Here is a 144179-nt window from a genome sequence, read left to right as displayed (position 1 = left end):
CGAAAACCTAATGAGACAACACGAACGTGGGGTTTCAAAGGCCACAAGGGGTCCAGAGCAATCGGCTGCTTTTATCTAGTAGGTAATCCAAAGGGTTGGTGTGGATCAAAGAAGAATCAGTGGCAGCAAAGCAGGCATGTATCAAGCTGATAAATCGGAGTGAATCAGTGTGATACAGGTATAATAGCATCTGCTGAAATACACAATCCTGCACGCCGACAGTGAACAAAAACCAGGCTGTATGTGGATGACCCATATATGTAAAAAACTTGTTGAAGCAGGCGATGCGACATCAAAAGTTGTTTTTCCTCAAAAAGCGCAGTGCAGTCCAATTTAATTGCACCCTGCATAGCTGTGAATACAAGTTTCCACTGCAGCCTCCCAGGAAGGGGTAACCATTCACGCTTATGAACTCAAGCGCTGGAAATTCAACAATTACTGTGAATCTAACTAACGGGAAGCTTCTGAGTGCCCCTTACTGCTACTCAAAAGATACCTAGTGTTACGAAATGAGGAAGCTGAGAAAGGTTACTTAAGACAAAGAAATACATGGCAACAAATAGCAATGTGTTCACCTTACATTTTACATGGGAAAATAAAACTGAATGAATTAACTGGAGCAATAAATGTAAGACATAAAATGCTCCATGCAAACAAAACTGCCTCTGATACACCTCAAGAATAAAGAGGTTAGATTATTGTTTTGAAAATGCGGAAAAACACACCTTAGTACACTGCCCAAAAATAAATAAATGAAAGGAACACTTTTTAATGACATTATAGGATCGAATCATTTAAACCTCTGGGATGGATTGGATTTGGATTTTGCAGACTTTCACTGGAATTCTTAATAGGAGCTCGAAAGAGATGTCAGAACAAGTGAATGAGGCCGTGATTACGTCAAGTATGGCTGTGTGAGATATTTGTTGACAGTCCAAGTCTAGAACACAGGAGGGTGGAGTAACTTAGAGCAAGCATTTAAAGGTGATTGTTCACTTCAATCAGGGAAGAAATCACGTGACTCAAAACACTACACATCACCAGGGAATACAAACCCACCAGGAGATTCAAACACACTATAGAAATCAGAGATGAGAGCTGCAGAGCTGAGGTTTACACAGGCATGACCAAAGAGGGATGACGCAACCATGAACAGAGCAAGTCAGAGACAATGTATACAAGAGGGGAGACAACAGGTGGGACGCACAGCTGGAAACAACAGATATAAAGGATAGACGTAAACACCACACAATTGCCATAGAACAATAGTTATCAAAATAAAATAGGAAGACGCAACTGAACAGGGAACGAGGGGCTAACTTGACACAAGGGAGGACAGAAGTACTACACAAAGGAACATAGAAAGAAAGCCTGGAAACGAAATACTGGCTAACCAAAGAACAGAAACCTCGACCCCAAGGAAAACCTAAAATGCAGGATTTTAATAAATAAGCAAAATTTAAATAGGCTACAAGAAAGGTAATAATAAATAACAAAAAAGCTGACAACCCCATATTTCAAATAGACAAGGAAAACACCTAATCATAAAACATTCTCACAATCCAAAAATGTCAACTCGCAAAAACTCAAAACTCAGGGTCCAAAACCCAAAGGTCGCATTAACTTATTTGTCTTATTTTTCTATGAGCTTTTTGACATTTAAAAAGTACTGATTCCTTTTTATATTTATGTCATTTAGTCCAAGCAGAAATAGGTTTTGGTCGTGCCGACTCCTCCCCAAATATTTTCAAACACAGAGAAACAGAGTTCTTTTAGCCTCTGTGCATGTACATCTGGTATATTTAAAAATATAAAGAAGTTACAGTTGATTGCATTAACACTTTCTAGTGTGTTATTCTGGGCTGTGTATTTATAATCTGAGTAAGAGTTAACCCTCTGCTGAGATTTAAGCTTCCTTACTTTGTTCCAAGCATTTAACTCATAACATGAACTCTGATGAACAGGATGTAAGCAGACTATAAAACTCTGATATCGTGAATTTTCTTAATCAGTACTTTTTCCACAGTTATTTGAACACATTTTGAAAATGCAGCTTCTTAGTTGTACATATTTAAAGGACTATTTCTATTCAGATTTTATTATGTTGGTGCTGTTTAATTCCATGCATTAGTACTGACTTAATGTGTGCACAGAAAGCCATTACAAGAGCAACATGGCAATCAAACAATCTATGGGAAAATTCCAAAACAAAGGTATTTTTATTATATATGCTCCTATATTACATACATATAAAATATACAACATATCTTTGCATTAGAACATACAGAAGTTATTTTGCATTTGGAGGCTTTGCTGCTGGAAGCACATACTGGTGGCAGCGGTGGTTCTCCTGGTCAGTCTCACACGGACAAAAAAAATCCCCCACTAATCATTGTAGTTTATTCTGCTTTGTAGCGGCACCCTTTATTGTACCTTGCGGACAAAAACTACAAATCCCATACTGCCGCGCTACACTGCAGCCCCGCCCCCTGCGTTTGAATGGCAAGTTGTTTGTTTCACTCCAACCAGCTGCTAACTATTCCAGTCGGAGAGCAAACACGGGGAGCAGCGGTCCATTTAAGAAGGCCGACAAGCTGAGGGAAGCTGGCTAGAAAGCCACTTCCGTTTGAACATTTTTCTTCAAAGTAAGGGCATAGAAAAGAAAACCACATTAAAACTGCCTTTACCCATTCAAATCAATGAGCCTTCAAGGTGGTAGAGTCGATATATTTGGGAATACTGAGGTAATAAACCTTGGAGCCAATTCCCAAGATTATTAAAAATAATAATCCTCAAATCTAAGAGACACAAACTAGGTAGTAGTTATTTCTAATGGGAAACTTATGCAAATGTTTATACTACTACTACTAATAATAATAACAACAATAATAATAGTTTAAGACAGCAGATATAAACAGCAGATAATATAAGACTTAGCAGAGACTTGGAATGGATATTTTTTAAGGCAGATAAAACATTTGGGAGCCTCCTCTCCCTGGCAAGAAAACCAAACAAACAAAAAACAGCTGCCGGGCGCTTTTATTTTGAAAAACACCAGACAGGAAGTGTCAACGTTTCCGTTGGAGGTTTGACAGCAGGTCCGTTTTTACCTCTTTGCTTTCTTTATTCCACCCTGTCGCCCTGCTTCTTTCTCTGTTAAATACGTCTCGGCCTGCCCTCTGAGTGTATTTATTTATTCATGCATCTAATTTGAAAATATTTAGCTTTTTTTTTCTTTTTTACATTTTAGTCCTTCCTCAAATGAGAAGACGTAAAAGATGGAGCTTCATATTTTAGAGCACAGCTTGAAAGTGGCGAGTATAGAGAAAGAAGGGATCCAGATTTGCACTCACGGATTAATAAAACTCGCCTTCCTGGCCTCCAAAACAAGGTAGGTAACTTCCCATTCGTGACGTCCACGTAAAAACACAACCTTTGAATGTTTTTCCATTGTCCTAAGTGCTGTTTACTGTTAACATTAGAGCAAAGTAATGCCCGGGGCTGCATGGACTTGTATGCTTGTGTTACAGAAGGTAGCGGTATTCGCTGGTGCTCCAGCCAGGTCCTTCACAAATGCGGCTGTATGTTTAATAGTCTCTGCTTCCAGTTTCCAGGCCTATCCTTGTTCTGTAGTGTCATTTTGTAGCTCCGTGCCATCTGTAGCTGGGTTGTAGCCAGCAGAAGTGTGTGTTTGTGTGTGTGTGTGTGTGGGGGGGTGTTTTACCTCTGTCAGGACTATTATAACAACATCAGGGAAAACTTAAACAAGCAGCAGAGGACATTTACACTCTATATATGCTGAATCCTGTCCAGCTGAGTGGATGTTAACAGCCAGTCAGCCTGGCGAAACTTTCATTTAAATAGCCCTGGCAGTGACAGGATAGCAGGCCTGTACACTTACCATAGCTCTGTTGTGCAGTTTTTAACACTCTGTTAAAAATAAGCCTAAGCAAATTAGTTCACACTCGTGTGTGTGTGTGTGTGTGTGTGTGTGTGTGTGTGTGTGTGTGTGTGTTTTCTTCCTGGCTATTTTACAAGAGGGAAAGACAGACCTAGTGTGGCAGTGAGCTGGCAATCATGTCTCCCTATTTACTGAGAAGTTACTGATTAAAAACAACAACAACAAAAATAACAGTCAGATTACTGATTATTACCTGATGTAATTAAGATTAGCTCAAGGAGCATGGCAGCGGCTGTTGTTCTCATTATCAGCAGATTAGGCTTTTGTTTAATCTAATAGTTGATTGGTCTGTACGAACAGGGAGGAATGCACCAACCATCAGCCAAAATTCAGCAAATACTACATTCACATGTAAAACACAGGGGGAATTGAATCCTCGTGTTTTTGGAAGCTGAGACTGTAAAATGTTTGCTACTTTTGCTGGAACACTTGCGTCAAAGAGTGGCTTAATCTAATCAACCACTCAGTTCAGTCAAATAGCTACAACTCTTTGACTCAATAACATAATGTCATCACCAGCTGCCCCTCTCTGTTGGACTTGTCTCATTTTTGATTACATCTACGTACAGTACTGTGCAAAAGTCTCAGCCACCCCTTTCTTTATGTTTTGCTTCCATAAAGCCAGACTTCCTTATATTTTTTTAAGTGGTCCAGTGCAGTAGTTCTGCAGGCTTTCTGAAAGGTCTTTCAAAGTTTTTCTTTGGACATCGGCGTTGTTCATCTATAGCAGAGGAACTGATGATGATGATCTGAAGGTCAGGTCCTTAAGAAATATGAAAAACAAGTTGCAAAGACCTGACATAGGAGGTCTCATGGAGTGACCATTTTCAAACCAAATTTGAAAATGCTGGTTTAAATCTTCATTAATATGTATGCAGGTCAGCAGAGAGAGACAACAGTGAGTGCCAAAGGCCATTTTTAAGACATGGTGGAGTCATGGTTTGAGGCTGTATTTCAGCCAGTGGTGTTGGAGATTTTCTCAAAGCTGATAAAATTGTGAACGAAGAAAAATAACATCGGATTTTGATCCAACATGTAATACCTTCTGAAAAGTGTCCGATTGGCAACGGCTTCATTTTTCAGCATGACAATGATCCCAAACACATTGTCAGAGCAGTAAACACATAGAAAAATACATATGGACACTATCAGTCATGGATTAGCCTGCCCAGAGCCCAGATCTCAACATTACTAAAGCAGTGTGAGATCATCTTTACAGAAAAATGGGTATAAAGACAGCCAACATCGAAAGAAGAGCTTTGATTGTCTTTCAGGAAACTTGGACAACTATTCCTGAAGACTACCTAAAGAAATGACAAGAAAACTTATCTAAGAGAGTTCAGTCTGTGTAGAAAAATAAAGGTGGTCATAGCAAAAGTTGACTTTAAAGTGTTAGAATTGTACAAACAAAACTCCCTATAGGATTTTGGACACAGATTTTACTTAGTCATGTGGTCAGAAATGCCTAGATTCCTACCAAATAAACTAACAGAGACTCGCTGCCTTTACTGTGTGTGGACTGATTATGATTACAGCCATGTGACGCTCCCCAAAAGCCCCAGTTTGAGTGTTAGTTACCTTAAAAATCAGCTGTTTCAAGTGCAGTGTCATAGTTTTGAGCTTTTAGTTTAGTAATCATTGTTTCCACCACACACTGGTGTGGTAAAATAGGAAATGCAGAACTTATGTGTCAGTGTCAGGAAACATGACACCTGTGGTTTTGTCTTTTTGTTTGTTTTCTTTAAACTAACTGTTGTTTGTCAGGTTGTCTTGATATTTTCAGTTAAAGCAACAGCCAGAGGAGTTATTATCCATGTGATTTTGCACTTTATTGTCACTTATCTCATTTTACTTTGATTTGATTTAGAAAGGGACAAAAATAATCAAATTTTAAAAAGAGCTACACAAGTTATACAAGCTCCAAATCAGAATCTGAAGTAAGACAAGCTCATCAGACATTCTCATTCGGCCCAGTCCAGTTAATGGTGCACTGTGGTGCAGTGGTTGGGACTGTCTCCTTGCAGCAACAAAGTCCTAGGTTTTGATCTCCTAGTCAGCTTTCTGGTTGGAGGTTGCCTGCATGGTTATCTCAGGCTTTTTCCCACAATCCAAAGGCACGCATGTGATTCTGAATTGGCCGTGGATGTGAGGTAGTTAAAATCATAGTGTGAAGTGCTGCATGAATGTCTTTGACTTTGAGAGGTCAGTAAGAGTAGAAAAAAAGAAAAGCAATCCTAGTCCACTTCCATTTTCATCAAATTTTCCAGCCACCTAAATGGATATATGTAAAAGAGCTGTTCTCTCACTGTATTCACAAGTGCAGAGTGTTACATGCATTTCCTGTGTGCGTGCTGCCTGTGGGTGTGATAATGCACTTCGTCCATTTTCTCTGGTGGTACAGCAGAAACGGCTGGTTTGGGTGCAAAGAAAGAAGCTTCACTTAACTTTGTTTTGTTTGTTTTTTTCCATTCAGTTTTAACTTGGCGTTTTGCACTTGTCTGTTGTGAAATCCCCCCCGCCACCGCCTCCTGTTGGAGAGCCAGTTAAGGATTGTGAATACAAGCATGAGTTCAGATTACAGATCTGCTCTTGCAAACATGGGTGTAGATTTCAGAGACGATGCAGGGAGTACTTACAAACTAATATTTAGAACACATGCATTTATCTCTCGCAGTAAAATCGTGTAAAAAGCAGACGGCTTATTTAGAAAAATAATCACATTACCCAGAGGAACGCCACTGACGCGTGAGTGCTTTTCTTCAGCAAAAGGTCTTATTTACTCCCAAAATGTGACTTTAAATTCAGTCAACAACATTGAAAGTTCATACAAACACTGAATGTTTCGTGGGAAAGGTAACAATCTCTATCTCGATCACAATTACGCTATTGCCAACTGGAGTGTTTAATTAAGGTTTTAGCAGTTGATTTCACAGCAACAATGCGCAACAAGTTGAGGAATACATCTTTTCCCTAACAACCGGTGGTTGCCAAGTGGTCAACAACCAGTCTCGAAGCCCATGTGACTGAGGACTCACACTCACATACAACAACAAGCTCAAACTGTGCTTGTATGTGTGTTGACATAGCGGTGAAATTTTTGAGTAAGAAAAGCTGACTATACTTGTTTGAATTTGACACATAATACATGTTTTTCCAGTAGGGTGCTGGATTTTTCTGTTGTCTTCGGGTTTTTTCCCCCATATTTAAATAAAGACATTTTTAACTTTAAGTTAATGCAGAAAAGAAAATGCACTGGGTGCTCAAAATCTCCTTCACAAAGGCCCCCAGATGCTGTACTTCCTCCCCAGTGTATGAGGGAAACCTACATGAATGCTGCTGGAAGGCAGAGAAACAGAGGAACATATTAAAGTTTCATTTTATTTGATTGAGTAATCATAGCTTAAAGGACTTTTACTCTTTTCAGCCTTACTTGTACACAGTACTTGGTGATTTGTGCACATCCCTAAGTCATGCACTGTGTTTCAAGCTGGAGGTTTATGTGGTTGCCATCTATTAATGATTACATAAATTCATTGTTTGACTGTAGGACACGAGTGTCCGTTAGAGGACACTGGTTTTGCAATTTGTTTCTTTTTGTAGTTGTTTCTTTTGCTTTCCCCATGAATCCTCTCTGTACTCTCCCATCCTCCACCTAATGTTGTTGAAGCAGCAACCTCGGCACCCCTTCGTGCCTCCCCTTTGATAAGCCCCTACAACAGTGTTCTTTCATCCCTATCATAGTTCTCTGCTGTGCCTCCTTCTTCCACTGAACATAATATGCATGCATGCGTAAATGATTTCCAGATTTGAGAACTAAAAAGTTTTAATCCAATCTTTTCCTGTAGTTTTTTCATAGACCATCGCATCTTCTTCGCCTTGTCTATTTTTGCTCACATTTACAAAATTGACTCTATTTAGAAATTAATCAAATTTTATGACTTGACCGAAGCTGGAAAAACTAGCAGTCCTGGAAACGTTCAAGCATGCTCCTAGCAGTCCTAAGAAAGAAACTCGATGCCAGCATGTGGTGATTACATAACATACCTCTCAGTGGAGCCAGCTGATGGAAATGCCCTGTGGTTCTCCTTTAGAGTGAAATTTGATGCTTCTATATTTGAGACGAAGTAAGTAGAATGAAATGCAAAGTATCTTCAGATGTAATCATATGAAAGTATTCTTCTGCGTATCACTGGAAGAATATTGGCATATGCCAAAATAGTATCAAGTTATAGTCGTTCTTGCGTGCACACAGTTTAAAATCAATGTAGTGAGTGCCAACACAATCAACTGCTCATCCCACAAGAACAAACACAGAGTCATGTAAAGGATACAGTAGGACAAAAAAAGTACATTTTCTTAAGCTGCTAGGGTAACAAGCAGAGTGAAACACCTGCCACCACACAGGTGAGACAGTTCTGAACCATTACTGTGTACTCAACTTGATCGCTTAATATGTTTCTTGGTTCAGCTGTTGATTGGCTCTTAAAGGCAGGAGGAAGGCAGCTGTCATCTTTAGCATTTCATTATTCTACAACAGATTTCTATGCAGGATTCATAGACTGCCATGTCTTTGGATATAGTGTCTCTGTGTTTATATGGAGCCAATACTGTCTTTCTAGTTTTAGGCAGGATTAAAAATGCTTCTTATGAACACTCCAATCAGACGACACTGACAGAATAAGGAGATGGTACAAGGAGATGCAACCCCTTCATGAAGCAGCCGGAAGAATAATTTTACCATGTTAAATAATTCTTTCTGGGCTCGCGTTCCAGCTGAATGTAAATGTGTAGGGATATTGGCGGCTTCTCTTTCTAAATTTGACAGCCTGCCTTTGAATGAAGAGGAATATAATGATTGCAAACACTGAGCTAAACAAACATAATAAAAAAAAATAATAGCTGGTGAAAAGGACGAATGCTTATCACACCGTTCCCATCCCTGGCAAATGTTTCACCTGAAGTCTTCAATTGGTAGGAGTTCAATAAAATTTTTAAAATATCTATAAACCACAGACTGTATATAAAAGATGGAAGAGTAGAACCAAGGCAGAAGTGCATTAATTATTCATTCTTTCTTCTGGTCAGCAGATCGATTGCAGAAAGAACTCCACCTGTATAGAAGTCTACTAGAAGACAACACTTTCCCTTGATTCATGACCTCAGTAAACTCTTTCCTGATGAGTTTATGGTCTCAATAACTACTTCCCACTCTTACCGAATACAGCATGATGCTTATGCTGTATATTATGGCCCTGGTTCAGATTGGATGGAGATAGTCAAATTGGGATGATAAAGGAGGGCGGACTTACCTTTTGCAGAGTCCAGTGTTTCTCACACATAGGGTGGCTTAACACTGGGCGATTCATACCGTGAACAAGCATGTTTGATCCCTGCATTTTAAGGACTCGGGCATACACACCCCCAGCACAGATCTTCATCAAAGTTGCTTTTAGTAGCTTACAAATATGTGGAAGGCCAGTGTGTCACCACTTCTCTATTTAAGCCACAAAATGCATGAAATTGGTGACCTCATTGTGCTTTGTAAGCACCTCAAAAGATACTGAGACAAAGTGAACTGTATTCCAGATACACGCCGACACCCAGATATATTTCCAGCCACCCAAGCCATGTATTTTTTTATTTTCATCACAGAAGCTATCTGTTTTTACATGAAACAATCCCCTCGTTCAGATTTTCAAAGTTCAGTCACTGCTAATTAGCCATCTCTGGCCTGTTCTGACTCCTGTTTCCTCTGGGTGGGCTATTCAGATCACTGTTGAGTCAATCCCCAGACACCCTAATCTTGTGCCTGGGCAGACTCCAACTCCACAGTCTTGGACTCCAGCTTGCATGTTTGTTCTGGTGTGACGATGGCTGCGAGTGCTGGAGGGTCATTCTAACCAGAACCTGCAGCAGATGGAGAAGTGGTTCATGTGTCAATACGATGAGCTCACCAAGGCTGCGGAACAGGACTGCTGTCTCTCACTGGACTTCAAGACCTTGAAGTTTGAGCTCACTAACTGATAGTTCCTCCATTATGTAGAGAGTTCATTATTATTATTATTATTAGAGTGGAAAATATTAAATTTATCGGCATGTCTTGTTTCATGCACCCCAGTCCCGTGTGTCAGTTTTCACCACAGATACAGACTAATTGTGTAGGAAATACACGTCTGGTTTGACATCTCTGTAGCTGCATCCACCTTTTATATATACTCTGTAATGTAAGTGAAGCCACTGTCTTAAGTTAAGAAAAAAAGGAAATATCTTGTCAAAGACTAAACAAACCTTAGATCCAGATTAGATGTTTGATTCTGACTTCTAGTGCCACTGACATCGATTCGGTCAATAACCAGCCCTAAATATGAACATTGGTGATGTAAAGATATGGAGATATTCTCCTTATTTAAACTCTTATTCTGTACATTCTTTCAATTCCTCTCCAACTCCTAAATAAAATGATGTATGACTTTATGCAGATCATATATCAGCGTAATTCCATTAATATGTGCCCTGAGTTTTTACAAACACATTTGCAGTGCAGTGGTTGACAGCATAAACTCATTTAAAGGCTCCCTGTGAAGTTCCTTGCAGGCACACAGAATGTGAGTAATGAAGGCTGAATATTCAGAGATCACCCCCACAGTCGGGAGTAGCACAGTAAATCTGTGCTGCTGATCTAGATGGAACAATGTCAAAGACTGAAGTAAGTCATTGATTAGGTGTGTTGCCAGCCCGGGCACAAGAAAAGCCTTCAGTGCACATCATTCTAATGTTCTCGCTCTGCAAAACACCCTGCAAGTCAAAGTGACAGTTGACAGCTCATTTAATGCCAGGAGGAAATCCTGCTGTTCCCTCTGAGAGCCTTTCTGTTATTCTCTTGTCATTATTCACACCTTTCAGCCAATATGAAGTGTGAGCTTTCAGTAGCTGGTGTGTAAAGAATGTGATTATCAGAGGAGCGTTGTGTGTGTTGTTTTTCCTACTGCACCGTTTTCCATTTGTTGTAAAATCTTTGGGGCACACTTTTGTCTCTAACATCTGTTACCATCTGAGAACAGTTTAAATGCGATGATCTGAATGTCAAGAGGCAGATGTGGTCAGATCTGACTAGTGGTTTTCAAAAGTGTCCTCTTAACAAAATTTGATGAGGAACACTGAGTTGTTAATAATCTGTCACTTCTATATGCCATTTACCTCAACAAGGCACATGATGATGCAGAAACGAGGCAGTCAAAAAGAATCAAAATACAAATAGAAATGTAGGTGGGATTTTTCTGTAACGCCCCTGCCCAGATGGGCTTCTCAACAGACAAATCTGAAATATATGAGCGCTCAAACAAGTGCAAATCTCAAGTTCACAACAGTTTGACTATGTGCATATCTCCTCGGAGATTGGTTAGAGCAGCAGTTAGTACTGTTTCTTCACAGCAAGATCAAACCTCCTAGTTGGCTGGAGCCTTCCTGTGTGGAGTGTGCATGTTCCAGGCTGTGTGAGGTCTCTCCGGGTTCTTTGACGTCCTCCTACTGTCCAAACACATGTATGTTTGGTTAACTGATGATTGGAATTTTGCCGTAGGTGAGGCTGCAAAGTGCTTAAGTGCAGTACCGTGATGTATGATTATGTGTGAAAAAGGTAAATGTGGCTTATAGTGAAGAGCACTCTGAGTGGTCAAATAAGATTAGAAAAGTGCTAAACAATAAAAGCTGGTCCATTTCATGCTGCATCCATAATATGAATTAGCATGGCATTTGCCCAGTGCTCTGGTGGGATGAGTCAGACACGTTGACCCTGAGGGCACTGAGCTCTGCGTGTGTGGGGGAGAAAAAGCTTTTCCAAATCTGTTTTTAGGCAGTAGCCAAACATTTTAAGTGTTTAAATCAGATATGACTGAGGATTTCTTGGAAAATAGCTACTCAGATCATTATCAAGACTCAGCTCAGTGGCACAACTTGCTTTTAAGACTTTGTCTCCACTGTTGTTGTGCTGAAATTATGCTTGTGCAAGTTTTTCATGAGGTCATTGCAAGTTGCAGTAAGTCAGGTAAATTATAAGTCCAAGACACAAACGTCAGCTGGCTTGTGGTCTGTGTAGAGGTGGTCAGTCAGCAAATTCACTTCTTTTAATCGCATAGTGACCAAAGATTCTTTATATAATTTCCAGTAAATGTTTGTGTGAATCTACAGCTACACTGGCCTTTTATGAGACTTTAATTCTCACTGTTAAAGAAACCAAACTCTTAGACAGATAAACCAAAGCTAAAATGAAATGATTTTAATTCCAAACACTTATACCAAAGTTGTATATGTATATGTATGGCCTAAAACGTACTTACAGATAAGGTTTTTAAGCTAAATGGGATAAAATGGGATTTCTGTCAGATATAGATGTTTTGAGCTCATAGCCTCAGTATATTTTGTGCATTTAAAAACATCTCTGGATCACGGAGATTCCTGTCAAAGCAAAATTTGCCTTTGTCTGTTGGAGAGGGGTAAAGCTGCCCAGCACTTTATTAATCACTGGGTTTGTGAGCCTCATATTCAATAGAAGATGATGAAGACATGCATTCGTCCTTGTGGGTGTTTATTTAAAGGGGACCTAATATAATTTTTTTCCTTATTTTTTTGTAATGATGGTGGATGGTCAAATTAAACATGGTCAAAGTTTCAAATAATCACATAAGCATTTGTGATTAGATTGTGCCAAATGCTCAGTTTGAGACAGATTTTTCTGTGTTTACTGACTTTAATACCCTTCTGCACTTATTTTATACCCAGAAGCACTACTTTGTACAGTCTATAGGTTAATTCCACATGATGTGTGTGTTTATAGTGTGAGGAAGGAGAAACAGTGAGAGATTATTAAGATTATTTTAAAACTTTCCACATATATTCTCCACTGTTTGATCTGCTCTCCTTTTTCTTTTCCCTCCAATTTAGATGCAAGTTTTTCAGTTTGACAGAGACTCCAGAGGACTATACCATCATCGTCGACGAGGAAGGATTTAAAGGTGAGCCTCGCTTTGTGGATACTAATCTTTGAAGTCACTGTGGCAACCAGAGACCAGGCGGCAAGAGAAGGTCGCATTGTGTAATCTATGATTCTCACCAGCACCGCGCGGCTTCAGCTGACACTGTTTGAGCACACTTTGTCATTATAGATGTGAGGCCAAGCTGCTGCTCGCTGTGTTGGCTGAGTGAGTGAATCCGTGTCATTACACACCCTTCTCCAGTGTGACCCTCCTTAGTTACCCTGGAGACTACAGGCTATTTGTTGCGTAACTGGTGCAGGTATTTTCTACTGGTGGCTGGCTCTGTGGGTTATTGTCTTTCTTATATTGAACTGAACTACATTGTGAAATTAAATCATACTGGAAACCCCCAAGAAGATGCATACTATATATCCTTATGCATGTTGATTATGGACAATTAGTCCCTAATTAGCCCATGAGTGCACAACCCAGTTCAGTCCACATGTCTTGGGTAGATCATACTTTGTATGTTGTAAATTATATTTGGACATGGATGCAGTTTTGGTAACTTTGCCTCTTTTCACCGTCACAGTAGCTTTTAAATCAAACCACCAACATGCGGTTTAAGTCTAGACTTTCAGCTTTTATTTGAGGGGTTTAACAAAAGTATTACATAACAGTTTAAAAATTGCAGCCATTTTTATACACAGTCCCTCACAGTAATTGGACATTTCACTCATGGGAGTATCATTGCCAGGTGAGCCCTGTTCTCTTTTTTACTTGAATCGGAACTCACCTAGCAACTAAAAGTTATGCTTTATTAGCCTTATTTCCTTTGGGATTAATAAAGTATTTCTAAAAGGTTTATATTGATTCTGGGTTTAAAAAAATAAAGCCAGCTCTTCTTTTTACCAGATGTGTTGCCCCCTAATGGCCATTAGAAAGAAGTCCAGCTCTTCTTTCTCCATGAGAAAATGACCCTACTTCTCACTTGTGCTATGACTGCATTAAACACTTTGTGTCGAGATAGTGGTAGTCTTAAGTTTTCTTTAACAACTATGAGCAGATTCAGAGTTAAATAGAGGATGCTTTAGTGCATTGACGTCTTATTTACACAGTCTGTGGTTCTTACCTGCGGGGTTCATTATTTTATCCCAGTCACTGGTGTAAACACAACCGTGGCTTCTCTGTGTTGAAGTCATTAGACAGCTACAGGCACCAGTGACAGGATAATGATAAATGTTAAAGCTCAGAGTTATAATGGCTCAAGAAGACAAAGAGAGTCATCAAGGCACAAATCTGACTCACGAATGACTCAGAAAGGGAAATGCTGGTCTAATATTTAATGCTTTTGCTCTGTGACCTTACCTCAAAGCTGTTAAAAGTATCATATTCCTAATCAGTCAGAAATAAAACTGTATTTATTATGCAAAAGTGAGTACATTACAGATCAAAAAAAGAAAGAAATGAGTGCAGATGAAAACTACTGATACCCAGCTTGTTTTCTTTTTATTCCAAAGAGGTTGTTGGTAAAGATTAAATCCATCCATCTGTGTTGCTGCCTCTATGAAACAATCTGTCTCAAATCTTAACCATTAAATTTTGTGACAGCCAAACAACTGTACCAGCTCCACTCCCAATTGTTTCTGATTTCATTTCCAGAGCTGCCCCAGTCGGAGCACATCAGCGTTGCCGACGCCACGTGGGTGGCCCTTAACGTGGTGTCAGGAGGTAGCAACACATCCACTTCACAACCCATAGGAGTCACCAAAATCGCTAAATCAGTCATCGCACCACTGGCCGACCACAACATTTCTGTTTTCATGCTGTCGACGTATCAGACGGACTTCATCCTGGTGAGTGTGAATATTGTTCATGTCAAGGTTCTGTGTGTGAATGGTGTGGGTCTCGACAGCCACGTGATGCTCTCAAAAAAATGACTTGACACACGGCTCGAGGGGCCGGAGTTATCCCAATTGACATCAACCAATACCATAGGATTAAAAAATGGGTGTAGTCTCTGAGAAAGGTTGGCACAGAAGCCCCTTAAATATCCTTTCTAATAACCAGCAGGGGGCGTTTTGCACAACAATTTATGACCTCGAAACTAGTTTTGCACTATGGTTTCATGTAGAGTACAATAGACAATATGTTTTTGGGGTGAGGCTTCTGTCAGTTTCACAATTAGATCTTCCCTTCATTCTTCCACACTATCTTTTGTTCTGTATCCCTCCCCCTCACTCCCCACTGGTTGCAGCAGCCTCCCCTTCCTGAGCCTGATTCTTCCGGAGGTTTCTTCCTGTTAAAAGGGAGTTTTTTCTTCCCACTGTCAACAAGTGACTGTTAATAGAGGGTGGTCTGGTTCTCTCTGCAGTAGTGTAGAGGTTTACCTTACATTTTAAAGCGCCTTGAGCAGAGTTTTGCTGTGACTTGGCACCTAATAAATAAAATTGAACAGAAATCAAGAACCAAGATGGTGATGCCAAGTCCAAGTTGAGACTTTAAAGTGGGACTTTACAAACCCATGACATCATGGTAGCCCATCTTTTGTATATAGTTGTTGGATGAGAGGCAATACACAGCTGTATACACTGAACAGGCCATCACTCCATCACATGCTGAGCTAAATCAGAAGTAAACTGTTTGTAGTACCATCCTCTGATCTCACAGGTATTTTAATGGCGATAAGTAGAAAAACAGCACTAGCAACTGCTGCAGTGAGAGCCGCCTCTCCGCTGCTTATTTGCATGCTCAGTGGGAACCACTGGGATGCATTTTAATTGATATGAATCCAGACTGTGCTTCAGGTATCATGACAGCACTTGACCTCACACAGCCCCCCTCCCCCGTCTGTCAGAGTGAACTGAAAGTGCAGTTTCTTTTTCAGTTCTGTTTAGTAAAGATGATTGTGTGTTATGAGCCAACAGTTGATCTGCTTCTTAGCATGCTCGGTGTGTTGCATTATTTGTCTTTTATGCAACTCCTGGCAGCACAGTTGTTTACATCTACAGTGCCTGATATGAAAAAGCAATAACCTTGGATATAGTGTACCTTGCACGGCCCCACTTCTTTTGATTTAGGATGAAATCCTTTCTCATGCCTTTTTGGCTACAGGGAGTCTTTTTTCCTTTCTTTTTTTATTGCCTTGCATTAATGGAAAAACAAGGCCTGCTGACCAGCTTCAGCATGTTCATGAAAATGGAAAAAAAACAAAAAACCTGTGCTGATGTTGATAATCTGTTACATAAAGGGGATCAGCAGATCAGCCTCTTGCTGGAATTTAAGGTATCATACTCGGGGCATGCTTCCTGTCTCGACACAGGCTCCTTCCCACTGTCCTAATTGTTGGTGTATATAAGATGAAAAGAGGTAAAGAAAACGTCCAACACTGACCTTGTCATCCACACCCACAAGCCATCTCCTACCTTCATTTCACTCTGTGTTTCATTGCATTACTGAATCCCTCAGCAGGCCAAAAGACAAACCAGCTTAAGATGTTTTATTTTTTCACTGCTATGATCTTTTGTGTTACATAAAGCGGTAAAGCCTGACCCAAATGTTGAATACACCCATTTCAACAGAGCAACAAGCATCCTGACTGAGTCAGTCTGCTCAGATCTGCCACACACACCAGCTTCTCAGGAGCAACAATTACAAGAGCGACAGCTAATACGCCAATTAAATTCGTGCTGCCACCCTTCCCACCTTAAACAGAGATCAGCTTAGTTTTAATTAGAGACAGCAAAGTTAAAGAAATATAAATATTAATTGCTTCATTACCATAATAATTTTGGTGGCTTTTTCTCTACCCCTGCTGTCAGCAATTAGTTTCTAAGAAATCTGGAAAACTAATTTCCTTGAAATTTGCTGTGAAAAGTTCTGGCTCCCCGAGGTCTTCTTGACCCTTTCAACTTAATCTTCCAATTCTCCACAATACATATCAAAGCCACATGCTCGTGAACCCCGCTCTTAATGCAATTACACAAGGACCAAAAAATGCAAAATGCATTTGAGTGAGTCATATCATGATGATCTGATTAGACTGTAACAATAATCATCTTAAATGCATTGGCTCATGGCCAGTTCTCGCTTTTCATGTCTTTCTTGGTCTGTTTGCGTTTCAATTTGCTTTGTTTTCCACTTCTAACCGTTGTATGCTCCTTTGCTTTATGTTGCACATGTTTACCTTCGTGTATGAAAAGAGCTCAACAAATAAACCTGCTTTGACATATTGCTCAGCCCTAATGATGCAGGACGGCATGGTTGGCATAAGAGGCAAAGATCCATGTTCCATTTTGTCCGCCCATGCTAATACTCAGAACTAAAGGCTGTGTTTAAAGCAAAGAATGCAGCTTTACTGTCTTCTCTGCTCCTCCTCAGAACATATAAATCTGGCTGAATATGAACAGCCCAATCCCATTTTCTGCTCATTATCAAAAGCCATTTTGTAGGAAGTCATTAAAAGCAAATGTAGATTAGGCAAGCAAGAGAGTGGGCACACTGAAAATAAATGAAAGCATTTCATTAGAAAAAAGCTCGGGCTAGGAGAATAAGAGTGGGATTTCCCATCAAACGATTTCTCTGAAAATTCATCGACATTTCTTTCCTGTTACATATTCAGCATTTACTCTTGACCTCTGAACTCGTTCATGTTGCCGTCCCCAGGTTCGAGAGCGAGACCTCCCGATGGTCATGCACACTCTGTCTTCCGAATTCACTTTGTTTCGAGTGGTCAACGGGGAGACTGTTGCTGCTCACAATCTGGGGGTGACCAATGGCTTTGTGAAACCAAAACTAGGTAAGAGTTAACAAAATAATTCAATATTTCTGTCTAGAGAAAAGCTTAATGCTTTCACCCTGCCTTTAACAGCCTTTAATGTGGACTGACATTTCAATATTTCTGCCAACTTGAGGGGATCCATGGCCAATACTTGGGCCAAGACGTCCAGGTTACTGGTCATTGTTTATTAACACGGATCCATTTTTAAAAAGCCAAATTGTCGCCACTGTGTGGTTTTGAGATTACATCTGCACAAATGCAATCTGCAATGCGATTGGACGATAGTGTATTGATACTGAGATCTCTGTAATCGGAAATGGGTTTTGCAAAGCACTTACAAAATGTTTTCAGACTTGTTTCTTCAACGTAATAATCTCTGCATATTAATTTGTGCTGTTTCACAGACATTAAAGTGGACCCATTATGTTAATTTCCAGCTCCATTTTTTTTTCTTGGAATCTATTAAAGTATCTCTTTAAAACAAACCTTATATAGTACAACCTCAGTTCATTCAAGCCATTATGACTCCGTTCTTTCTCCCTTTGAGACCACTTTCTTTCGATTGGCTGCCCCTCGTGCACAGAATGTTAAAACAGCAGGTGGGTGGGGCTTCTGTGCTCACACCCACAGATCACCATATTAACATCCGCTCTCAGTGGCTCAGTGGTTAAGTGTTTACTGCACGCTGAAGCCTGTCCTTGTGGCCCACATTTACAGTATTTAATATGAGCATCAACGACTGGAACAGCATGTATGTAATATAATATAATCTGGCCCCCTTTAAGACTAGTCCTGGATTAAAAGAAAATTTAAATGTTTCCACTACAGGAAATGGGATATAAAATCTATAAAATGGGATTAAAATGTAATTATGCTTGTTTCTCAGCCCTGAAATAATAATACATTTGTTGTGGATTTGTTTTTATTACGGGTGAGATGCTTACATTTTAAGTTTATATATAAATAAATGCGTAAACTTTTTCAGCATTGTTTAAATATAAAATGTGCAAACATATACATCAAATTGTGTCTAATTAACCTTAATGTTTAAAGGTTTATTTATGATTGTAGAAACGGCTGTTGGATAATCTCCACTAAAGCTCCACTTAAGTGCACTGTGGTGCTTTCAATTACACAGCACACAGTCTTTATTGCTGTTCATACAATTTGTGTTTTGTTCCTGTTGGTGTACAAGCTGAGCTTGAAAGCTCCTTCTTAATGTTGGCAAATGCAGTTTTCAAGCTCACTTTTTCACCCAGCACAGACAAGGGAAGTCTAAGCTCAGATGAATGGAAAAAGGATGATCAGAAAATGTATTGCCATGTAGTCTTTTATTAAGAAGCCTCCTAAGCCCTCATGTATTATCTTTTTCAGTGCCCCGTCCTATCATTCACCCCTTATCCAGTCCCAGCAACATGTTCTGTGTGACCAGCCTGGACCCAGACACACTGCCCTCTGTGGCCACTCTGCTCATGGACGTCATGTTTTACTCTGGAGGGTAAAACATTTTATTACTTCATTAAGGCCCTGAAGGCCTTTTGCATGTTTTGCATGTTGCCAGGATTCCACTCAATCACTGAGAACATTAGGACAGCATCTCTTTATAGTCTATTAATCAAATGTAGGATGTTACTTAAAAGGGATAAAACAGAAATTTAGCTCATTAAGAGAAGTTTGGCCACAGTGGAAAGTAGTATTCAGTTTTTTTGTTATCTAATTATCTAAGTTAATCTAAAGTTATCTGATGTCTTCTGCTGGAGCCTTGTCAAGTCTGAAAAATTATCTTTACTGCCTTGAATTATATAAAAGGGTAAAATTCAGGAAAGCTTATTTTCTCGAGAATAGAAGACTATTTTCACTTTCATTTCCTAGACAAGGAAGGAAAAATTAGGAGATGCTAAATGGTGGCATTTTGAGAAAATGTTCTGGAGCTCAGCCCACACATGAGGTTCAGTGTCAGAATGTGCTGACCTGTGATGCATCAATTTGAACCCTTCTTTCATCTTTTATATTTTTCACACATTAATCATCTTCATGTAAGTGCAGCACCAGAGCGTAAGACTAACCCCACACAATAATGAGAGAATAGTGTAAAATGATTCCATCCATTGTGTGTTAGTCTGCATAATTTGAGGGTTGTTTTTTATACATATATGTTGTGTGCAGTAATACTTTAATTAGAGACCTTTTTGGTCCTGTCAAAGCAGGCATTAACAATGACTGCTTTATTCCACTTAAATGAGGCAATTTTAAGGCCTTTCAAGGTGTTTTGTGTTCGTTCACTGAAATGGCTCACTAGGATACTTTAGAAATGTAAATTACAGCACTTTTTCAATGGGCATTTTCTTATTTTCTGGCTTTTGACAGTCAAAACACCTGCTGTGAAATAGCTCTATAAACTAAAGGGGGGAAAAAAGGAAGTCCCAGTCCACGTTGTTGCACTGCCACCATCTCTGATTATTAAATCAGTGTTGGTGTGGCTTCTCTGAGTTGAAAGTCCAGCTTGACAGGGCAATCAAATTGAAATTCTAGCTTCCGATTTCAAATGGAATATGCCATAAAGTTTTTTTAAAAAAGCAAGAAAATATAGGATTTGTTTTCCTCCTTAGAAACAAGATCGAGAGGTACTCAGATTCCCATACTTGGGGCAGCAACTCCTCACTGACCCAGATTGGATATTCCACACTTTGGACATTTAGTGATTTTTCGCCGCTCGACTGAAGGGCCTTTATCACAGGCCCCGCCCACTTAATGTCTCTAGCTGTAGTTGCTTGAAGATGTCAAATGTCTTCCACTTTCTATGGTCTCTGATGGACACATTCGAGCGAATCGCTTCCAGTGTGTACATTGTTTAACAGATAGCAGTTCTATGACCTCATCAACTCTCACTGTTAGCATTGTTAGGGAACCCAAGGACAACATTGCACACAGGCACGGACTTCAAAATCTTCCTTTTTTTAAAATGGAAAACCCTGAGTTCTTCAAACAGAAACCAGTCTACCTACTCAAGCTGTTAGGCAACACAGAGAGAAATTAATCAAAGTGTCACAGGTCCAATCAAAAACTGTATTGTTTTTGTCTTTGCCAGGCAAAAAGAGTCTGGAGCATCCAGTGAAGACTCAAACCACATCCGCTTCTTCTCCTTCTCCCTGATCGAGGGCTACATCTCTCTGGTCATGGATGAACAGACCACACAAAGGTAGAAGAAAAACACCCACCACTCAACATTTCATGTGCACTGCTGTTGTGTAATTAACTACACTTGTTCTTTCAAGGTTTTGTTGTCTGTTAATCCCCACTAAAAGGACAGCTTGTATTCATGCAGGGGAGTGCGTTTCTGATTGTTGTTTGAGGTGGTGATTAGTTTGTTGCTAGGCAATAAGCAGAGCTATCGGGTGTATTGCACATAAGTCACAGTGGGTTTCAGTCTGACTCATCTACTCCCTTAGTTTCTAACAGTGTACACTAATTAAGCAGGAGGGCCATCAAGGAACTTGAGCAGCTGCAGGTCCCACATGGTTTCTCCTGTGTTAGCATCTGATCAAAGGCTGCCAATGAATAAAAAAAGGTCCGCATTATATTGGTTAGTAACCTCTTCAATCCATGTGGAAGTAAAATAACAACTGGAGTGAACTTGAATTGTTAAGTTTAGATTTTGTTTCTGCAGCATGTAGGTCAGCAATGTCCCTACGTTTTATGTAAGACCGAATGTGTTGCCTTAAAGGGATGGGTCACCCAAATTACTCTGCCTTACAATGGCTCTTTTCTTCAGTGCAGCGGGGTGCACAGCAGAAACAGACTTTAGCTGTTTTTGCACTGTGCTGAGTGGCTAGTGGCTTCTTCTGATGCACCTTTATCTGCTAACCATGCCTGGTGCCATAATTTGTTAAGTAAAGCAAAAAAAGGTCAAATAAAGCCACTCTTGGAAAACATTTAAAGATGACAGAGTTAATGAAATACTGGAACTGAATGATTTAATACTGTGTTTATGTCTTATTATTGGTAACAATTCAGAAATATAGAAATTGTATGACCACACTTGTGTTGCATAAGTGAGTAACTTAACCAGCCTTTATGTGGTACAATTGTATTTTAATAAATACTGAAGCTAATATAATTGTTCTGTTTTTTTTTTTCTTCCAGGTTTCCAAACAATGTACTTTTTACCAGTGCCTCTGGTGAGCTTTGGAAAATGGTTCGAATTGGAGGGCAACCTTTAGGATTTGGTGAGTATTTTTGTTGCTGTAGTAATGGATAGAAGCAGGCCACATGCTACTACAGATTGATGCCAACAAAGCACATGTTCAAGTATCAAGATCAGCGTTGTCAGAACTGGTTTGACAACCATCCCAGTGTGTAGTTAACAGTCTTTAGCATTAAAAAGGTGGTTCACTTTTTACCAGGGTAGATTGCCATACTAACTGCAGGTTATACCTGAGATAAAAGATTAACAGGTATGAAACCACCACTGAAAACTGTGTCACTGTTCCTGGAAGATCTAAAGTCTTTATCTAACCCTAAACAGACAATAAAAAAAGACTATTTCCAGGAACTTTTTCCTGTTGCCTTTAATGTATGATCCTAAAACAAGACACCTATTTGTACTTGTAGGTTAAACCTATGTTTAAATTATATTTTTTGTATTCATTTCTTTTTTGCTGTGAGACCATTAAACACCAGGGCAGCAGGTGAAAGTACAAAACTGCACCTGTCTTACACACACCTGAAATTTCATGGAGTAGTAATAATCTGTCAGATTACCCCCGTGCATAATGCTGCGATACTGAGAAGTCTGTGAACTTACAGTTATTTGTATTTTTGTCGGCTTTCCTTCCTGGCTTCAAATAAATGAAATTTTATTATTGCTGACCAAATATGTGGGTGTAATCCTATAGTTTTCCTCCCAGACACACTCAGACTGCTGAGACAAATCTGCAGCAGCTGTGTTGTTTTATAGTTTTCCTTTGTAAAGTCGGTAGACCTTCTCATTTTTCTGTTTGGTTAGAGGCTTATGTTAGTTGATAACCACCTTCATATAACAGCTTACCTGAGCATCAATAATCAGGCTAAGTGAAGCCTTAGCAGACAAAAAAAAAAGCCAGAATTTCACAAGAAGACCTCAGACCTGGCTGCTCTAATCAGGATAATAAGTGTTATCATGATTAATGTGTATTGTATTTATCAACATGCTTTAATGAGTTGTAGAGTGGTTGTGGGGCCTGTTGAGAGGTTAAAGAGTGTGTTTTTAATGGTCTGCAGATGAGTGCGGCATCGTGGCTCAGATATCAGAACCGCTGGCGACGGCTGACATTCCAGCTTACTACATTAGCACCTTCAAGTTTGACCACGCCCTGGTAAGAAACAGTTTCTACTGCATATGTTTGGTTTGTAATCAACTTGTTTGTAATTGTTGGGCTGTTTGGTTAGTCTAACCAGTTCATGACACCATGATAGACTGTATATAAAAGATGGACATGCATAGCACATCTGGGTCTGTAGAGTGAAGCCAGTGCAAAGGTGTCTTTAAACTTGCATTCTTTCCAGTGGCCAACAGGGGGTCGCTGGTCTAATTTGTATTGAAGTCTTTGGGAAAATGGCTTTGTGACTCCAGTAAACTTTCTTATTGACTTAATTCACTAGTTTCAAGTCAAGATTTTTAGTTCTTGCTTTTCACTTCCAGAAAACCTTCAACTCGAGGCTTTAAGAAGACACTAGGCACTGATCGTAGCAACTACATCCATCTTTTATATACAGTTTATGGCATCAGCATAGGCTCTAAGCAGCTGGAGAGAAACTGTTTCAGCTTTTTCAGATGTTTTTGGGGCCATCAAAAACAAATGAAAATACAATCAGAAAGTTCTAATCAGTTACTTTGCGTCTTCTTCAGGTTCCTGAAGAAAACATCCAAAGTGTCATTGGCGCACTGCGGACTGAGAGTGCTGCACAGTGAAGGAAGCTGGAGAAAGCGATGACGACTACCATCTCCAAAGTCATTTTGTTTAAAAAGTTTATCATGTCCAAAAAGTGCCAAGAGCTTGCTAGCGGACTACTGTGGGTCAACTCTGAAAGGAAGGACGGAGGGAGAGAGGAGGGTGACAGTGTGTTAGGGAAGCCTTTGTTACTCAACCATTTTCTTTACCCCCCCAACTACTCTTTGCCTTCCTTCGTGCCCAAGTCCCCTCCACCTCCACGCTCTGGTAGTTTTTGCATTAGTTTACCAAACTGTCTCTTTTCTTCTCTAAAGCTGCTTCTTCCCACTCCCTGACCCTCCTGAGCACCCTACTGTATTAGTTACGAATGTACTCTCAAAGCAAAATAATTATTATATATAGTTATCAAATTCTCCTTTTTTGTTTGCTTTGTTTTTCCACAGGTCATTTTTCTCAGTGCCAACATGTATGAATGCCTAAACCGATGCCTTTGTCTAAAATACTGCACATGTGCAATTGAAGGAGACAGCCAGCGTTGGCGCTTGTTTTTGCTTTTTAGTCATCGTTGAACGTGTTTTAATCATCGATCTGACTATTGAAGTCCCCCAGACTTAAAATCAGTCTGGCGAAACGTGAAGTGAATCATTTTTTTTGTGCATTTAATAAGTTACATCCATGCACACTGTGAGCAATATGATCGACGGGCCAATCAGGATCCGTAGATTTGATTATTTTCAGCGATTTGGCTGATAGGCGTCATTTTTGTGAGAGGTTGTTGATTTATTTGATTTTGGATAGGATATAGAAAGTTCCCAGTTGACGTATTCTTAATAACTTCTCCCACAGTGTCACAATCAGTTCAAAACGTCTCTGAGCCATTCCCATCAGCCTCTTCTGCACACTGTTTGTTACCTGAAATGGTCAACATGGTGCTCATTAGACCTCTGAAACACTATCACGTGAGCATTACAACCACTCCCACACTAACCACTATGTGCCAAATTTAGGGTCAGTTTGCCACAAAATTAAATTTAAGTCTGTACCATCTTGTGAGGGTTTTAAATTAGCTCTAAATTGTTATTTCTCTTTGTTCATATTGTGTCAGTTAATCTAATTTAAAACATAAAAATTGCACACTGAAATCAATCTGGGTTTTCCTTTTTTTATGGAGGGTCGAAAAGTGTTGATTAAAAACTCCATCCAGCCATTCTCTTCCACTTATCCTCCTCATCTTTCAAACTGAGTGAGTATTAATCAGTGGACGTGAAGAAACTGATTTTAATTGGTTTAGTTTGTATTAAAAAAAACGCCGACACTTTCCAGTGACCGTGTTGCTCACAGTGTGCATTGGAGTGAGAAACGCTGAAAAGATTTGCATCGACACTAGTAATAAATTACTGAGCCACTTCCATGAGCTAGAATAATGTCAGTCCAAGTGTGCTAACATAAGCTACGGTTCACACAGGGGAAGGAAGGTTACACTCCGAGCCCTGGTGTCCATTTTGGTCTTGAAGCTGCCCCTCTCCTACTCCAGTCTGCACTTTAATGCAGGTCCCACCCCCACAGACCTGCTGTACTGATGTGAACCCAGAGAGGGCTCTTTTCTTTAGCTAGATCTTGTCCACATGGAACGATTTCTGTTGGTATTAACCGTTGGTGATGATGTTTTTCTTCCTTTTTGTTTTCTTCTCTTCACACCATCCTTCCACCTATCTGCAGCCTCTCCTCTGATCACATTTGATTAGTAGATAATCTGTATTTATCAGTGTTAAAACATGAGGAAGGTGTTATTTCTTCTGATTGCATTTCAAAGAGAAAGCCTTTCATTTTGAAGCTTCTTTTGTGGGGGGGGGGAATAAATGAAAAAAAAAATAAACTAGCTGTTTTTTGAGCTGCTTGCGTGTTCACTTTTCACCCATGTGTCATTTTACTGTATTTACTTACCGACAGAGGGGCTGTGTACTCGAAGCAATAAACTAGTGATGTCGCCTCCCAATCTTGCCTTCAGAGCTCCAGTTTAGCTGTGAATGAGACACATTTTTTTAACACAAAAATGTATGAAGTGTAGCAGCCATGGATGAATTAAATTAGTGGATATCACATCCCCACTTGACGATGCTAAAGATCCGTGATGACATGCTGAGTCATCCCCCAGGTCTTGCACTCTTCACCTCTGAGTCAGGCTGGCTGGTGGCAGTTGACTCTTTTATCTGCCAACTTAACTGCCCTGTTAGCATTAGTCACTGAGTGGTGGTAGCTAATGCCAAGAGGGGACAAATTTTGTCTTCATTGCAGTATTTATTTATTTTGCTTTGCATTTTAATGAGTACTAAAATGAAGATAAAATTGCGTGTTCAACTCTCAGGGGTGCAGTTTCTTTGCATGATAAGGACCAGCATGAGGGCTGCCACAACTATGGGATTATCCACACTAGGAGAGCGCTGACTAAGCCCAAAGCACATGCGACATGTCCCCATGCTGGCAAAGATGGCTTTTGCACAGCATTACACACTCCTCTCCCAAGTTTAGCATCCCAGTTTCGACAAAGGTTGAAGAATGGTCAAAAACCACCTGCCCATCTTCCCCGATTTGGTCTTTGAGCTAACGGCTTCATGTAGCAAAACCACTGTCTATCCATGTCACTGTACAGCACATAGACAGTACAGTGGAGGCTGGCTTAGACAACCCACCGCCTGTGGAGCCATTCCACAACCATGGAGTAGATGGCCACTCAGCACTTCCGACAAGCACCGCAGATTTTAAGCAACTTAGCTGGAGATAAAGGGCTCAGGCAGATAACTGCAGATGCAATGAGCTCGGTCACTGGGCTGCAGATGTACCAGATGATGTGCCTGGCAGAGAATTAGTCACTGGTTGGTTCCCCCAGGCAGCCAACTGGACCTAGCAGTGCCATCTCTGGCGGTGTGTGCTCCAGTCATTGAGATGAGAGCCTCCAAGTCAAGTTCTACACTAGCTGACCAGGACCAGAGTCCAGCTACAGGCCTTCACAGAGACCAGATGCCTAGAAAGAAGAAGCCTTAATCCACCTACGTTTTGTTCAGCATACACAAATGCTCCTTCATTGCAACTGTTAAGTCTGGGTGCATTAAAGGCTCTGACGACAAACAGACTTTCATGCCATTTGTCATTGTTCTGCTCCAATAAGAGTGCTTCCAACAAGCTGTGTGACTGTACATATTTCCTTGTGCAAATCAATACAAAATATCTACATTCAAACAATTGCAAATCATCAGTCTGCAGGTCACATAAACCAGATCAGGCAGGTGATGTCTTTCTCCACAGACACATGGGAGGTTAACGGTGCCTCACCTACAGTGCTACAAGTTAGCTGACTGCCTGCTCACCTCGGTGGCACGCTTGTGCCCTCTTTCTGTGAGTGGCGAGAATCATTGCTGCAGGTCACCAGTTAGCATAGAGCACCAACAGTTTTTCTTTGCTTCAGGGTTTCAGAGCATATTCCTCGAGGGGAATGGTAATCTCATGGACCCCTTATAAAGGGGTTCCTGTGCGGGATATTCATGATGCATGTAGTTGGTCATCACTGCATGCTTTTGTTTGGTTCAGTCTGCTGGACACGACGGCTCCTTCAGTGGTTAATTCGATCCTTTCTCCTGGGTCTGCCACGCTGCTCTATGGGGAGCGTGTAAATGTCTCTTACTGCAGGAGCTGTACAGAATGACCAGACTGAAAGGGAACAATGTGTTATGACTATAACTTCTTATGTGTGAAAAACTAAGTACTTCCTATGAATCAGTAGCTTCTAGAATCACTAGCTTTTATTTTTGCACCGCTGGCACTGCTGCGTGTAATCTGAAAAACAAACATCGTGCAGACCAGAAGTGAAAGACGTCAGTCGTGTGCCTGCAATGACCCGCCAAGCGCAAACAGCAGCAGTGATGCTATCGAGATTTTCATCAACAGTCTTTGTTGCATCATTACGACAGCGCTCCAGCAGGGGTTTGTTTTCCACTGGTGAAAAGACGATTTTCAAACCCTCTCTGGGGTGTGACACACTCTGAGGGTTAATAAATATATATTTTAAAAAATAAAGATCGGTGTTAGTTTGCATTTGAAAATGAACATTTATTCCAGCAACTCTGAAGATCATTATAATCCTAGACTATGAGTCATAATGGTTTTTGTAACTCCATGATCCTTTATGATCTGCTATCTCAGAAAATGTCTTCAGAGAAGACAATTTGGGATGTTTTTTAATGTTTTTGGCAATGTTTCGGCCCTTTTCTCAAAAGTAAAACTTTCTTTCTTTACTTCTTTGTAAGAAGGAAAGTTAGGACAGATTCTGTGAAATATGCCTGTACATTTATGCCCCCCAGAGCATGAAATGTAGTCACTTTGGATTCTTACTTCTAGCTTCACATTTCTATAACTAATTTCTGATGTCAGGAAAGTCAGTCTAGTACAGATAGCCCAACACCTAAATCTCTATGTAGAGAGTAAAAGGTTACAGACCACAACAAAACACCAAAACGTGCCATTTTGAGTAGCAGTACTGGAAGATTTCCTCTGAAAATTCCCACTTTTGTGGAGAATATACGGAGAAGGGAAAAATGGCAAGATTTTACAGGCTTACACGTGTAGGCAGCTCAAAGGTGCCAAAGCCTACAGGTTGTCAAATGGTCACAGTGTCGTAGGCTGTACACATGACGTAGCGCACAAAGCTAACATCCGCTGTGACATCAGAAGGGTGCACGCATTCCGTTCAAAGCCAAATATCTCCATCTTTTATGTACAGTCTTCAGGTTACATCTAATGTTTGTTATCAGCTCATCACGAGCCATTAGCTGCTGGTCACATGAGAGACTTAATCTACACAAAAGAAAGATATAAGCCCAAGGCTCAAGTGTTCCCGCCTAATCTCAGCCAGTGTAGGGAAAACCTCATCATGAGCTGCTATTTAGGTGGATCAACATTACTGACACTAATAAGTGTTTATAAAGTTATAAAACAAAGGCAGTTTTCTCACTGATTTCTATAAGAAATGGACTTCTTTTTGCAACGGGAGCCTCCTACTGGCCATTTCAAAGAATGCACTTCCTCACTGGCTTTACTTTTCAGACCTGGAAACCTACATCCATCTTATATATACAGTCTGTGGCTAAAATCTTTTTTTTTTTTTTTTTTTTAAAGTGCATTGCTCTCCTCTCACCCCACTCTTCCATTCTTTGAACTTGATGCTAGCCCACACAGGTGCTATAATGAATGATCTATAGATGAATGATCTGATTTAAATTAGAACTTAAACACAGAAAACACATTAGTGCACACCCTACCTTTCCCTTGGTCCCTGTCTTCCTTGCTGGGCTTTTTCTTCCACAATGCCCACGCTCCACTCCAGCCTGCAGAAAATGGACAGCAATTGACAGCAGGGAAGACTGCAGGTATATCAGTTGTCTGTATTATCTGACCTGAGTAAACAAAGCAGAGAACAGCCAGGCCCTTGTTGCTCTGCATGGGTGGGCCCCACACCACCACCACCTCCTCCTCTCCTCTACTTCAGCACACAGAAGGGGAGGAGAGCTCATCCAGCTGCAGAGACCCTCTCTGCAGAGCGGGGTTATAGGAGCAGACACAGTGTGTTAGTGTTTCCACTTATCATGATCATTTTACACCTTACATAATCTCACGCTGCTCGGCACGGCAGTTCACTGACATGCGGTGGAGACGCTTGCTCCTCAGCTCCCACTCACAAAGATTAAAATTGCAAGCTATAAGTCAAACAGAGGCATCTCAGTGCCGCTAATTGAAATGCATCACTTTCATTGTGCAGAGCTGCAAGGTCGCATGGTGGGAAATCTCCACCCACAGAAATGACAAATCTAAACTTTACGGGCGACACATTAACAGCAGTGAGTCAGCGCTTCATCTAGACCAGGCTGTAATGGCAACAACCACCACACATTTTCCTACAGGGCACTTGAATCACAACACACACACACGGGTGTCACCTTACAGGGCTTCTGGGTAATAAAACCCAACATTTCTTTTACATTTCCCTGCAATATTGACCAACAAATCACACACTGTACTTTTTTCAATTGCAGAGATGTTTGTGGCATCTAGTTATCATGCATAAGACTGGATGTGGTTCATTATATACAGTGTCATGTGTCTTTTGAAGCCTCAAATTTGGTTAGGGTGAGGTTAGACTTGAAGGGCATGTGCAGAACACAGTGCAGCTTTCAGAAGGTAAAGAACCAGACACAAAAACATAGTTTTGGTTCAGCATCATCACAGATGTTAGTGCTGCACCTGGTAAATTGTTCATGACTAAGCAAACTTGTTTGGGATTGACCAAGTTAATCTCCATTATGCTGTCACCAACTGTGACTATAATCATGCGGACCCTTCTCACTGTTCCACAGGTGCATCTGTGAAATAATGCCTCCTCCTAAACGCCAGATATGGGTCAACTCATCACATAATTTGAATGGGATATTAAAAGTGGTGAATGAAGTTTTCCTCTCAGCCACGCAAACCAAAGCTTCTCCTGCACATTCTCAAATCCTGCTCTGCAGACGGTCGCAGGTCGTACGTTTTATGCTCACTCTGTAATTTTGCGTAAATACATTTCCGGGCTCTTCAGAGGGCCGTCAAGTTGTCATAATGATGAATGGCCCAGAATACAAGAGCTCAGCAAAGAGAACAAAGCAAAGCAGTGCACATCGGGCTGACTTCAGCAATACTCCGTGTTCTGTGAGAATTAACGTGTCCATCATGTTGATATCAGGAAACCCGAGTTAGAGTCGAGGTTAAAAATCAGCTTAAAGAGCACGTGTGAGGAGTCGGATCAAATCAGGTAACAATTAATTTTATGGGTTCAATTCTTACAAGTCTTTCTTTCCTACCAATTCATCCGTTTTCTAAACCGAAGTTTGTTTCACTGTATAGAAAACAAAGATGTGCCATTTAATAGTCAGGTGAACGGATAAGATTGCACGACGATTAAAATTAGTCACAGTTTGCCAGTTGTTGAGATTACATTTTTAACACACAAAATTTAGTCTAGAACATGTGTTTGAAATACAGCCACAGTCATAGTTATTCTTTATGAGTCTGGGGTTTTATTGCTGTTATGCTTTAAGTAATAGATTTATTTTTAAATTAGTCAACATTCCAGCAATTAAACCTTTTAACTATTAGCTCTGCAGATTCAAACTTGATACAAATGTTACAATGTAAACTGGAGGTGGACCAATTAATCGCCGCCTCCTTTAGCTGGAATTACAGTCCTTTAAAATGTGTTCAATTCACTTTTATTTATATAGTCCCAAATAACTACAACAGTGCCCTTTATATTATAATACTTTTTAAACCCTTCAATATTAGAAAGAACCCCAAACAATGAGACGATCCCCTGTGAGCAAGGACTTGGCGACTGTGTGAAGGAAGAACTCCCTTTAAACAGGAAGAAACCTCAAAGAGAAACAGGCTCAGAGAGGGGGGGGAGCAATCAGCTGGGGGTGAGGTAGGAAGGAAGGCAGCATGGGAGCATTTATCATTTATAAGTAAACAAGCAGCTGTTTCAGCTTCAATATTATCCTGACTCTTACATGTTTATATGATAGATGAATTGTTAAATGGGGGAGACTGCATACATGTTGAAAAGTGTGTTTCAGGAGCAGGTTGTGAGTGCATCCAATTTGTGACTCGTACCGTGATGATGAAACTTCCAGGCAGGAGGAAAAGAGGAAGTCAGAGAAGATTTGTGGATGTAGTGAAGGAAGACATGCAGTGCACTGGTGTCACAAATCTCAAACAGGATTTGTTTCTTCAAATTTAAGCTTATTGTAACTGATACTTCATCTGACGTGCACCTTCCTAAAAATGTAACCACACGTTGCATCCATTCAGTACAGTCCAAAAAAGGATGGATAAACTCAAAAACAGGAACTCGTCTGCCAACTTTAGGCAGCAAAATTGCAGAGCAATGTAGCCAGACCAAGCCAAAGTATAAACGCAGCATCAGCCACTCTGTAGGCTCAAGATGGGTTTTAATGCAGAATTATTTACCCAGCAGCAGCTGTATGTCTTCCTCCCATTGTCCCCAACTGGTCGTGGCGGACTGCTGCCGTTCCCCAGGGCTGGTTCTGCTGGAGGTTTCTTCGTATTAAAAGGGAGTTTTCCCTTCCCACTGTCGTCAATGCGCTTGCTCATAGGGAGGGGTCATATGATTGTTGGAGTTTCCACTGTATTATTGTAGGGTCTTTACCTTACAATATAAACTGCCTTAAGGTGACTGTTACTTGTGATTTGGCGCAATATAAATACAAATAAAACTGTCACACACGAGGTGGGGTGCTTCCTGAACAGGTTGCCAGCCTTTTACAAAGACAGGGCTAACAAAAAGACAACCGCTTACTCTCACGTCCACACTTTGGTCAATTTTAGAATCGCCAATTGTCCTAAGAAGCATGCGTTCGGTCTGCAAGAGGAAACCCACACAGGGACAGGAAGAACACGCAAACTCTACATAGAAAGGCCCCAGTGGTCAAGAAGGGTCAAACCATAAACCGCATGACAACGCTGCCTCTCCACGACCTCCAAGAATAGGAAAAAAGCTCCCAGGAAAGCTCTACACATATGCAGACTGCATCATTTAAAACTCTGGCCTTTTATTATGAGCAACCACCACTGTAACATTTCATACATGAGAAAAATATGAAGAGTTTTTGTGAAGAAATTTGCATAGAAGTTATCAGAAATGAAGAGGTTTTTAAGTCTAATACATCAACAAAAAACTGATGTGTACATTTATTTAAAAGTGAATTTATTTTGATTTAGGATATAAAAAGCCAATCGCTTCTTTGCCATTCAGTGATTTTCACGGGAAAAGCAGACACAACATAAACAACTAAGCAAATTGTTCCTCTTATTTCATTTTACAGCCATCAGCAGCCACTTTTCAGCCCCAACACTCCTACAATCAGCATCCTCTCACCCTGTCAGCGCGACACGATTGTAGTTGCTGTAGATTTTCGCTGCTTGCGTATGCAGAACGTGCGGGCGCGACCGATGACACGGGAGCTCGGGTTGTAAAATTGATTCCTCGAAACCTGTTTTCTCCCTCGGGCTGAGTGCCTTCACCTCTATTTGCAGTTGGCAGGGAGATAATCATTTCTGTGGATTGTTTTGCTGTCATTGGTTTTTCAACAGCTGCAGTGTTTTACAAATATTTTATCGTGCCGCAGAGATTTAAAGCGCTGCTGCATAATGTTTGAAATAAACCCAAACCGTACGAGTCTGTCGATGGCGCGCTTCACCGGCCACATTTTCCTGTTGTTTCTCCAGTGTGGCAGCAAATGAGTCACACATGAGAGAAAATTAAAGTTAGAACCACATCGAAGCTGGTGAGAACACGAGTGACAAGGACAAAACAATAGGAATACTGCTGCAGCTAAAGTTTATTTTTATAATCACTCTGTGTGCAGAAGAGCTGTTTAGTCGATAAAAGTTCAGTTTTTAGTCCACAGTGACCACATCCAATGTCTCATTTTATCCAGAAGCCAAATATATTCAGTGTATTCTTAAGAACAGCAAATTTTCACAGAAAGATTCACTGTTTTTCCCACCACAGCGTCACTGAATAATCAATTAACTGACGACTCGTTTGAGCTCTAGTTGTGATAAAATGAGGCTTGGATGTCTTTCCCACATGACCTTAAGAATAAAGAATAAAGTGAGCAGTGTCAGTGGAAGTTTGCTGCGCAATCATCCGCTCTGCCCTCCGCTGACGTCAGCGCGTGACCGGGTCCACCGCCTGTGGAGAGCAGCTGGCTTCGCCGCTCCACACCGAGCCTCCAGTCGGCTCTCCGGGGCAGCCGGGGGTCAGTGGGAGGCCTCGGCCCAAACATCCAGGCTTAATCCACCGCTGGTGAGGACAGGAGGCTCACAGGAGGGACTTCGCCAGCGCCACCATGTGGTCAACGCCACACGCTACATCCACCACTTGGCCTGGTACAGTCACCTGAGGTGGAAAAATAACCCACAAGAAGGAAGTCAACAACAACATAAAATGGAAGGAAGTAAGGAAGGAAGACGTGCAGTTTCTGTGCTTTTACTGCACATACAGCGAGGACAGAGGGTTTATTTATGTTCTTTCTTTTGTACGTGACCCAGGATTTCACAATGTGCAACACTGACAAGAAGTGTGAGCTCTACACAATCCTGTTAAAATGTCTTGAGAGGACGTGCTGATAGAAGTCTGCAGACTTAAATTGAAAATCTCAACAGGGCACATACAGGTAGCGAATATTTTATAACACCTTCACACACAGACAACCGTACTTTTTTCTACTTAAAGCACACAAAATTTTCCCCAGAATACAGATGACACAAGTATATGGAAAAAGCATTTATTTTGATCCAAAGGAAGAAGAAGTGGGTCAGCTGCATGGTTTTCTCTTTGTTTGGATGACTAATACTGAATCGGTGTCTTACCCGCCACGGGAAGTACTGGTCGTCTTTCTTCCCGATGCCCAAACAACCCCTCACATTCTTCCCCCACACGAAGAGCTCACCCCGATCTGAGAAGCAGACATTTAAATAAATAATAATAAAATAAATATCAGTAAGCTGTGACCACAGATTAGAAGGATGAAGCATGGAGCAGTAATGTAATAACAACAAGTTTCAAGTTTATTCATTTATATAGCACTTTTAAAAACAACAGTTGTTGACCAAAGTACTGTACAATAATAAAGACATACCAAATAAAATAGAATATAGATTAAGAAAAAATAGACTTTGTGCACATGGTTGATGATGCAGATTCCTGCATTGCTTCCCGGTAAAAAAACAAAAACAAAAACAAACAAAAACCCAGCAACATAGCAGCAAATGCAACGAAGACATAAACACGAACACCAACGATATCTGCACTGCCAATGCTTCCAAGATAGAAAAACTACATTAAAAGGTTACACACAAGCCACCGATGATACAATATCCACAGATGAGAAAGAGGTTTGTCACTTAAAATAACACAACTCCCAAACATATCCTTGATATTCAACTTCAGCTAATGAACCGTGGACACCCTGAATGTGCTCGTCTCAGCTACACAGTTCAGGCCCTTTCCACCTACTCTTCAAACGCATCCGATCAGAATGTTTGAACCAGAAGATGAACTGAAGCACCAAAGGTGGAGCTGAAATCAGAGCGTAACGGGCCCTGAATTAATTAAAAGGCAGTTACTAGTTCTTAGCGAGCACTTCGGTCAGTTTTGGAGAATTTAACCAAACCATTCAGACCTCTGGATGGTTTGTGAAAACTCCAGAAGAGGAAGACGTCACCTGTAGCCTCTAATACACCAAAGGAAGTCAGTAACACATTGATCATCTTTTATTGGCAGTATTCAATTAAAAGGAAAAAAGAAAGAAATCTTCCTGTTTTTCTTCACTATTTAAACTTTTCTGCTTTGTTTACAGTTTCTGTCAATTAAGGGAAAATTTCTGCGCTTCAGTTATAAAGCAAAGTCTGGCTAATGAGCTCCCAGTGCTTCATATGTTTCCTAAAGTGTGAGCCTAAAGAGTCGTGCTGATGGGTTTGTTCGATTCCAGTAGCACGGCTTTACGAAGTAGAAACACTGAGCTGTATTGTTATTAGAGATGGCACGATACCACTTTTTTATGTCCGATACCGATACCGATATCATAAATTTGGATATCTGCCGATACCGATATGAATCCGATATAGTGTTTTTTAATCAACAAAACTGTTTTTTAAAATATCTTGCTGCATTTTGCAAGTCTGCAAGTTCATACTCAAGTTTAAAACAACAACTACACTAAAGCTATTCTGTTATACCTGTATACAAAAAAAATATTTCATAGTTCAGCAATACTGATCAATCTAATAAACTTAGACCTACACCATCCTCCCTATTCTGGTATTTTAAAGAGTACTTAGCGTAAATATTAAGCAACCTAACTAATAGGGTTCCAACTCCCAGCAACAACAAAAATAAATAAATAAAAAATAAGGAACCACCCCTCACGCGCCACCTCATGATGCTTAATCGACGTAATCAACCTTAATTTGATGCAGTGTGAAAAAAAATGCACAGAAATCAATTATTTTTCAAGAAATATTAAATAGATTCAACATCTTTCTTCAACAAAATTGCAGACTGCACAGATGGTACCTTCCCAAAGGAAAAAGTACTATAGCTTACTAGGGTATATATTAGACTTAATAGTCACTATATACAGTAATTGACTTCTATTCATTTTACATCAAATTAAAACTTTGGGTGTCAGATAATTATTTATTAAAAGCTCGACATTTTAAATGAGAATAAGAAAGAAAAGTATGTCTTTGTGCCCCCTTTTCCCTGTTCATGCCCTATCGGCCCCCCTGGCTAAACTTTGCTAGATCCGCCCCTGCACAGTTACCAGCGTCAGCTACGTAGAAAAAGATCCTGGTGTAGAAAGAAATATTAAATAAATTCTAACAACAGCTTATCAAGCTTAAACGTTCTGCTGTTGTTCAGCCGCTGGTTTCCTCTTTCTGGTGCAAAGTGGGCCAAAAACAAACAAGAGAGACGGACTCGCGACAGAAAAGCCGATCAGCTGATCATTTAAGCAGTTTCACGATTGAAGTAGCAGCCGGAGAGCGAGAGGCAGTCGCTTGTTAAGCTTAACGTGGGAATGCTTTACAAACATTCAGAGATGGACTTACACACTTGCTTTACTTCTCTCGGGGATAACTTTGTCGGAGATGAAATGCCAGGTTGCTAGCGAAGCTTCACATGCTATCCAGACCACCGACAGGTCCCGCATGCCACAGCTGCTCTATCACATGATGCATACTGCTCCGACTGCTAACGTTCTGAGGTGAGTTACGGCGTGTTGCAAGTTTTGCGAGGTGCTTTCGTGATATTTAATGGATCGGATTACATTTTTTATTTTTCTCCGATATCCGATCCAGTAATTTAGGTCAGTATCGGACCGATACCGATACGTAATATCGGATCGGTCCATCTCTAATTGTTATACTGCTTGTTTTGGTCTCAAGACCAAAAGAGAGTAGGTAGAAGTTAATACTTATCAAGACCTACTTACTGTTAGTCCCTCCCTATGTTACATTCTAACAGTGTTTTTTATATACACACTTAAGATCGAACTACCACCCCGGGCTTTTCTCTGTGGAATCAAACACAGGACCTTTATGCTCTGAGGGAGCGGCTAACCACTGAGCCACTGTGCTTGTTTTTCTGGTGTTAAAGACTTCCTTCTGGATTAAGAGAGCACCTTTCTGACACAGCAGTGCAGTCATAAAGGTCAGGCTGACAATGGTCAGATCAGTGCAGTGTATTCAGAAATCTCAGGCTGGTGGCCTCACCTCTTTGATTCATTAGATTTATTCACTCAGCTTTACGCAGCTCCGTCTGGAGTCTTAACGTCTCTTTTCACAAATGCAGTTGGTCCTCCCTACAATAACTTCAAGTTACCCTTTTACTCACTAAACTCCAAAAAACAATGAATGCTTTTAGGAAACGAGAACAACTCAGTCTGAAGTTTTAGTGCCGTTGGCTGGTTCCAGCCTCAGCCTCGGACTAATAAAACCTGACAAAAGAGATGTTTCCAGTCCAGTGTTTCAGCGACAAAAACAAGACGAGACAGACTTTTTCATTTCAGCGCCATAAACACACTACATCACCTGACTCAGCGATAAACTGTTCCCCCAGCGGGCACGTCCGCCTCTTTTTAAGCACCTGAGACTGCAACGACTGCACTGCGAGTTTTATTCTTCCATTTCTTATCCGGGCTCAAAAAAAAAAAAAAAGCAAAAATCTGAGCAATAAGGCAGGAATATTGTAAAGAAGCATCACTGTGCAGGTCAAGATGTGATGCTGATTTGACGTGGAGAGTTTGTGTCTTTTCTGTGCGCATACCTGTCACTGCAGCAAAATGGCTGAGGCCACACCTGATCCTGGACACAACACCTGAGGGGTTAAACTCAGACCGTCCAAACAGTGTCGGGGGAATCATCTCTGGGGTCGAAGACTCTGACAGTTTGGGGCCTTTTCCAAGGATACCATAGCCCCACACAAACACCTCTCCTTTGTCTGGTAAGACACACAAATACCGGACTTTAGAGCTCGACTAGGAGAAAAAGCTACACATATCACAAAACTACGAGCCGTTCTTTTACAACTATCTGACAGAACGGCTCGTTCTAAAGAGCTCTCTGAATGCAAGCGTAGTCCTGTAACTGTTACAGTTCAGTCTTTGGAGTTTCTTCCCTCCTGGTCCTCAGTCCATAAGCGGCATTATCACAAATTAGCAACATAGTTACAGAGCGAGGTCACTGAGTGCTGAAGCGCAGAGTGCGTAAAAGTCTCCAACGCTTTGCTGCAGAGGTCCAAACCACCTCTGGCATTAACATCAGCACAAAAACTGTCACCGAGCTTCATGGCATAGGTCTCCATGATCGAGGAGCTCCTGCAGACGTAATGCGTAGCTGACCCAGTACTCTCTTCTATACAGCAAAAATATTATTTGACTAGAAAGTCCAGGAAGTTCACACCCAACCACCCAATGTCTGTTTTTTGTAATTTATTTTAAATGTATCCACTTTATTTGAATTCACTGACATCCCACCGTCAGCGGGTCACTGTTAGGATTACTGTCCTGTGTGCAGGGCTGAAATGGTACAGATAGCAACAGATTCTTCTCAACAGCAACGAACCAAAAACATGACTGATGAAGACAGCAAGCTGGTTATTATTAGTAGTATTGCAGCAGTGAACACAGATACTAAACATTTTTAAATAAGAGCTGCCTTTATTCACATAAACCCTAACCATCATTTTATAGAGCTGCCACATGATAAATGTTAAAAGTCACCAAAGACTAAATGAAACGTACATGTCATCTGTCCCCTCGGGCTAGAGGAATCTTACCTTTTGACCCCCCTGAATGTTCACCCAAAATGCTTCAAGACTTTATAGTTTTATAACCTAATATTCAACACAGCCTCGTTATTTTTTATTCAGGAGTAGAGCATAGAAGATGGGAAAATGGACTAAACAGTTAATACGATCACAGGACCTCTTTACTGGGAGTAATATGTAAGGCAAAAAATGGCAGCACAAACAACCTCCACAATTATTACACATGATTAGAGGTCCTAGGGTAATACTGATCCCGTGTTAAAGTATCATCACTTATGTACAGCTGAAGGTTTTATATAGCTTTCATTCTGCATTCATAATCACCAGTAATGAAGAGTGTTATATCTAACATGTAATGTGCAAGTCTGATTGAGTAAAAGTGGAAGGAAGCTACTTTTCCCCAAAAATGTCTAAAAATAGGACCAGAAATGTGTCACTCAGTCAGGATGAATTTATTGGAAATCAGCCTGCCGGTTGACTCAACATTGACGGAAACAAACCACCCACCGCTCCAAGGATGAGTAAAAGCTCAGTTTTAGCACGGTACACTGATGTTTACCTGAAACAGTTAGTCACAGTCTGCCACCACGTCAAAAAGGTAAATGAACAAACAAGCCAGACATGATAGGAACAAACTGGAAGCCAGACATCCAAAACTGTGCTGAGCGATGCTACCGAGAGGCCACGTGTGGAGCGACTGCTCTAGACTCAAACTAGAAAATGCATTTTTAATCCTACAAGCCAGACAGTGTAAAGGAAACTTTTCCGACACAAATCGTCCGCTTTTGTTATTTTTTCTGTTTGATTGTGTGAACTGACCGTTGAGTATGGCCACCTGTGTGCCTCCACACGCTGCCTGAACCACCTTTCCGCAGCCTTTCAGAGGGAGATGACGAGGAGAGTTCATCTGAAAAATAAACAAAAGAAAAATGAATAAAAGATATATCTATATGAATAATCGAGTAAACGTTGAGTTTGGTCTCTCTGCAACGTGCTTTCTGTCTTTTCCCCCAAAGCCTTGGCCTCATCCAAGAATTATGAACAAATCATTAAAGGCAATAAGTCAACTTCTACAAGTTCCTTTTTGGTCCTAATTTTATACATCTGATTGAAAAAATGTTCCTGAAATCATTTACCAAGAGATTAGACATCCGAGGACATCTAAGGACTAAAAACAGTTTCAGTTAGAGGCAAAAGTTCTGCATTCAAACTGCAGCATGCAGTAAAGGTAGCATTTACACATAAATACTCAACTTTGGACGACGCTTTGAGAATCAAGTGGAGACTGTGAGTAAGGCTGACATTTCTTACAGGCAGAAGACAAGTCAGCCTGCGTCAGAGTCCTCTCTCTACTGAAATTACTTCCTGCGATTTAGAAAAGAGTGCTTCATGTGTAAAATGTGCAGGAGGGAGGACTCAGAATCGTTCTCCAGCCGGTAATAGACAACCTGCTGTATTCTCACATGGGCTTAATCTGACATCTCTCAGACTGTGTACTAGGAAGATGGCAAGTTAAAGGACGTTTAATGTCCAATTTAACTGCGGTGGAAAGTTGCGTTCTCACTCAAGGCTCTAGGAAAGTTCAGAGCTGATGGGCTCAACAGCTGATGGAAAAACAGCTTCATAGTGCAATGTAATGTAATGCAATGAGTTAACTGCTTAGCTTCACATTAATGCACATTAATTCAGTCTTTGTGACACACAGCATCTTTAAAAATGCAGGTTTACAAAGTGTTTTAACAGCAAACAAAAGCAGATTACTAAATTCAAAACAGAAAGCCAGACATTAGGTCAGGATAAGACATGCAGAAGAAACACTCAGTAAATGAAAGGTAAAAATTAATGGTCAGCATAGTTAATGGAGAAAAAGTATCTGAATTTCAGGAGCGGGACCAGACCTCCAAACAAGCTCCATCTGGTTCTCATCTATATATATTCCCCCAGTTCTACAAGGTGTTTGTTCTTGTTTACATGCCTCACCCTCCCTCCTCTTTTTAATTCTTTAACTTCTTCACTTATTTTTAGTAAATGGGGATCTGCAAGGCCAGGGAGTCGCTGCCAGTCCCATTCAAGGCCTTCCACCAAACCGCAGCTAAATTCATGTCCAAGTCATTCACCTTTATCTACTAAATACTGTCAAACCTCAAATGAGGACGTGGGCCCAGCGAGTGAATAGTAAAAAAAAGCTATGAAGCAATTTATCAGAGAAAAAACACACACAAGAAAACTGAACACAAATCTATAAACATGTGTCTTTAGTAGCGATAAAAGGAGATAAAGCTTAATTCTGCAAGTTTTTTTGTAAGACAACCATCATCTGATGGCAAAAGCATGATCATCTTTGGATTTAAGCTCAACTTGGAACAGCCAGAAAGAGCATGTGTGGGGACAGACCCACACATGCTTTAAAAGTAATCCTTTCTTTCTTCTTTCAGCTGTGGGGTCACCACAGCGAATCAGCTGCCTCCATCTCACCTTATTCCTGCATCATCCTTCAGTCACACCAACTCTCTGCATGCCCTCCTTCACTACATCCATGAATCTTCTCTGTGGTTTTCCTCTTTTTTCTCCATATTTAACACGCTGCTTTAAAACTGATCGGTAAAATTAGTAAACTCAATGCTCAACTCAGCTAACCTTTTCACTCCCTTTGATTTAAATCACAGACCAGTTTGTACATTAAAGTCACGTCAATCTCTGCCCGTCTCGTGTAGTCAGACTCCTCTATGCCAGTGTTTTCATAGTTTAGTGGCTCTAATAACGTCATTTCTGGCACTGTTGAACTTTTTAGGCTTTCATCTGATGATTGTTTGATTTGAAGTCTACAGGATATAATTCATCACACTGTGAACTTTTTCCTTTTTACTGGACTCTATGAATCCTGATCACCCGCAGTGCTCAACAGGACGGCCTTAACACCCTAAACACACACACCCGCCCTCTCACATCATCTATAATTGACTGAGTCAGGACTCTTCCAGACTCTTCTAAACCAAGGCACAATGTACATTTCAAATTCCTTTAATTTTAAATATGTTTATATTGTCTATCCTGTAAAATAGTCAGATGTCTATTCATATTAATGTACAGAATTCACCTGCTTGCTGCTACTACTGCACATTCACCCAGTGTGTGTGTGTGTGTGTGTGTGTGTGTGTGTGTGTGTGTGTGTGTGTGTGTATATATATATATATATATATATATATATATGAATGATGTTCTTCCCCCCCCCAATTTTTGCACATGTCAAGGAGCGTGTCAGGCTACATTTCACTGTGTGTTATACTTGTATAACTATGCATGTGGCAAATAAAGAACCTTGAACCTTATATTAGGACTATTTGTCGGCACAATCTTATGAACCTTTAACAACTAATTTCTCTGAAATTTGTTCTTCAGTTCAGTTCTAAAAAATGTAAAAAAAGAAAGAAAAAAATAGTGGCTACAGTAAAGTGAGCTGCTTCGCTCTGACGGCGTGGACAGATGAGTGACAGGTGGAAATGGAACCAGGCAGAGGCTTCAACCAGCCACATGAGCGGGCCCTGTTCAGGCACCATCAGTTCCCCTCACCTGTGTAGCCTGTGTGACAAAGGCCAGCTGCCTGTATTCGGAGTTGCCCCATCCATACAGCTGCCCATCTTTGGAAACAGCCAGGCTGCAGTCCCCATATGTACTGATCTGCTGCACTTCCACCCCGGCTAGATCTCCTCCCACCTCCACCGGACTGGAACTGATGTTGTGGTGCCCCAGCCCTGGAATATGAGATGCTGCAGTCAGCAAATGTCTCCAGAAAATTATTAAAAGTGAAAATCTTACAAATAAAAGTTATTTAGCAGCAACCAGGGCTTAAAATCAATGCCAACGTGGAGTTCATCTGATGGCTACTAGAGGCTGGCTAGGTGGTACAAATCATCCAGTAAGTCTCTGCTTCAGTTTTTGGTGAACTTATTTCTGTTTTGTTAGCCTGTTATTTAGCTTTAAGTAGCCACTTGTACTTTTATGGATGCAGCTTGTTAATCAGCCAATGTCATAAGCTGGCTATCATTAGCAGGTAACTTGACGTTCCACCCTTTCAACCACATGAGGGCTTTTCTGGCTCCCTAGAAACAAAACGGCAGGGGCCAATTATAACTCTAAAACTTCAAAAACAATCAGAGATTGAAGTTGGCTCCAGCAGGTTTTACCTGAAGTGCCTAAAAAGCAGATAACTGCTAGCATTGGTATCATTATCAGTCGTATACCCCCCCCCCCAAGAAAAAGAGAAACTTGGCAATAATTTTGTTTTGATATACTAAACTGTATGAACACATCGCTGTTAATGTTATATGTTAAAAGCCACTCTACTGAAACAGAAATGTCCACTGTAGTAAAGATCACTTTTTTCTCTTTATATTTTTTGGTGTTCAAGGTTAGTGGATGCCGGGTTTCATGACATGCGACGCGCACTGACCCGTCTGTCCATCTGCACCCCATCCACAGGCGAACACCTTTCCTGTCTCTGTGAGGAAAAGGCTGTGGTCCTGCCCACATGCCACCTGGAAAAAGTAATAAAACACACATTAACTTCAGTGGTTGGTGTCACATCAAGCCAAATGCTCAATTAATCCATCAGGAAAGATAAGATTCAAGTAACGACCTCATGAAAAAAAAGACTAATTTAATGAATGGACTTCTGAGAGGAGGTGATTAGTGTAGCAACAGCACCAAATGACATTTTAATACGCGTACTGGGCAGGTGTTAGCATGCTTAAAATAATCTGGATCTGGACAGGATGTGAAGCAACCAAATGTTTGGAAAGGGAGGGAAATGAGACATAGAAAAACCGTCTGTCATCACTGCTCAGACACAGCCTGCACTCACCTGGATGACCCTGCTGCTGAAGCCCTCTATCTTGTGAATGATGTGACTGCCACTGTTGAAACGCAAGAAAGAGAAATGACAGATTCATCACCCAAGCATAGCAGTGCCTTTAGGAGATCGCAGCAGCATGCCAGCCTTCCTTTAACCTCCCGCCAGCATGTGTAACCAAGGCAAAGAGCCAAGGGAGTTTTCGATAGAGCAGTGATTTCCAAAGCGAGGGTCACAGCCCAAGGTGACATTTTCAGTTTTCTACATACATTTGAAAACTATAACTATAAGTTACAGCTATAGCAGAAAAAGCTATCAGGTTAATGTGGGGAGCCTACATGCCCTCCCTTGGCCTGTGTGGCTCCTCCATGCATGTACTGTTACCGACTGATTCTAAATTAGCCATAGGTGTGAATGTGAGTCTGAATGATTGTTTGTCTTCCTGTGTTAGCCCTGGAGACCTGTGCAGGATAAACAGCCTCTCGCCCTGTGACACCTGGGATAGGCTTCAATCGAAAAGGCGGTCTCATATGATTTCCAAAATAAAAGCTTCAATAGAGACCAAAGACGCTTCCAGATGAAATCGCCGAAACCTGCTGGTTTCTCTGTGACATCAGAAAATTGCTGGTGTATTTCACCAACAGCAGAATACAGAAAGACACACCTGTAGACTTCATCTTCAACTATCCGCCTTCCACACTGGCCATAGGCGTTGTTGCCCATACTGAAAACTAGAGAAAAGGACAGAACAGAGAGAGGAGTGTGAGGGTGCGAGAACGCATCGTGTAAAGTCATATTAATGATTAAGACTAGTTTAATTTAATCAGTTATTATTCATCTCTGGCTCTCTTCCACAGTGTATCTTTTGTTCCCTCCCCTCACCCCTAACCAGTCACGGCAGACGGCCGCCCCTCCCTGAGCCTGGTTCTACCGGAAGCATCTTCCTGTTAAACGGGAGTTTTTCCTTCCCACTGTCACCAAGTGCTTGCTCAAACAGGGACACTGAATGTTGGGATTTTCTCTGTATTATTGTAGTGTCTTTACTATACAACATAAACCACCTTGTGAGGTGACTGTTGATGTGATTCGGCACTATACAAATAAAATTGTTTTGAATTTAATTGTTTAATTTATTAACATTTTTAAAACATTTCAATTATCCAATTTTTGTCATTTTTGTGTAAATGAATTACTCTTTTTTTAATTTTAGACATGATTAGAGATGGCACGATACCACTTTTTTATGTCCGATACCGATATCATAAATTTGGATATCTGCCGATACCGATATGAATCCGATATAGTGTTTTTTAATCAACAAAACTGTTTTTTAAATATCTTGCTGCATTTTGTATAAGTTCATACTCAAGTTTAAAACAACAACTACACTAAAGCTATTCTGTTATACCTGTATGCAAAAAAAAATATTTCATAGTTCAGCAATACTGATCAATCTAATAAACTTAAACCTACACCATCCTCCCTATTCTGGTATTTTAAAGAGTACTTAGCGTAAATATTAAGCAACCTAACTAATAGGGTTCCAACTCCCAGCAACAACAAAAATAAATAAATAAAAAATAGGGAACCACCCCTCACGCTCCACCTCATGATGCTTAATCGACGTAATCAACCTTAATTTGATGCAGTGTGAAAAAAAATGCACAGAAATCAATTATTTTTCAAGAAATATTAAATAGATTCAACATCTTTCTTCAACAAAATTGCAGACTGCACAGATGGTACCTTCCCAAAGGAAAAAGTACTATAGCTTACTAGGGTATATATATTAGACTTAATAGTCACTATATACAGTAATTGACTTCTATTCATTTTACATCAAATTAAAACTTTGGGTGTCAGATAATTATTTATTAAAAGCTAGACATTTTAAATGAGAATAAGAAAGAAAAGTATGTCTTTGTGCCCCCTTTTCACTGTTAATGCCCTATTGGCCCCCCTGGCTAAACTTTGCTAGATCCGCCCCTGCACAGTTACCAGCGTCAGCTACGTAGAAAAAGATCCTGGAGTAGAAAGTAATATTAAATAAATTCTAACAACAGCTGATCAAGCTTAAACGTGCTGCTGTTGTTCAGCCGCTGGTTTCCTCTTTCTGGTGCAAAGTGGGCCAAAAGCAAACTAGAGACACGGACTCGCGACAGAAAAGCCGATCAGCTGATCATTAAGCAGTTTCATGATTGAAGTAGCAGCAAGAAGAGGCAGTCGCTCCATATATCGCTTGTTAAGCTTAACGCAGGAATGCTTTACAAACATTCAGAGATGGACTTACACACTTGCTTTACTTCTCTCGGGGATAACTTTGTCGGAGATGAAATGCCGGGTTGCTAGCGAAGCTCCAAATGCTATCCAGACCACCGACAGGTCCGGCATGCCACAGCCGCTCTATCACGTGATGCATACTGCTCCGACGTGCTAACGTTCTGAGGTGAGTTACGGCGTGTTGCAAGTTTTGTGAGGTGCTTTCGTGATATTTAATGGATCGGATTACATTTTTTATTTTTCTCCGATATCCGATCCAGTAATTTAGTATCGGACCGATACCGATACGTAATATCGGATCGGTCCATCTCTAGACATGATATTACATAACAATATATTGCATGTGTCCCACTCTACCTCACTAAAAACTGATTCTCAAATAAAAAAGAAACACCTGAGAAGCTCAAAGTGTTTTAGATAAAGTTGTTTTTAAAAGCTTTAATGGACTCTGCAGTACATGCAATGAAAAGCTGTAAGATTATTGACTTTAATACTTTGATTACATTTAGTAGCAACAACAATCTGCTATGTTGTTTAAACTAAGGTTTAAAAAAGAGATAGTTTGAGTTTGACAGAACAGCTGTCTGGCTAACTTCAGCTGCAGAATTAAACGCTCTGTATGCTCTGCAAACAGGTGCACCAGGCTTTGGTCACACAGGCGATATCAAGGACAGCAGAAACATAACCTGCAAGATGATTTTATACATGCTGTTTTTATGACTCGGTGGCCACATAAAATACAGGTAATTTAGATAACTGCATAAATACTCATGTCAGAAAAATCTAAAATATCAGCTGCAGTACCCTTTAAAACAACGCACCGCAGTAGATCGCACTGTGTGTTAGCCACGACACATCTTTCTTTTGTCAGAAACTAGCCTCACAAATCTTGGGAGTAAATGTTTACCAGCAAATTACCACCAGTTAAAACAACATCACAACAAAGCACTCTGCAATTTAGCAAAACACAATAAAAGCCCATTTAAATTAAAAAACAGAAAAGATTCTGGCTGGCAACCAAAAGTGGCAAAAAGCCTTTTCACAAATTAGGATTTGAATGAAGTAAAACGCTTGTTGGAACATCGGTCTGCTAATTTACTGAATGTACCAGAAGACCTTAATGAGATTTCTGCATGAGCTGTAACAGCTGCCTGATAATGATTCATTTTTGGTTGGCGGTGGGTGGATGATGTAAAAGGACACATGGTGTGACAGGTGGCTGAAAGGTTTCTACAGGGGGGGGGCGACATGCTCCGCAGCTTTTTGTGGGTTTGGATTTAGGCTGGTGCGGAAGGTGTGCGTCTCTTACCTCCCTCTCGGTCAGTGAGGACTAGAGAGTGAGCCCGGCCACATGCAACCTGAACCACTCTGGTCTGCAGAGGCTCGACGAGAGGCAGGGCCACCGGGGACGGCTCCAACACGTAGTCGTAGCTCTTATCTACACAAACAGGGCGAGACGACACATGAACAAATAGCAGTGATGCTCCTTAAGTAATATTAATATAAACTTGTTAGAGAAACACTGTGAAATGGAATGTGACACATGGAAGAAACACACTCACAACATATCCCCGTGCTAACACAAGAAGACCACTCCTCAGCTCTATCCCATAGACTATATGGGATAGATATATACCCTTGTAGATATATAAAGGATGGATATAGTTTATGGCAGGTTACCACTTTAGTTTTCCAAATTACACATTACAGCCACTTGGCAGCTTTGACTCACAAATGTAACCCTAGAGAGCCGATTATGGTCGCTGCAATGGTCTTATAACGTAAAAACAGTGACGTCACTGTTAAAGAGGGCATGGGTACTTACTGCAGTATTCGCCATTCAGATTGACCCGATATATTAGCAGGAGTAGAAGATATTGAAAACAGAAGCAAAGACATCTTTAAAAAGCCTCCTCTTTGCTGATGCTCTTATCACAGGCATGGTAGGATAGCTTTTATTACCCGTTACTTTCCTGTTAATAACTTTGTTGCAATTCACTGCAATGATCAACTTTTCCTCCATGAGGCTTCCTAATGAACACGCAGGAGTAGCGGCTCTATTCAGGGATCCCTCCAAACATCAGAGCTCCTCAAACTATGACTAAAGAGCCCATCCAGCCTATGGAGGAAACTCATTTTGGCTGCTTACATTCATGGGTGAGGGTTGGGACGTAGATGGATGGGTACATCGAACGCCTCCCCTTCAAGTAGAGCTATCCCTTTACCAAAACAGTCCGATACCAACGCAAGCTCCACCTGTCACAATTATGCATGAGATCCCTAGATACCAGAACTCCCTTGCTCAAGACAGCCTCTCTTTGGAAATCAGTGGGAGCATTCAATTGATTTCTGGCAGCTTTCAGTGACTGAGAAGCAAAACTGTTGAAGCCAGAAAGTCTTTGGTGGCTCTCATGGGAAACATAATTTACAAAATGAACACCATGCTTTATTCAGTAAGTCTTGGAACTAGTGATTGAGACCACAAACTCATTAGAAGAGTTTCTACTAAGCACATGGATCATGTGACCCAGTACAACCCCAAAATTTAACCTCCAGCATTTGTCTTAACTGCAGACCTTAGTTGTGTAAAAGTTATCCTAATTTCTGGGGTACTTCTTTACTTGTCTCTCCGCTTCTTTTTGCAGACAGCAGTTGCCCCCTGCTGGCCATTAGAAAGAATGCAGGTTTAAGGCACTCTGGCATTGGCTCTAGTTTACAGGCCCAGAAGCTATGTCCCTCCTTGCTATGCAGTTCACATGTATTGTCTTGTACATATATCCTTACCAAAAAAGAAACTTCAAACAAGACTTCACACAGTAACGTACCAGCTACAGATGGTCATCTTATTTATATAGACAATGTATAGCATCGCCATCACCTGATGGGTCCAATAGCCATTCTTCTTTCACATCCAATGTTCTTCAAACTGTCTTTAAAGAAATAAATAGTTTCTGTCTTACGGCGGTCGTGCTGAGTGCGCTGAAAGCCCAACTGAGAATTTTTGTTCAGGCCCATGCCCCACAATTTGGTCACATCTTTGGATGGAGACGCGATGAGAGTGAAACCGTAACCACAGGCAGCAGAGGAGATCTGCAACAGCAGCAAAGCTCTCTTAAGACATATAAAATGGTTTGTTGACATGGGTATGACTGGCAGCAGCAGTTTACCTGATTTGACTGATATTTTATGAAGTTACACCTAAATAACAATTACTAAATCTTTAGAAGCTCAACCCATAAGACTCATACTGCCGGCCGATTTTACCTGTTCTGCAGTCTCCAGGCGGTAAGGAGTAAGCTGGTATTTGCGGGGCTTCTTCCTGCCGCTGTCTGGGACTACAAAGGTAGGGATGCCAAGTGCACCAGTGAAGCTGAAGCCCCAGACAAACACTTTATGGGTTGGCTTTTTGTGCTGGCCGACATACTGGAAGACCGGATCACTGCCACTCTTCTCCTGGGGTCTGGATGCTTTGCTGAGTGTTGCATACCAACAGACTTGAAGGCCTGCTCTCATGTGCCGGGGACACAGTTGCACATAGGGAAAAGCCATCCTGTAGAAAAAGGCAGGGATAGGGAAAACAATAGAGATGAAGTTGATGTGGTTGTTTAACCCAACTATACTGACATTTAATATTGCAATGATAAGCCACATTAACTGTTCTTTAATTCAAAATAAAAATATTCTTTACTTTTCCATTTAAATATATCAGAATTTTTTAATTGCCTTTACAGAACAATAAAAATATATTTTTGTTTTATCAAATTGTGTTATTATTTTTTAAAAATGTAATATTAATGTGTAGGGGAAAAAACACACTGCCACATTTCATTTACATTTTCTATCAAATTAGGCGTTCTGTAGTTTTACAAAACTACACACACAATACTAGGAGACTTTTACATTTTTATATAAAAGCCTAAAGCCTAACAGTAACTTCGGCATGGACCTGATCCATAGTAGCTTTGATTAAATGCAATTTATGCCTTGGTTAACAATTTAACGTTAGCTGTCCCACATTAAAACAGGCGTACTAAGGGACTCGTGAGCATCCATTTTGGGTTAAATTACACTAAAAATAGCTAATACTAAGTCTTCGTAATCAACCCCGATTTTAAAAACGGATTATAAGGATTTGAATAAGGCATTTATGATTAATCTTATCAGATTGTACATCTGACGCTGCGGAAAGGTAGTTAAAGTTAGGTTAAATTTGAAGGGACTTTCACCTCGTGTTCGTTCCAACAGCAGCCACTGAGCCGGGGTAAATTTCTCTTCTCTTCCAGTTAGAGCCGCATTTTGTAATGCTGAGAAACTCACTCGGTATCTACAGAAATGATGACCCAGGTGAAATTATAGGAAAATGTTTCAGGGCCGTTATTCCATGTTTGTTTAGGTCAACTTTCTCCAACCCAGGATGCAGAAGGACCCTCTTCCGTCACGTCTGTTCGCCTTTAAGAATAAAACAACAGCGCCGCCTGCTGCCCTGGAGCTCCAAAAGCGCTCTACAGGTACAGCCAAGGTGAACAGATTAAAGAATGGCAGGAAATATGTGTAAATCATTTTAATGCTGTAGCTGGAGATGACCTAAATGACTTATATAACTCTGCCTAGCTATGTCTACAATAAAAAAAATCATAATTTATTAGAAGATTTATTGTTTTGACTATAAAATAACACATAACTAAAGCTGTAAAACCTAACAATGGAGTAAATAGATTTGTATAGGTCAGAAGTGCTTTGAAAGCCAATCAAGTTTCCACAAATGGAAGTAAGCAATATCAAACAGCCTGGAAAGACACAAAACAACTTCAATAAGACTTGAGCAGTGGAGGAAAAGATTCAAAAGAGAGGCAAAATGGCCAAAGACATGCAAAAGACCAAGATTACAATATGATAAAAATCACACAGATGTGACTGAAGTTAAAGCAAATACAAGAAAAATCACTGCAAAGAGAGAAAATGATGCAATCAAAGGTGAGAAGAACAACTATGAGATGCAAAATGACCACAGAGTGGTTAAAAAAAATGACTGCTGGAGGATGTAAAACATATTCCTTTGAGTTAAGATGGTACTATTCTATACTTAGCTTCTCTGGATCATATTTATATTATGTTGTTCAATATCACTTGTGTCAATCAAATTACATCAACATAGTATTATAATTGTGTCCAGGCTGTCTACAGTTTCCTGGCTAATTCAGCACCTGTATATGTGTTCACTGTTATGAAAGTAGCATAATAATCTGATAGAGTAATAATATCTGTTATAGCTTTACCTTCCTAGCCGATAATCTACTCGGGTGTCAGATTAGAGCTGATCTGGAAGTGGGTTAATGCTGCAGAGCTGTCAGGTGAGCACCCGACCTTCGCCTCACAGGGTATTAACCTGCCGTAGCAGAGGTGAATGAAATGCCTGGAGGGTCACATGTGAAAACTTCTGGCCTCGGTGCTGCTGTGAGTATTTTCTGTATGTAACTCACCCACCTGCATCAACCACCTGCCCTCAGAGCGCACACTCCCCCTCTTCTGAAATGTTTACAGGGTTTTCTAACTACCCTGAGTGCAGTTTTATTTATTTATTTATTTATTTATTTATTTATCTAATTTTAAAATACAAGCATTACTGACTTGATCGTCATTATGTCAGTGAAATTAACCATTTTACAGAAGAACATAGTGTGGCATCTGCTGTTATGTCAACACAGTATGGACAGAGTCTGCAATATCCAGGTCTGGTGTGTCATCTGCTCAATACATCACAGATTTTGGCCTCTAATCCTGCAGTATCACACATATCAGTCTGCCTCCTCTAAATGATCCCCATTCTGTTTTTAAGTCTCTATTTTCAGTCAGTGTCCTATTTATGTGGAAGGCAGTTTAAAGTGCTGATGAAATGCACAGGACGGCAAAAATTAATAAAAACAGACCAGTGCACATCAAGTTACATATAGAGAGACTACTTTACAGGAAGTAGCAAGCAAATGCTAAAAAAAACCTCTTGCTCAAAACAACTGGGGAAAAAACGAAGACACAAAGATCTGAAAAGTGGGCTCGAAAGTGGCCTGGGTTGGTGATCTTTTTAGACACTTTCTTATTCGAATGAATGGGGAAAAATTCTGAAGTATTTTGGGAATTTCACAACAACTCTGACAAATCGCTACCAAAAGTCACATCACAGTATTCCCAAATGGGCCCAAGAAATGATGTAAAATATGTGGGAGCTTTCTCAAAGCTGCGAGACGAGATTTTAGGCGGACGAAGAAGAAGAAGAAATTGGATAGGCTCACTTAATTTCAAAGTAAAACATTACTATGTGCAGTTCATTTCGATTAAAAATAGTCCAGGTGTCATAGGAGGAGCTGTAAAGTGAGGAGAGGCTGTGACAGTACTTTTGCTTTATGCAGGTGGAGCTGTATCTGAAATACTGCTGTTCACATAATTGTACAATTCTATCATCCACCCATCCGAGCATCCACTATACAGTTCAGTCACTTATCCCGTCTTGACTTTACTATTATGCATGTGCTGCTCTGCAGCCTGGTATCACCCGCCCTGTCCAAAAGCAGGTATGTGCAGAGAAGAGGAGGCTGTAATCCTTTAAGAGGATCAAGTCTGACTTCCAGGGGGAAGGGAAACAGGATCCACTAACTGTCCATAGTAGCCTGCACATGGCATATCTGTCATCTTGGCCGAGTGTGTCCATTAAAAAAAATGCTGAGCTGACAGAATTTTGATGGAGGCTTTATGGAGCGTAAACAGTGATGGAGTCCATATCTACAAGCATCCTGAACGTGAGGACGACTGAGAGGAGGAGGAGTTAAGGCAAACCACGGCATGACTGTTCTATTTCAGAATATGGACACGTACTTTGGTCAGCAATACCCAGCAGCCACAGGTGCATTATTGCATAAAATAATTTTAAATTAAGGTTGGTTTTGTTTCCAAATCTAGCTTCTTTAAAACCTGCTTGCTACCGATTGGTTAACACAGAGTTTACAGCACACTGTAATGTACCCGCAGATATGAAGAAATTTCAGCATTTTTATTAATGCACAAACTGACATTTTATATAATGCCAGGCATGTTTAGCTGTGTTGTCATTAGTTAGCAGCAGGTATGCCTTTGCTGCTTGGTGCCCACAAGTGTTTTTAAAAAGTGACGTTTTAAAGAAATTGACATTTGTTTTTGACAATAAGCAAGTCACAGTTTAAAGTCAAATTTTACCTTATTATGTCATCACTGTTTCAAATAAGCTTGTTTTCATTGGAGTAAATAACCCATTAACCCTACATGGACTCAGTATCCATCTACATGGTTAACCTAATATTGTATGTAAATATGTTCAAATATAAAATCAATGCATTACACTTTCAGTGACTTCTTCTTAGATCCAGTCTCATGTAAAAGACCTCAGATGTGTCTGTTCTTCCCAAACACACAGCCATGCCGATGCTGGAGGTCATCTGCAGCCTGATTGGCTGGCTGTGTCTCTACTTCTTGTTCGTCTGCACCTTCACCCAGCGGGGACCCGAGTGGAACTGTCGCCTGGTCACGTTGTCCCACGGCGTCCTCATAGTGCTGCTCACAGCCTACGTTGTTTTCGTAGACGGACCCTGGCCCTTCACGCATGCAGGTCAGTGGATCAATAGACATGTTACCAATGCAGTTACAAAGTATAGTTAGTAATTTAATTTAATTTAATTTAATTTAATTTAATTTAATTTAATTTAATTTAATTTAATTTAATTATGCTCTCTTTCTGGTCATGTGGTGATGTAAATTCAGACTGGTGCTAATTATAGCAGTCTACTGTCCTCACTGAGAGTTAACAGGATCAGCAGCATGGCGCTGATGTTCAGCATATTTTAAAATTTAATGAAAAGTAAAGTGTAAATCAGTTTGGTGGGTAATGGAGGTGAAACACATTCACAGTCTGCATTAAATGAACCAATAAGTCAGGTAATTAATCACAGAGTGAAAGGATTAATGTAATCAGTCCATGAATGAATCAATATAAGCACAGTTTTAATTAGTTTGTGAATTAAAGACAGTGATTTTAAAAAAATGTACAAATGATTATGATTGAATTTAGGTCGGTATAATACATTTAAATAAAAGTACATAAAAATAGCTGTACCAGGATGGTACATGTGGTCTATATAGGGCAAGGGATGCTAAAGATGGAGGTACCAGGCAGGAGGTTAAGAGGAAAAGCACAGAGAAGATTCATGGATGTATTAGTGAGGGTTGGTGCAACAGAAGCTAGGGATTGGGTAACATGGAGGGAGATGATTCTCTGTGGTGGCCCTTAAATATCCAAAAGATGAAGACAGCAAAGAACCAAGCAGTCAAAAACCTGCAGGTACAGGTGTAATTTTCCAAAAAAGTGGGTTTTATGGTCCCGAAAAAGACACAGAAATATATCGAAACCACAAACAAATGTAAGTAGGTTATTGTAAGAAATACGTGGGCCCATAAAAAGAGGTCAATTAAACAGGATCCACTCAAAAATACTGCTAACCAAAAAACCCTGACTTATCCAAATGAGCACAAGTCAAACTATGATTTCATTCTCATAAGTATTAAGCCTCCAAACCTGAGATCTCTTGATACAGCTTTAAATATAAGGACTCTCAGTTTTATAGGCGACTTCATTATAAACCAGCTTTTTACAGTTTGCCTTTAAATGTGCAGCATACAGAGGTGCACGGTATGCTTTAAACACCTTCACGTTATTTCTCCAAGCACTAAATTTGCATTAAGAATTTTTTCATATAATAATAAAGAAAATATTAAATACAGATGACCTTCTTCTTATCATCACCCAGGTACAGAAAACACAGAGCTCCAGAGCTTCGCCCTGGCTGTGTGCCTCGGCTACTTCTTCTTCGACATGGGTTGGTGTGTATGCTACCACACGGAGGGCCCCGTCATGCTTGCACATCATGCTGCCAGTATCGCAGGCATCCTGCTGGCTTTGCTGATGGGAGTGTCAGGCTGTGAAACCTGCGGGGTCATCTTTGGCAGCGAGCTCACCAATCCCCTGCTGCAGACCCGCTGGTTCCTCCGCCAGGTGGGCCTGTACGACAGCCTGCTGGGCGACGCGGTGGACCTGCTTTTTATTTTACTGTTTGCCACTGTTCGCGTGGGAGTCGGCACGGTGATGTTCTACTGCGAGCTCACCTCTCCTAGGACTTCAATGATAATGAAGCTTGGTGGAGTGGTTATGTACGGGCTGGCATGGGTGTTCATGGTTGACATAGCCAGATTTGGCTACAAGAAAAGCAAGGCTAAGTATAAAAGGTGGATAGAGAACCACAAACTCAAAGACATGGACAGACAAAAGGTGGGTGGACATTCAGACAAGAGTGAATGAAAAGCTAACGTTCTGTCTAAGGGTTTCAAGAGCTCTAAAGGTGCTATGTACAGCATGAGAATAATAAAAGATTACTAAATATTTTTAATATGCTGTATAGTATGAGTCCCCAGATAAAAGAGAAAAGTTATTGCTTATCATGAGCGCACTCTAACCTTGTTTTAAAATGCCATGGGTTGCTTCATAGCAAAAAGTTTAAGTTGTATTAGCAACAGTCAGCTTTAGTAGTCTAAATGTCTGATGTTTTTGCATGCTTATCCAAAAAGTACCAGCAAATTTATTGCGATGGAACAAAACATTCATAGCACAGAATCTCCTGGGGTATAATTACAGGAGGACAGAAGTTTAAAATGATAGCTACACTGTGGGACTCTATCCAGGGGTGCCTCCAGATTTTCTTCATAGGGGTGAACATATGGGGGCCACTAAAAATATAGGCTACTTGAAAAATATGGCAAAAACGAGAGAAAGAAATTTTTAATTTCCTGCTATTAAAATTGATATCACTGAAAATAGGTACATATCAAAACAAAATAAGATTTTGAAATCCATATTAAACCTATTTTTAACTGATTGATTGATTAACTGATTGATTGATTTACTGGAAATCTCAACCATCACTTTAATGATTCTCAGCACAGCTGAGCAGAAGCAGCTTAAGATTCATTGTCACAGAATCGAGTTAAGTTAACTTGTTCAGGAAAACAAGCAAGTGTTGGATCATGTAAGAGTGTGAGCTGTTGTCTGTCTCTGTGTTGGCCCTGAGATGCACCTGTGATCTGCTTGGTGGAAATCAAAAAGTATCAACCTATAAAGGACTGAATTCAAAGACACTCCTGAAATCAAAGTGAAGAAATTATACAGTAGGCTAGTCCTTTTTGCTTGTATGCATGTCGACAGCTTCGGGCCATGCTCCTAATGAGACGACGGATGGTGTGCTGGGAGATCTCCTCCCACATCAGGGCATCACTGAGCTCCTGGAACGTCTGAGGTGCAACCTGGGGGCATCAGATGGACCAGAATGTAATGGCCCCGAGGTGATCTGTTGGATTTATGTCAGGCGGCTTTTCAGTGATATCAATTCCTTTATCCTTCAGGAACTGCCTGCAAACCATCGCCACATGAGGCAGGGCATTGTTGTTTGGAGATATATCCATGGATGGATGCACAGCTATACCGCCACAGACCTTCATTGACCTACCAACAAACTGGCTGTGCAGACTGATGTTACAGGCAATATAATGTTTATATGCACAGAGCGCCAGTGATGGACCTGCCAATTCTGGTATTCTACGGCAAATGCCAGAATACCAGTGCCAGTGAGTGAGCACAGGGCCCACTCAAGCATGTTGGGCCCTCGGTCCACCCTCACCAAGTCTGTTTCTGATTGTTTGCTCAGAGATTTTTACACCGTTTCATAATGGAGTTATTGTTACTTGCTATTTGGAAAAAGTAGCAAATTATCCCACTGCGTGAATATACGAGTGCTTTGTAGGACATCTCAGCTATTTTCCATTTTTACAAAATGTGTCAAACAGTTTGTTTTTTAACTACCATGCGTGCTTTGGAAATGTTCCTGGATGTAGAGTTCAGCTAAAGGAGGGCACTGGATCATGAATTACTGCTTAGTGACCAAAATCTAAGTTGTATTGTGTTTTTATTTTTTATTTTTTGAATTATTTAATAATAAAATGCTAATTTAATTGGTAATTCTGACATCTTTCACACATCCCAAGAACTTTTCAGGGACTGCACCTGTATAAAGAATGATAAAGTGTTTTAATAAAGTTTGAATAAATGATTTAAGGTGTTCAGTTAGGTTGAGATCTGATGGCTGCAAAGAGCATATATAATTCACAGCTCAGTTTTATATTCATCAAACAGTTCTTTGACGCTCTTCCCTTTGGATCTCTCAGAATCTCTTCTAAGGGGACAACTGCACTGAAACCAGGCTTGATATCATAAGGTGGCACATTCACATTTTTTCCCCTTTAATTTAGTCTGAATGAGTTTGAAACTTCTTTTTGTTTGAGCTTTGTTCCTTGGGACAACCTTTATAAAGTATAGATCTGATGCAGTACATTGTTTTGGGGAAGAAAAACATGCAATATAATGTGTGTTTTAATCAAGTTTCATTCAATACTGTAGATACATGTTTGCTATTAGATGTTTTCTGTTCTGTTAGCTTGTCGTTTCCACTGCTGTTCCATCATGTTAGTGTTTTCCTTTTTGTTTTTTGTGCGCATTTTGTCTTTTTCCCCCATCTCCATTGGGTTTTATTTAATGTCTGTTGTGTGTGTGTGTGTGTTTTTTTTTTTAATTCTTTATTTTTGCTAGGCCACTGTAGATGACTATATACTAGACCAGAAATAGTAATAGTAAATTTCATTCACTAAAACTGAAGCACAAGCTTGTATATGAATGTGGTATATTATATTGCCTTCTCTGGTACAAAGAAAGGCCATATTATACTATATACATTTAATAAACATGCACCAAAACCATAAAAACTTAAGTTTCATAAGTCAGAGCACCTGTGAAAACTATCTACAGAGGCCAAGCCTGTTTTGTTTTTAGTTTTCTTTTCTATCAGGATAAAAACATGCATTTAAATGCCATGAAGTTATTATGTTGGGCATTTTAATATGGGAAGCGGCCTCTAGAGTCTGTCTTAAGTAGACATTCGATGAACTGTTTTCTGCACTTATTCGTTCTAAGCAGCATGAAGATGTGAAACTGTACTTTACAAGACTCAAAGACGGCCTCTATATTGATGCATTTAAATTGGTCAAATCCTGTAGAGTCCCACGTTAAGTCACCTAGCATTAACTGACAGGTTACTATTCCTTCCTTCTAGCTCTAAAAACACCCGATGATTAGACCCATAATTTAAAATCAGAGGTTTCATAATGGGTCCTTACAAACTCATGTTATACTCCTCTTGTATCCTCTATAGAGTGGATCTGATTGAGAAACCAGTCAAACGGTCTCCCGATACCATAGCAACCTGTCAATCACAAGACTGGTGCGTCCTAAACCCTGATTTATTAACCTAACAGGGAATACAAACTAAACATCATGTTCCATTGATGCACATGAAAACTGTTTACTCAATCAATCAGCAGTAGGGTCATTTTCACACAGACTTCTGTACAACAGGACTTCTTTTTGTAACCAGATGTACTGCCCCCTGCTGGCCATTTGAACAAAAACAAGTTTAAGGCACTTAAGCATTCGCTTCACTTTTCAGGGCAAAGTTTAGCTCTATTTTTAAGCACAGTCTGTTATCTCACTTCCCCATCAAGATCAAATAAAATTAAACAAAAATTTCCATTCATCTTTTCCTTAATTTTCACAAACAATGAGCTTCTTGTGTCATAAACATGTTAACAGAGTTAATAACAATGTAACAAAAAATATAACATTTACAATAACATTTATAAAATGGATTAATTCTCCTCTTTTTGAGCAGTTGTGTTAAAGCATTACATGATAGCATGGTGTAAAACAAAAAGGTGCGAGTAAAAACACGAACAAAATTACTGACATGCAGTCATTGTACAATATACGCCTTTACCCTGAACGCAGTCCAAAGCAGTCATCGTTTTTGCCTGAACATATTTATCCACAAACCGGAGCCACGGCGCAGTCTTGTGGCCGGTGAATCTATTTTCAGCCCAACCTTAAAAGTGAAGCGCAGATGTCTGCGTGAATGTATTTTTATAGTTAAAAACACAGGTTGGACAAAACTGGTTTACTACGTACACTTCGGCTAGTCAACCAAGCATCAACCAAGCATCTGAAGAGTTTTTTGTCCATCTGCATTTTATTTTTGAATGATTTTTGTTTGTTTTTTGATTTACTGTTTATTTGATAGAAGGATAAAACTGATGGACTGCAGACTGGAGACATTATTTTTTTGTTTTGTTTGTTTTTTGCTACATTTAAGTGCTTCCGGTTGTTTAAAATCTGTGACTGTTTAAGTCAGCTGCTATACAGCACTGCATTGCTATGAAAAAAATCATACAGAGACAATGGTAACTGGCAAGCGTATAGTAATTAAAGGAATACAGAAGATGATATTGGACATGCACATAATTAAAAAGGTTTTTTAATGCAATTTTTTCATTTTGTGAGAACAAATCAAATTATCTAGTAATTTATCTTGAGGCAATTAAACTTGTTTTCTAGTGAGATGAACAAGTTATACATTTAGTTATTGCGAGAAAATGAGCCTAGCTTTGCAGCTTTCTGTTCAAATCTTTAGTACATGGGCGTATCCAGATTGGTACGGGGTGTCACTGCCCTTCCCCACTTCAAAGAAGTTATTGTTACTTCCTGGTGTCATCGCACAACTCAGTCACACTGGAAACCTTACAATGTTCAGCGTTACTGGATGAGAGCATGGATAGGAGTGGTTCAATTCAATTCCTATACTGTTACACAGCAGTAAATAATTAAATTATACCAGTTGCAAAATTAAACATACACACTTCCCAATTTCCTGTTTGTTTGTTTGTTTGTTTGTTTTTTGTATGTTTGCCACACTTAAATATTTCAGATCATCGAACAAATTGAAATATAAGACAAAGATAACAACTAAACACAAAATTCAGTTTCTAAACAAAGTTGTTTATTATTAAGAGAGAAAACCAAATCAAAAGTGAATACCCTAAACCTATTAACTGGTTGGGCCACCCTTAGCAGCAACAACTGCAATCAAGCGTTTGCAGTAACTGGCAATGAGTCTTTTACAGAGCTGTAGAGGAATTTTAGTCCACTAATCTTTGCAGAATTCTTGTTTTTCACCCACTTATTGAGAGGCCTTTCCAGCATGAATCCACTTAAGGTCATTCCCCAGCATCTCAATTGGATTCGGGTCAGGACTTTGAATGGATGCCATTTTTGCCCAGTTTCTTTCTTATTGTTGAATCATGACCTCTGACATTAACTTAGATATGTGAAGCCTGTGGTTCTTTAATGTTGTTCACCACTGTTTTGTGGTATAATGGCTCCCACTGTGTTTCACTGGAGTCCCAAAGCCTTAGAAATGGCTTTCTTATCCCTCTCCAGACTGATAGATGTCAGTGACTTTGCTACTTAGCAGTTTCTTTAGATTGTAGCATGATGTGTTGCTTTTTGGGATCTTTTAGCCTGCGTCACTTTGTCAGACAGGTTTTATTTAAGTGATTCAACTGGTCTGTCAGTAATAAGGCCTGACTGTTTGGTGAAACTGAACTTAGCCACTTTTTCACACGCGACCAGGTAGGTTTGGAAAATTTTTCTCCCTTAATCAATGAAACCATCTTTTAAAAACAGCATTTTGTATTTACTCAGGTTATCTTTGTCTAATATAAAACTTTCTTTGATGATCTGAAACATTTAACTGTCAGAAATATGCAAAACACTCAGAAATAGGAAGAAGGGAAACACTTTTTCACACCACTGTATATAAATATAATGAATTATGATCCAGCAACACAGAATCATTTATTAGACTCAAAGGTCATACTACATAAGGAGTCATACTATTATGCAGAAACTTTTATTTCTTGTCTAATTGCCAACTTCTTTTGTAGGATTTATTTTACACTAAAGTCTGGATACTTGTTTTTCTGTGAAAACGGCTGTAATACAAAAAATATTTTTAACTCTTGCACACATGCATATAATTCTACTATAATATTAGTAATACTGTATTAGGGCACAGGACTGTGAATATGCTTGAAAAGTGTACCTACTGCTTTCTATGCCACTTCTTCTCACTGTATTAATTTTAATTGAATTTTTAGATTCCAGTTGGACTCATCAAGCCATGTTGTTGGTCACTCTGTGCCAGGCTGTTAAAAAAATAATTTAAAAGGTCCCTGTTGTCCTCTTATTATTACGATTAGCCCAGCTGAAGCAGCACATGTCACTTTAGTAATTCTGCCCATTTTTAACTTCATAAGTGGTCAAGATAGGCAGGGGCTATCGGGTATTCCTATAATCTTCACATAATAACAGGAAAACAAAATGCTTGTGAGATAAACCATCTTATTATCTCAAGAAATTACCCTTTAGTTTTCTTGAGACAAAAAGCTAAATCAACCTGCCATCATAAGAAACGGGGATTTTCACCTTTTTTCTTACTTAAGATGAGACGTTCATGTTAATGAATCAAATCGTAACTATAGAATGTATCCCACAGTCAGTGAGAAATTAAAACTTCTAAATCCGAGAGCATCGCAGCTGCAAAGTCAAAGTTAAACCCACATAAAGTTCAATATTAGCACTTATTTTATCAACTGAGCTAAAAGGAAGTCACACTGTTTTGTTTGCATCTGGTGTCACTTGTTAACAACCTACACATATAGTATCTAACACAATAAAAGGAAATTTACAACAAATTCATATTTAGCTTTTCTGATGCTCCAAAATCAGAATAATGAGAATCGTCTTGGTTTTCCTGAAATTATGTTAATGCAGCAAATACAAGCGTGATATACTGAGCGTAAAGTCCAGACCTGTCAAGTGTGCTAGCTTAGCTTAGCTAAGACTGAAAAGCAGGGAGGAAAACACACCTATCGCCAACTGTAAAGCCCACTGATTTTTTAATATCTTAGAATTTAAAATTAAAATAGAAAATATCCAGACAACCACTCGTCACTAGGGAACAATGTGACCGGTGTGATTGCTTTGGCCAATAGCAGACTGCCACAGCTGCCTGTAGTTTCCACGAAAGAGGCTGTTTCAAGTGAAATTCATCTTCAAAGTATCTGGTTTTTACTGCTGAGCAAGTAAGTCTATGAGTCTTTGTATAGAAATCACAGCATTAAACCTCCTTATTATATTTGTGCTTGTAATTGAAAAAATGATTCAGGGTGTAGATTTGTGAGATTCAGAGTTTTTGCTAGATATCTGATCCAAAGCAGACAATCACCTGCTTAACGTTTAATGCAAAGCTTGGCTAAAAACAGCATTAAATCCCTTCTGGGTAAATTTTATGGTGGGAGTGTTTTAACCTTCCATTTTGGCATTTTATTGGGCACTTGTATATTGACTCTATCTATTCTATTGCAGGTTTTTACACTGAGTTTTGAAGAGGAAAATCCTTCAGTACTGGTCACAGTCATAATGTCTCACTTCTTGTCTGCTGAACGTCTGTGTCGTCAGATGGTCGCTTAGCCTTTTTCCATTCATTATATCCAGTGTTTCAGATAATTTATGCAGTCAGTGATTATTATTATACTAAAAAGTGTCCATGAAAAACTCAGTGATATGTCTCTTCTGCTCCTGCTTTGTGAAAGACTTTATAGTGGAGTAATTCAGACTGCGACGATGACACCGTCCTTTGAAGTAGGAGATCAGACATTAATCCTTCAGTGGTAAAAGGTGGAGGAAGGTGAGCACGCAGCAACATGAAACTTGGCTCTGACAGCCGAGAGAGCAGGAAGCCTTTCGTCATTGAATCCCATCTGAAAAAATACCAGAAAGAGAGTTTGAAATACAAAACATTAAATTGAGCGTGAAGCTGATGAAAGTGAGATGACCGAGAGAATTCAAACACACCGTTGTTGTCATCCGAGTCTGTGGCTGCATCGCCGTGCGTTTGTTGCAGTTCGTTGTACTTCATCTCTATGTCCTGGAAGCAGATCATCGTTACAGCACAACTGACTGTGGCCCACAGATCAGACACAGATACAGTCAAACTGACAAAATGGGCTTAAATGCAGGAGTCAAAACAGGAATTTAGAAGAAAAAAAAAAGTTATCTTAACCTCCTACGACCCGAACTCTTTCATGGCATGCATTTGTTATTTTTCTTTGCTATTTGGGTTGATTGGGACCTAAAGAATGTAAAAACAAAGAATTACCAGATTTTTTGTTTTTGTTTTTTTACCTAATTTTTGTTTTTGAGAAAAATTAGATCCACATATGAGGACATTTGTATCAAATTTTGATAGAACAGTGGCAGTATAACGTCCTCGTATGTGGATATCAGGCCCTTGTAGAGAAAAATTAAGTATTTTGGTCTAGACGTCCCAAAATGTGATGTCCACATATGTGGACGCCAGGTCCTAGGAGGTTAATGCAGAGATGGTGATTGCAATGAGACATTTTACCTGTAAATATTAAAGCAGCTGTAAACACACACTGGTGTTGGAGTAAGCCTTTAAAGCACTAACCATTCAATAATTCCCAGAAAACTACATTTATATTTAAAATCAGTAGTTTATTGAATCACCTGACAATAAAAAATTATGTAATATTAATTTGCACATATGAGATTTAATTTGGATGATATTTGCTATATTCTGCATTTTTAAATGTATTGCTAAAAATTAAATTAATTCATTAATATTGTGCAACTTATTTAGGTTTTTCTGTATATATATTTTTCTGTAACTATATTCCTTGGTCCTCATCTCTTATTACTGTTAATAAGAGATGAGGACCAAGGAATATAGTAACCTTTGGTATGAACTGGACCATACCACTGGTCTGTACCAGTGGTATGGTCCAGTTCATACCAAAGGTTATCTGAGACACTTATAATAATATGATGATTATATTGTTCATTCAGTTACATTTCGTGTCAAAGTTTTTAAGAATTTAGGAGAAGATACATATGTTAATTACAAATTAAAAATACATTTAAATTACATTACCTGGGGAAAAATCCAGATGTTTTTCTTGTGTTATGTAAAAAAGACTCAGATGCCAGTTAATGATTTGAATTTCAGAGGGTAGAAAAACAAAAGAAAATATAACTAAAGATGTGAGGAGGCAAATACATTTTTGCATAATCTTAATACAAACAGAGAACATGACTTCATTTGCTTAGAAGAGCACATCCAAATGCAAACCATCCTCCAGATAATTTTTTCAGGCTTGAATTTATGAAAGAATAAAGTCTGGTTTAGTTTAAGAGTAAGCAGGTTTTTCCATGGTTATGTACCAAATTTAAAATCTTTAAAAAACAAACCTGCATCTGGGCTTGGATCAGTAGTTTGTTTAACCTTATAACTTTTGTGTCTGCTTGTTAGGCAGCTGCTGAACATCTAATGAGTAATATATTACTTACTGCATTAAACATTTGGCCCTAATATTGCTGTTCAAGTAAAAAGAGACATTAAAAACACCCCAGCATTGCTATCAGATGGTAATTTTGTGCTTTTAGAGCAGATATATGAAAATCATCCACTGGCTACAAACAGCTGGTAGAGAAAATAGAGATCAGGTGTGTTAGGGCAACACTCCAGTAAATTTAACATCACAAAAATGACTCACTAGAGGCGAGACATCCCACCATGTTTAGGTTTTGCGAATATAGAAAGCAGACCTCAGATACTAAGGTACCTTAAGATACTGCAGATCGGCCTGTAGGAGGCGCAGGTGGGTCATGAGCTGCCGACTGAGGTTGGGGCCTCCGCCTCCCATCTGCGAGGAGGAAGACAGCAGTTTCCTCATGTCGATCCCAACATCACTTCCAACTCCGACATCATCATCAGTGCTGCTTTCCTCAGAGCCGGGGAAATCCAGGACCACAAAGCCACCTGGGTGGAGATGCAGATCAGGAGATGGTGAGATAGTTATGCAAGTATATTTTGGTCATTAATTCTTAATACTAGAGTACAGCAGTACCATTACGTTCAGCAGCCTCAGGTGGAGGCTGCAGGTGTTCTTTCTGTGAACTTTCAGACGTCTGGCTCTCATCACAGGTAGCAGAGGGCCCCTCTGGGCTCTCAGGCAAAGAAGGACTCGACTGACTCCCACGGCCTCCACTCGGCTTGCTCTCCTCCGTTTCCTCCTCTGCTTCTCTGCTTAACATGTGTGTGAAGACTGCCTGCTTCAGCATTGCCACTGAAACAGACATCAGCGGTCATTTTCCTCATGCGAATGTCAGCATATTCTCTTTACCATTAAACATTGGTTCTCCTGGATGTTTCCAGGCTATATGAATAAAACTGAATTTATTTGAATTAAACTGAGCTTAATGATAAAAACAAACATCTCAGGGTCAAAACTATCCACAGTGCTACTGACAGGTAATCAGGACTTACGTGTCTTTAGAGCTTCTTCAGCTTTGGAGCAAGGCATGACAAAAGCATTGTGCTCTTCTTCATTTTCAAGGGCAATGCCAAGCCGCGATCCTTCCTGCAGCAGTCTCTCCGCCAGCTGCCCGTCCAGGAAGGCCTCTAGCTCCGCTTCATCCACCTCTCCATTCTGCTCCTCTTCCTCCTGCCCGTCTGTCATCGGCAGCTCCTCTTCTTCATCTTCTGATCTCAATCCATCAAAGGGGTTGAGACTCTCCGGTGGATCTTGAATGTCTGAAGTAGAGGCAGCCACTTTATCGGAGATGCTCATATCTGGGATTTAAATTAAAAAATGTGATGAAGCGTTAGAGAGAAAACCATGAACGACAACAACAACAGAATCAGACTTGCAAAGACTCCAAATCGGCTGGAGGGCATAGATTTGGGTATTTTAACTATATTTTCATAGGTTTTAAAGCTTTTCCTACTACCTCCACCATATTACACCAAAGCAATTAAATATAAGATGAACACTAACAATTAAAACACATCAAATTCCCCGTTTAGTTCATCATCTATCATAGAAAGTGTTATTTTTTACAATGGGTCCACAGGGGGGGAAAGATTTATGAACAATGAGCTACCAGAGCTTTTTTCTATAATTTTGCACATTTATTTATTTGTGCTGACAGATTTCATTAATTTACTACAGCAGCACTTTTTTATTACATACAAAGACTGAGCTGTATTGTTGAAATTGAACTTGTGTGTGTAGTTAAACATCAGTGGAGTTACGTTGGTTTGGCCCACTTAAGATCAAAGTGGGCTGCATGTGACCCATGATGTAAAATTATTTTGACATCTCTGATTTAATATATCATTTGAAAAAGCCATAAATTAATCTATCCATCAGTACTTTTGGTACTGACAAACACATATAGATACCTGCAGAACGGATACTTTCACTCGGCGTCTCATCTTTGCTCAGTTTAGGCATCCCATTGTTGATGATATTAATAGCATCCTGCGCCGCACTGAAACACATTTACATTGTAAACAGTGAATTAAAAAACAACAACAACAAAAAAACAACAACACGCACACTCAAACAACAATACCAGTGACAATGTCTGCAGCATTAGCAGACTCACTCAGACTGAGGTGGAGGCGTGTCCCTCCTGTGGGGTTTGGCCTTCATGGCTTCGGCACACTGTGTGATTAGATGTTGCCACCTGGAGCAACAGAGGTGACACAGCTGGATGAAACAGACTAAAAGTGACCAGATGAAGGTGCATGAGCATTGTTTTGGTGCGACACTCACGTTCTCTGATCGAACACCGTCTGAGCCGTCAGCTCGTAGATCTGAGCCCCGTTTTCGGACATGGACAGAACAAAGAAAGACTTGTTGTCTGACGAAGAGAAAATTTCAAACAAGGATTGGTCCACATGACACAAAAGCTACATTTACATTCAAAATAGAGTGTGTACATAGAAAAATATACAGAAACTAATGTCACTGACATGAAAAAACAAAGAAACTTGTGAGGTTAAGTTAAAAGCTAAGGTTAGCATGCTAAGTCCTCAGTTAGGATCTCACAGTAAAACTGTCATTCCTACAATGGCTGAGGAAATTTGGCATGCCAACCAAAATCTTCTGCATCTTCGACACAACTGAGAACATAACACTACCTCTGTGTGTTTATGGGGGTAAAAAACAAAATAGGTTCTAAACTTATTTCAGTGAGCTAAATACTGGTTTAGCTAAATGCTAATCTAAGCTAAGCTAAATGTTGAGCTAAATGATGGTTTAGCTCACAGGGGAGACCAGGCGACCTATTGTATTGTTTGAATCCACACTGAGGGATTTACTGCACGTCTTCCCCTGGTCTTTTTTTCTCCCAAAGCTTTCCTGTCTCCTGACACCCTTCCTGATACAACCCCTAATGGGATCTGTGACTCCTTCAACCAGGGATGCGTTGCTTGTTAGGAGTAAACCACTGCACTATGGAGATGCTCAGTGTGGTCGAACCTGAAAGCATTTCCACTTGTCTGCGGTTCTTACCAGTTGCGACAGGTCGAACCAAGACCGTGTTGAGTTTGATGATGGGGCTGAAGGTGTGCTTGGTGTCGACGACACTGGCCATGTTTTTGCCATGAAACTTTAGGACCAGGCGCTCATCCTGTTTCTGCAGCAAGACCATGATGTCCTCCAGGAGGAGTGTGTACAGCTCTGAAAGGAAAACACTAGTGGTATAAAACTGTATGTGTATCTGACAAGTTCTGTCTCATTTTGGATGCAAAAATAAACCTGAAGAAGTATTTAATCTACAAAAATGTCTGATATTATAGTCTTTTTAATCGTATTGTCATATACTGATGTGTACACACCAATTGTCTTTTCCTTATTGACTTTCCAGGAGAGAGGACCCTCATGAACCATCTTCCTCTTAGTGAGGTCCAGATTCTGCAAACACAACACATGGCAGAACTTCATAAACAATCCAGAGTAAATATCAAGGTAAACAGAGATTAAAACAAGTTTGTTACCTTCAGCTCCAGGATCACAGGGTTTTCACTCTGTTTCAGAGACGAGAAGTCTAACCTTCTCTGATACTCCTCGAGCCGCTGTTAAGACACAACATAAATCATAAAATACCCTTCCAAATCTCAGCCTGTATGAATCTGCACATATCTTTAAATAAAATGATTAAATAGATGATTCTAATGTGTGTACCTGTTTGTTTTCAGCCTCTTTCACAGCTTGGTTGACATGGTTGAGGATCTTTTTACAACAGTCTCCAGCTCTCTTCACCTTTTTCCTTTCCTCAATGTCCTCTACAAGAACAAAAAACCAACATAGCCAACAGTTCTTGATGATTAAACTAAAATTAATTGTTCCCCCTCAATGAAAAGGGTAATCGGTTTCCAGAATCTGTACTAAAATGTATAAAATCTTATTTATACCTGTGTACTTGGCAATGTTATCCAGCAGGAGCGGGTATTTGGTCACTCTCTGCATTTCTACAGGGATGATGTCTTTGAGCTGCAGCCTGCGACACAAACGGTTGCTCTGAGCTTCCTGAAGAATGACAACAAGGAAGAGAAGAGCAAGGAATGAGGAAGGTCAACAACAAAAAACCTCTGTAACAGATATTATATGAGACAATAAAACAAAATCTGAAATATTCGAGCTTATGGGATACTGCAATGTTCTACTTTAAGCCCCAAAATGCAGACATTTGTTATACAAAATAGAAACAAAAGAAAACATGGTTCAGACAAAAGATAGATGAAATCTTTAACGAATAATAATACAACAAATTCAATCAAAGTCCTAAAATTTAGATAAAAAATAAAAGAAAGGGGGGGGGGGGGGGGGGCATTGCACCAACATTCCTCTAATTATGAAGTGTGTATTGTCACTTCTACCCTTATGTTACATTTACTGGGTAACTTAAAAGTTCTTTAAGCTGCAAAAAGCCACTTGGTACAAGGGTCCTAAGTAAGCATGTACTCATGAAGCATCTCCAATAAACTGAATGTAAGTCACTCATATGGAGCCAACTGTGCCACCGTTCTTATCCATTCTCCATACAGAGATGGATACTTACTCATCCTGTGTCTCTGTGTAGGTTCTCAGTCATCCAGGGCAAAGTTACCTAAGGAGTTCAGAAAGAAAACCACTGGACATCTTTAATTTTGCTGTCCCACACCCTTTTTCACACCTTGAGCTGGGGCACATGATCAGTAGTGGACTCTCCACCGTTTGGTCTTAGAACTGAAGAAACTTCTTGGATGAGAGAAATGTCTTCAAAAAACTTTAAAAATCCAGTTGCTTTTCTTTCCAAACTCCTTAGATTTTTGAATAGACCGATACAATTTGGGTCAAATTAGGCAAGTTCCTGTTCTTCCCCTCTCTAGAAGCCTCGTGTGACTGATCTAGAGCCTTAGCTCCTACACTGTCCCTACACCCACAGCCAGTCGTGAGGGGGAGTACCTGCACTCCCCTAGCCTTGTTCGGGTCTCTTCCTGCTATAAAGCGAGCTCATTGGAGAATGTCGGCTCATTGGATATTTTTCTATAATGATGCGAGCTTACAATTGTTGTGAACTGGCACACTAACTAAAACTTAATCGAATGTTCTTCTGCCTGCCAATATCTGTCTCATCCAAAGTCACTTTCCTCCTGGTGGTAGACTACAGTGGGAGTCTTGCACCCACCTGCATGAACAGGTTGAATTTCTGGTCCTTCTTCTGCCTCGTCTTGATGAGCTCCAGTGCAGACGGCTGGTTACTGCAGAAGGTTGCCACTGCTCTCTTTAACTTTTGCTCTTCCTCCCCACTGAACTGGATGCGAGTGCACAGAGAAAGCATAAAATGCTTAAATATTACCAGCTTACGTGCTAAGAGTGCATGATGTACTTGATGATTTCTACTGTAACAACTCTGAAAAATATTTTTTTTAAAAACAACAACACAGAGAACCTGCAGCCATGCCAGCAGAAGTTATCTACTTACACATTGACGCTTTTAGATATAAATAAAGAAGCAAGGCCTGCCAGATAATTCAGGCAAAGAACTTGCACTCATTTCCTCTGCCTTATGACACCTCCACCATCACAGCATCCACCCGTAAGTCCGCTCGGACATTAACTGACCATTTCTAGATATCTACACATAACATATTAGAGGGAAGTGATGAGGTAGACACTAAACTACTGCCTCAACCACTGGTACTGGAACACGTACCTTTATCGTGTTAGCAGGATAATATTTCACTATCAAGACTAAACACAAAGGCTGAGGCTGATAGGAATGTTTTAGGTTTGCTGGTATTTATTTACTAAACCCAAATTGTTGCCCAAATTTTGATTTTGACCTGATGGCGATGCTGTGGGAAAAGACACATGGACCTCAAAAGTCTTTAAGATGATGTAATGTGGGGATTGTGAAGACCTCTTTACCATTTATCTAGTCTGGGCAGAAGGTGAAATATGACTAAAAATACAAATAAACCCTGTTTCTGTTTTCAGTCCTCTCTCACAGATACTAGAAGCCAGCCTTACCCATCCCAGGAGATCATCTCCGATCTGACCGATCACAGACGTCTCGTTCCTCTTCCTGATTGCAGTCATTTGTTCTGTTATAGAAACTGGAGCACAGCGAGAAGATTTTATTTTATTTTTTTAAACATCCAAAAATACTCACCAGCTAGCTCAGTTTGGTGATGACTCACATATTTCTCAATCATTAATTGATTAGCAACATAACATTTACAAAATTAAAGTTTTTACCCCATTTCCAAAACAGTTGGAACGCTGCATAAAAAGTAAATAAAAACAGAATGCAGCGATTTGCAAATCTCATAAACTCATCTTTTATTCACACTAGAACACAGAGAACATATAAAATCTTAAAACTGAGACTTTTTAGTATTTTATAAAAAATAATTTTAAAAAAAGCTCATTTTGAATTTGATAGCAGCAACACAAACCAGGGACAGGGGCAACAAACGGCTCGAAAAGTAAGTAAGTAGTGAAAAGAAGTTTCAGTTCCTCAGTGCAAACTCACCAAAGGCCAAACAAAAAGTCCAGCAGCAGGTCTCCTCAGCTGTTAAAAGAAGAGGGGATGCGACGCAGCAGTAAACACGGCCCTGTCCTGACTTTTTTGAGACTTATTGCTACCATCAAATAAAAACGAGCTAATATTTTTCATAAAGTAGTCAAACGTCTCAAAATGAAGAAACAAAATCTGTAATTGTTCCATTCAGTTTTTATTTTTTGGGATTGGGATTGAAATTTAAAACCACGCCCTCTTGTTATAGCTCCCACTCTGGACCATCTCCTCTCCCTGTGACTGTTTTCCTGAATCAGTTCATGTTAAGGGCTTAAGAGGGAAAATGCATGGCTGTGAACACTAATGATGTGTCATGACTATGTCAGCACACGTGTTTAACCTACAAGGGACCATGGACAGTCATTTACTATGACGCCAGCTTTATATTTGTGTGTGTCACTGTGAAATTTCCGAGTTTTTTTTTTTTTACATGATCTGGCCCATTGGCAGCGTGACAAGGACAAAGTGTGTGCTGTAAGTGTTTTTATAACATTATAAACTTTTACTTTATTGTAACATCCAGTAACTTTCAGTCACTTCCCTGTAATGATTTTTCATTGGACCATGAAATGACCAAAATCCAAAAATCAATCAATTAGAATATATGAAAATCTGCCGTAGATGAAGGAAACAGTATGTGTCTCATTAACACAATTACAGCCACGCCCCTACTCAGTCATGTGTGAAATGTGTTACCGTGCAGCTAATTGATTGTTACCATGAAGCTGAAGGATTTCCTCCAGGTTGATAAAGATGTGTTTTATGTCTTCTGGTGGAAGGATGCCGTCCCTGTTCAGCCTCTGGCAGAAAACACAGTCCAGCACCTTCAGCATCCTCAAGTGTGCACGCTCAGTGTAGAACAGCTCTAAAGAGCGAACGGACAAATGCATGCATGTGGCTAAAATTAGCACAGATTTCTTTTTTTTTTTTAATCATTTAGGAAAAATGTGTAATATTGGCGATTTACCATTGATGACTTCCTGCCGGTTGATCTCTTGTTGCGTTAAGCTCATCAGGACGCCTCGAGGGACCAGTCCCTGCCAGATCAGAGGATCTTCTTCACACTCAGCCTCTCCGCCTTGGTCATCTTCACTCTGGATGTCACCCGGTACCTCCATCCTAAAGAGACAAAGAGAGACTGGCTATCATAAAGATAAATGTGGCATTAGAAAGGGAAACAGTTACTGCATTTAAAATTTTATTTAACACAATAAACTATTTAAAAAGTATCAGTATCATTAGGATATTTTGACAAAATTCCCAACCCACCTTTCTAATAGATGGTTTGTCCCGTGACAACCATGACCATAAAGTGAAAACAAACAAGACCCCAATATGTTGATTCATAGGTTAAATTTTTTAAAAATAATAACAACTCTTTGGTTATTTATATCCAATATAAGCAAAAACTCTTTGAAAATGGATACAACTTTTATTTGGCTGCGGCAGAGGGTCGCCCTCCCTGAGCCTGGTTCTGTCGGAGGTTTCTTCCTGTTAAAAGGGAGTTTTTCCTTCCCACTATCGCCAAAGTGCTTGCTCATATGGGGTCATATGATTGTTGGATTTTTCTCTGTATGTATAATTGTAGGGTCTACCTTACAATATAAAGCATCTTGAGGCGACTGATGTTGTGATTTGGCGCTGTATAAATAAAATTGAATTGAATTGAATTTGGTTTTCTTTCTTTGCTTTCAAATTGTACATTCGTATGCTGTTACTTCCTTTAAATCCAGAAATTTCCTTTACAGTGGCACACAGCCCAAAAATGTTTTTAAAAACAGACTTAAAGCTGCATCCCCAACTTCAACTACCTGAAGGCCTCCTGATCTTCATCCCGCTGCTCCACTGTGGAGGGGCTGAAGTCAAACTGAGAGACGCCGTCGTGGTTGTCAGCAGACTGCACACTGTCGCCTGGTCTGGGCTGCATGCAGAACGGAGAGACATCTGTAGAATAAAGGAGAGAAGATGAAACAATTATGACTCGAATGGAGCTTTAATTTGAACAAATTCAACAGTATCCGTATTCTGCAGGGATATTTAGTAGATGTTACTGAAACTAGAGATAGTGTCTGAGTGACTCTGTGTTCATCCCACATGTAATGGAAGATTGAGGCAATTAAATAAAAGAAAATTATCAAAATTTAATAACGAACAAAAACTGGAATATCTTACTGGATTCTGACTCTTGTCCGCCTGCCTCTGAGACCTGAGTGGTGGGGGAGCTGTGTGTAGGGAGGGTGGTGGCAGGCAATAATTGGGTATCTGATCCATCGCGGATCCGTCCAGGACTTGTGGCGGACTGGTCTGATGGTTCAGAGATGCCAAGAGGCGACTGAGGAAGCTTTGGCGGACGCTGCTTGATCTGGTCCACAGCTTTCACGACTGTGCAGAAACCCATGAGCATGAAGTATCACACACTACATTGATAACGTTATTGTATGTACACCCTCAATTATACACAGATACAACTCTTTATGCAATAAGCCAGCAAATACCTCATGGTTAAAATATATATTTCTTCTTCTCACCTGGGGTGGGGTCCACTCTGCTCGGACGCCGAGGGGGGCGGATGTTGGGAAACTGATGGAAATAGTTATAGGTTACACATTGGAGTAAATGATTCTCAGTTCTGAAGTTCACTTAAATGTCAGTCACATGTCACCTGTGTGGAAAAACTACTGTTGCCTGTCCCAGCACAGCCTTGAAGGGAGGTTCTCATACATTCAGTGGCCAGAATACACAGGGAAGCAAGCTGAACATACTGGGAGTAACCCAGATGAGAGGTGTTTCCATGCTAAACGCACTGGAAAGGCTAATTAGCACAGACAGGAGGAGTAAGTGGCTCCTAGCTTTCTCTTTGTCTCTGTGCTGCATGTGCTTAAGGTCTCACACCCTGACGTTGCCTTTGTTTATTTGACTCTGCTCTTAGTTGTGGAAGATCAATAAACTGCACTACAGTAAACTCAAAAAACGATCTACTTCAGAGGATGTTCGAGTGTTTTTTAACTTTTAATTGAATCTAAAATGCTGAATCCAAAAGTGACCAGCCAGACAAAGTTTATTATTATTATTGTTTATTATTTTCACCTTCCTCTCACCCACTTCTCAGACTTCATATTTTTCTCATGAAAAAACAAAACAAAACAAATCAAAACATGTTTATCTAGGAACTATTTTTTTAAAGACAACAAAGTAAATCTCAAAAAAGGTTTTTAAGGCTAATAAAGAACATCGATGATAATTGATAAGTCAGCGACTTCCCATAGATCCATCCATCCATTGAACCATGCACTTAACTACTTACTCATTAGTGGAATTGTATAATGATTGCATTATTCTGTATAGGTTACTGTGTGTGTGTGTGTGTGTGTGTGTGTGTGTGTGTGTGTACCTTAATCCTGGGGAGGAAAGTGATGCGAGCACGTTTGTGTTCGAGGCCTCGATGCTCCTTCACTTTCACTCCGAGGTGCTTCATGTAGGTGAGAATCACATACTGCATTGTTTGCCTGCAATAAGAGACACACAATGTGTAGCAGTGTAACACAGAACACGTGCTGCTGATTTTCTCATCTATGCAGCAGCTCTTAATGATCACAGTATTAATAACAGACGGACGTTCTTTCAGACAGACCATCTCTTACAAAGAAAGAAATATCCATCATATTATTGCAATAAACAAAAGAAATACCGGTGGACCAGTGGATCTATAGTATCAATTTTAAACTCCTATGTTGCCTCGTTCACAAGCTTATGTGTCTACGCCACCTGTTTGCATGTCTGCAGGGCGGACGACAGTATCTCGTCAGTCTTTTACAGCTGAGCAGTAAAAACACACGTCTTTTTCTCCCAACACTGATGACTGGAAAACCATTTACCAGTCATCAGTGTTGGGGGAGGGGGGGCCTACATAAAACAACAAACAACGGTTTTATAGTGTGTTGCAATGTAAAGCTGTGGTGTGATGGGTGCAGTACAAGATGTCACCACTGGGGGCAAGAGATTCCGCATTTGGGTCTCTTGCATGGTGTATCAGAGCTTTATGACTGTCTTATTCTTTCCCATGTGCAAGATTTCTTTTCCCCACCCACCCTTTATTTTTTAAGAACGTCCAACAAGATCATTCAGGGGAAGTTAATGAATGATGTTGAGCCGATGGAGACGTGGCATCAGAGGCATCAGTACAACTTTCATTTTCGAGCAATGAAATTTGCCCTGATGTCAAAATATTTGTGAGTAAAGCACCTCTATGATTAATTTTATCTTACATGTGACAGACTTATTTATTTGTTCAAAGATATAAAACTGTGCTCACACAGACTTTGTTTGAGATATTCTGTCTTAACATTTAGTCACAGATGGGACAATGATTTATAAATATCATAACAGAACAGAAACTATAAAACTTCCCCAAAATCATTCACACTGAGTATCCTGCAGCTGCCTGATGATATAAAATATAAAACTCCCTCCTCTTACCACTTCTCCTCTTCTGAGCTCTGTGATGTCAACCTGCAAAATCACACACACACACACAATCACATGATGCACGTCTGTGTGGGTGTTTTTTTTGTTTGTTTTAAAAAAAAAAAAAAATACAATCAGAAAGGAGCATAGGGGTTAAAAATACACATCTAGGTGTCTTTGTGGCTCAGAGACTTACAGGATATCCTCTATCTTGAAGAGGATGTGTTCAGCACAGGAGCATTCTTTCTCCAAGGCCTGCTGGTCTCTTCCTGGCTCAGAGTCCAACTTACAGAGCTCGTCTTCGGCCAGCGTCAGACCCATGCTGCGCTTCTGTCTGCACACCGAGCGCATGTACATAGAGAAATATTACTTTACACAGACATGTATCAGATATCTGCCAGGAAAATATTCAGGTTAAACATTTATTATAAGAATAAATTTAACAGCTGAATGACAGCTACCTGAAGTCTTCCAGGTTCTTGTGCAGGTCTGGTAACAGCGCGTCCTGTAACGTCTGAATGTACTGTTTACACAGGCTGTCTGGGATCAAGTCCAGCCTTCGCTTCTCTGTCACACACACACACACACACACACACACACACACACAGAGAAAATATTCAAACCCAAAGCATCCAATTCACAAATTAAATGGAAAAAAAAAAACATTTATAATTTATTAAAGGAATCAGGTTTAAACCCTAATATGACGGGTCGCGTATGTGATACACGTTCTTTGTTTCTGCTGTCGTAGAGCCTGTTTTCAGCCACTGCAATCGATGATATCAGAACGGTAGCCAATACTGTCAAATACCCCAAGTTATTAGAATTGATTTATTTTCTCTGAAGCTTTCAAACATATTTCATTTACGAGTGGGAGTGTGAGACTGACACACAGATTGGTGCGATGTCAGTAGTGATGAGGATGTTGTACCAGTTTCTTGTTGTGAAGAGTGAGCTGAGCGGTCGATCTACGTTCCTACCCTCACCTACAGCCACAAACTGTGGGCACAGTGAATAAATGAGTTATTTCAGGTGGGTTGGGCATCTGCATCCTGGATGCCTCCTAGGTAAGGTTATCTGGCCCAAGACACGCTGGAAAGATTACATGTCTCAGCTGTCATGGGAACACCTCTGTACCACTCTGACAAAGCTGGAGGAAGTGGATGGGGAAAAGCCAGTCTGGACGTCTCTGCTTAGACTGCTACCCCTGCGACTAACACCCAGATACAACGAATATCTTACACACTACATAAGAAATAACAGTAATAAATTGCATGATATTTATCCATATTTACCAGTCAATCATGCTCATGCTCAGTTTACCTTTTTCATTTCTCAAGGTTTCATGAATTTGCATGAAATTGGAGTTTCTTAATCTCTCTCACTCACACACAAACACTTTCCTGAAAATAATAATAATAATTTTGTGGTCTTAGTTTTTGTGTATAATAAACTCTTTGTTAAACTGCTTCAAGCATCAGTTTGCTTATTAGGCCCCAAGCAGCAGAGGTGGACAGTGTAATTCATTAAGCTTGTTGTCTTCTGACTACATCTTCTACTTCCAAACTCCGGCACAAAAAAAGTGGAGTTCAGATTTTAACTTTTCAACGCGACATGCACAGTATGTGTGAAGTAAAATCTTTGTTTTACAAGAAAAATGTTCGCCCCCACCACCACCTAAACACCCTCCGCCCGCACAAACACATCCTCCAGCCACACACACCCACATTTTGTTTTCAAACTCCATTGAGGTTTATTTCACACCTCAATCAATTAGTAAACAAATAAGCAAATACAAGTAAACTGCAATAAATTACAGGTAGTAATAAAATAATCTCCAAACTCTTTTACGCTGTGTCCACACTTAAACGGGTATTTTTGAAAACGCAGCTGTTTCTATGCGTTCGGACCTTTCGTCCACACGTAAACGGCGTTTCGAATCACCGAAAACTGAGATTTTTTTTTTTAAACGCCATTTTTTGCGTTTCCGTGTGGACGAGGAATACAGAGTTCGTCACGCAGCGTCAAAGGTATGTGTCTTTTTTCACGTCACGCTGTGTGCCACGTTATTGTTTACGTGAGATGAATTGCAGAATGGCAGATAGAGACAAAATACTGTTAATCTTCAGGTTTTACACGCTTACATATACACACGCAGTTACTGTCCCTCCATTTAGAAAGGCAGAGGCGTCACGGTGTGATTATTTTATGTGTAGTTTCCTGTGTAATAATATTCAACATTGCTATCAATACATTTCTCAAAAAAATGCCTCTCTGTGCAAAAAAACATAAACAACTGTGGGATACTGTTTGTGCGTGGTTTGAACTGGGGAAACAAATCGTGGCAGGATCAGCCTGATATTATTTGGATCCCACTGTAACTTTACTGTATAAAGGGCTAACATCTCCAAAATGTCAGGAGTAGTTAGTCATTACAAGTAGTGTTTGTGAACTAAAAATCAAGAATGTGGGATACTGTTTGTCCGTGTTTGTCGAGCGCATGCTCCCGACGCAATGGAAACTAATTCTGTTACAGAGACCTACCTCGGCACTTGTGCAGGTGAAGCCAAAGGGAAGATATGCTTCACCATATTTTCTAGTCTTTGGCTTAGAATGAAGTTGGTTTGGAAACATAATTGGCGATGCTTCAGCTCCTGCTTTGCGTTTGTGTGAGAGCCTCGTCAAAAACCTGTCAATTATGCTAGCAGTGTCCAAGCCTTCTTTTTTCTTTTCCCCTGCAATGGGGCCCCACACTTTGGGAGCCTCTGTTTTAGAGGATTCCTCTAATGCCTTACCTAGCTCAGCCGAAACGGTCTCTGGCACCGGCACTTTAAGATTCTAGATAAGACAACAGAAGGAGAGTTAAGAATCCCATCAACACAGGAACACTATTTTATTTTATTTTTTTAAAACAAAAACAGGAAAATTGTCACAAAGAACAGACACTGACTGAGAAAGAATCTAATAGACCAACTTACTGCAGTTCGATCCATGAATAGCGTGTGTAATTCAATAAAGAAGCGTCGACTTTCTTTGGAGTTGGTTTGCTTGTACATATCAGCGTAGAGGTAACACAGCTAACCATAGGGGGAAAATACAGTTAGTCCTTTCTATTAGGTTCTATTAGTCCATGTTTGCATAGCTTCTTATTTCATGAATTGCATTACTTATTCAAACCATGAACAAAATACAACATCGTGAGAAAACTGTCTCTTTAGGTCAACAGCGGTGTTCCACAGGGCTCAATCCTTGGCCCACTTTCATTTATGACAAAGTAGAACTTGGCAACCCTTTTTTAGGTCCCTGAGTTTTATATTCATACATGATACTGAGACTGCTTTACACACTAAATTATGTTCATATTGAACTCGTATAATCAAAGAAATGGTTTATCTTATATTACATTAGTCTGCAAGATTTTCCTTCTTGCCAATAGTTTCACAGCTCAATAGTTAACACATTTCTGCAAGGTTTATTACTTTTCTATAATGTCTGTGTAAACTGCATTCACATGTTTTATGCTTTTAAGACATAAAACAACAAAAGCATTCTTCTACCAAGTGTTGCCTCTTTATACTGCTAAATAGCCAGCTCCATTGTTGTCGATAAACTTTGAAAAACACATTAATGAGCCACACTGTTGCACTGTGTGACATGTTCCTTTGTTATGATGAAAAAGGCTCTTTGTAGTTTATTTTTAGTCAGTTCACTTTCCTGCTTCTGTAAAGACTCACGATAGGACTGAATGTGTATTTATCATACCAACAGTCCATGGTTACAGTTGTTTTTAAGATTTACATCTTCAGTAGGAGCGGCTGGGGTTGTGATCACCAATGTTTTGTCACAGATGCTAGGCCCATTTTATATATAGTTTATATATAGAGTATGTGGTTGTGAATCATGAACGCAGTGTGAAAATAGAAAATGACTAAGAACAAGTCCACGGAAAGTTTGGTAAAATGAAGTTTAAATACAATTAAAATTCCTTGCTACTACTTTAGGAAACAGTATACGCATATGCTTGCTATATACTTATGTATGCTTTTAATTTTCAGCCTGCAGTGGCCTCATATTGGTATCAAATGATGATACCAATGGATTCAGACGATATTGGCAGCAAAGGCATTACCACACACTGATTTGTACTGTGTTTGTGGCTATACCAGAGGAGCAGGGTCAAACTGTGAGACCACATGGTGGAGGAACACTGCGAGGTGTGCCGGCCGAGACTTCAGCGACTCAATACTCTGGAAACAGGTACACTCGCCATTGATCTGAGGAAAAGCATCCATTTATTAGATCGGATGATGATCATGTGACCCAAAAATCAGAGACATTTAGCCAGATACCTGTTCTTGTGATGATTCAAAGTAGTCGTCTTCTGCTCCAATAATCTGAGGGTTTACGAGGTAAGGAGGGCTACCCGCACTGCACTGGGTATTGGGGTGCTGTGAGATATAATTGAGGTGCAGGGTCAAACAAAGAGGTTCACATGACAAAGGAATAATTTCTTCTTCATATGTAGGAACCCTAACCTTAAGTTTAATCCAAGAAATATTTTTAACACTTTCCCCTTGGACAACTTATAGGGGTAACCTTTGTCTCTCTTTTCTCAACTGACTGGTTTTTATTTCAGGCATGCTTCCAAAACCAAATGACTGGCTTTTCCTCCCTCCTGTTCTATGTCCTTACTGTTGCTCTTGACCTCTTGCCAGGAATCCATTTACCAGAGCATTTAGTTATCTATTGTTTTTTATTTTTTTCCTGCTGATAAGGAGTTAGGGTTGAGACTTGTTTTTAAGCAATTAGTGATTAAATTTTTTTCTAATATTCTTTGATTCACTGTTTTGCCCTTAGCTCACCCTAAAATTCTATTTAACCTTCTTTCTGTTTTTCCCTTCCCCTGTTTCTCTCTGAACCAACTTTACGTTGTAAAATTGAAAATAAAATGTGTTCAAGGATAATTCTTTTTTAAGTACTGCAAACGTCCTCCATTAAGTTACCCAAATTGCATGGCACTTTTGCAGTTTCGAGCCCAAAGAGCAAGCACATTAGCAACCCTCTCAGTTGAACTGACAAAGAGCATGAACATCTAGAACTTCAGCTGGTGGAGACAGAGATCAAAGTAGCGCTTCCTAGGGTAAATCCACTTCAGTAGAGTCATTTCACTGGGTCTCTGGAAGCAACAACCCCTGAGGCTGAAATAAAGCTCATGTAGAAATAACCTGCATTTGTGGTTGCCTCCTAAAGCAAGTCAGTCAAGTGTTAATAGGGCAAACTTAATAGCATTAAAAACATGACTATAGATGGGTGGAAAAGCAATTTGGTCACAATGAAGAGCTGTCCCTTGTGTATCAACCATATGCTGGGTGACTCCTTTAAATCACTGGTTTAGATTTTGCTTCAAGTTTGGGCATGGCTGCTTTGATTGAAAGGTATGCTAACAAAGATGCTGGTAGCAGAAAGCTACTTTAGCAGAAAGCTACTTTAGCTAGCTTTCTGCTAGCACCTGTTAGCAATGAACTGAAACTCACAGCCATGTTTGTGCTCTTGGTGCCTTTTTTAACACATTATTGGAATCATCTAACATATAATATAATATAATATAATATAATATAATATAATATGTTAGATCCATCCATCCATTCGCTTCCGCTTATCCTTTTCAGGGTCGCGGGGGGCGCTGGAGCCTATCCTAGCTGTCATAGGGCGAGAGGCGGGGTACACCCTGGACAGGTCGCCAGTCTGTCGCAGGGCTAACACACAGGGACAGACAACCATTCACTCCTGCATTCACACCTATGGGCAATTTGGATTAACCAATTAACCCATCCCCACTAACTGCATGTCTTTGGATGGTGGGAGGAAGCCGGAGTACCCGGAGGGAACCCACGCAAACACGGGGAGAACATGCAAACTCCACACAGAAAGACCCAGGAATTGAATTGAACTCAGGACCTTCTTGCTGTGCGGCAACAGTGCTAACCACTATATTATATTTGGGCTTTCTCTGTGATGCAAAGCATCCAAGAAGTTTGTGCTTCAGTTAGTATGAGTGTACCCTTTGTCTGTGCAACTTGCTAACCAAGCTTACAAGCACTCCAGACTTTAGTGTAAATATGGCCATTTGTGGCTGTAAATGAACCTGCCAAGGTTCCAACATGGCAGCTGAGGAAAAAGGGGATGCGAGTCTCTGCATTATACTCCTACACTTTCAACTCATGCAGTTCGCTAACCAAACATGCAAGGCATTGCTAATAACACTGATAGAATATTGTGATGATGGAGAAATAATAACTTCTGGCTCTTCTGGCTAATTTATGGGAGGGGCCTATTGTCATTGCTTGTCTAGTTTTATTCATGTGAAATTAAACATGTTTAATGTCAAATTTACACCAAATCAAATTTGCGTGTGCATCTTACTGTGTCAGCGGCATCCTCAGCCTCTGGCGATGTGCAGATGTTGAGGCCATCCCGCCGACTAATGTCTGGGCTCTGACAGGGAGTCCCTCTGTAGCCCACAGTGTCAAAGAGGGGGCTGCTGTGAACCTAATGCAGACACAGATGCATGCACATTAACACACACATGACACACAAAACACTTAAACCAAATTGATTGTTTAGTCTGGTGCTGAATACTGGGAAATTCCTGAGAGTGGAAAGCACTACTTAATTCCTATTTTTAGAAGCTGTGATAAAAAGACTGTTATTACAAAGGAGTCTGTGTAAGCAGCAAGGCTTTGTGATGTGTTTAACATTAGATGGTGGTTACTGCTACAATAGATTATTAACAAAAATCCTTGCTCAGCAGCAGCAGCTCAAAAACTCAGAGGTAAAAATGAAAAGTGTGACTTTAATTCTTTTTTTTAAAAAAATCTATAAGTGGTCAGAAAATACCTGAAGTGTTGATTTAACTTTACAGCCGAGAAAAGAGGGCTCTTATAATATATAAAATCTTAATGTTCAGTCAAGTTTATCAACTAACTTTTATCATATTTTATCAGCTTTAACATTTAAAGTAATGACAGAATAAAACTGAAAAAACTGTTCAAAAGCCGAACCGAGAACACCTCTGACATCTGTTTATCGACTCATACATGACCAGCCTACATCGTCATTACCAACTGGCACCATATTAAATGCTCTGATGTGTCGGTGTACTCACTGAGTTGTTATTGATCAGGGGGCCATTGTCACACGGTGTGGGTGAGGTCTGTTCCTTCGGAGGAGACCCACCGTCTCCATCCTCATTCTCACCATTCCAGGAAGCCGTGGCTGCTTCCTGAAATTCAGACAAACATATACATACATGTATATATATTCCTTTATTGGATCATGACACCACCTTTTGTTTTTTGTTTGTTTAATTTTGCCTCTCCACACCACCTCAGGAGATTTAAAAAAAAAAAAAAAAAAAAAAAATCAAACAATCAAGACATGATTAAAGTACAAACATTCACTGATAAATTCGAGGGGTTTTGACAAATGTATTGCATTAACTGTTTAGAAATTACAGCCATTTTTATACACAGTCCCCCATTTTCAGAGGCTCAGAAGCAATTGGACAACTGATTGACAAGCAGTTTCATGTTCTTTTATTCAGTGACAAATTAAGCTGAACTTGCATTTTACAGCTGCTTGGTGGAAGATGCCGATGCAAGCAAAGGAGGCTGAAAACCCAAAATAAACCTATCAAAGAGACAGAAAACCTGCCAGATCAGCATTCTGGTACATTCTTAAAAAGAAGGAATGTACTGGCAGCAGCAACAGAAAAAAAAAATCCCCTCACATCTAACCAAGTCCAGAACACTCTCGAGGAGGAGGCAGACATATCATTGTTAAAGTCTACAATCAAGAGATGGCTTCATGAGTGTAAACACGCAGGGCTTATAACAAAGTGCAATCCGCTGTTTATACTCAAGAACAGGAAGGCCAGATTAGACTTTTCCAGAGAACATTTCAAATAGCCTGCACAGATCTGGGAAAAAATATTGGGACAAATGAAAGCAAGATAACCCAGAACGATGGGAAGAGAAGAACATGGAGAAAGAGATCTAAAGTATGTCACATTAACAGTGAAACACGGCGGAGGAGGCGTTATGGCATGGGCACATATGGCTGCCATTGAAACCAGACTGCTAGTGTTTCTTGATGATGTGACTTCTGATAGAAGCAGCAGGATGAATTCTGCTGTGTATGCGGCTGTACTCTCTGCTCAAATTCAGCCAAATGCTACAAAACTGATTGGACAGAACTTCACATTTTAAATGGATAATGAGCCAACGCAAACTGCTAATGCAATCCAAGAGTTTCTCAAGCAAAGAAAGGGATATTCTTCAAAGGCCAAGTTAGTCACATGCCCTCAACCCAACGGACCATGCAGAAAACTGAAGGCACAGAGACCCACAAACAAGCAGAAACTGAAGGTGGCTGCAATAAAGACCTACCAGAGTAGCACTGAGGAGGACACACAGCATTTTGTGATGTCCATGGGTTAAAGCTGGAAATTTGCACTTCAATCACATTTTGATCATTTGATTGAAAAGTCACTTTGGTGGTATACAAGGGCAAAACTGCAGGAAACATGTCATTGTCCACATACATATGGAACTGTATGCATGAATTCATTCAGACTGTTATCAGTTACAAATGATTAAGATCATACAGACTAAAGATCATCTAGTGACCCTGGACCTCCAACTAGTCACGGAATATCATGGTTGCAAAATTCTTTTATAATTTTTCCAGAGTTTTTTTAGATGTGGATGGATTTTACGACCACAACCTTCTGACAGTAGGATTATGGGAAGTTGATGCTTGGAAATCTTAAGTGCAATGGTTGGTTACATACTGGTCTTTTATAAGGAAAATTGAACCATTTCATTTGGTTTTATTAACCAGAAGTATGACTAAAATGAGATTACTTATATTTAAATTGAACTAGACACAAAATCTGACAGGGGAAAATGTGACTTAAACATAATAATTGGGCACGTAATCCTGTCGAAGTTTGAGCATTTGAGTAAATAACTTCCAAATTGAAAGCCGAAAGTCCAGAGTTTCAACAATCCCTAAATCGTATGCACATTGCAGAAAAAGTTTGACTCGTTCGATGTTACGCGGTGGACACACTGCTGACATCCTGCAGCAGTTTCAGTAAAAAGTTGGTTGAAATGGACCGGAACGATGAGGCTAATTAAAAATAATGAGCTGCATGGGTTGTACCAGCCAGATAAGCTTATCACGAACCCTGTCACAGTTAAAAATAACATTGTGTCAGAGGACTGAGGTTTCACTTCACCGCTGTAGCAGAAGGAGGCATTAATCTGAGTATAAAGCTCCTTCATTCAAATTTTTTTTTTAAATTCACCATGTATTATAATTACTTTAAATAATAACAAATTACATTATTCTTATTATCTTTTTGAGTACGTGTGTTATTTCATTACATATTTTTGTTCTGGTAATAATTTAAACTGAACAACCTCTGGAGGATCATTTGTGCCAAGTTACTCATTCAGAATGTAAGTAAGTGCACTTAAAAACAACTTTAAAGCCTGATGGATCGATCTAGCGGCTGGAACATTACGTTCACTTGTCAAGGCCCATAAAATGTTTACAGTGACCATATTGGGTGATACTTTATTGCAGAACAAAGCTAATTTTCCTCTAGCGGTACTGTGGTTTTTCCATCATCTGATACAGTTTACTAAAGTCCCGCCCGCCTTCAACGAGACCTGCAATAACAGGTTAACGGTGATTTCATTAGTAAAATAGCAGCTGAGTTTTTTTGCTGTGTGTGTTTATGTCTCAAAAATATATACAGTGTTGTTCACTTATTGTGCTAATGGAAGTTTATACACCCTCTTAGACATACTTGCAGAAATCCTCGCTTTTGCATTCATCCACACTTTAAATGTGACGCTGCTTACACAGCTTACAACAGGATTCTCCTCTTTCTTACCCCATCAGACAGAGAGGAGGATGTGGTGTTGTCCTGAGGGCTACAGGGTGTGCTGCTGGTCAAGAAGCTGCCTTGCTCCCCACCTGACAGTGCAGGTGAGTGGGGTGCTGAGAGAGTGTCTCCTCCTTCCTTGTTCCCTTCCTTCTCCTCTTCCAGGGGGATCTGAGGAAGCCCTGGAGGCCTCCCCAGCACTGTCAGGGCTACATAGGAGCCCGCTGCCAGAGAGGAGTCATGGGAAAGGAATGAAGGGAGGGTGAAGGGAGGGGAGAATATAAAAGCCATCAGAACCAGCTTAGACAACCCAATGTGTCAGACCGTTAGAGGAACAATAAGCAATCTGCAGAGCAAGTATGCTTATATGTTATGTCATGAGATAATGTGCTGTTTGAACTGCTAACTGTAGCACTTATGCTGCAATAACTTATAAAGGCAGTGTTTTGACTTTGAGTCTATATATAATAATACAATGTTAGCTGACACGTCTCATCTTTTCTGATAAGTCACTTAAGATCTTTTTGCTCAAATGTAGTTTAGGATTAAAACAACTCAACTAATGTTTATGTTGACTTAATAATATCTTCTTAATGAGCCTTGTAAATCACAAACAACACAACAGATGTGATACAGCAAACTAAGGATGTAAATAATTAGAGCATACTCACATCTTATCAACTTTACAACCTCTAAGTGGTTTGAATGTGTAACTAAGGTCCCGTTGACCTGTCCAAAGACAAAAAGCATTAGCAAAGAATTTCTACAACTGACCAACATATGTTCCTTAAAGCCTAAAACCCACAATTATACTGTTTTGTTTATTTCATTCGTGGTAGTCACTGTTTCTATGTGGCATCATTCTGTTTTTCTGTTATTCTAAACAAACCCCATGACAACATCAAAATTATCCGTGGACATCAGTCCATCTCACTGACTTCACTGTGCTTTTAGTGGCTCATTTGTTATTTCTGAACATGTTTAAAAAGAGCCACAAGAAATGTATGCATGCATTCATAACAGGGAAGAAGCTTTGTGACACAAAGCTGAAGTGGCTGAAAAACATTTGGTTAGCTGATCACTTTATTATTAATTCTGTTGCTTTTATAGTACTTTTTCAGGCATTTTATAGCCTTTATTTTGATAGACCAGTAAAAATCAGATGGGAAAGTATGGAGAAAGCATGGAGAAAGCATGTGAGCTGTTGTGAGACCCTGTTTTTATAATATTTCTAAGAAAAGTAAAAACACAAACAGCTGGGATGGAAGAAAATGGATAGAGATAAAGCAGGACTTACAACATGAACAGGTCACACTGTGAACTGCATGTTGGTTTTCTGATATTTTATTACAGTGCAAATAATCTATAGATTCTTTTTAACTTTCTAAAGTCATCAGTCCAGTCATTACCACGTCTCATTGTGATTGCCCAGCTGTGCAGAGGCGAAAGAGTGATGAAGCATGAAACTGTTCTGTGTAGCTCTCATTTGTCTATTGTTTGAAAATCGAGCACAGCATCAGTTCAGGAAGGTACAAAGTGAAATCCAGCCACAAACAGCAGCTCAGCTGATCTAAATGCCAGCCCACCTCACCTAATGGCTCAACTGACACCCTTATACGCATCAAATTAGCAAATCACGTAGGGAGTGCCATTTACGCTACTTTATCTTTCCTAATAACCCCTGGAGAACATAAAAATCCCTTTGGGGTTGCATCATGAAGGGCATCTGGTGTAAAAATCCGCCAAATCAAGCATGTGGAGCTAGAAACTGTGGCAACCCTCAGTGAACAAGGCAGCAGCCTGTCCAACAATTGCTGCACATCTGCAAGCCTTTGTGCAACCCACCTCCATCACAGCTTCCCTTCTGATGCTGTTCCTGATTTTTCTTTCCTTTTGGGTCATCTTGCGGCTGCTCTTACTGCCTCCATCATTCCAATAAATGCACATCACCGCTTACGGAACTATCCATCTCCTTTTTTACTCCTAACTAAACTACTTGTGGCGCGTTTTAAATTGCACACTATCAATGTCTCCTTGAGAAAACATTGAAAATGTTTGTGCCAAAGTCAAGAAACAGTAGGACAAAAACATCCTGCATTCAACTTACTACACAGTCCTAATCCCTTTGTCATTATCTGTGAGGTTTACTGTACAGATACTACATTGGAGCAGAAGTACCACTCTGAAAACATGCCTGATACCCATCCCATTGTGTACAATAAATACAGATTTCCTAAGAAATAAGAACTGGATTTGAATCTTTATTTTGGGGAACTAAATTAAAAAAAAGTTTTAAAACAAAGGAAAAATTGGTGCTAATGTGCTCTTGTATTTTAGACTCATTAAGGTTCATTTGCTGATCCCAGAGGTAAGAAGAAAATAAATGAGGAAGCTAACCTTAATGATCCTATCTCCTGTCTGCACACCAGCTCGCATTGCAGCTCCATCTATAATGCAAAAGACAGGAGAGGGTCAGAAGTTGTGTGTGTGTGTGTGTGTGTGTGTGTGTGTGTGTGTGTGTGTGTGTGTGTGTGTGTGTGTGTGTGTGTGTGTGTGTGTGTAAGAAGTAAGAAAGAGAGTCTTACCATCTTTGACCAGCTGCACAAACACAGGGTTGTCTCCACTTACTGTCAGCCCAAAGCCATTTTCATCTCTCTGGATTATCACACAGCGCTGGACCAGACCTGTCTCTCACACACACACACACACACACACACACACACACACACACACACACACACACACACACACACACACACACACACACACACACACACACACACACACACACACACACACACACGGTACCCAAAGCGGTAAAAAACCAAAAACAAACTGTGGACGACTTTGTTTTGTGGCATTTTGTTTGCGTTACAAAGATGAAAGCGTCACACTGCTGTTGTTGTTGGATGTGGTTGATATCAACATTACAAAATTACTGAGAGCAGTAATATATGAAGTTTAATCTCATTCTTTTGCACTATAAACCTCGATCCGGTACTGCGGGGGAGAAAAAAAAAAAGCATTCACACAGGAAGTGACAAATTACAAGACTGAAATGAAAATAGTTTCTTAAACAGTCTCCTGCCGTCTTTGCTGAGACTCACTGCTAAAAGATCTTCATTTTTCCTCTCATCTCTTGGAAAGAGTTCACTGGAATAATGTTTAAAATAGTTGAGAAAATCAAAATAGATACCACAGAGCAGCAGAACTAAAGGTTGACACTAGCTTAGTCATTGGTTGCCTATTTGTTGTTTTAACATCACAGCCTGGTTTTATTATTAGAGAAAACATCTGTACTTATAACTTTATATTGCTAAAGTAAAACTTGTTGGAGGGAATTTGTTGTTGTGTCTGGAAAAAGCTGATTTTTAACACAGATTTTAAATACATGACCACATCTTTGTTTTAAAGCTGTGATAGTGATGGTATTGATTGTTCTCTGCTCTGCATGAAGACATAATCTAAAATAATAACCTGGAACACATTTAGATCTGAAGTTGTATGACAACTATACTTGAAAAAAAAAGTATGGTGTTCCACAAGGGTCAGTTTTAGGTCCTCTATCAAATCTTCCTTCACTTACCTCAGAAGTTATCTTTATTCTGCAGATGTCACTCAACTTTATATAAACATATACCAAACCTCAGCACTTAGGATGAATTTTTTTGTTTGTTTTTTGCAGAGAACAATATCTGTGTAGATATGTGTAGGCAAATAGGCCTCAAACCCGATTCTAAAGCTTAAAACTACAGTAGCACACGATTCTGGGCCAAAGGCACAACAGCACGGTGCTTAAACCTGACAGGAGGAATCACACAGATAGAAAAAAAAACAATAATAATCTTTTTAACCTTTTCACGCATAGTGGTCACTACAGTGGACAGCTATTCAAAGGCTTTTTTATTGTATTTGTGTCAGTGTTGATGGTATACTTGCACATAAACACAACACACAGTGTATATTATTTATTCATTTGTCAAATTCATATGTAAGTAAGTGCATTCACATGTAAAAACCCTTTGAAAAGTACATGTTTAAAAAATGAAGTTCAAAAGTATTTTTTCATGCCTAAAGATGAATAAAAATAATTAAGAAAAAAAAACCCTGATCGTGGTTGTCATAATTCATGCATGAAAGGGTTAAACTCACTCCCTATCACGTACCTCCATTTCGATCTTAAGTGGGCAGAAGAAGTGAAACTGTACATTCTGTCACTAAAAAGGAGTTTAACTGCACATTTAATCACTGACACTTCCTAATATAAGAAGAGGAAGTGCGATTTCAACACTACCAGTACAGTGTTTCTCTATGATAAAGAAATGTTGTTGTAGTAAATAAACAAATCTGTGAGCACGACTCTCTGGAATTAAACTCCAAGAACAAAATGTATAAAATTACAGAAAATGTTTTGGTTTCATTGCCCAGACTGTACTGTAACTATAAAAGGAAATAGTTTCTTTTTTATACTGTAGAGCCAGTACTTATTTACTTTGGTGTAGTATGAATGGCCACAGGAGCGGTCTCTATCAGCAGGAAAAGCTGTAAAACTTATAAAAATACATTTAACAGTCCGAAATTGATCCTCCTTCACATTTTTCAAAGCCATTCAGGTGAACGGATTGGAGTTTATGATGGACTTCTACTGTTTGACAGCCCTGATCTAAAGGTTGAATGCAACAACCTAATGCCTGTAACTAAAATGCTGCACTTGCAGTGTGGTTATCCTCTATGATCCCCCTCGTTCCTCATTCCTGTTAACATGAAAGATGCACAGACTTCTTTGTTAACTATATACACTATATTTATAAAAATGATCAGGTAAAACGGTACAGTGCTAGACCAACCATGATTTTATTATCCAGTGGGAATGAATTAAATATATAAAGACACTGATGTAATTTCACAATGAGATCTGTGTTATGTTTGAAAAAAAAAGAAAAAGATAGAAGTTATATAAAACCTAACTTGTATCGTCTCAAATATGCATCAAAAATATATTTAAATGACAACTGCTACAAAGAGTAGAATAAATATTAATCTGATTTAATCTCATCCATTGGTCTTACCCACGTTTTGTTTTTTAAGTGGTAAGAAAGCGACGCCCTAATTAGACATTGAACTAAATGTCGCATAAATGGCACAGAAATGCCCATCAGCTCACGCCAGGAGCACAGCTAGTAGTTCTCATTTTAATCTGACCAATCTTTGCAGTCCTCTGAGGTCAGGGACTCATTTTGCAAACCGAGCTGCGTCTATAATAAAATCCTACAAATCAACCTCACCAGCAACATGAAATCTGCAAAGAACATCTGCTAGATCAGGAAAACTTGATGTTCTTCCTGCAGCCACTGAGGAAGTTTAGTGCAATCTGCCTGTCTGGTTACTCCCACTTCAAAGAACCATCAGAGAGAGTTGAGTGGATAATTGGTTGTCTTTTGGACTCCATGAGGAGCCTCAAGACTCCAGGGTGAACAAAAGGGCAGAAAGGATTAATGTCAACCCGGCAACCCAGGCAACCACCTTCACAACTTCTTTCTGAGCACAGCCTACACCCACACCATCTCTATTCGCTCCCCCGCCAGCCTCTGTGATAAATACTCTAGTGGACAATATCAGTTTTAAAGTTTTAAGCAAATTGGATGCAAAAGTTCAGGCTTAGAAAAATAACACTTCAATAGTACAAGTGTAGAAAAGAAAGCTGCATCACTGATGAAGCTGGAACTCTTTGTCTACGTACTATTGTGCTATTTCCCTGAGCAAAGACTGATTTTTTGTCTGTCCAATTATTGAAAGCAGAAAGATATTTAAACTTAATTTGAAGTTAACACCACAGAACGTTCAAGTGATGCAAAACAATTCATTTCTGCACCCGCACATCGGTACAAGCTGAGATTAGAAAGTTGAGTTACGAGCTAAGAATCGATCCGTCGTCATTCATCGAGCCTTTATGACGGATATTTACAGATAAACCTTCACATTGAATTCACAAAGTGAAAATTCTGCAGAAAGTGAATGAAGCAAATGAGAAAACAAAAGTGATCAACAAATCCAAGAAAATAAAGAAATCTGTGTCTGTTACCTGTAGGGTCGAACTCATGTTTGAGGGAAGGAGAGGGTTTCTCATTCTTTGGCTTCCAGTCTGTGGGCTCCCTGTTGAGAATGCTTGGAGTCCTAAAGAGACAAAACATCAAACCTTAAAAGTCAAAGTTTAGCTGCAGTTAAGTAAAGCTGAAGTTGTTTTCCGAATGTCCTTCCAAATGAAATCCTGATGTTGCTCTTTTCATTCTTATATGAAATACATAAATATATATAAAATGTTTGGCTGCTCATCATGGCATCCATTCATTTAGCTTTTATGGGTATCTGCATATTCAAAATATGCATTAAATTATTTCACAGGAAGCAGTGTGGGAGCAGCAGAGCCGGGCAGATGTTTTGATTGATGTTTAAATGTTTCTGTCCACCTTGTAAAGATCCTTCTAACGGGTATCTGTTTTAATAAACGTGCAGCTTTTCATTATCTTGGCAAAATAAAGCCATCTCGAGTCATTTCCCTTCATCCTAGTAGCGTGCCAAAATCTGTAATTCCTCTAGTGGCCACATGAGGCTGGCTCAAAAGTGAGTCAATGCCCCATAGACAACAATGTTAAAAAGCCCAACCAGAGCAGAAATAAACATGTTTAAAGCCTGAATCACATTTTTTACTATTGTCTGTAGTTATAATTACTTTAACTTTACATTTCAACAACATGCAGGCGCTCATTTGCATTTTAGCTACCTGCTTTTTTTTATTTTTATTTTTATTTTTTACCTCCAGTTATTTGCATTTTTAAAGCAATTATCTGATTATCCTGAGGGGATAATTATACTAACACGTTACTGAGTTGACTTTTTGAGGTACCTTGGTGTACCGATTATCAGGGATCTGTCTCTAAAGTAGGTTAAAAATTCTGACTTGATAAAACTGTCGATGAGTCTGTAGTTCCACTTAGTCCATCCCTAAGTGGAACTACAGACTTGCTGATGTCTAATTTAGAATAATTTGCCAATAAAACAACTCACTAAGCTCCATGTACTCCCACTTTCTTGGATTTTATAAGCATATCCCCCACTGGAGCTGGACGTGAAGGTGGCAGTTCATTTATTAATAGCTGAGGCTCCCTCAGCTCGTCCCTCCCTACTCGTTCCAGAAGAGGGGGTTTTGTTTGTGCTGCTGTTCCTCCCTCGGACAATGGGGGCCCTGGGCTCTTAACAATGGCTCCCACGTCAGAGCCAACTTACTATACTGTGGCTTTGTGGGACACATTCCCGGAAACAGGGACCAGGGTTTTTGGCTTGGCCTGAGTTTCCTGAATGTGGGAGAGGGCTGAGAAAGAAGCAGAGGAGGGAGGCGGGAAGGAGGAGGAGGAAGGAGGTGTCTTTGAGGAAAGACAGAAGACTGGGCTTAGGAAATTTCAGCTAAACCTCCTAAAGTGAACAATCCAGTGTAAACTCTCCTTATGGCAAAGAAAAGGAAAGAAAGTAATTAAATGCTGGGATACCACATGACAAAGACGTAGGAATATTTTCCGGTATGCCGGGCTCCTGGAAAACGAACCAGACTAAACATGCAGTGGATCCTCACAATTACAGACAAAAAGAGATAACTGTGGGTTATGCTGAACAGGAGACTATTATGGTTTTAACCTTGAGATCTGAACCTCCTCCTTGCCGTGGTTGGAAGAGATTAGCAGCTGATAGGACATGGTGAGAAAAGGGCAGACTAAGTCCTGCTCATGGGGTGGCAGTAAGTAAGTGTATGAGAAGAGGGAGGAATTCAGCTCTCAGCTCGTGATGTGTACGACACATTCGTGCAGTTTGGGCCGAAAACATTTGTGACGCCTGAAAACACGCTTCACTGTTCTTCCACAACAACACGCAGAGTTATGACACTCTGACAATAAAATAAAAGGTTTATGAGTGTGCATAAAAACTCAAAACTGCAAGTTGCTGACATACAGTCGAGTGAAAAAGAAAGCACACACCACCTTTAGCAGCAATAACTTAAAGTAATCAGTTTCTGTTTGAGTTTATCGACCTTTCACATTGATCTAGGGGAATTTCAGCCGACTCTTCTTTGTAACGTTGCATCAGTTCACTGAGGTTTGAGGGAATTCACTTATGCACAGCTCTCTTAACGTCTCCTCACATCTCACAACATCTCAATCGGGACTTTGAACCTGTCATTGCAACACCTTGATTATTTTCTTCTTCAGCTGTTCTGCTGTAGTTTTTAGGATGTGCTTGGGATCACTATAGTGCTGCATCAGCCAGTTTATTTGACTCTAGAATATTCTGGTAAACAGAGAAGTTTAAGGTTGGCTCAGTGACTGCAAGGTGCTCAGGTCCTTCAAATAATCACCCCTCAACTACCATGCTTCACAGTCGGTATGAGACGTTTGTGCTGTGTTTGGTGTCAGCCAAACATGGAGCTGTGCATTATGTCAAAATATCTCCGCTTTGGTCTCTCTGTACTCAGGACATTGTTACAGAAGTCTTGTGGTTTGTTCAGATACAACTTTTCAAACCTAAAATGTGCTGTCATGTTTGTTTTAGAGGGACGAGGCTCTCTCCTGGCAACCCTTCAATGCAATCCATACTCGTTCAGTGTTTTTCCCAATTTCACTGTCATTAACTTTAATATTTAATATGCCAACTGAGGTCTGAAGTGAAATCTGGGGAGATATTGTTGACATTGTGTTAACACAAGCCTGTATGGTCCAGACAGATAAACTTATCTGCTCATACTTGCTGATGATCACTGATAATAAAGTGGCTTTGATTAGCAGCACCCTGCTGCTACTCGCCTACTTAAACCCCAGTTAGTCAACAATGTCAGAAGTAGAAATCAGCCGGGCTCTACTCAGAATCCAGCAGGAAAGCCACTAAGTGCCATGACAGCTCCCCAAGTTGCCAGCAATAATATGGCTTCCCTCTGGAGAGTTAATTAAACTCTGAATGCCAGGGCCATTTTCAGAAATTGTCACCAGAAAAAACATTCCTAAATTCAGTGAAAAAAAGCTGTTAAGAGACAGATGGGGAACCTCGACGTGTTTTATGTGGGCCTATTAAAAACTTTAAAGAGTTAATGGTGTCTTTTTCGTAGTCACAGATGTTATTAAACCAGTTTTAAAATGCCTTTAACTGCACATCTACCGAATGTTCAGCACAAAAATCACACACCCACTTTAAACTGTGACGCCTAAGCCATCAACATGATATCCAAGTCATTAAATATCAGCTAAACTAAATGCTCGGGGATTACTTTTTTCCCCTTTCCCGTTCAGAGATGTAATATTTTTACAGTGCAGCACGTATATCCTGATAGGACCGTTTGTCCTGAAAAACTGATCCATGTAATCTAAATCACACTAGACGACCTCTTCGATGAATCTGACCATGCTGGACAGTCTTTGAAACCAAGTGATGGGACATGTTTCAGTCCTAACAATCGATGTACCTCCTTTTGTTGTCTTACAAGGAGGAAAAGAGTTCATGTCCATGTGAAACATTTCCTGGAAGCTTAGAAAAAAAGGGATCATTAAAATCAACTGTTTTAGTCTCATTGGGCTGGAATACATGGTCACAGCTCAGACTTTCTTTGCTTGCTTACTGCAAAGCTATCAAAAGAGAAAAAAAAAAAACATGCAACAATCTACTCGGGCCTCAGATGCCAAAAATACCAGACAATTCCTCTGTGGGATGATAACAGCAGCAAAGGACTTAGCTCCAGAGAGCTGGAAAACTGGAACGCCAATGAGTACGAAGCTAAAACTCCAAATATAGTAGCGCTCGCTGTTTATTATGAAAGCAGCAGGCTACACTAAAATGCAAAATCATTTATGCTTTAATTTTGCTCTCTGTAACCCAAATTAAATGTCCTAAAAGAATATAAAGAATGTAGGAATAGGTTAAAAAGTTGATTTTAAAGGTGAATAACCAAAGCCGCGGTCTTAATGTGGGACTGACTGGAAATTTCTGGTACTGTAGTTTGTTTGCTGGAATACAGAGATGTGCAAGTATCAAAGCTGCACCAGCTCTGAGGCTTTGGAGAAGAAAGTTTGCACAGGACTTTATGCCTCCCACGATTCAGTAGCTTCTAGAAACACCTTCAGCAGCAATAACTTGATGTAATTGTTTTTTATATTACTTCATCATGACTCTTCTTGATATCTCTTGAAGTTTTGGGGCATTTATTTATCCACAGCTCACTAAAGCATTTCAGTCAGGCTGAAGTCTGGACTTTGCACCACTGCAACAAATTGATTCTTTTCTTTTTCAGTCATTCTGTTGTAAACATGTTTACACGCTGTTGCACGACTCAATTTCAGCAAACAGTGCTCACACTTCACTCTACAAAACTTTGGCATTCAGAGGAGTTCATACTCAGCCTAGTAACTGCAAGGTACCCAAATCATGCCTCCTCCACCACTGTGCTTCACAGCTGGTGTGAGGTGTTGAGACATAATGCATAACGAAGAGGGCCATGTCTGGCCAACATCAAGCACAGCTTATCTGCACAAACATCTTCACTTTGGTCTTATCTTCCAAAGGATATCGTTCCACAAGTCCTGTGCTTGAGATGAATCTTTGCAAACCTAAACCTGTTATGTTGGTATGTTCTTTTTTAGAGAGAAGAGGCTTTCTCCTGGAAACACCTCCAAACAAATCATACTAGTTCAGTCTTTTTCTAACCGTACTGTCATGAACTCAAACATTTAACATGCTAACTGAGGTCTGTGGAATCTGAAATGTGCATAGAGCCCCCAACCCCCAAAATATTGAGCGTAGCATTCATGCAGAATACAAAGTCAAGCATTGTCACGTCAGCTCATCAGTGCCAGCCCACATCTGCTGATGGCACAGCTGATATCCCTCTGAGCTTCTCTGTCTCATATAAAGTGAGATATTTAAGTTGGTTTGGGCTGTCACTGTTTTTTGTTGAGGGATAAAGTTAGCAATACTTATTAATATTTTATTTATTTCAACAAAGCCTATAAAAAGACCAAAACTAGCTCCAAACCCACTACTTCCCAGTGAAAAAGTTGACATTTAGCAACAGGAGAGATGATGCCAAAATAAAATAAAGTGTCACTGAAGGACCTATGCACCCTCTGCAAAGCTCATAGATGGCCCTATTTCTATGACATCAGTGTCACTAACTCAGGGTGGAATCCCTGATATGTTATGGCCTTTCTAATTTTATTTTTCTCTATCACTCATTTGATTTTCATCCCCCCAATCCCTCTATTTCAAGGATCCTGGACTAAACAGAAAGGACCACCTTCACATGAACGCTGCCTTGGGGAAAAAAGAACAAATGCACAGACAAAGATCATTAGTAAGATCAATTCTCCATAAGTAAAACAACAACTCTTTCCAAAATGAATATTATCATGCCTGCTCCATTAATAAATCACTCTGCATTTCCATGTGACATTATTGGCTCCCTCCACAAACATCCAAATTCAATAGAAGCTTGTGAACTTCCAGCAGTGATCCAATCAAAACGCTCGACAAGGGCTGTTAAAGATTATCCAGTCATCCTCAAATGGATGTTTTAATATTAAACAGACTCACCCAGCACTATATAAGGACTAAATCTGTAGTGTATGTATAATTTAAATAATAAAGACTTAATTTATTATTTTCAGGTACCACAAAAGGTACATTTTGGCCTCACAAATCATGATTGCATTAAAAAAAAACAGGGAGAGTACACTCACTGATTACTGATTAGGTACACCTGTTGAATTGCTCAGCAAAGCAAATATTTAATCAGCCAATCACGTGGCAGCGACTCAGTGTATCTGGGCATGTGGACTTGGTCAGGATGACCTGCTGAATTTCAAACAGAGCTTCAGAAAGGTGACTTTTTGTTCCTTCTTCCAGACCCTAGCTGGATAAAATAAAACACATTAACACATTAATTATACGTGTAAAGGTAAAGGCACATATAATTTTTAGCTGTTTGTCCTCAGGTGACAAGACAAATTATTGCATAATCTCAGGGTTTATTAAGAAACTGATCATGTGGACTAACTTCATAATGAACTCAGCAGTGAGAAATACGCTGTGTGTTTCAGCCACATTTACTATAAAAGGTCAAATATATGTATTTACATGGCTACACGTGCTAAAATGTGTGTTTATTCCTGTTCGGACACGGTATGCGTGCCAATTTTGATGCTTGCATCCATTAAGAACAACATGAAGTTAACTGCTGCACTGTCCGAGTATTTCAGAAACTGCTCATCTACTGGGATGGTTCCCACAATGTCATCTCTAATGGTCTAAAAAAGAGAAAATGACCAGTGAGCAGCACGTCCCCTGGTGAAAATGCCTTGATGATGTCAGAGGTCAGAGGGTAATGGCCAGATCACTCTGCCTGTTAGGAAGGCAGCTCATTAAAACCAAAGTATGCATCACTGAATGCACAATCTTAAAGTAGATGAGCTGCAGCAGCAGAAGACCACACTGGGTACTACTCCTGTCAGCCAAGTAAAAAAACAAAAAAAAACCAAACAAAAAAAACAGGGCTATAATTCACCAGGGCTACCAAAAATTGGACAATAGAAGACTAGGATACTGTTGCCATCTCCAGTGAGTTTCTTCTGATGACTTTTTCCAGCAGGATAGCACAAATAATCTCAAACTGCTCTCTTGAACATGACAATGAGTTCACTGGACTCAAACGGCATCGTTGGGATCTGGTGGAGCAGGAGATTAGCATCACGGATGTGCAGCAACCGTGTGATGCTATCATGTGGATATCATATGGATCACAATCTCGGAGGAATGTTTCCATCACCTTGCTGAATCTATGCCATGAAGAATTAAGCTGTTCTAAAGGCATGAAGGGGTTCAACCTGATAACCTCATGGTGTAACTAATAAAGTTCCTTTCAAACCCTTTTAATGTTGGCTTATTTATCCAACAAGATCCTATAAATATATTTTTAAAATAGCCTCTTTTTACCTTCCCTGTGGATATTATGTTTGTTTAACTTGCATTAATATAGTATCCTATCTCAGGTCAACTTACAGTCAGGGAAACCCAGTGGTTTTCCAGTTTCTATTAGCAAGCTCTTGCACTGTAAATGTCGTGATCTCTGTCCGGCTGGTAGTCAGCCTGCACTGATGTGTCGCCAGCAGAGTTTTAGTCAGGAAGGGCCTGATGGACATTGTTTAGCAATGATGTCACCACTTCCTGTCTGGGCTCTGGTGGTAAAGGGCAGTGAGGCGAGGGGGGGGGGACCCATAGATCAGCAAAACGGTTTGACAAAGAGCAACACAGCTGTTCAGAGCAACAAAGCGTTTGGGTTTATAACTCATTCTCCACACCAGCATCACTTAAACTCACAAAAAAGCAAAAAGCAAAAAAATCTCTGACAGGTTTACAGTACGGGGCGGGGAGCATTTAGAAACTGCACTGAAATGAGCTTCCAACAAAGACAATATGCAGTCTGACCTCCTCCTTCCTGCATCCTACTGCTTCCCTGATCTCGCCTCTGCAGCCTTTTTCCAACTTTTAAGTGCATCAAAGATAAAGCCAAAGTTTTGAGGAGTATCTGTAATCATATCTGTGGAAAATAGACTGTATGTCATCTGAAATGTCATCACTTCTTTGGAGGCAAATTTTACAGCTCAAGCTCATCATCAGAATCAGAATCAGAATACTTTATTAATCCTTAAGGAAATTCTGTGACAGTTATCTGAGTGTCAGGAACTCCACCAGCACATACCTACCAAGCACTTTTGTGCAGTTCAGCGAGCAGACTCAGACACAGTGCTTTATTTATTTATTTATTTATTTAGCAGAGCACATTTGTGTGAGACGAGATGTTAGATCTCGACACCAACTTCTCGCAGCAGATGACGTTCCTGGGCTGAGAGCTGTTGACAGCTGAAGCCATGAGACGAGTAGCTTTCACAATGCTGTCTAAGGTTTTTTGTATGCTCTTCATTAGGCGGTGTGTCATCCACACCGGTGGTTAGTTGTGACTTGTCCCTATCGTGAAACTAATACGTTTCTCCCTTATTAACCTGATCGCTGTCAACAGGGGCTTTTAATGCGTCTCGCCCTCATAATCCCACAATCGCCGTGCGCCAACAGACGGGGATTATCTTTAATAGAAGTTTTTTTTCCTAAAGGATTTTTATAAACTGCTAACCAAGAACTCATAAACCTATGTGCAGGTGTATATTTGACTAATGACTGAATCCCAAGATAAACCAGTGGAAACCATTGCTCTACAGGAAGTCAGTGGGACAGATTTACATGCCTTTGCATGTTCTTAGCTTTTGATGTCCTTTTCATCAGGTTTGTACCAGCAACTAACGTTCACTAGCGTCAGAGCCCAGGTAGTGGTATGAGATTGACCTTATTATCCAGGTAAATGGAGACAATCGTGCATGCTTACGCCATGAAGAACACTGTTCCTACCTGCAGCATTTTTCTCCTCAACATTCAGTTTTTTGTTAAAGTAAAAAAAAAAAAGAACTGCATCTTTACATTTTACAAACAGTCCTCTAAATTCTATCAATATCATTCTCCACAAAACCGACTGACCTCAGTATATCCAGCAGCAGTCTGATAAACAAACCACCAGATTATCCAAACAGTTTAAACCATGTGGAGATAAAACTAAAAGTGATGACGCCTCATTGCACATGCACACGTATGACAAGCAGGATGGATCAAATTTGAACAAGGAAGCACATCTACAAACTGTGAACACTGTTTACAAAAGACATTATTTCACTGTTTTTCTTTTCTTTTTTTAATTAATCTGTCTAACCTGTTTGTCTGAGTTTATTTCCTTTGCCGACTTGTTTTTAGCCATATTTCCGATCCATCCCAGCTGTAATAAACAATTCCTTTGTAGGTCTAAAAGCTTACCGCTTCTGTCCAACCTGCAGGAAGCTGTGCCTGCGCCTGAAGCCCAGCAAGACTCATTAACCTCAGGAAAGAGGATGGTTTTAGTTTCTTCTGCAAGGCGAGGCAGATGGGAGAACGTGTCCCATCAAGACCGTAAAATATCGCAAATGTTACCAGAAACCTTGCAAAGGGGGGGCTGAATTCTTCTCGCTGAGAAACACTTGGACAGCCCCCAGGCCGTGACACAACCACTGCTGGAGTTGGCACATTTGTTACCAGGCAATGACGAGCCATTTCAGTAATGTAGTAATGTGCATGTATTGTTAAGATAGTAAAACAAATTATATCAACAAAGAGGTGTGTATGCGAGGGACAGACGGACACTTTGTCATCGCACGACATCGAGCAAACATCTGACGGCAGCAGTCCCATTCAAAGCCGTCTAATCTGCAAGAATTTCATGAAAACACAGATAACAAAGACCTCAAATACACAGCGCACTACCATTTCTACAGTTAGAGGCTGGTAAATAATTAATATAGACAAAGACATGATCAGTGTCACGTTTCCAGTTGTAGCTCTTCCATAAAGATGAGGCAGAGAGTGAACGTGAGATCATTAGATGAAGCTGTCCAGAGGAAATGATACTGTCAGGGCTTATTCGTTAATCAATACAATATTTTTCATCCATTACCTCTGCCAAGAAGGTTATGTAATTGGTTGGGTTTCTTTGTTTCTTTGTTTGTTAGGCTACCCCTCAATTTTCTTTACCGCTTATCCAAGAGTGATGCAATCTGGGCAGGTCTCGTAGAGACAGGCAAACATTCACAGCTTTGCCCAATTTAGATACACAAATTAGCCTAACAGGGCTGTGGGAGGAGAGAGTCCATGCAGGCACAGGGAGAACATGTGAACTCCACACTGAAGCTGCCCCGCAGGTTCAAACCAGGAATGCTGTTACTAGTCACTGCACTGGGTGGTGGTGGTGGTGGAGGACAGCTAGTCAGTGGTAGAGCGATTTGTCTGGTTATAATGAACAACATGCTAACTAGTTACTCGAGATGGTGGCGTCCAGGTCTAAATTCTTAGAGGGTCATGTGGCGTTCAGCCACACGAGCCTGAGCAACAACAGGTCTGTGATGAGTGAAGTACTGAGCAGATGAGCATGTGTCCATCAAAGACAAGCATGGGTAACCCTTTCCCTTAAATGAGGAAATCCCTGTAAGTGTCGACCACAAGTTTGAATTGATCACGTCCCCCACCCTTCATAGACACCGCCCATCACTACTCACGATGGTTTAGTGAGTCCTGAGATCACTATCAAACATGACATCTGAGGAGAAATAAAAGTTGTAACATATTAAATTTGAATAAGAAAACGAGGAAACATCATTTTTATGTTTTCAACAAATGAGATATTCTTCTGGATCCAGAGAATTTATTGCTTTTTATAATTTATTCCCTGTGGAGGGAATTTTCATTCTTGATCGAGGTCTGCACTTTTTCCACGTGTCCTTAATCAAAATTTATAATTACTATTATTTTATAGCGCTGTTGTTAAAGTTGATGAGTTTTTTTCCCTTCACATAACAGTTATTTAAAATATGGTGCATGGATATTTCCATATTAGACCCAATCAGTATTTTGGTCAACCAATTTAAATAAAGCAACACTGGCTCATATTTAGATTTATCATTATTGGCCTATATGGTGCTCAATGTGTGCCAAAACGTTATCCAAGAAAAACAAACAAACAAACAAACAAACAAACAAACAAACAAACACACATGTTAGTTGAAACTGCTATCATCGTAAAGCTGATGCAAATAATAGCAACTACATCATTTGCAAATCTCTGCAGCACATCATCATTATCTCTGCAACTTTTATGTATTATGAATCTCATGGTTTTATATTTAATACGTGCCGGGTCCTTTCTCTCTCTCTTTTCCCTCTCCCAAATTTTTTTTCCTATCTTATTTTGTCAAGCCTTTTGGTATACCCTTGGTTTTTTAGTGTGCTTTATAAATAAAGTTTATTATTATTATTATTATTATTATTATTATTATTATAAGCTGCTAACTAGTTTAAAAATGTAATAAACAATGACCTCATATTCATCATGAACTAAGCGGCTTATATCTAAAGGATCTCAGCGAAGATCAGAATTTATTAAAACCAAACTGCTTTTTGTGGTTATAGTTCCAGCAATCTTGGACTTGATTGTTTTTTTTAATGGATAAACATCATTGTGGTGGTTTTAGACAACATTTCTCGACATGCTCTTAAGTAGTTTCATCCAGAGTGAACTAAGAAGATTGATAATCACTTCTTCTATAGCTGTGTGTAGGGCCCCAGTCATGCAGGCCTCTGGGCTCATCCGTGTTCCCGTGGCAACCATCAACGTCATCCAGTTTGTGTGGCACTTTCTGAAGTTTCACTACAGCCCTGAGAGTAAATAGCAAATATCTGGAGAAAGCCTTTGATGCAAACTAGAGGCAGCTGGACCAGTGAGCCACTAACCAAACCAATCACTTGAAGGTTTTTGGTTCAACACCCTCTTCCTGACTGATTTCACCTGATGACAGCCCGCAAACTCCAGCGACCGCTCACCAACGATTCGGTGATGTCAACAAGCTAGCCAGGGTTCCTCCAAATCAAAAAGGCCTCCAGCAGGGGTGGGGAACTCCAGGCCTCTGGAGAACTTCAGGACATGTTGAGGAGGTAAATTAGCCATTAAAATCAGCTGTGTTGGATCAAGGACACGTCTAAAACCTGCAAGACCCTTGAGGCCTGGAGTTCCCCCACCCCTGGCCTACAGAGACCTCCAAATATCGCTCATTCATCAAGATCTCCAACAAATAAACATCTTGCATATCTCTAAATAAATTTACACACAACTAAAAATGCATTACTAACCATTTCTCTACATTATTTTAACAGTGACATTAGCACATTTGGTACCTTTGTGTCGGAGCGAGACCAGAATAAGCAATTTCCTGATACTTTTAGCTACTGTGCTAAACTAGGCTAACCAGCGCCTTAGTTTAATTTAAAAAAAGAACACCTGTGTCAATGTTAATAGTTATACAGGACAGTCCTAGTTTCAAATACAGACTGAGTTACATGACTCAGTCTGTATGATTTATGAGTCATATTTTGGCAGGCTTTCTCTTCTAAGGCCTATTAAGAATCATTAAGATTGTATGATCATTAAGCAGATATGAACACAGAAGAGACTCGTCTTAAAAAACCAGCAAAGCAGTCGACTGACTGGGTCCTTCCTGCAGGCTGAAGGTCGAGAAATCAAATGACTTTGTTTGACTCTCCAAGGCAGTCATGTGTGCTTTTATTCAATAGTTTCCTCAAAGAAAACTCCTGACTGCAAAGTGTAAGAAAAACAAATACAGAAATAGCTTATATGGGATTGAATGTGAGTCAAAGTCAGCCTGTAATGTTTCTATCTCAGAGAAGGAAGACACCGAACAACATGAAAACATAAAATAATGATTGATTCTTTTTTTGAGGTTGTTATCAGTGATTAATAAGGGTGGGGGTTAATACATTATACCTGCTTCCCTTTGCTACAGCCTGTCAGTGAAACTCCCTGCCTGTATTGAAGTCATGTGACTTTAGTCAAGGATTTGGAGATGTCGAAGGTCCAGTGACTGGTGGTGATTCCTGTGTGTATCCTAGAAAACATGCTGACTCACTGAACAAGTACTAATGGATGCCTTTCAAGAGTATACAACAAAAATACTCAGGAAACTCTCAAATTAAGCAATATATTAGAGACAACTAATTGAAAACATAGCAGCACCACGAAATATCCCTCTTCTGGTTCAACTCTGACAGTCATATTCTGGAGTCAAACAGGGGAAAACCCTGCCCAGTTCTGTGGCCAATTAGTTTTACAATGGACATGTTCATGAACTCCACTGAGAAAACTGTAAATTTTGATTTTCCCTGTCGTTATTACCTGGATAACGTTGCTGTGAGATTATTAAAGTTGCTTAAGTGTTTATCAAAGCCGTGTGCTTTGTTCGGCAGTCCAAGTAGTAGATGAAACAACTTTAAGTGTATTAAAATCCAGCTTTTAATTTACATTTAAAATAAGCATTAAAATAAAAAAGTCTAAGCATTAAAATACATAGATGAATTGAATCATTAAATCGCCGAATTAACAAAAAAGAAAAATACGAAACTAAAATACAAATAATCCAATCCGATTATGTGTTGTTTATGTTTTCCAGCCGGGAATATATTTTAAAATCAGGTGTTTTTTAATGGAATCGGGTGTGGTGCACTAAGGTGTCTTTCCATTCACAAAACTGACCCGAAAACCCATTCGTCAGCACGTAAGCCAAAATTAAGCAACAAATAAAGACACGCAGAGAATGAGAGTGTGAGAGAGAGTGGCGAACTTACTTGTCAGCGAGTGTTGACTGTGTGCCACTCATTGGGCTTCCCTTGTGAGTTTCCGACGGCTTCACCCAAACAACATTACCATCATAACTCCCGACTCTTCTGTACTAAAACTGCTTCTTCATTTCGTCTCCTACGCGTCCATGCACGTCCCCGAAACGCTGCCTAGTCTTTACATCCAGCATGAAGGTTTAAAAATCAAAAGTAAAGCTCCTCGGAGACACAGAATGTGTGTTTTTATGTATCTATGGGACGATCCAGCTGTTTAAACTCCAGCAGAAGTGATGAAATGAAATTCGCTTCTTTCAGAAAGCAGCCGCTGCCTGCATCAGGAGATGGACATCTGGAAAAAAACTGGTTTTTCTCCCCAGCTTTCACATTCTCAGATTACCTTCAAGTTCAGAGAGAGAGAGAGAGAATCTCTTGTTTTTCCTTAGGAAATACTTCCATGATGACACTCCAGACTATTCCTGGTGTCCGGGGGAGAATTACGTCAAACTTTGGCTGCTGGATCCAAAATGAACTTTTTCCCCCCTCTTATTTGCGCGACGTCCCGGTGTTGTTCACTGCGTGGATGTGGACGGTTCGTGCTTTCTGGGGCATCCCGCAGCCGATCTTATCGCTAATTTGTGCGAAGAGTCGCGGTCGTTGCTCTGCTGTGTGATGCATTTGGGAAAGAGGAAATGCTTTGTGCCCCCTCCCCAAAAAAGAAGTGAAAAGAGGAGGAAAAACACACCTTCCATCACGATGCGTTTAGGAGCCCATCGGAGTTCTCTAAACTATACGCTTTATAACGAATATGGTGGGGTTTGTTTGTTTGTTTGTTTTTACCTTATCTAACAGTGAATCACTTTCTGTGCAACACACTCTTAAAGTTAATCTGATTACACACAGATACACTTTACCCAAGCACAATTTGTGCTGTAAAGGATCGGGTTTTGCAGATATTATGTAGAAAAGTCTTTACGTGTTTTCATCTATTTAAACTGCTGCTTTGTTTAACTTCTATTTTATGCCATACATGGATGTCGGTTTTATTTCAGCGTGGCTTGGAGCACATTAAGAAGGCGCTCTGGGGGTGCAGACTTAATTTCCTCTTTTCTTAATTTCCTCAGCATATACTGGAATATAGCGCACTGAGAGTTTTCTCATTTAATATTATCCCTTTAAATAACTAACAGGTCTGTCTGATACTTAAGCTGCTTTAATCTGTTAGCTGATTAATCATTTTATTTTATGAACCTCCTGGCTTTAATAATCCATACACTCAAAACGTTCTGCATATTTAAATCCATAAACTATATTTATATAAATATGTATAAACTTCTTTACACTGACAGAGAAGGGCCACTGGTCCACACTACTTAAGACAAAACTGGGCTGTGTGACCCACAATGTAAAATGGGTTGGACAAATGTAAATGGATCAAATTCTGTTATCCTTAATACCAGAGTTAATAGTTTTGCATTATCTAAATGGTTTCTATTTTTATTTGTTCTCGAGTTTTTGCTGCCACTTCAATTCAGATTTATTTAGTTTCCAGAACAATTACTGATCCGTGCATAAAGTATTATTATATTACAATATTTCGCTATTAATTGACAAAGCAACACGTGACAACAAGTGACATGTAAAAATATAGTATAGAATAGAAATCTTTGTTGTCATTAGAAATAAAGCAGTTTGAGATTGGGATGAGTCACTGAGCCACTCCTGTGTGGTGCAACAAGGTTGAAACTACATGCATACATTCATGTATGATTAAATAAATGTTACACAAGCATCCCTTAAAACTGTTACTTAAAAAACAAAAAAAGAAATAAACATTAGGCAAATCACAAAGTAGCACATGCACACAATACAAAAGAGGCAACTGGACCATAAAGTGCAGGGGTCAGTTGATGTCTGCAGGTCTGGAGCTATTCTGCAGTAAAGTTTTCTGACATGAGCGTACTTCATATCAATAGAATATTAATATATTACTATATGTGTTACTGTTAATCTGAAAGTGCAGGTTCGAACAGGTGGTGCCAAGGTGATATCAGTCTTTTACAATGGTTTTGGCCCTGACCCTGCTTTGATTTTATTTTTTTTTGTCTTAGTTGACGATATTGCACTATATATTATGGTTTCGTTTTGTTTTTTAAGTCAACCCGGAGACTATAGATCTTTATTTGACAATGTGGTTCATTGTAAACTGGCTGATCAACTGTCTTTGGCGGACTTACAATCAAACGCCTGTAGGGGGCACCAGTGCACTGGTACAGAAGAAGCAGCAACAAGGATTGTTACACGAACAAGAAGGGCATCCGTCCACAGGCCAACCACAGATACTTAAAAAAAAAAACAGACAACATAAACATTGTCACATATTTAGGCAGATCAGCTGTTTTAGCACCTTAGCTCCCGTTTTCTTTGGCACTTTCACTAGAGATCTCCTTCACGATGTGGTAAACTATCTAAATGTCTTGCGGTCGGCCATGTTTATTGGGATGGCGGCTTTCCGAAGGCCTTGAAGTGGCACTGCTACCGGACGGTGAGACGTTTGGCTCATAGAAACAGCTAGGTTGCTAAGCTAAGCTAACAGCATCCACTGCAAAGGTTTTTGTCATCAAGATGACTAAATATGATGCTCATCTACTGGTACTTCATTCTGGGGGCATGCTAGTATGTATCCTGAGGTTATTGGACATATTTGCACCGCACTGGAAGCATCGCGGAGCAGTTTGATGAGGGCGGTATGCACCGTTGTTTTGCGACGTACTAACAGAAATTGACCCAGAAAATGTAGCAGCAACATTTTTCATTGTTTACAGCATAATGCCTGACCCAGAGAGAAAACCGCTTTCCTTTTCTAAGTGTTAGCACCTTCAGTGCTCTTCGGCATGTAAAGTCTGCAATAGGGTTGAGTTAGATTAAACCAAAGAAGAATTTTTATGTATTTTGTTGGCAGTGTTTATTGGTTGAGAGGCCCGGTGATGGGCGGAACACCGACTGTTAACTGTTCAGCTCTTACTGACATCTGTGCGGGCTGGTCTGGGGCAATCTAGCCGGGAGAGGCGTACACAGTCCCCGACAGAAAGCACACTTTTTGGAGCCTCTTCATTCAGCTTTTTTGCTCTAGAGTAAAATGAACCAACCAAAGATGTGATACTAAACTACGTCTGTCTAATAGCTGAACATCCCTGTTTCCACTGACAGCTGTGTTGATGTGGCAATGCATGCTTTAAATGAGTCAAGTGCAGTCGCTGGTTGCAGACTGCTTAACTGCAGACTGTTTTGCATGTTCAGACTTGTGCAAGTATTTGTTTTAGAAATGCAAATTACAAGATAATGGTTTTTCTTCTACTTTATTTGCAAAGCAATCCATTTGTTAAGATTATAGCATTTGTTATTAGTATGAATAGGTTGTCTAATTGGTGGCCATGTATCTAATATATATTTATATATAGTAATATATATCCAGTTTAAGTGGGCATACACATAATAAAAGGCACATACATGAAACAATTTAAAAAAATATAATCTTTAACTTAAAATGTAATGAAATAAAGAAATGTAGTTCCATACTCTTACATACTCCTGTGACCGGATATTGAAAGTCCTATATTAAATTTAAGCAAAGAGCAGAGGTAGCAGGTCAAATGAACACAATACAATGGAGAGCAGTGTAGTATGAAGAGAGATTAAGGGGTTAATAGCTTTCATTCTTACGAAGGTGGGTCTTTTCTTACTTGGATCACCACGGTAATGTGCTGAAAAACTTAATTAAGAGCAGCTTATGTTCAGCGTTTCAGTTTAAAATGGTCCAGAAGTGTTATATTTTCTCTTCGTTGTTATCGCTGATCTGGATTTGACGCTTTTTCAAGTCAGCTATCACAAAGAAAGCCTGGCTAGGTTGAACTTGCTTCCCTTAACTCTCTTCTGTTACCTAAGGTGGACTATCACACCTTTTCATGTGTTGACATTTGGTGTTTTTTAATAGTCCAGCACCTTCATCCTACTGTCCAAAGACTTGCATATTAGAGCAGTTGGTGAGGTAGATAAAGTGCTTAATACTGAAGAATAAAGCACTGTATTGATGTACGGCTACAGTGGCTTGGAGTAGTGAGAAAGACTAGAGAAAGGTGCCATGTAGATATGAGACCATTTCCAAATCATTGTGTTGTCACTGTTATAATATTGTTATTTATTTTGTTAAAATTTGTGGTATCTGTCCCATATTGATTTTTAGATGTCGCTACATGTAAGGGAAACAAAGGAGAAGCGGTTCATTTCCACATTTAATGACTGTCCCCTTTGTTTACGTCAGAGACCTCATCAGGATTTGGCCTATTTTATATGGTTCATATAAAACAGAATCTGTGTTACCTTAATTATTAGAAGTCTTAGCGTTTCCCTGTTATTTTTGGCCATTCGATAAACATAAATATATTTGCGCTTGAGTAAATTAAATTCTGTATAAAAATAGTTTTAACGGTTTTATTTTTGCTAGTCCTGGTCGTAAAACTCTTTGTGCTGACATGTTTTATATTCAGGAAAAACTCTGCTTGTTATATCGTGATGAGTCCAATTTACCTCCATGGAATGACAGTTTGCTGAAGCTCTTGAAGAAAGAGTGCACGGGGCCTGGTGAGCTTAACCATGAAGCACTGTGGTTTATGGGAAATCGAGTCCTAACTTGCCTTCTTGCTTACTGTCTTCTTAGCCAATGATTCAGCTGGAGAAACCAGTGCTAGCTGGTACCATGCCGGTGGTGTGGCCCACCATCCTTGACCTGGGCAGGGATGAGTGCAAAAGAATTCTGCGGAAACTGGGTGAGCTCAAAGCAGTGCAATGTTATCAGTGGCTCTGATTGAATCTCTTTTATATGCAAAAGACCTGCAACATTTACAGACTGATGTTTGTGTGTCGCAGAGCTGGAGGCGTACGCTGGGGTCATCAGCGCTCTGAGAGCCCAAGGAGACCTGACAAAGGACAAGAAGGATCTGCTGGGCGAGCTCACTAAAATCCTCGGGTAATATTTGTTGTTTTTAAATAGTTTCTTTCATTTTTGCTTGCAGAGTTAGGTTTATTTAAAACCAGCCTTTCCTTTTTACCCTTGCCCTCACAGCATCTCTACAGAGCGTCATCGCGCAGAGGTCCGCAGGGCTGTCAACGATGAGCGCCTCACCACCATCGCTTATCAGTAAGTATGAGACTGTTTAAGTCCAGCTCTGTAATGTCTGTGGAGGAGAGCAAAAGGGACGTATTCAGGTTTTCCTCAAAGTTTTCATTAGTCTTTTCCTCATTCACTTTAGCAACAATGAGCTATTTGGCTATTTATTTAACCAACCTCTGCTCCAGTGCTTGTCAAACTGTAAGGTGTGGAGTGAAAGCATGTGGAAATAAAAGCTTTAGGTTTTAAACAGGCCTTTGTTGTACCCTGACTCTGAGCCTGAGTAACTTTGAGGACTTATAACGTTTCCTCTCGTGCCGTCCTCTAATCAGATTTCCGTTCTTTTTCAGCATGTCGGGTCCAAACAGCTCCTCTGAGTGGTCCATTGAAGGGCGGAGGCTTGTTCCTTTGATGCCGAGGCTGGTTCCCCAGACGGCCTTTACAGTCACAGCTAACGCTGTGGCCAGCGCCACGGCCAATCAGAACGCCTCCCTCCTGCTGCCAGCTGAAACGGGGAACAAAGAGGGTAAAGCCAGAAACATTCACTTTGCATCGGACTCTGGCTGTTTTCAAACACTTTGGGCATTGAATGATGTGTTTCATTTCCTCCCTGTAGTCGTGGTGTGCTACTCCTACACGAGCACCACCTGCACCTCCACCAGCACCACGGCGACCAGCGGCCCTATAGGAGCAACAGTGAAATCTCCACGGCCACCCAGCCCTTCATCCAACGTGGTGGTGCTGCCCAGCGGCAGCACTGTGTATGTGAAAAGTGAGTGTCAGCAACATCGTATCAACTTTTCTCTTGCTTTGGACGGAAGCAACATGAAAGGGAAATAATAAATAGCAACATAACTTGAGCCGACTGTTGTGATTTGCTGCTATATAAATAAAATTAAAAATACTTTTCAGGGAGGAGGCTAACTGCATGGCTAATTAACATGTCACAAACATAGTCCCTTAAATGATTAGTTTGACATATTTGAGAGTAGAGATGGACCGATCCGATATTACGTATCGGTATCGGTCCGATACTGACCTAAATTACTGGATCGGATATCGGAGAAAAATAAAAAATGTAATCCGATCCATTAAATATCACGAAAGCACCTCACAAAACTTGCGACACGCCGTAACTCACCTCAGAACGTTAGCACGTCGGAGCAGTATGCATCACGTGATAGAGCGGCTGTGGCATGCAGGACCGGTCGGTGGTCTGGATAGCATTTGGAGCTTCGCTAGCAACCCGGCATTTCATCTCCGACAAAGTTATCCCGAGAGAAGTAAAGCAAGTGTGTAAGTCCATCTCTGAATGTTTGTAAAGCATTCCTGCGTTAAGCTTAACAACTGATATATGGAGCGACTGCCTCTTCTTGCTGCTACTTCAATCATGAAACTGCTTAACGATCAGCTGATCGGCTTTTCTGTCGCGAGTCCGTGTCTCTAGTTTGCTTTTGTTAGCAGCACGTTTAAGCTTGATCAGCTGCTGTTAGAATTTATTTAATATTACTTTCTACTGGAGGATCTTTTTCTACGTAGCTGACGCTGGTAACTGTGCAGGGGCGGATCTAGCAAAGTTTAGCCAGGGGGGCCGATAGGGCATTAACAGGGAAAAGGGGGCACAAAGACATACTTTTCTTTCTTATTCTCATTTAAAATGTCGAGCTTTTAATAAATAATTATCTGACACCCAAAGTTTTAATTTGATGCAAAATGAATAGAAGTCCATTACTGTATATAGTGACTATTAAGTCTAATATATATATACTGTATATACCCTAGTAAGCTATAGTACTTTTTCCTTTGGGAAGGTACCATCTGTGCAGTCTGCAATTTTGTTGAAGAAAGATGTTGAATCTATTTAATATTTCTTGAAAAATAATTGATTTCTGTGCATTTTTTTCCACACTGCATCAAATTAAGGTTGATTACGTCGATTAAGCATCATGAGGTGGAGCGTGAGGGGTGGTTCCCTATTTTTTATTTATTTATTTTTGTTGTTGCTGGGAGTTGGAACCCTATTAGTTAGGTTGCTTAATATTTACGCTAAGTACTCTTTAAAATACCAGAATAGGGAGGATGGTGTAGGTTTAAGTTTATTAGATTGATCAGTATTGCTGAACTATGAAATATTTTTTTTTGCATACAGGTATAACAGAATAGCTTTAGTGTAGTTGTTGTTTTAAACTTGAGTATGAACTTATACAAAATGCAGCAAGATATTTAAAAAACAGCTTTGTTGATTAAAAAACACTATATCGGATTCATATCGGTATCGGCAGATATCCAAATTTATGATATCGGTATCGGACATAAAAAAGTGGTATCGTGCCATCTCTATTTGAGAGCAGACCTCATGGAAGCAGATCCCAGTTTGGATTCACGAGGCAGACAGTCTCTCTACTTTTAAGATTGGGCTTAATCTTAGTTAACCTTAGTTATGCTGCTGTAGGCTCAGGCTGCTGGGGGATTTCCCATGATGCACTGAACATTTTTTTTTTTCTCACCACTTGCTGATCTGGCCTCTTTTTCTTCTCCTCAGTTTCCCCGTAACTTCCCCGAGTCTCTTTCTACCAAAAGTCACTTTTTAAAAAGAAAGTTCTTCCTCCCCACTGTCGCCAAGTGCTGGCTCACTGGTGTTGTCTCTTTACCTTTGTACAGTCTTTACCTTACACTATAAAACCCCCATGCGACAACTGTTGTTGTAAGCTAGTGCTATGTAAATAATGAGCTTTATTCTTTAGCAGAGATGGGCAGTAACGCGTTACTGTAATCTGATTACTTTTTTCAAGTAACGAGTAAAGTAAGGGATTAGATTACCGTTACTTTCCCGTAGGAACGCTGCGTTACTGCGTTACTAAAACCGTGATTTTTTGCGAGACTGTCTCACGACAGTGACGTAAGCGAGTGCGCCGTTAGTGACAACAGCTGTGTGCAGATCAACAATGGATCACATATCGATTGTGGGAGAGAGTATGAGCGTGCAGCGTTTAAAGTGTGGAAGCACTGACCTTACTTTGAGTTTGATTCCATAAAAAGTGACAAAAACATTAGCGTCCATCGTGCGTGGGAAGAAAACTTCTTTTTACAGCGAAAAAACCCCTAAACTTCCAAGCAAGCACCGAGTAGCTACGACGTGATGGGAAACTCACAGAGAAACTCGCGGATTCTTCAACTGACCGCGGCACACCTGCACCAGGGTAAACCTCCGCCTACCGGAGTCCTGCTTTACAGGTGAAAATAGAGCAACAGGACCGTATTTATTTTCTGCTGTGTTTTACTTGCATCTATTTGAAAGAGTGAGTGTAAACACACAAAATATTTTATTTTATGTGCTGGAATGTGTAGAAAATAGGTTTAAATGTTAAACTAATTTCTTCCAGTCAGAGAATGTTGCATATAATTAAATTTTTGCTTGATGCATAAAGTTAAAAGATTAAAACTGATAAAACAAGTTTTAAAAAGAGACTTTTCCATTTGATTACATTTTGTATGATGGATTATGTAGAAAAAGTAGAATTGGGCTGAAAGATCTATCACTTTATCACCTCTTCGGGTTGTAAATCGTGTTTTTAAAAAGTAACTAAGTAATTAATTACTTTTGAAAATAAGCAATCAGTAAAGTAACGGGATTACTTTTTTGGGGAAGTAATCAGTAATTAGTTACTGATTACTTTTTTCAAGTAACTTGACCAACACTGTTCTTTAGTGCTTTATTTCTTGTAACTGATGGCAGAGAGGTGCTGCACTTGAAATCACTTCTTTTGCATTTGAACGTGTTCAGACTTGAAAGAAATTTCCAGCCCTCCAGAAACAGTTTCTCATTTAAATGAGCGCCGATGTCTTTGAGTAAAATGTCTAAATAACTTTGAAGTAAATGTCATTTTATTGATGCGTTCTTTAACCTCGGAGTGGGATGTACTCTTCTTCAGCTTTCATGTTATGTTTTTATAATAGAGTTTGGAATTGAAGATAAGGAGGGAGAGACTGTGGTTTGTATATTTAAAAAAAAGAAAAATCTACTGCTCAGCCTAAAGGGGGCACTGCGATGCTTGTCTGTTTGTTACAAGGTGATTTTAAACTGCTGTCTCTCTTAGCACCAGTGATTCACATACTCTCCCCACACTCCAGACTAAACTGGCTGGGAATGTGAGATCTGAGTTTCCTAAACATGGCGTCTGTTAGGACATGTTGGCTCAGGTTTGACAATCCCACCAGCATCTGCTGCCGATTAAACAGCTGGTAGAAACAATGTGTGACAGGAGAATGTAGCGCGGGAATGAGGCACCGGAAGACAGAGCATCTGTACATCATTAGAACTAAAGATGTAATTAAGAGGTTTTGATTTATGAATGAGTTAAGTTATAGAACTGTGTAGAAATTTGCAGATTAGGATTTTTACTGGTAGTTGTTAATTCATAATTTTTACCCCATAAACTTTCTTTTATTTTAGGGTTTAATGTTACATTTCTGTCACAAGCCAAGTACAGTCAGTGAAATAGACTGAATAACATTCTGCTGACTGATTTATTATTTAATCTCAGTCATCTTGTCTTGATCGCAGTTAGTACTTCTTGATTATCAGCAATTAAAAAGCAAAATCCTCAAGTGTATCCCTACTCAGTGATACAGTCTCAGTCATCCTTAATTTTTCCCGCTGATTTCGCCTTTCAGGTGTTAGTTGTTCCGATGAGGACGAGAAGCCTCGCAAGCGAAGGCGCACGAACTCGTCCAGCTCGTCTCCGGTGATGCTGAAAGAAGTTACTAAGGTGTCCCCGCCGGTATCCAAGAACATCACGGTGCCCGTGAGCGGCAGCCCCAAGATGAGCAGCATCATGCAGAGCATCGCCAACTCCTTACCGCCTCACCTGTCCCCCGTCAAGATCACCTTCACCAAGCCCACCATCCAGACGACCAGCACCACCACGCAGAAGGTGACAGTCGAACCCTACCTCGGCTCGTCTCTCTAGACGCTGCTTCTGAGTTTAAACGTCTCGTGTTTCAACAGGTGATCATCGTGACGACTTCCCCGAGTTCCAATTTCGTGCCCAACATCCTGTCCAAGTCCCACGCCCACAACAACGCCACCGCTGTGTCAAAGCTGGGGTCCACCTCTGTGCTGACCACACCCACACAAAAGCAGACGGTGGTTTTTCCAGCCAGCTCCAGCACTTCCACGAACCCCAACACCATCGCTGTGACCACAGTGGTCTCCTCCACACCATCAGCGGTCATGTCGACGGTCACACCGTGTAGGTTCCTCCTCTGTGCTCAGTTTTTCTGCCAGGTCCATCTTCAGACAAAACAAAAACGTGTGCTCCCAAAGGTGCCAAGAGAACAGCAGGGCTCAAAATAAATTAGTTAGTTAGTGAATCAAAAAAACACCAGATTATTCTCCATGATAATTATTCAGTTTGGTTGTACTGTTCCATGGCTCTGTGCCTTTAAACTCCAGTGCTTTGTAGGTTGGATTGCATGATACGACACATGAATTTAAAGCTGTATTATTAACTGTTTTGTCCACTTGGGGGCAGCAGAGAATAACAACTTAACATTTCAGCTAATTAAATTTATAAAAATAAATTTGAGTGAATAAATATGTCAAATATTAGGGTAAAGCAGTAAAACTCTGACTTCTTGATGACTCAGTTTATGTAGTTATTAATATAGCTGCTGATTTCATTTCTGTTCATTTACTACTCTAGCAGTAGAGTACTACTATTACTTGTTAGGGACGTACCTTATCTTTCCAGTACGAGCTGAAATCACTGGATCGGTTATATCAGTGGTGTCCAAGCCAGTGCCGGCCGGTGTCCTGCAGGTTTTACATGTGTCCTTGATCCATCGCAGCTGATTTAAATGGTTAAATTACCTCCTCAACATCTCTTGAAGTTCTCCAGAGACCTGGCAATGAACTAATCATTGGATTTGGGTGTGCTGACCCAGGGTAATATCTAAAACCTGCAGGACACTGGCCCTCGAGGCCTGGAGCTGGCCAAGCCTGGGTTATATAATCTGATACGATCCATCATCTTCTAGAAGCAAGTCTTTCCATTCAGAAACATTATTTAAAAGCGGTCACCAGGACTTTCAAACTGCACATATAGATCTACAAAATCTGATTTAAAAAATCCTTAAAAAGTTTCCACCTTGCACCAAAAGTTATTTTTACCACCATCCTTGCTTTTGGCAAATTATCCAATTGAATTCTTCGAGTGTCTTCCACCTTTCATGGTGTATCTGGCCTTAATTGCTTAATGTCAGCATGCCATAAAGACTCAAAACTGTCATGTTATCAACAGCTTAGTTGCTCAAGAGAGGGAAAAAGGCAGTATTAGTATAAGTGGATAGACATGACAAAGTAATATTAAGTTAACCTTTGTAAAATAGTTTTTTGTGAAAACACATTAAAATAATGTTAATGATACTTTACTGATTAAAATGATTTTGAGTCATTAGTGTAAAAAGATTTAAGCTCGTGGGTTTTAATATGATTTTAACCAGATAATCTCTCTTAAATGTTCAATCTTCTAGTTTTGCAAACATAACATTAGACATGAGGGGGAGGAACCTTCTCTGGGACGTCACCTGTTAGGTTTTGTATCTTACCGTCAAAGTTGTCGGTTGCAGGTGGAGTTTCAGCTGGAGTGAAGGTCTCTACAGCCAGACTTCCTTCACCGAAGACACTAATGGCCTCACCCACTCAGATCCTGGCCCAGTTCCCCAAACAACAGTCACCCAAACAGCTGCAGCAGAGCTCGCCTTTAGGAGCGTCCAACGTCGGTCAGACCCAGACCACCACCTCCTCACCGGGAGCCAAGCCCACCATTCAGATCAAACAAGAGTCCGGTAACCATGACGAGCCTTTATTGTGTGTTTGTGTTTCAGTTCTGTCATTTTATTTCATTTTAACCACGTGCTGTTTGCAATACCTGTATTATATCTATTTCACAAAATAAGCTCATATCTTTTTTTTTTTTTTTTTTTTTGCCTTTTGCTGGTGGTTAACCATTTTCTTTCATATGACGCACAGCTGTTTGAAAAGAAACAAAGCACGACAGTGAATCTGTTTAGAAAGTGAATATCGTGATACGACCGCACTGTTTGTTAATGTGTGGTTTGTGTGCAGGGGTGAAGATCATCACTCAGCAGGTGCAGCCCAGCAAAATCCTGCCCAAGCCTTCGGCGGCTTTGTCCAGCAGCAGCTCTTCTCCCATCATGGTTGTCAGTAGCAACGGAGCCATCATGACCACAAAGCTGGTCACTCAGCCCACAGGTGAGTGGGGGCGAGGGGATCAAAAACTCCACATCTGATCCAGGAAAGGAGAGATCGCGTGTAACTTAAAGGTCGTCTTTGTGACCAGAGTAAAACTGTAATGACACCTGTGACTCTTTGTCATTCAGATTTAATCATAGACTATTTAAACGGAGTTAATTATCTCACCGGTAATGTGGCAGCTTAATTTAATCCTCGATGGAGACGCTCCTGTCGATATCTTTAAGGTGGACAACAGTAATTCTGTATTCCTTCGTGTAGCTACCCAGACCACCTACACGAGACCCACTGTTAGTCCCAACATCGGGGCCAGAATATCAGCCTCCAGTGGCGGGACCACTTACGTCAAGACCACCAGCGGCAGCATCATCACCGTGGTGCCCAAGTCTCTGGCCACTCTGGGAGGAAAGATCATCAGCAGCAACATCGTGTCCGGTGAGTCAGAGGGAGGTCTAGAGCGCTTCTACGTTCAGTGCAAGTTTCTCATCAGTTCTCGTCCGCTGCAGGCACGACGACTAAGATCACCACCATCCCCATGACCTCCAAGCCCAACGTCATCGTGGTGCAGAAAACCACGGGCAAAGGAGCGACCATCCAGGGACTGCCCGGCAAGAATGTGGTCACCACGCTGTTAAATGCTGGGGTCAGTTGATGAGCGTGATAGCATTCTCACACGTGCGCTAAACTCATAGGAGCAGTTAACCTTTTTTTTTTTTTTTTTTATACAAGAGAGAAAGATTAGTCTGTCTGTCTAGAGCTTAATTCAACATTATGTAATATTTAATATCAATAATATAAAATGCTTGTGTAACCAACATATGAGGTGTAGTGCAGAACTGGTTATTGGGGAAATCATGCGGACTTCCCGGCTGTAATTAGTTTGTGTTTGCTTTCAAAATATTAAGCCTGCTGTGTTTTTACCTCATTATTTATAAAGTCTTTGACAGATTTAACTTTATTAATTCAGGGGAATTTTCAGGAAATCCCTCATCATGTTCACATATTTACACCTGACAGCTGACCACAGCCTGATCCCCGGGCCCACCAGTTCACTGCTTCTTTCACTTTCACCACTCAGATTTACAAGCCCAGTTCTTTACTTTAAGTCACTGCGTCCTGCTTCAGATTCAGATATTGTAGCAAAGCTAGCTTGCTTTTGCTCTACCTAAATAGTTTATGAAGAATGTGAGTAGACGTGTCAGTTATATGGTTTAAGTGTGTGTCTTATGATGCATTGTCAAAATGCAAAGATCTGCGACCACAGGAAGAATAGCTGCTGCGTTTCTGCAGCTAATGGTGATCTTCAGAAACTAAACCTCTATTAGACATCTTTAGCCACTTTGGTCATTGTACTGGATAACTCGAGAACAAGGCAAAGTAGGATTTTCAAAACAGTACCATAGGTGTGTCGTCTAAAAATGGCTGATGAGTTTGAATTTCTGTGACCTCAACCTCAAGGTGAAGGTTAGAGGTCAATATTTCTGAAAATGTAATGACCATTGTAATTATTTCAGATGTTTTATATCAGCGGTCCCCAACCCTGGGCCACGGGCCGGTACCGGACCATGAGCTGTTTGGTACCAGCCGCGAGAGTTGAGGCTCGGGTGTGAAGTTTATGGTTTTCAGGGTTTTTATCATTAACTCGGTTTCTCTGGGTCTTTTCCCGTGTTGTAGTTTTGCGTCTTATTTTGAAAGAAATATTTGCGTGTTACCATAGCGACCAGAGACCATTAAGGGGCAGAGAGGAGGATGTTACTCTCAATGTTATTGGGGCATTTCAGGAGGACGCTGTTACACAATTACACAGTGAATTTGCGTTTATTATTATATTTACAAAATACCACAGTTTTTGCCTTGGTCGTGTCATTTTATTTTGTTGTAATTATCCGCGACACATATGAAAGACAGTGGTTCCTGGCCTTTTGGCTGCTGCCTTGTTGGTCTTTTGAAGTTACCCATGTGTAACGTTAACTAACGCTAGCAATGGTTGAATGGCTGCAATCCTTAGACGGACAAATCTGTCATGGGAAAAATTTGAATTTCAGTCACCAAGTCAGAAGTACAAACTTTTTGTATGGGCTGTGCTCACAACAGGTCATGTTATTTGTCAGAAAACTGCAAAAAAAAAAAAAACATCAACAGGCAACGAACAGTCGGGAGGTTCAGTGTTTGAACAGCTGCCTATGGCTGCCCTGCTAATGTTAAACCTCATCCAAGTACATGAGTTCTAAAAGAAATTTCAACCCCTGTACAGTTATTGTGAAGGGGGAACCTATCTATAGAGACCAAAAAACATGTTTTTGTGCGTGACTGTAAACAGTTTGATCTTTAAAGTTGGGAATTGTAATGTGGGAGTCTATGGGGATTGACTCAGTGGTGAAATTAGTGGAAACGGGGGGGGAGGTTGGAAGTCTATAGTTCCCACCAGATTTGGTCAGTGAGTATGGGTTCCCACAAATTTATGTTTTAAATTAGGTTTCTTGCAATTCGTGCTTCTTTTTCTTTTATTCAGTTTTATTCGTTTTTTTGTTTTGTTTTGTTTTTAATTTGAATTTGGCTAAAAAGAATCCTAATGAGCTTGCTGCGTATGCTGCAGGGGGAAAAGGGCCTTCAGGCAGTTCAGGGGACCAAACCTGCAATCATCACCGCCTCCAGACCCATCACTAAAATGATCGTCACCCAGCCCAAAGGCATGAGCTCCGGGTCCCAGGCCACCGCCACCAAAATCATCCCGACCAAGATCGTTTACGGGCAGCAGGGCAAGACGCAGGTGAGACGTGTTGGGTTTTTTTTTCCACCATATTTGTTTAATAAAATGTAAATATCATCATTACAAACTGGTTGACCGCAGCCCGCTGAGGTTATCACATGACAAACATCGGGTGGATAATCATGTGACCTTTTGACTGACAAGTAACCGCAAGGGTCATGTGATATAAGTGCAGGAAGAGCCATGTTTATCTTAAGAGTAATGGGTATGGGTTTCTTCCTCTGAAAATGGGAACAGATCTGCTCAAGAAGGAGAAGAGTGCTTTTCATGGAGCTCAGTAGGTCAGTCACCTGCGCTGGATGTTTCCAGAGAAGTGAGATGTGGTTATTTAAAATCAATGTACAGCTACTTAAGCAGAAGGGGAAAAAATCCCCTTGTTCTATAGGCAGATGTATAGCAGGAGCTTTAACACTTACCTTTCCTGTTTCTCCCTCAACTTCCCCTTATCACACAGAGCTGAATGCTGTGGTAGTTATTTGATCTGCTGCTGTTGGTCAAACAGCTGCAGACTGCATTGTGACATGATCATGTTTCTGGCCTGCTGTATTATACCTGCATTAGCCAATTGTCTGAGCACAGCAACGAGCTGTAACCACAACACTGACATGTTATCGCCCTTAAGTTGATCGTGTTATCAAAAGGGATACGTGTCTGGACATCAAGCACACACAGAGAAACAGGGAGGCAGATGCGTCAGTTGAAAGATGTGACCCACAAATTGTGTCCACTGATTTTTTTTTTCCCCACAGTAATTAAAAACCTTTCGATGTTTCATTACTTTTTTCACCAAGAACATACTTATGGGCCACTTTAATAGGTACACTTGTTCTATTGCTTTTTAGTGGACATCTCTAATCATCCAGTCAGACGGCAGCAACTCAGTGCATGTAGGGATGTGGTTTAAATTGAGCATCAGACTGAGGAAGACAAGTGATTTAAGTGACATGATTGTCAGTGCCAGATGGGCTCATCTGAGCAGTCCATAAACTGCTGATCTACTTGGATTCTCTTGGAAAAAGAGAACATATCTTGTCAGTGGCCGTGCCTTGTTGAGGTCAGAGGTCTGTGGAGAATGGCCAGACTGCTTCAGGCTGATAGGAAGGCAACAGTTACTCAAATAATCAGTTGTTACAAACAAGGTATGCAGAAGAGCAGGTGGGCTACAGCAGCAGAAGATCACCTGACATCTGAAAACAGAAAATTCAGGTTATAGTTCGCACAGGCTCAGCAAAATTGGACAGTACACAATTGGAAAAACATTGCCTGGTCTCAATTTCTGCTGCAATTTGGATTGTAGGGTCAGAATTTATTGGGCAGTACACAAATAACATTAAAGCATGGTTAAGTCCCACTTTCTATCAAAGGCTCAGAGCTGCTCTTGATGCTGGTGTAATGCTGTGGGGGGGTCAGACTTTCTGCTGAACATTTTGAACACCACAGCCTGAGTGTTGTTGCATCCAGCAGGATGTCACAAAGCTCAGATCATCTTGTTTCTTGAACATGACAATGAGTTCACTGTCCTCAAATGGCCTCCACAGTCACCAGATTTCACTCCACTAGAGAACCTTTGGGATCTGGTGCAGCAGGATGTGCAGCAACTGTGTGATGCTGTCATGCCAATATGGACCATTATCTCCGAGGGAGCAACTTGTTGAATCTGTGTGTAATGTGACTTTAGCTGAGCCTGAATTCAAACTGGAGGTTGTAAAAGCCAAAACAGTGAGCTGAAAGAGGCTAAAGCTCACCAGAGGGGAACTGCAGAGTGAGGTGACACAGGTATTGTGGCCAGTGGACTTTTTGTATTTTGTATGCTATTAGTATCTCCTGAGCTCTAATTTGTTTTTTGCCACTGTCGTTGACCTCTTTCAGTTCCTAGGGGGGTTTTATTTTGTCTATTTTTGAAAACTTCTGGAGAAATTCTTAGATTTCTGACAGATGTTAAATGACTAGCGAAAGCATATATAGTAATTTAAGAAGAAACACCCACAAAAAGGTTGTTCAGACTAAAGCCTGCAGCCTCCGCCTGATATTTCAAGACCTTTAGGGGGAATTTGAATTCAAGATAAAATTGTCAGAAATATTCTGAGAGGGTAAGTCCCACTACGCTGGTTTCCAGGTCGTTTTGTGCTGCAAACACACAAAGTTAGAGTGAAGGGTTAATGAAAACACGAGCTGTCAGCCACACAGTGTTAAAAATATCTCTCTAATAACAAAAACATAAATCACAAGTTCTGCAGATTTTTTTTTCTTTGTCTTTTTCAGATTGATTCACAAATACTTTGTCATTGTTTCAATATCAGACTTCTCAAAAAAAAGGTCTAAATTCAGAATTCAAGGTTCGTTTTTAGTCATCGAGGGGAAACTGTGGTCAGTGAGTAATGAGTACTGTAGTTACCGAGTTAAACACCCACAGTGCTAATCTGCTGTGCAGTTGGAGTGAAACCACTAATTGCCACATTTTCTTAACTGGCTTAAATACCAGCGTCTCTTTTCTCTTTTCCAGTGACGAACATGACACCTGTTTACCAAAGTTTGTTTCCAGTTTCTGTAATATTTAAACTGTTTTTCTCAAGCAGTCAGTTTCGACGTTTATGACCTAGTTACTCAGCAGCCGCTGAAGCAGACGGAAAAATGACTCAGCTAATGTCAGCGTTCATGAGTAAGAAACTCGTAGTCTAAATAACGTCTTCCGACTAACTCCGCTGTAAAATGTTTGATAAGAAGCAACTTGCTGCCTCCGATAAGCCGTCTGACTCGAGGCAAAGCTGTGCTTTATTTATAAAGTGAACTTTATTGTGTCACTAACGACAAATTAGCCTTATGGGACATTTAAGAGCTGCACGCTCTCTGGGTTTTTTGTTAAATTTTTTTTTATCAGGCCTCGCCATCAGATATTTTATGTTATTGTTTATTTGCAAAAAAAGTTTTTAGAATTTCTCTTTTCTTGAGGGGGGATCCCCCAAACATTAAGCTGGCTATGGAGGCTGTTATTAGCCCACTACATAAAATAGCCACTTCATTGTCATTCAGAACAGACTCTTTAGATGGTGCACATATTTTGGAACATTTTACTCGCCATTGGACTACACAACACAAATAAATCTGAAGTATAAAAAAATTAAAAAAGAATCTACTATATCTTTATACATGTTATTATTATTATTATCCTTAACCAGGGTTACACTTGTAACAACAACCGAGAAGCCTTAGAAGAACTGTAAAGATGAGGATGGCTTGACCAATGGTGCACTCGCTGGTGTAGCCATCTCTTGTTACCATTAAGAGGGAAGGAAGCACTTCCTGGCAGCAGCAACAGTGTGTCTGCACATAAGCAGTGAGAGTTGCACCCACACAGTTGTGTTTCTCCATTTGTGCACACAGTAAACTATGTTAAAGGTGGCCAGTTTTATTGTCATGCCAATCCGTCTCCGTTTCTCTGCACCGGTTCATGGTAATCCTGTCCTCTGTGTTTAGTTTTGTAATAAAACTGCAAAGGAGTCTCCCTTTTAATGAGAGAATATAAATGACAGGATTCTTCCAGGAGGGCTATCCCTGGTAGATGTTGTGCGTGTGTGATGCATCTGGTGCTCACGTATGATGATGTGGTTCCAAGGCCAGCTTTAAGGGAAAAACGTAAACGCCACGATGCAAAGATTTGAATCAGTTTAACAGGTTGTGGTGGATTTGTGGGTTCCTTTCACCTGGGAGATTGGAATTTATGTCCCGTCAAAAAGCACCGAAAAGTCAGGTTTGACTTATTTTATTTCAATTAGTCTAGTTTGAGTTTTCAGAAATCTACCTTTTCAAAAATAACTCAAGGCTGTCTCGTCTGCGGTCTACTACATGACACAACTGCTTTGCCTACGTTATCACATTAGTTGTGCATTATTTTGAGGCCATATTAAGGGGAAGTAGTATTCTTCCTGGAACATGCAAAGCTATGACATAACTTGAGCCTTTTGTAATAAGAACCCATGAAAAGCATTAATAATGACGTTGTAGGAACAACGCCTAACACGTCAGATCTTGCGCACAAATCTTTACACAATTGTGACGCAGCAGATTTGCAACATGGGCCTATGGTTCCTGAATGCTACTGAGGAACCACTGAGTCACTGTGTACTTAACCTAATTTTCCATTTCCCACAGAGAGGCAAATTCTATATCATTTATAAAAGTTCAGCCGAAGGTGACTCTGTTCAAACAGATGCCAGACAGTGGGAGTTATTACAGTGTAACATATAAAGAAAAGGAGCCCTGACGGGTTCAGTCAGGTGAAGCTCACTGATGGTGTGCGAGGATGGTGGCAAGCAAGCTAGAGACGCTCGTGGAAGCAAAACATCCCTGATCGAATGTTGTCTTACGTAAAAAAACAAAAAAAAACAAAAAAAGGGCGATCATGGTTCAAGAGTTGGTAGTTCGTCTTGTAATCGGAAGGTTGCCGGTTCGAGCCCCGGCTCGGACAGTCTCGGTCGTTGTGTCCGTGTGCAAGACACTTCACCTACCGCCTACTGGTGTTGGCCAGAGGGGCCGATGGCGCGATATGGCAGCCTCGCTTCTGTCAGTCTGCCCCAGGGCAGCTGTGGCTACAACTGTAGCTTGCCTTCACCAGTGTGTGAATGAATCATGGAATTGTAAAGCGCTTTGAGGGTCTCAAAAAGCGCTGTATAAATGCAATCCATTATTATTATTATTATTATTATTATTATTATTATTATTATTATTATTATTATTATTATTATTAAAAAACAGAAAAACTGCGTAAAAGCGTTTGATTAGGGCGATGGAGGCAGTTACATCCCAGTAAGGCTTAGTGCAAAGCAGAACACATCCCACACAACAGCAGCCAAGAAATCACAGGCGTCATGATGCAAAAATGGCATCAAAAGTGCTCTTGTGTTACAATAAAGTAAAAAGAAGAAGTGATAACAAGCCAGGTGATAAAGAGGTTGTTTAGTGCAGATCAATAAAAATGTGTGTCGACATTCTGGTTTGACCTTTGATGTGTTATTGATATAAAAAAGTGAGTGAAAAGATTGTAAAATGTTAACATTGAAAGACTCGTTGTGACCGACTGCGTGGAGGAAGAGAGAGAGATGGAAAGAAAGATGGAAAGTAGTGGAAGTCTGAACGGATATTGAAACATCTGGCCTGCCACAACAGGAGGTTACAGAGGCAAACGCTTGCTTTCAGGCTTGTGTTTTCACTCATTAGGACTATAGTTCCTTATCAAGTATAATGAGGAGCATACACCAGTCAACAGCTTTCAGGACACTGTATGCTCCTCTGGTTTCCTGCAGGTTCTCATCAAACCGAAGCCGGTCTTCCAGACAGCGGTGGTGAGCGAGCAGACCCGGCAGCTGGTCACTGAGACGCTGCAGCAGGTGACCCGCTCCGCCGAACTGAGTCAGGGTCAGACCCCAGGCCAGGACGGGACCACAAAGGATGATGCCGGCAGCCTCGCAGAGGCCAGCAGCTTAGTCAGCGAGGCTTCCCAGGGCAGCGCTCAAGGTATGCCTCCCTTTACTTTTCCCATGACGCAGAGATTGGAGATAAACTACTGCTTCTGTGGTGTTTGCCTCAGGATTGTTGACTGAAATGTGATGTGTAACCGCTGGTTTAAAAAAACAAAAACTGTCCGCTCCTCAGAAGCGCAGCCTGTAGTGCACGTGGTGTCCTCCAGAGAGCAGGATTGGACTGAGCAGGAAGTAGCTGTGGAGTCCAGCCCCACCATCATCTACCAGGAGGTATCTGGCGGGGAATCCCAGTCGGCCACTTCCACCATAAAAGCTCTTCTTGAACTTCAGCAGATATCAGGTGAGCCATCACGTCACAGAAAAAGCTGCAGGTGTCACAGGAAGAGGAGAGGAGAGGTGGGGGTTTACCACCAGTGCACATGCTGATTCAGCAGAGTTCAGAGGAGCTCGAAAAAAACAGCTCGAATGCTTCAGCTTCATCAGAAATACAAACACAGGAGGTGTTCGCCTCAAGTGTCAAACTAATTTTCAACACATTCCTGAAACTGCTGAAGCACGAAGAGCTGCTGGCCAACAGTAATTATGCATTTCGTGCTCGAGGCTTTGCTTAGATACTGAGCTCATTGGATGGTAGACCTGTGGAACAGGACTGATGTAAGCAAATGCAAAGGTAAAGGTTTCCCATGGAATATTTGAAGGTGGGAATTTTTTTTAAAATATTTAAATACTCACATTAGCGGCACCGCGGAGCAGCCGATAGCATTTATCTGGCTGTGAGTGAAAATTCCCAAAGAGGTAATTGCTGTTTAGTGCGCAAAACCTGATCCATAATGAAGGTAATACCCAGTGTTGTCTGTAAAACTCTTTAGAGCGTTAATACTCAAAATACATAAATTTTTATAAAGCTGTCATGAACTGGAGACAACGAGCTTTTTGTATGTTTTTAAAATGAGATCACATTAACGAAATGAGGTCCAAATTATCGGCAAAGAAGTAACCTTAATCTAACCTAACCCTGTGTTTGGATGATGTCTTGTTTTTTTTGGGGGGGGGGGGGTGGGGTGGGGTGTTTTTTTAGACCTCGGAGGGTTAAAGGCATCTGTTTTAGGTCATAGTATCATATTTGAGTTTATAGAGTATATTTCTGCAGCATAGCGGTCCAAAAACTGCCGTACTCGTCGCTCTGGTGCTCAATTTATCGTTAATATTGGTCTCACATATTCATTTATCCCAATTCTGGTTTTACTTTGCAGTTTGTTTGGATTTTTTTTTTAAGAGGAGACAGTGTAACTCAACACTTCCTGCACATATGTTTCAAATTAAAAGCCCAGCAGCTCAGGGGTATAATCCCCCAATTTGCTTTTTTTTTTTTTTTTTCGTCTGTATGCACATTAAAAGTGCTTTATGGAGTTTTAATTGTATATATCTCTGAGATCTAATATAACTTCCCTGTTACGAAAAAAAACCTGAGATGTGATTCACAGAAAAAACACAGATATTTATCGTAATTATTTTGTTGTTGTTTCCCCCCGATTCTGCCAGGAAAGCAGATCTTCCTTATTATAAGAAACGGTTTTAATTTGTTCCAGCTGTTCCAAAACCGATGTGGCAGTCAACCTTTACTTACTTTTGAAACGCTTAAGTGAAATGCACGTTCATGGAGCCTCCACGGTTTTTAGCTAGTCAGCAAAAAGAGTTGCACACCACCGAGTAAAGAAACTATTGTGCTTTGATTACGTTTCTATAAAAAGGGTTTCCACACAGTCAACTTTACCTGTTTTACAAGATGCCTGTTTGCGGTTCAGCGACTTTCTGTAGTTTCCTGTCCACGCCTCCGTGTTAGCTTGGATTCAACAATCAAAACACAAATTATATCTGTGATAACAAAGAGCTTCTCGTGGCAAATGGTACACCAGACCTCAAAGGTGTATCGTATCATGAACATGCTATTTACAATGTTATCATTGGGTTTTTTAGGGGTTTTTCTTTTGTTTTTTTGCATTTCTACAGAAACAAGACTGCCTCCCAGCTTTATTAGCAGTTATAAGTTTCTCCACCTGTGACTTTGCAAACAGGTAACCAGTGCGCTGGAACTTTCGCCCACTCGCTGCTCACTTCTTCCAGGTTAAGAGTGAAGGGGAGAATCACTACATGCCGCAGACACAGATGTTAAACACACTGCTGTTATGAAGTTACGCGTCAAAATGTGTTTTAGCCAATTTAAAAGTGTCAGTTTGAGTGTAGGCTGTATTTTGTGGTGCTTAGCAGCTCTCTCAGCAAGTCTAAATATAGCCTACAGTTAGTCAAGCTAACACTTGCTTTATCTGCTTTAGTGTTACTAAACTATGCTATTTACTGAGACGCTCGAGCCAAATAAGTCAAGCAGCTGGTCTGCACCACTGAAATCTGGATTATGCAGGCAAACAGAACTTTCCGTTCAAGTGTCAAAAACAAAAATCAGCTGGATTTAAAACTAAGGTGATTGCTCAGAGAGAAAGTTGGCGCTCTAACCCCGGCGTATACAGGCATGGTGCCAAAAAACCCTGAAACTTTAAATGCACATTTATAGGAACAGTTTCTGTCTGCTAGCCCTCGCTCGGGCCTAACGTCGAGCACAAGTTGGAAATAATCAGATGAAGTTAACAGTGAATATGAGCTGTAAACATGACTGAATTGGTAAATGATGCTGAATTTCACTGTTGTTCGTCTTGACAGTGAAGGAAAAGGGAGAATCCAAACCCAGGCAGCACACCATCGACCTTAGCCAGATGGCTGTGCCCATCCAGTTGGCCCAGGAGAAGAAGCCCAGCCCTGAATCCCCCAAACCCTCTACCTCAGAGGCTGAACCCACCGCTGAATACGTCGCAGGAGGTAGTCCTCTCCATCATGCTTCATATTCAGCACTTTGCAGTTCCTGTTTTTGGTGCCAGTCATGATTTCAGTGGAATGAAATACAGTTCAAACTAAAACCTCGCAGTGGGCAGCTTGTGAAACATGGTTCTCCTTTTTAGGTCATTTAGTGACGGAAGCTGAAGTGTGTGTGTGAAACCCACTACTACTTTTAATACCTCATCATCTGACAGAATGACTAATTTCACTGCAGGAAAAGCCACCAGAGTGGGAGTGCCCTCGCAGGATGAAGAGGTGGTTATGTCCTCCAGTCAGCAGCTGGGGAAGCCATATAAAACAAGCACAGTTGCTGTGGTAACCAAACCTGCTGCTGTCTCCTCTGCGGCTCCAGCGTCACACGTGGTGAGGGTTGGACTTTGGTCTTAAGGGTACAAAATAAATATCAATGTATAAATGTGTTGCAGAGAAACGGGTCAAACCTTGTGTCATTTGTTCTACAAATATATCTGAGCTCCTCTCCGATCCACAGAAAACTGGTGTAAACTGCTTTCACGGGAACGGTTTCTCTGCGTGAAAGTAGTAGTTTCAATGCAAACCTTTCATCTGGTTTGGTGGATTACCACCGGAGACAAAATGCTTCCTGGGAATTTTTCTCTTGTTCTTTGTGAAAGCATGGCAGTGCAGTTTTTTTTCTTATTTATATTGCAGTTATTGTCTTGGTTTCCATGTTTGTTTGTTTTTTTTAAACAATTGTTTGGTGTCAGAGGACAGAAACCGAGAGCAAGTTGCCACAAAGTGCAGCGTCTTCAGCTTTTGAAAAAGTATAAAAACAAACAGTTGAGTTTGATGGGTTTTTTAATGTTGCACAGAGAACCTTTTAAATTAAATAAACATCCCCTTTATGGACTTCCTGTGAAAATCTAATTAATCCACGTGATTCAGTAGCTTGTAGGTCCACCTTTAGCAGCAATAACATGAGTTGCTGTTTTCTGTATGACTTCTATCAGTGCGTTACTTTGTCTCACATCATTGTGGAGAAATTTGGCCCACTCTTCTTTACAAAGTTGCTTCAGTTCACTGATCATTCAGTTGTGCACAGCTCTCTTAAGGTTCTGCCACAGCTTTACCATCAGATTGAGGTCTGGACTTTGTCTTGTAGATTTCCTGCTGTGCTTGGAATCACGGTCCTGTTACATGATCCAAGCTTGAAGTGTCAAACAGATGGCTTCATGCATACCTTACTCAGTGGCTGCAAGGTGCCCAGGTCCTGTGGCTGTGAAACAAACCCAAATCAATAAGCCATCCTCTGCCGTGCTGACAGTTGGTATGCAGTGTTTGTGCTGATGTGCAGCGTCTGTTTTTCCGCAAACACGGTGCTATGGATTATGGCCAAACATCTCCACATCAGTCTTGTCTCTCCACAGGACATTGGCCCATCTATGCATAATGTGTATGAACATTCCACGCACAAATTAATAGGGGTGGGGGTAAAAATCGATACTGTGTAGTATCGTGATATTTTGTTTGCTAATAATGTATCGATACAGGGACAGCAGAAATCGATATTTTGTTACAAAAAAAGTTTTTGTGGACTGGAACTGACTTCAGAGCATTTGGATCAGCTCTTTTTTTCTGAGCAAGAATCCTGACATTCCTTCACTGTCCAAATGTGTTTAACTTTTTTTTTGGCAGCAATAAACATGACCGTTTACTTATTTTAATTTAAGACATGTTTTATTTAAATTAAGTTTAAAACTTTTTTATTTAATGTAAAATTATATTTTGTTTTAATTTACTGTCAAATTCTTCAGTTGCTGAATGGGCTGCATAGTTATCATAAATTGCATAGTTCAGAATAGCTATAATTGTACCAGATGGATGCATTCAGTTAAGTTGGACTAGACTGTAATACAAACCGTTCAGTTTGTCAACAATAAAACTGACTGAAATGAGAGAAAGACTGAGTGTGAGACTTTGATATTAGATAAAATGAATATTGATAAAGTTTACCTTTATGTACAGAATCTGAATATCGCAAAATATTTTTAAAAATTGCAATAATATCGTATCGTGCGTTAAGTATCGTGATAATATCGCATCGTGGGATATATGGTGATTCCCACCTCTACAAATTAATGATTTATCAATATTCTTGTGCCTAATCTTTAAAATCAACTTAAAAACACTCATTAATATTAGTATCGTCTTTTGGTCACTACTTACGGTTTTCAGAAAACACTGTAAGCCATAAAATGCTCAGTTAGTTAATTGACATATTCCAATATTGCTCTTATCTTAAAAAAAAATCGTATCTGTCCTCCTGTGCGTGGAAAATAACAGCCCTACTTCATCCAAGACCTCGGAAAACATTTTCCGGATTAGTTTATGGGCTCAGTTGCTACTTTCAAGCCTTTTTGAATGCAACATGAATGAATTTAGTAAATGGGTTAGGTTCTCGTTAGCCTCCAGAGGAATGATACAGCAGGGAACGCTTTAGGGCGGGTCTACCTTTTGATTGTCAGGTCACTATGTATCAGTGCACAGTGCTCCTCGTTTCTCAGTCAGAGCCACACTTCAATGGTGCATCTTGTTTCAAAAAGTCAAGATGGAAAAAACAATACAGCGCAAATCAATTGGATGAGCAATGGCTACGTCCATCTTTCTGTACAGTCTTTTCTCCATAAAATTCTCCTGTGTCGTATTTTTGTCCTGCTGACCGTTAACAGCGTCATGTATGTGTCTTTTTTTCCAGCACTCTGACAGTCATGGTAAACCTGAGGCTGTATTAGAGGCGGGAGAGTTGGAAGGAGACACTTTGGACCCCCAGACAGGCTTGTTCTACCGCTCCACCCAACCAGCTTCAGAACCCACCAAGCAACCCGCCCACTCTGCAAGCGCTCAGCCGCCGCCTTTGAGCCAGGCTGAGGCCGAGCAGAGCCGGCACCCTTCCACCTCCACGTCCACCCAGCAGACGCCACCGCAGCTGCAGAGCAAACCTCAGATCAGCCAGCCTTCCTCTTCCTCCACCACCTTCCCTTCTACTCCTCTTCTGACTAAGAAAATCCCCAAGCTACGAGAGCAGAGTCAGCCCAAACCCCAAACATTAACCCAGAGCCCTAAAGACAGACCTGTGAGCGCACCGACCCCAGCCGGGGCCAAGGCCACCACTCCGAGCACGCCAACCAAGCCCATGTTGACGCCACAGCTCCCGAAGCTCCAGCAGGCCCCCACATCCCACCACCGGCCCCTGCACACCTCAATGTCCCACCCTCCTCCGCTGCAGGCACACCACCCCGTCAGCACCGACAAAACCGCCTCCAGCCAGGTGAGTGGATTTTACACCTGCTCACCAGGAGTAAATTTCCAGAGGCAGCTGATGCCCACAGCTTCTCTCTTTTATTTTGTCATGATGACTTCCTGTTAAGTCACCTGATAAAACCTGTCGAGGGTGACACGTGAGTGGATTTTCACTTCTGTCCCGATCCACGACCACAAACACATACATCCAGTCCCATGACTAGGAGATAAAAGGGAGAGGCCTACACCCAGCCTCCCCTTTTTATCTCCCACTCTCCCAGGGGGCGATATCAATTTGAGTGACACCTTATGTTTATCAAAAGAGATCAGCTGCATTTTGCTGCTCAGTGCATTAAATAACTGCTGTACATCTATTAAAAACGGTGAGCAGTATTTCAATAACATCACTGTAGAGCACCGATGGAAAATGTGGGTCAGGGCCCAGAATGAAGCCTTCAAAGCCCGCTTTCTCTATTTTAATTGCATGGTGTCGTTGTAATCCAATACAAGAATAGAAGTGAATTCAAAGTTCAAACTGAGGTAATTTAAATGCTGAACATCACTAAACAATGTGACATACTTTCATTATTAATGAAAACCCAACGTGTGGTTTTGTAGATGTTAATGTGGAGGTGTGAATCTAGTAAAGAAAGGGAATGTGCTTTTTATATCATGTGTAAACTTCCTGTTCATTTCTAAGTAGTTATAAAAATGACACATTATGAAGTTAAATGTGGCAAAGGGTGTATTTAACTTTTGGCTCATGGTTTTGGCCCGTGAATTAAAACGAGTTTGACACCGTTCCTCTAGACATGTTCAAAATTCCAACTTGGATTATTGTTCTTAAAAGCTTCCCTGAGTCTACAAAAGGGAATCCACAGCATTCCCAAGTAATTCTCAGCATCTAATAATAAGCAGTGCATGTTTCGGTGCTGGGATTTCCCTACGTTTGAGCCAAATGGAATGAACCTCTTGTTTTTTTTTGTTTTTTTCCCCTCATGTGACACACTGATAAACAAGGGGAAATTAATTTATGGCTGTGCTAATGCTGGCTGCAGCTGCTGCTTCTCTCTGTTATCTGTCACGGCAACCAAAGGCCGATTGGTGGCCAGAACAAATAACAAATCAGCTCATTTGTCACAGTTGGACTGAAGCAAGAGCTCGGTGTCTGTATATTTGGAGCTTGTGAGCCATACAGCAAGCTTTCCTACTATCTGACTTTTAAATACACTTATCTTGTCTTTGGCTGAGCTGTAGCACGTACAGAGCCTGCATACGTGCCTTTGATTATCATTTCAGTTCATTATGATCTTCTTATCAGGACCTGCTTTAGTTACTGTCTCTCCTCCTGCCAGAGGTCAGCTGTAGTAATTCAGTAATAACAAGTACTTCTTCTAATTTGTCACTGCAGCAGCCAATCATCACGCAGAGTGCCACCGTCACCAAGATTACCTTTGGCAGTTCCCACCACTCGTCGCCCGTCTTCAGCAGCGGGGAGGCTTCTGCCAAACTGATCCCAGAGTCCAGCTCCGGGCCTTCTGGAGACAAGCCCTCAGTGTCGGACATCCTAAAGATCTCCATGATGGAGGCGGAGATCGATCCAAGCACGGAGCCCATGGTGGTGGATTCCTCCAGCGATTGCGGCCCTCTGGGGAAAGCTTTGGAGGTCCAGGCCGTGTCCGGCACGCTGGACTCGGGCCAGTTCATCAGCAGCTCCGGGGCCACCATGCATCACTCCCACTCGAAGCCGCAGCAGTTCAGCTGCCTGCAGGGCCTCACGGCGCAGAGGAGCAAGGAAGACCTGGAAGTCATCGAGGTACGTTTTGTACTGTACGTTACTGAGAAGATAAATCAGACAGCAGATAAACGTTTTTGCACAAAGAGCACATGATATGGCCACGTTATCAAAGTGAAAGCACACAAGTGTTTTTTTAATGGACGGTGGATAATGATAATCAGATACTTATAAACTTTAAAAAGTCCTTGGTTAACTAAGCAGCTGATTTTCAGCCAAAACTGAAACATTTTTCACCACAACCATAAACGCCGTCCTCTGATCCTTCATTAGGCAGCATGTGCAACTATTAAAGAGAGTCAACAAAGACAGGGCTTTATTTATTATTTGTTTAAATGAACTCAGCACAGTCACAAGCAAACACACCCATGCCAAACGCCTTTTTTAAATCAGGTTTTCATGCCAACAGATTTTATTTGCAAATGCTCGTCTAATGGAGCAGCTGGTCCTGTGTTTTTATCTCACGCTAAGCAAACATTTTTCTTAACACTTTCCCCCACAAGGGCAACATTTGACGACCTCTCCGTACCCTCAAAGACGGGTTTTGACACCTCAGTATACGTCGGTGAAGACGTGGAACACCCTCACTAACCTCTCATGCTCAGTCGGTCAATTTGTTCTAAAAGCAGGGCTGAAACGAGGGTTTCCGAGACGTCCAAGGGGGAAAGAGTGAAGAAGTTAGGTCCATAAGTATTTGGACTGACAGTTTTGTGCTTTTGCCTGTAATTTTAAAATCAACTGAGTTGTGTGCAAATAAACCAATATGCAGCGGAAGTGCAGACTTTCAGCTTTAATTTAAAAGATTTTGCGTTAACTGCAATTTTAAGACACAGTCCCTGATTTTCAGAGGCTCAAAAAATGGAAAAACTTCCAAGGATTGTTTTTTATATCTTGAAATGCTCTGCCAGGTGTTTACTGCAGCTGTCTTCAGCTCTGTTAGGCTCCGATCAGGTAACTGACCTGGCCACTGAAGAATATGTAATTTACTGTTCCCCAGCTTTACTATTACTATGTTAAGTATCCTTTGTATGAAACTGTAAAACAGAAAAGGTTTTCGTCTTTGAAGCCTAAACAGTTTCTCTGACTTGTATCGATCTTCTCGTCTAATTCTCAGAAACAAAGGTGAACAGGTGGATTTCCCTGAAAGTCCTGTTTTGTTTCCTTAAGTCAAAGCTGAAAAAAAAGTGTCAACAAGGATGGAAAATACCATCTTAAAGCATCACTACCTGATGATAAAGCCCAGAAGAAGGCACTCACAGTCTCAAATGTCGGAAAATGGAGTGATTCCCCCAGAACAGGAAAAGGGAAAACGAACACTGTATATGCAAACCTATATGCTCAGTATTGACATAACTTACATTTGGTTACTTATTTCTAGTTCTATTGTTTATTCTGTGACTCATTTATCGTATACTCCACTGCAGACTGAGAGGACCATATTAGGGATATCCCCTCTCTGTGATGTCACACAGAGTCTAGAGTGGAAAAAAAAAAGTCTGAGAGGGACTATTTTCACTTACTCTGAGCCCGATCTTTCTCATACATGCAGGTGATTCCTCAGTATTCCATCCTGCCAGACTCCAGCCAGTCTAACGTGGTAGTGGAGCCCAGCGGCTTCCTGGAAATCACCAACTACACCAGCCAGCAGCTGGAGGAGGACAGCCCCATGGAGCAGGAGGTGGACAGCAGCAACGACGAGGCCGCCGCCGCAAGCCCCCCCGACCAGCCGTAGTCACTCCATGCTAAGAGACCCTGACGGGTGCAGCGCACATTTTCACTTTGGGAAAAGCAGACTGGCGATTTGTTCGAGGCCTCGGACACAGTGGACTTTAGTTAGTGTTTCATTTTGTATAAAGTATTAGTTTGTTAGGCTCTTTTCGTCCCCGCAGCTAACGGCACATGTGGTTTTTATCACCAGATGTGGGAGCGAGGTGAAAGGATTAGTTCTAGTCCGGCTTCAGAGAGCTGGAAAGCAGTTTCTCCCAGCATACGATGTTACAGTATGGTGGACTTTCTACTTTCTAAGACATTTAAATATCATTTCATAAACATACAGCTGAGCAAGTACACTGCATTTAAAGTCAACCCAAAGGACCTGCAACTTCTGAGGGGGTCATAGAGATGAGTAGCAGCAGAAAAGATATTGAAAATGCCTTAAACACCAGACTTAAAAGCCCTTTTTAGACATTATGCATGACATCACTGCCTCCAGCCATCTTTTTGAATGAAACCTTTATTGTTATGTTCCTCACGGCCTCTTTTGCACCTATTACAACTTTACCACTAGTTTGATATCTCATCAAGAACCGGTTTGACGTGTTTTCACCCCCAAGAAATTCTATCAAAGGTGATTTTCCTTCTGCAGAAATTCCCAAAAGCTTTGCTCATAATGTTGCAGACTCAATGAACCTGTGCCCATTCTCCAAAGACCGAGTGTCACACACAGGCTCAGAGGACGGAGCCTCCCATGAAAACAAATCACAACATCTTTGTTTTATTTAAAGTTAGGAGCATAGTTGGCGATATAAAATCTAAAAATCTGTCATACCACTAACAACATGCAGTCATAATCTCACGTGGTGTTTTATAGAAAAGTGCCCCGGGTGCTTTTTTTTGTTTTGGATATGAAATCGGATGATTGGAAAGGATGTCTGAAAGGGGCTTTGATAATTCGCACAAAAGAGGGAACTCGATCAGGTCTGCAGACCCAAACAACCCCAGAAGTTTGGAAGCTTTCAGAAATAATTCTTGGAACTTAATTTAGACCGGGGCTTCTCCGAGGGACGTCGTCCTGGAAAAATCAGCTCACGCCGTTCCTGAGCGGCGACTCGTAAATGGACAGCTTTTGGCGTCAGACTGATTGTATTTTTTCTCGACTCATTTTGTAACTCTCCAACACTTTACAGGGTTTTCAGAGGAGGGAACAGAGCTGGAGCAGATTGATATATATATATATATTATTTTTTTCTTCTGTGAGGAACATGACGCAGAACCACAAAAAGAGTCCTGGAGGACCAATAACGTCCAACGTAAGAGTTGCTGCTCAGTGTAATTTTGGAGTGCTTAAAAAAAAAAAAAAAAAGGAAAAGAAGCAAATTGAGCAATGTACTTTTTTTTGTAAGATGTATTCCAGAGTCCAAAAAGTTGCAGTGAGAATTTCAATAAGTACGCATTTCTTTTCTACCTTTTCAAACTGTCTGACTAGATGAAAAAAAATTTAATCTGCACAATAAATCAGCTGAGTACAGCCGGTTGTGTTTGTCTCGGTCCAATTGTTTGAAAACAAAGAGTTTCAAACAAAAAAACCCCGTCCATCCTTGACAGGGAGAAATTCCTCTGCTTTGAATAATGTTTGTCTGATGAGGTTTGTCCATTTTCATTTTCCCTTCAGGCTTTTGGAAAAACATGTTGATGAACTTGACCTCACGCCACAAAAACACCAGCACATCGGCACCGTGCACATTCAGGTTTCTTTTCTTACTACACTGGAATATGTGAAGCTTTGAGAGAAAAGCTGCCCCGTTTCTTGTAAAATTCCTGTTCAGAGGGAGCTTTTGCTGCTTTTTTTTTTGTTTGTTTGTTTGTCTTTCTTTCGTTTTACATTAAACGCCTATAATCTTCACGTCGCTGCTTGTGAGGCATAGATAGGTGATTGACAGCAAAACAGAAGACGACCCAAAGCGATCAGGATGCGATTAGGCTGCAAACGCACGTCTGTGTCTGGCTGGAGGCCTCCGTGTGTTTTAGAAAAGCCTGTTTTTACTGGTATTTAATGAAGACAATTTCCCAAACTTGCAAGGATGGGGTGAACAGATCTGTTCTGTTATTTCACACATTTAAGAGCAATAAAGTTAATCTTTAGAGAGCTGAGCAGGTAAAAAGGTGAAAAAGAACTTAAAAAGGGAGCTTTTTACATACCTACTCAGACACTGTTAATTTTTTTTACCATACAGTACTGTGCAAAAGTCTTCACAGACCTTATTTCTTTAGATTTTGGGTCCAAGCCAAACTTCCTGAATGTTTTTTTTGTGCTTTTTGTTTTTTGGACACTGGCTGCTTTTCACTCATTTGTAGTCCAGGCCTTGTTCATGACCTTTTTCAGAGGAAGGTTTTTTGTTTGTTACGCCACTAATCACTGATCTATGAGTCATTTAAGCACATGAGGGCACACAAGGAACTAAAAAAAACACAATTTCCCATTTTTATTTTTTTTCAGACAGGGTTTTACATTTTTAAAGTATTTTTGCAACAACAAGGTGATTCCCAAAGGGCAAAAAGCATGATGTGCAGCGTGTCCTTAAAAAGCCATTCTTAAAGAAGGGAAATGGGGAGAAAAGGTTGAGGTATGTCAAATTATATTAATTTGCAAACAGGTCTTGTGGAGCGATGAATCCAAATTTGAAATTGTCAGTATGTACAGAGGAGAGTCAGAGGAGAGGTACCTGCACCCCTATTACAACAATACCTGTCTGTGAGACACAGTGGAGCCTCTGTCATGGTTTGGGGCTGCTGAAAATTACCATAAGATTTTGATTTTCCCTGCAAATCTACGTGAAAAGTATCTGATTGGCAACAGCTCCATTTTCAGCCTGACAATGATCCCAAACGCACTACTGCAGCAGTAAAACCAAACCTGGATAGAAAAAACGCACCGCTCAGTCTAATGCTCTAACACAGGTGTGTCGAACTCCAGGCCTCGAGGGCCGGTTTCCTGCAGGTTTTAGGTCTCACCCTGGGTCAACACACCTGAATCACATGATTAGATCATTACCAGGCCTCTGGAGAACATCAAGACATGTCGAGGAGGTAATCAGCTGTGTTGGATCAAGGACATCTAAAACCTGCAGGACACCGGCCCTCGAGGCCTGGAGTTGGACACCCCTGCTCTAACAGATCAGGATTTCTACTGCTTTTTATTCACAATTTCAAAGCACGTGCCTTCATATGCAGTTTTCTGTCTAAATATTCTACTTTGTAATAGACTTCTTCAGTTAAAGCTGGAGGAGTCTAATACGCCCACCCCTCCACCTCCACCCGATCTCTTTTGAGGGAAGTATAATGAAGGTTATCAGGACAGCTTGATGACCTCCACGTGCAATGACTAAGAATTGGTGGGCAATAAAAACACATTAGTTCACCACTTCTTCAGAACCAGACGGCTTTTGTGACAAGGCTTTATTGAAACGGTAATTTGGGGATTTCCCCGCCTGGCAAAACAAAACGAAAGAATTACACATGCATTTTCTGTCATGTTGAACTGCTTTGCTTGGAAAAGCAAAGAGAAATATCCTCCACATACTTTTCTTTCTCACCTTTGACCTGTAACCTGAATGTGCTGAGCGACTGCTGCAGACTGTTGCTTAGCGAAAACCAGTTTTTCCTCTACAGGTGCTTCAGGAAACTGAGCAGTACACGTTTTATACCGGGCAGCTGTGTCATTCCCAGTGTGAATGCCAGACTTTAAAATTGGGAACATTCGCATCTTATTTCTTGCACACAGTGACAGTTTGACAAGAGCCCTTTTTTTCATTTACACATTCTCCACCTCTTGAACTGCAACACATTTGCAAACCGTTTTTTTATAGAGTGACACGAGACCTGTTTGGCTGTACGTAACCATCATGCATCCTCTCACTTTTGGCCTGTAAACAGCTACGGCAGCCTCCAAAATGTTTCCAGGATTTATAGTTGCTCCTGCAGGCAAGTATAAAAACCTATTTACTGCATCGTGATGTCCATGTGAGCCAGGTTTCCTGTTTATTTAGGTTTGTCGCTTGTAAAAGCCTAACCGCACACTCCCTTGTAGAGCCCAGCCATGCACTGGTGCTTTCTCCCTCCTCATGCTGTAAATGATCCAGTGGGTTCTCAAGGGCTCAGGTCCACCCAGCAGAGTCTGATTGGCTGGCCTCAACCTGCAGACATGTGGCTCTGTTTAGGAGCGTGCTGACTTAGCGTCCCTCCATCCTGACCCCCTGCTGGGCGAGCGGTGCCAGAGTCCCACAGGAAAACACGGTTTACGCTGCTCTGCTTTCTCACCTGACTGAGAAACCGCTTCAGGGAACAGCCTCTGTGTTTAGGAAGCATGAGCATAAAGTTGTTTTAAGCTTCTTGGTTTTTAGAGCATTGTTTCATAAATAAGACTTGAAATGCTGAAATACTGGGAAGTGTTAACTTAATGTCAGCAACACGTTTTTTTTAAGTTGCTACATTGGCTACACTCATCACAGGATCTCCCATCAGATTGGGTTAACTGGCATCAGACCAGTAGCATGAGTGGGAGAGAGGACTAGTCTTTCCGAAGATTAGAGACGTGAGAGGTTCATCATACTGTGAAAGCCTGAGTGGGAAGGTAGTTTAACAAATTATGAACAATGTTATTTTTTAGAAAAATTAGAAAGGATTCGGGGATTTCACAGATAACAGAACATAATATTATTAAAAGATTCGGGGAAGTCTCTGTGCACAAGGAAAAAGGTCAGAAAAACATTATGAAAAGGTTGTGATCTTCAGGCCCTGAGGCAACATTACACTGAAAACAGACATGGCTTTGTAGTGGAAATCACAGCGTGGACTGTCTGTGTGCCCCAGAACCCAAAAACAGACCGTCCTGTGAGGTCCTCGCCTTCTTTGGGTGTGAGTTTGTTTAAGATGAACTGATGATAACAGAGGCAAAGTGCATCTATTTCAGAGATGGGATAACACAGTCAGTCTATTTATCATGTCATCATCAGTTCACCTGAGGCCTTTGGACCTTCGAGGAAGCTGGAATACCCAGAGGGAAATGCCTCATTTCATTCATGTACTGTGAGGCGAAAGTGCTGATCACTGTGCTGCCTCAAAATAATAATAAATAAATATAAATATTATACATGCAGCTCATCCAGCTTGATATGAGTGCACAGCTCAAAAGCCATCATCTCTACCATACGTTGGAGGATTAGTGCACGTGGCCAAGTACGGATATCTGTGAAGGTGAATCATGGAAGGTCTTTTTATTTCAGAAAGACAGCACTGAGTCACTTCTTCTTTAAGTTTGAAGCTTTTCTTTCCAAGCTCCTTAGACTAAAGGTTTGATAGGTAAACTAGTTATCCTAATTTATTTATTTGTATCTTATTATTTATGACAGCAGCCCTTTTTTTCATAAACTATCCCTCAATACATCCATTTTTATTCATCTTTTTTGAACTTGGATGTCCATATCCTCCATATGTCCCTCGAGCTGATTACCTGGAAGATCTCAAAGTTTTCCTAGATGATATTTATGAAGTTTGTCATCTAGATATTAGTTATTTCAAGCAGCAGATCTGTGAGCCTGATTGCTCAGATAGCCTGCAGTGCAGACTTGTCTGCCACTTAAAAAAAAAAAAAAAATCCTGCATTATGAAATGAGAACAACAACAATCGAGGCCTACATAAACCGTTATCCTCGACATGAAATTCAAAATGAGAATTTTTGAAAAATATTCTTACAAAATTGAGTAATTACAGTTTATTGATGTGAACGTGACATCTTAACGTGGTGTTCAAACAACCATTTTTTATGTGTAATGTTTTTGCTGTCTAATTCTAACCACAAATGGGACTCGGAACCAAGAGTCAGTCAAACTTTGTACACCCACCATCCACCCCAGCATCCTCCTCCAGAGTCTTTCTTCCTTCTTCTTCTTTCAGTTGCTCTTTCAGCCACAGTAGATCATCTGCCTCCATCTCACTCCGTCCCTAGCATCCTCCTCTGCCACAACCACCCTCTGCATGTCCCCCTTTACTACATCCATGAACCTCCTTTAGTGATCTTCCTCTTTTCCTCCTGCCTGCCATTCTTTGCTCATTGTCCAGCATATCCTCTCTTCCTCTTCTACATATGTCCAAACCATCTCGGTCTTGCATCTCTAACCTTTTCTCCAAACTGCTCAGCCTGAGCTGTCCCCCTGTTGTACTCATTTTTAATCTTCTCCATCCTGCTCATCCCCAAGGTATTAAGAGCATCTTCAGCTCTGCCACCTCCAGATGCTTTTTTCCAGCACCACAGTCTACAAACCATAACTCATAACAGGTCTCACCACCAACTTTTAAACATTCCTTTTCACTTTTACTGCTATCTTTCTGTCACAAATCATCCCAGATGCCCTGATACACCCTGCACTCTCTCACCATAGATCCCAGCGTCATCTGTAAACATCACAGTCCTTGGAGACTACTGCCTGACCTTATCTGGCAGCCTGTCCATCGCCTCTGTAGTGTCCAACAAATGTCATGTGCACAGTATTTTCACCACACATACATACATTTTAGGAGACAGAAGTGAGCTGTCACAAAGCCATCAGTAATGTTGAAACCTGCAGTTCCTCCATTTGTATACTTGTCTTGATTATATCATGAAAGGCCCGGATATTGTTCCACATAATGAGCAAATTGTTACAAACACATTTTTCCTATTAATCCCATTAATCTTAAAGTGCTGATGAAACCTGAAGTATGTCTGATGAAACATCTGCGAAACTAAACAATCCCTACGGCTGACCTTATTACAAGCACTGACCCAGAGCAAATGACTAAGACCACAAAAGGCAGCAGTGTGCTTGGTGGTCTGATTGCATTGTTCTCAACAATAGTTGTTGTTCTCATTGTTGGAGACCTCAGTAGGAAAGATTATGGGCGTAAAGGGTTGGGTAGGAGTTTCCTTGAAAATGCCTGTGATTTATCACTGGGGCCCAAGCAGCATTCCTCAGGCTTGAGTTTATTTGACTGCACTTCTTGCCATTTATTCACCATGGCTGCAGACTATGTTCCTCGGGGCCGACATAGAAAGGTTTTACACAGTTATTTACACCTCATATTAGAAAATCATATTTAATGTTGCCACTCGTGAATTAATGATGTTTCCCTGTTTTTTGCCTCTGCTTTTGGTGCTATAACTCAGCTTTTTTTGGCAACTTTGGATGCAGCTGTTTTTGGGCAAACACCACACTCATAATGACCATTAGTAACAGATCCAGGTTATGTTCTAAGGGGAAAAAAAACAATCCTATTGTAGTGCCAGCCAGCTTTAGGCCAGCATGTGGACAATAAATGTGAAATCTGGCCCGACTCCCTGTTTCTCTCACAGCCTAAAGCCCAACATTTTGTCCTGCTTGTAAAACAAACAGCCAAACCCCAAACTGAGTCCACCTGAACTCTCAAAAACAATCTTCTTGGAGGGACCTCAAAGTAAGTTAATGTGCTCAAACAGCAGATGCAGGATGCATGATACCATTGTCCTGGGGTGTGCTTCCTGCTCCCATTTTGTCTCCTGCCCTTCTCAACGTTACAACACCACAGCACAAGTAATGTAGGACATATTTAAGCATCTCATCAATTCATGTAGCTACAGGACGTAGACAGTCAACTTTGACCTTTCCCATGGCTGGGGATGATAAATCAGGACAGTGAGCAGTGCGAGGGAGCAAGGGGTGCGATTACTGTGGATGAATAATAGGTTGCTATCTTCTTTCAGTTTACCAGTCGATGAGGCTCGACCTCATGGAGCAAGGCACAGCTAATCTCTGCAAAGGGGCAACATAGGCATTCACCTTTAAAAAAAAGATACTCCCAGGGATGTTTTTATAATGTGAAACAGATGGAAATGGGAGTGAATCATCATTACTGGCAGACACTTCAGATTGAAACAGTATTTCCTGAGTTAGTCTCTTGAGGATGAACCAATAAGAAAGAAAAATAGGAACACAGCCACCTCAGTGCTAGTTTGGACCAGTCATGGTGCGATGTAAGCATATTTTAATAAGATAGAGAGCTAACCCAGCAAAAAGTTGAGAATCTACCCTGATTTCTGAGTTGAAAACTGGTGGTACGACTACAAAATCCGAGCCACAGGCAGATGAATGCTGAGGATGTTTCCACATAGAATAGATGCTTAAGTCAGCCTTTGCTGGAAAGTCATCCGCTAACACTAGCAAGTTTGGGTTGCAAGCTGCAGGCCACACATCTGCTAACCGGTGCTGAGTAACAGAATACTATAATAAAACGCCAACTTTAAACCTTATCTATGTCCAAACAGATGAATTATCTTTTAAAATCACCCATTGTACAGTTTTTATAATGGAAAAACTACCCAAAGCCTTTTTTGTACCTGGCTGTGAACATTTTTAGGAACTAAATAAACTGCTGTTTTTTTTGTTTTTTGTTTTTTTTTGTTTTTTTTCCCCGCCTGTCCCATTTGGTTCTTTAGCCATCAGAATTGTTGTCTGAAGACCAACAAGGATACCCAATGGATTTACTTTGCCAAATGGATCATCGTGGCATTGCCGTATTGGTCCATTTGGTCGATCTTTGTTTTTATTATTTATTATATTTTATTTTCAGATGTTACAGACGGGACAGACATGAGTGAGAGATAGGAAAGGGAGAAAGAAAGAGGAAGGAAAGGAAAAACAGAAGGGGAGAGGGACAGTGAGAAAGGGGGGGAGAAAAAAAAAATCTCCTGGATCACCTGTTGAGAGAAGAATAGAAAACAAGCAAAAAAAGACAAAAAAAAAAAGAAACAAAGCAACATACTAAACACAACACCATCGCATTAATCTAGCTAAGTGTAAACAGCAGTAAATACTAAATATTCAATGTTGTTGTGCAGCACGCAGGACAGATGTGCTTCGAAGTAGCAGCCAAGAAAGGTGTAATTTGGGTCTACGAGCAGTGAACACCCGTGTGCATACCTGTGTGGATCAGCGCGCTTGTATTCCAAAGGTTTCTCCATGTAACGATCTGCTAGGGAGTGTGGGGGGGCCACAGCCCCGTCCTCCAGGGTGTGAGGCATGTATGGAGGAGATCAAAACTCCAGACATCCAGAGGCCCCCAGAACACAAGAAACCAAGGAAGACCAACAGAGGGGCAGCTGCGCCACTGTTCCAGTAAGAGCTGAGGAGAGTCCCAGATGAGGGTTCACTCAGCAGCCGCGGAGCAGAAGCCAGGGGGAGTTGCAGTGACGCGCCCGACCACCCCGACTCCGTAGCAGCAGGGAGGCCCCACACTCCAGACCGCAGTCGGACGGCCAACTCCACCTAGCCCTCCCGCTCC

At 40.5% G+C, this 144179-nt stretch overlaps 5 protein-coding genes and 2 long non-coding RNA genes across 11 annotated transcripts; 5 read left to right on the top strand and 2 right to left on the bottom strand.

The window, feature by feature from the left end:
* Nucleotides 1-3059: 3059 nt before the first annotated feature.
* On the top strand, nucleotides 3060-24002 carry castor2 (cytosolic arginine sensor for mTORC1 subunit 2). Of its 2 annotated transcripts, XM_085470986.1 has the most exons (10): nucleotides 3060-3098; nucleotides 3251-3391; nucleotides 12902-12972; nucleotides 14596-14789; nucleotides 17599-17731; nucleotides 19088-19211; nucleotides 20802-20912; nucleotides 21857-21939; nucleotides 22973-23067; nucleotides 23601-24002. In XM_085470986.1, exons 2-10 carry the CDS (start codon nucleotides 3279-3281, stop codon nucleotides 23661-23663), a joined length of 987 nt encoding a protein of 328 aa, XP_085327112.1. In that variant the 5' UTR covers nucleotides 3060-3098; nucleotides 3251-3278; the 3' UTR covers nucleotides 23664-24002. The 2 variants fall into 2 exon arrangements, with proteins under 2 accessions (XP_085327112.1, XP_085327111.1); XM_085470985.1 differs by lacking the exon at nucleotides 3060-3098 and having other exon boundaries at nucleotides 3105-3391.
* Nucleotides 24003-32266: 8264 nt separating this feature from the next.
* On the bottom strand, nucleotides 32267-50171 carry rcc1l (RCC1 like). The gene is made up of 12 exons (XM_085470984.1): nucleotides 49937-50171; nucleotides 48975-49260; nucleotides 48671-48800; nucleotides 47020-47148; nucleotides 44095-44161; nucleotides 43443-43494; nucleotides 43032-43116; nucleotides 42152-42333; nucleotides 39401-39488; nucleotides 37580-37753; nucleotides 34123-34208; nucleotides 32267-33649 (listed from the first exon to the last, which is right to left on the bottom strand). The coding sequence occupies exons 2-12, from the start codon at nucleotides 49257-49259 to the stop codon at nucleotides 33572-33574; spliced, it is 1356 nt and encodes a 451-aa protein (XP_085327110.1). The 5' UTR covers nucleotide 49260; nucleotides 49937-50171; the 3' UTR covers nucleotides 32267-33571.
* A 2373-nt stretch (nucleotides 50172-52544) lies between these two features.
* On the top strand, nucleotides 52545-55086 carry tlcd5b (TLC domain containing 5b). The gene is made up of 3 exons (XM_085471426.1): nucleotides 52545-52605; nucleotides 53152-53343; nucleotides 54539-55086. Exons 1-3 carry the CDS (start codon nucleotides 52545-52547, stop codon nucleotides 55084-55086), a joined length of 801 nt encoding a protein of 266 aa, XP_085327552.1.
* Nucleotides 55087-55296: 210 nt separating this feature from the next.
* Nucleotides 55297-58600, top strand: LOC146700753 (uncharacterized). The gene is made up of 2 exons (XR_014922603.1): nucleotides 55297-56109; nucleotides 56184-58600. It is a non-coding gene; the product is annotated as an uncharacterized LOC146700753 (long non-coding RNA).
* Nucleotides 58168-105159, bottom strand: arhgef12b (Rho guanine nucleotide exchange factor (GEF) 12b). Its single transcript, XM_085470983.1, has 36 exons — nucleotides 104489-105159; nucleotides 91221-91312; nucleotides 87724-87822; nucleotides 87536-87585; nucleotides 85810-85867; nucleotides 85148-85362; nucleotides 82349-82465; nucleotides 81607-81732; nucleotides 79533-79631; nucleotides 79347-79457; nucleotides 78162-78260; nucleotides 77979-78021; nucleotides 75645-75750; nucleotides 75380-75517; nucleotides 75196-75228; nucleotides 74111-74225; nucleotides 73248-73299; nucleotides 72892-73101; nucleotides 72531-72663; nucleotides 71687-71838; nucleotides 71438-71584; nucleotides 70170-70255; nucleotides 69325-69450; nucleotides 68069-68183; nucleotides 67839-67939; nucleotides 67652-67729; nucleotides 67493-67568; nucleotides 67167-67334; nucleotides 66426-66513; nucleotides 66256-66336; nucleotides 66050-66138; nucleotides 65132-65437; nucleotides 64713-64931; nucleotides 64428-64624; nucleotides 62638-62710; nucleotides 58168-62543 (listed from the first exon to the last, which is right to left on the bottom strand). The coding sequence occupies exons 1-36, from the start codon at nucleotides 104518-104520 to the stop codon at nucleotides 62530-62532; spliced, it is 4044 nt and encodes a 1347-aa protein (XP_085327109.1). The 5' UTR covers nucleotides 104521-105159; the 3' UTR covers nucleotides 58168-62529.
* On the top strand, nucleotides 67302-68307 carry LOC146700752 (uncharacterized). Its single transcript, XR_014922602.1, has 4 exons — nucleotides 67302-67364; nucleotides 67522-67622; nucleotides 67853-68018; nucleotides 68132-68307. It is a non-coding gene; the product is annotated as an uncharacterized LOC146700752 (long non-coding RNA).
* Nucleotides 105160-106763: 1604 nt separating the features above from the next.
* Nucleotides 106764-136355, top strand: emsy (EMSY transcriptional repressor, BRCA2 interacting). Of its 4 annotated transcripts, none has more exons than XM_085470980.1 (21): nucleotides 106764-107021; nucleotides 109024-109117; nucleotides 109194-109302; nucleotides 109403-109502; nucleotides 109599-109673; nucleotides 109994-110169; nucleotides 110260-110415; nucleotides 114318-114577; nucleotides 114652-114895; nucleotides 116274-116492; nucleotides 116773-116919; nucleotides 117181-117354; nucleotides 117426-117562; nucleotides 119516-119689; nucleotides 124990-125200; nucleotides 125339-125506; nucleotides 127882-128037; nucleotides 128270-128418; nucleotides 130769-131341; nucleotides 132725-133129; nucleotides 134658-136355. In XM_085470980.1, exons 3-21 carry the CDS (start codon nucleotides 109197-109199, stop codon nucleotides 134838-134840), a joined length of 3813 nt encoding a protein of 1270 aa, XP_085327106.1. In that variant the 5' UTR covers nucleotides 106764-107021; nucleotides 109024-109117; nucleotides 109194-109196; the 3' UTR covers nucleotides 134841-136355. The 4 variants fall into 4 exon arrangements, with proteins under 4 accessions (XP_085327106.1, XP_085327105.1, XP_085327104.1 ...); XM_085470982.1 differs by lacking the exon at nucleotides 106764-107021 and adding an exon at nucleotides 107114-107152; XM_085470979.1 differs by lacking the exon at nucleotides 109024-109117.
* Nucleotides 136356-144179: the final 7824 nt, after the last annotated feature.

This window comes from Copadichromis virginalis, linkage group LG10 (genome assembly GCF_057382275.1).
Source record: "Copadichromis virginalis isolate Kocher_CV1m ecotype Utaka linkage group LG10, C_Virginalis_male_GT1.1, whole genome shotgun sequence".
Classification (NCBI taxonomy): Eukaryota; Metazoa; Chordata; class Actinopteri; order Cichliformes; family Cichlidae; genus Copadichromis; species Copadichromis virginalis.
Note: the sequence above shows the minus strand (reverse complement) of the source record. Positions and strands in the feature narration are given on the sequence as shown.

What these genes read in the sequence shown, in the direction of transcription:
- emsy (XM_085470978.1), top strand. Translation starts at nt 107,102, where the DNA reads ATGACTAAATATGATGCTCATCTACTGGTACTTCATTCTGGGGGCATG. An exon ending in GGCAGCAGGGCAAGACGCAG is followed by an intron (nt 119,690 to 124,989) that starts GTGAGACGTGTT and finishes GGTTTCCTGCAG; the next exon opens with GTTCTCATCAAACCGAAGCC. An exon ending in ACAAAACCGCCTCCAGCCAG is followed by an intron (nt 131,342 to 132,724) that starts GTGAGTGGATTT and finishes TTGTCACTGCAG; the next exon opens with CAGCCAATCATCACGCAGAG.
- rcc1l (XM_085470984.1), bottom strand. Translation starts at nt 49,259, where the DNA reads ATGGCTTTTCCCTATGTGCAACTGTGTCCCCGGCACATGAGAGCAGGC. An exon ending in CCTCACTGACCGAGAGGGAG is followed by an intron (nt 44,162 to 47,019) that starts GTAAGAGACGCA and finishes CCTTTTCTCTAG; the next exon opens with TTTTCAGTATGGGCAACAAC. An exon ending in GTTGAAGATGAAGTCTACAG is followed by an intron (nt 43,495 to 44,094) that starts GTGTGTCTTTCT and finishes GCGTTTCAACAG; the next exon opens with TGGCAGTCACATCATTCACA.
- tlcd5b (XM_085471426.1), top strand. Translation starts at nt 52,545, where the DNA reads ATGACTGTTCTATTTCAGAATATGGACACGTACTTTGGTCAGCAATAC. An exon ending in GCAATACCCAGCAGCCACAG is followed by an intron (nt 52,606 to 53,151) that starts GTGCATTATTGC and finishes CCAAACACACAG; the next exon opens with CCATGCCGATGCTGGAGGTC. An exon ending in CTGGCCCTTCACGCATGCAG is followed by an intron (nt 53,344 to 54,538) that starts GTCAGTGGATCA and finishes ATCATCACCCAG; the next exon opens with GTACAGAAAACACAGAGCTC.
- arhgef12b (XM_085470983.1), bottom strand. Translation starts at nt 104,520, where the DNA reads ATGAGTGGCACACAGTCAACACTCGCTGACAA. An exon ending in CAGAGTGGACCCCACCCCAG is followed by an intron (nt 73,102 to 73,247) that starts GTGAGAAGAAGA and finishes GTTTCTGCACAG; the next exon opens with TCGTGAAAGCTGTGGACCAG. An exon ending in AATTCAACCTGTTCATGCAG is followed by an intron (nt 68,184 to 69,324) that starts GTGGGTGCAAGA and finishes GTCATTCTTCAG; the next exon opens with GAAGCTCAGAGCAACCGTTT.
- castor2 (XM_085470986.1), top strand. Translation starts at nt 3,279, where the DNA reads ATGGAGCTTCATATTTTAGAGCACAGCTTGAAAGTGGCGAGTATAGAG. An exon ending in GTCATGTTTTACTCTGGAGG is followed by an intron (nt 19,212 to 20,801) that starts GTAAAACATTTT and finishes TGTCTTTGCCAG; the next exon opens with GCAAAAAGAGTCTGGAGCAT. An exon ending in GATGAACAGACCACACAAAG is followed by an intron (nt 20,913 to 21,856) that starts GTAGAAGAAAAA and finishes TTTTTCTTCCAG; the next exon opens with GTTTCCAAACAATGTACTTT.